This window comes from Lithobates pipiens, unplaced genomic scaffold (genome assembly GCF_037356315.1).
Source record: "Lithobates pipiens isolate NorthernLeopardFrog02 unplaced genomic scaffold, aLitPip1_a1.2 Scaffold_10, whole genome shotgun sequence".
NCBI lineage: Eukaryota > Metazoa > Chordata > Amphibia > Anura > Ranidae > Lithobates > Lithobates pipiens.
In genome coordinates, this window is record NW_027507686.1 from 59,064,880 (window position 1) to 59,179,540 (window position 114,661).

The window sequence follows — 114,661 nt, forward strand, 5'->3', positions numbered from 1 at the left end:
ATTCTTGTCTGTAGATTTGAAATGGGTACAGGTGATTAACCTGTCGTTCACCACTTCAATTTTAAGGTCTAAAAAACTAATACTTTTAGAACTAGCTGTAAGGGAGAAGGATGTACCTCTTCCATTGTCTTCAATTTCTTCATAAAGGAAATAAGAGATGACTGACTACCCTTCCAGAGGAGGAGGACATCATCTATATACCTAGCCCATAACAGAAGTTCAGGTCTGTCATGGGCATAGATGACATCCTCCTCCCACTTGGCATTAAAAAGATTTGTCAGACTGGGGGAAAATTTTGCCCGCCATTGCTACGCCTCTCTTTTGAATGTAAAACTTGTTGATGAACCAAAAATAATTGCGAGAAGTGGCAAACAAAAGTAAATCCATAATAAATTCTTTTTGATTTTGTGGAATGTCATTTTGTTTTAACAAAAAATAAGAGACGGCCTCATAACTTTGTTCATGAGAAATGCAGGTACAGTATACAAAGAGGCTACATCAGCTGTGGCCAGTAATACACACTCATCAACAGTGATCTTTCTCAGGAGTTTAATTGCATCCTTAGGTACTTTTTTGACAAATAGGTTGGAGGTGGAAATCAATATACCTCCCAAGCCTAGCTGTGACCGAGTCTATCCCACTGATAAAGGGATGGTCCGGAGGATGAACAGGGTCTTTGTGGACCTTGTGAAGATAGTATATTGTGGGAATCCTGGATGCAACAGGGACTAGGTAGTTATTTTCTTTCCTATCTAGAATGTAATTCCTATAACCTTTCTCAATCAAATCTGTTTCTTTTTGAACATTATGGTGGGATTGTTGGGTAACAATTCATATGTGTCAAAAATCACTCAGTATTCCATACATCTCTGTCAAGTAGTCTTCTTTGTCTAAAACGACAATCCACCACCTTTGTCAGCAGGGCATATAACTTAATCTTTGTGTTCACAAAGACTTTTAAGACCTACATTGAAGGCAGGGTTTTACCGTGTATTTTTAATATAGAGTTGGTCAAGATCTTTGAGCACCAAATCCCTGAAAACACCAACAGATGGTACTATAGGGCCTGGAGGATTGAAGGTTGAAGCATTAGATAAGCCGGAATGCAAAATATTAGACTTGTTATTCTGGACTTTTCTAAAGATATAAAATATAAAATATGTCCACAGATTAACTTTACAAATATATTTATGAATGTCAATAAATGTTTGAAATGTACCTAGTTTCTTAGGGGGGCAAACTTGAGGTCCTTATCTAGAACAGTCTTTTCCTCTTTAGTTAAGGTCATCTTACTTAAATTAAAATTATGTATTCCTTTCCTTACATTTTCCTCCATATCTTCCTCCCCTCTCTGGACCCTCTCTTTGTTCTACTACTTTTTTGGTGCCTCTTGGTCCCTAAAGAAAATCCCAGAGTTGGCTGGGCTGTTCATGGTTGAAATTGTAGGGAAGCTCGTTATAAGTGTCTCTATCGGTGCCCATATAGAGGTAACCATGACCTAGATCATGTTCTCTAAGTGGGTAAAACCTATGGGATTTAAGTTTCTATGATAGGTGTCTTTCGGAACAGGATGAACTTTATCCCTTCCATCATTGGGTCTATAATATGGAGGGGGGCAATTTGGTTTCCTATTATTGAATCTTTGATGTTTAGGTGTCCTACCAGATGGATAATAGGGACGATCATAGCTCTGATGTTTAGGTGTCCTTGTAGGAGATGGATAGTATGGACGATCTTAAACAAAATTATTATTACTACAATACTGATATTGATTACTGACATTCTGGGTAGTTATTTCCATAGGGGTCACCTCAATTTTTTGCCAACTAAAGACTTAACCACACTGGTAGTCGCCTACATTCCTCATATATTTATTTTTCTTTTTTATTCTTTGCTCTTTTTCTAAGGTTTTCCTCAGATTTGAAGAGAAAGTTATGTATTCTGAATTTTCTTTGATATCTTTTATGACTTTATCTATCAAAAAGAGTTTATTCTTCTTTCTGCCAATTAAGAAGTTCAGAAATGTAATCCCTGCCTCGTTGAAATACTAAAACCAGGCTTCTATTTCAGACACTCTTTTGTTAGGATTAACATCCCAACGTAAACCCAGAGGTACCATTTTGTCTTTGACATGCTGTTCTAAAAATGCACTGTCCCATTGGGCATGCAATTCTGAGATCATAAGGTTTTTTATTCTGAGAAACATTCCTTCCAACTCTGTTTATATAGTGTGAATTTGTGAAAACACCATTTGTATTAAAATTAATAGCGCTGCATAATTTCTGTTTTAACAGTATATTGCATAGTATATCTGATTGTTGCTACCGGCTTTTTCCACTTTCTCTTTTTGTCAGGTGTTTTCCTTTTACTTTTTATGATAGATATTGATTTTGCAGCGACATAAGGACAATTACAGTTTTCAATATTGTTATTTGTGTTTAATCCCTTCAGCCCTAGAAGGATTTACCCCCTAATGACCAGGCCATTTTTTGCGATGCGGCACTGCGTCGCTTTAACTGACAATTGCACATTCGTGCGACGTTGTACGCAAACTGATGTCCTTTTTCCTCCACAAATAAATCTTTATTTTGGTGGTATTTGATCACCTCTGCAGTTTTTATTTTTGCGCTATAAACAAAAAAATGAAGACAATTTTGAAGAAAAAAAAATTTTTTTTACTTTTTGCTATAATAAATATCCCCCCAAAAAAGTAAAAAAATTAATTTCTTCATCAGTTTAGGCCAATATATATTCTTCTACATATTTTTGGTTAAAAAAAAGTCACAATAAGCATATATTGATTAATTGACGCAAAAGTTATAATGTCTACAATATAGGGGATAGATTTATGGCATTTTTATTATTTTTTTTTTACTAGTAATGGCGGTGATGAGCGACTTTTGACACTTTTTTGGGACCAGTGACATTTAAACAACGATCAGTGCTATAAAAATGTACTGATTACTGTATAAATGACACTGGCAGGGAAGGGGTTAACTACAGGGGCGACCAACACGTTCTGAGGTTCCAGCGCTAGAGCTGTAAAAACGGCAGACGTCGGTAAAAGGTGTTAACCACAGATCTCGGCCATTACCAGTAAAAAGTTTGTAGATGCTATAACTTTTGCGCAACCCAATCAATATACACTTATGATGTCACCACCCAGGGCATGATGGGGCAATGACGCACAAGGGGCGTGGCCTCCATTTAGATCATTGGATGGCCTGCCCCACACCAATATAAGTCATTGCACACGGCGGACCCAACACACCGGGAGATCGTGTCGAGTCAACATCGGAAGAAGAACAGAGGGAGAAGACCCAGCAAAAGAGCAAGAAGACAGAAGACATTGCCAGAAGAGGGAGAAGAGCCAGAGCTACCTTAGTAAAGTAATAAAACAAGGTGCTTTGGGGTGGGGGGGCGCAGAGACTCCCCTGCCCCAAAGCACACACCCCCCCATGTTGAGGGCATATGGCCTGGTATGGTCCAGAAGAGAGGGGCCCATTCACTCGCCCCCCCCCCCATTCCTAACCTGCTGGGCTGCACTCTCGGATAAGGGTCTGATATGGATCTTGGGGGGAACCCTACAACATTTTTTGGGTGTGGGTGTTCCCCTTAAGTTTCATACCAGACCGAAGGGTCTGGTATCGTCTTGAGGGAACCTCACGCAAATTTTTTTTTTTTACATTTTGGCAAGAATCTCAGCACACAAGTTGCACCACAAGTCGGATCATCTTGATCCAACTTCTGGTGTGACTTCTATTCAAATCAATGGGCTCCTATAGGGAACCATTGATTTTGAATAGAGGCAGAGAAACGCAGCTGAAAACTAGGTAGTTTTTTACGCATTTTTTTTCCTGGCATCGGTACTAGCTTTACAGCTCGTTTTTTAAAATATCCGTGTGTATGAGGCCTAAAAGTTGTATTTGTTATTTACTGTTTTGCATTTATATGTGAAAGAGCAATAGAGAGGGGTCTGACACTCATAAGAGCCATTCCTCTGCTCTACTGTAACCCATTCACATAGACCTTATAGGTGTTTAGTTGAGCACAGGGAACATTTTTTTAAGTATACATTTGATTTTGACTCTTTGATTCTTTTCCCTTCCATCTCATTAAAGCGGGGTTCCCATTTAAAGGTCAGCGGCTACAAATACTGCAGTTGCTGACTTTTAATAATCGGACACTTACCTGTTCCAGGGTCCAGCGATGCGGGGTATCGAAGCCACACTTGTCTCCCCCTCCATTCGGCGGCGTCGGCATTGTAACTGTGGGCGGCCAGCTGTAGCTTCACAGCCGGGTACCCATTGCGCATGCGCAAGCGGCGTCGCATGTCATGACTGGTCGCGCAATCATCTGGGACGTGTCGCGTGTCCCAGATGATTGACAAGAGAGAAGGGCCAGAGCTGAGCCCTTCCTGCGCTGAGGGGAAGTAACATCAAGAGCCCAGGCACTGAAGGAGGCAGACTACGAGGGACCCCCTAGCAACAGCCATTTAGAGGTGAGTAAAAAAAAATCCAATTTTTTTTTGAGTAAATATTGCTGATTTAATCAATTCTGTGTATTTCCTTCTTATTGTGGTTACTTTAAAGGGAAAAATGTATGAACCCAGGGTATCAGAGGTGGCAGAGGACTCACAGGGTCAGGCCAAACAGGTATTGATCTATCTTGCGACCCTCAAGAGGGCAGCACTACACTGTTTTTACGATTTTGTAACAAATAATATTTTATTAATTTTATAAAATGATTGTCTGTTGTGTAATGCACCAAACTAAATTACTTTTATTTGTATATTCCACTTCTGGGGGTGTGGTGCTAGTAGCTTTCAAGTACTCATCCTTTCTGCTTATTCATTGAGAAAAATGTACTGTTTGCAAAATTTTATAACAAACTATAAAAAATGTATTTTATTTTTTTCAAATTTTTTTGGTCTTTTTTTGTTTCTAAAACCCAGTCGGGATTAAATGTCACCAGTAAAAAGCTCTATTTGTGTGAAAGAAAATGATAAAAATTCTGTTTGGGTACAGCGTTGTGCAATTGTCATTCAAAGCCCTTGTACACACGGTCAGAGATTCCGACGACCAAATCCGTCTGAGTTATTCCGACGGATTAATTCCGGACCAGGTCCGGAAGTGATGTTGCATACACATGGTCGGACCTAGTTGTCGGAATTTGCGGTTGCCACGAATGCGGTGACGTAAGCCGTGTACGGCGGGCCTAGAAAAGGGAAGTTCAGCACCACGTCCGGCACCCTTTGGGCTCCTTCTGCTGATCTCGTGTCTATCCTGTGTTAGTAGAAGTTTGGTGAGAGACGATTCACGCTTTTCAGATTTGTAAATCAGATCGCTACTGCTCTTCGGTTTGTGCTTGTGTGTGTGTATCTGATAATCAGTGCGTGCAGTCAGTAAGTATTTGTTTCTCATTGTGGACTATATCTTGGTATAGTATGCTTTGAAAGGCATTTCTTATTGTCTGCTTGCTTCTGCTATTCAGGTCATTCTTTCAGGCCTTGCTGTTTATCGGTGCTTTCTGTTGTCCGTTCTGACGAGCCGACCGTTTTGAAACCATGTACTCGTCGTAGAGTTTGTGCTGTGCAGGGGCTTCGTGTTGGGGTTGTTACTTTGACACAAGCCCGGTCCATGAACAGGGAGGGGAGGCGTTTGTGGACCAAGAATTGGTTGCGCCAGCGTGACCAGTTCTCGCACATGCCTTTGCTCCGTGAGATCCGGGAGAATAATCCTGATGATTTCAGGAATTATCTCCGGATGACGGACCCCGTTTTTCACCATCTGCTGGCTTTGCTGACCCCTTATATCACCAGGCAGGATACCTGCATGCGGCAAGCCATCACTCCGGAGCAGAGGCTCATCGCCACGTTGCGCTACTTGGCGACAGGGAGAAGCCTTCAGGACCTCAAGTTCTCTACAGGCATCTCCCCCCAGGCTCTGGGGATCATTATTCCAGAGACCTGTTCTGCCATCATTCAGGTCCTGCAGAAGGACTATATGAAGGTAAGTTTTCTCCTTTAACATCACATTCTATATATTTAATGCTTGCTAATGTATTGCATTTCTTTCCTCATTCCCTAATTACCATCATTGCAATATGCTCTAATTCATATGCTCTGCCCCTTTGTCCTCAGGCATATTTGCCTCACTAACTTCCCCACCATGCTCTTCTTGGCCCATAAAACTATAGTCTAGTCACTTACCAATGTCTTTTGTCAGCTCCATAGTATTGTTTTCCCCTAAACACCCCCTATAATGTCTACAAATGTGATGTGTGTGCTTCAATTCATGCAGAGTCACTTTTTAAAATTTTTGGGGTTGTGCCAAACTCATTAGGAACCCCCCTCCCCCCAACTGCTAGCTCAGCTGATATCAATCCTCTATCTGATGACTTTACCAAACCCAATACACACTATACCTACCTTTTTGATGATCACATTTATGGATGAATTCACCTAAGCATGTAGTGCAAGGGCCTGCCTCAAAACTTTCAAATGCTATTTTTATTTTGTTTTTTCACCTATTAATTATCTTGATATGTAATATCAGAATGTAATATCAGAATGTCAAAATGTGCTTCCATTTTGGTTTCTTTTTGGTATTATGACACTTCTTACCTGTCCGGTGGGCTGCCAATAGTGTAACTAAGGAGGGGCTTTCCAAAGTATCACACATTATTTAGGCATTCAGATCTCAATCAAGTGGAGAGGGTTACCTGTCCAAAACATCCCCCCTCATTTTTTAGCAAGGGCCCATCAGATGGGGGAGGGATGGGGGGGGGGGGGTGATGACTCTCATAAGGGGAATTAAATGTTATACTAATTTTGACCAAAAATGTTGGTGTCTAATCTGCTTGCAATGTTGATTTGTCAAATTACTAATTTTTGTTCTTGTTTCACTCCACAGTGTCCTTCAATGCCACAGGAATGGCAGACTGTGGCCTCCCACTTTGCCAGTCATTGGGACTTTCACAATTGTGGAGGAACAATAGATGGGAAGCACGTCCGCATCGTCCCACCACCCAACTCGGGGTTGTACTATTTTAACTACAAGGTGTTTAATAGTATCGTGATGTTGGCGGTGGTGTCTGCGACATATGAGTTTTTGTATGTGAACGTGGGGCAAAATGGACGGATGGTGGAGTCTTCGCACGGACGGAGTTCTACTGGCGTCCATCTGATGCGGCCTTTCCCGATGAGGACCCTCACCCCAGAGCAGAGGATTTTTAATTTCCGCCTGTCCAGAGCCCAAAGAGTGGTGGAGAACACCTTTGGAATACTGGCCAGCGGGTTCCGCCTTTTTCTTACGCCTATTCACATGGCGGAATACAAACTCAATCACATAGTGCTGGCGTGCTGTGTTCTGCACAATTTTCTTAAAAAAGTTTCTGTGAACTATGTGGTCTCAGTTGGCCAACAAGAAGCAGACTTGCTGGAAAATGAAGATAACCTCATGGGCCTTGAACCTGCTCATCCTGGCTTGCCCCCCCAAAGCGCCCGTGAGGTTAGAACGCAATGCATGGACTACTTTGTGGGTAAGGGCGCCATTGATATGCCAGACAATGTCTGAGAGGCATTTTCCAAATACATTTTTCTCTGAAACTCCTTCATTTACTGCTTGGCTTGGTTTTAGGTGTTTCCTAAGTATATTTATGTTTTTTCAAGTTGTGCCTTTTTCAACAACAGTGCAAACCCAAGTTCAGAGCGAGATGAGGGGACAGTCTCTTATTCAGATAATCTTATTATGTTGTGGGTCTGCTACACACACACCTTTTTTTGGTAACTAATGTATGTAGTGCATTACTGACCACAATCGTGCTCATTTTCAGCACCATGGCAGGAAAATGGCATGATTGTCCAAATTTACACCTCACTGTGGGTGTTTTTTACTAAAGGCACATCCACTATGCACTACAAGTACACTGCAAAAGTACACCTGAAACTGCACTTGGAGTGCAAAGTGGGGTTTCCTTTAGTAAATCACACTCCTTCTCAGCACAAACTAAAAATTTACTCCAAATACATTTTTGGTGCAATGAAAAAGGAAGCCACACATTGTTGATAATTTAACTTTTTAATCCAAGCACATTCACATGTGCGTTTAGAAAAGGTTTTTACAACAAACCAAGAAATTGTGTGTATTAAAAACAGAGTTTCTGTAAAATTTTGTTTACTTGGTGTTTTTGTGTAAGCAGGCATGTATCAAAGCGTAAAATACAGAACACAGGAACTTACAAAGTTCAACTTTGAAAAGTGAAGACAATATCAGACATGAGTATGTACAAACTGGGCTGATATTGCCTTCATCACATGGGGTATCACCCCTGTAAAATCCAAATTTGGAAGATGCACACAGTGTGTCAACATGTGCTATCTCCCATCATGGGGGATCAATGTACATACTTTGGGGCTGCAACCCCTTCATCTCAGCCACTTTACACAAAACACGTACATTGATCCCCCATGATGGGAGATAGTACATGTTTACACACTCTGTGCATCTTCCAAATTTGTAATTTCGATAAATACAAAAGTTGTGTTTTAAAATAGCAAAACTAAAACACTATCTAGTTTTTTCTGTTTCACACTCTCCCCAAAACATCAATGATGTTCTCCATTTTATTTTTAACATCGTTAATGTTTTGCTGTATATTTTCCAAATCCCGATTGCACCCCATTATCTCCCCAATCAGGATCTGGGTACTTTCACTGGTAAAACGGGAATCTTCTTCCACATCACCTACAAAACAAAGCAAAAAAACACACCATGTAATAAAAATATGGTGACATACATTGATAAGCTTACCGGAAGCTGTGTTCTCCAACACTCACCTGTTGTGGTGACAATTTTCCCAACCTCAACGATCTCTCCTTCCTCCTTCTCCTCCTCCTGCTGCTCCTCTGGGAGGGGTGTGGTCCCTGGTGTTCTCATACTTGCCGAGTCTTCTCTCTCCTATGAGAATGTAAGAAAAAAAAAAAAAATAGCACACAGAGGGCAGAAATAGGAATATGAAACATTGCTTGGAAGTGTTGTACAATTGTGTTTTTTGGCCGAGTTCCAAGGTGAGAACATAATTGTGGACACTTTGTTAAGCTGGAATACTTACCTGCAGAACGATGTTTCTTACGAACGAATGAAACCATGAACTTGAAAGTGGCCATTTTAAAATGCACAACATGAAATCAAAGCACATGGAGCAGTATGCAAGCAAGAATAATCATATGAACACACGACAACAACTTACTTTTTTTAAGAACATGCTTGATCCTTATGTACTGCTCGTGCTCCCTCAGTTTCAGGTCTGACCAGCGTTTTCTCAGTTGATCCTTGGATCGTCGCACCCCAAAATTCTTCTGAAGACTCTTCACAACTTTAGTCATGATCTTGGCCTTTCTGATATTTGGGTTTGGGTAAGGTCCATACTTCCCATCATAGTCGGTCCTGTTCAATATGTCCACCATCTCCAACATCTCTCCAAAAGACATATTTGAGGCCTTAAATCTTCTCTTCCTGGATCGGGACGTTTCAGGCTCCGGGCTTTCCTCCCCCTCCTCCTCGTTAGTGGAACTGTGATTGCGCACCTGCGTTCTCTCCGCCATGTGCTCTCCCCACTGCGCCGAAAGCGAAGGGGCCTCGGAATAGTCTAGAAAGAACGTCAGGGGCGGGCGGAGTTTCACCCATGCGCACTGTATATAAAACGCAGCACGCGTGTATTGTCCATACGATCTGGGAACAGAGTGAGGCGCGGACGCGATGAGGTAAAATTTTTAACTTGGTGCATCACTAGACTAGACTGCTTCTATCTAGGCCGATGTTGGGACAAGATTAGGAGGGTTTTTAATGGCATTATTAGTATTTGAGGGTTTGTCTTGTGTTGTGTCTTGCAGACAAGATGGGTCCATTCCAAAACCCCAATTTTATGGGGCTATTCCTCCAAATGTACAGGGAGATGCCCTGCCTGTGGCAGATCCACAACGAGTTTTATTACGACATAAGAAAGAGGAAGGCAGCGCTGGAGAAACTTGTTTCTTTGGTGCGGATCATGGTTCCCACGGCAGACATGGCCTATATGAATATTAAAATTGGGGCCATGAAGATTACATATCTCAGGGAGAGAAAGAAGCACCTGGAGTCCTTGAGAGCAGGAGATCCAGATGCCGTTTATTACCCCAGGATGGTTTACTTCCACAGGCTGCATTTTCTGGTAGACCAGGGGGTACCCAGGCCACCACTCGACCGTCTTCCTTCAAGGCATCCTTCACCCCCAGCTGAGGCTTCCAACGTCCAACCTGGGCCTTCCAGGCAGCAACATGTGGTGGGGCCCAGCTTGAGACAGGTATTGCATTGTTGAACATATTTCTTGTGTTACATTTAATGATGTTAAATAGATGTTCTTATTGATCAGTAAGTTGTGATTTAACAAAGTGGTTTACATATCAAGAGACAATAGTGACCAAAAATGATTGGGACGGGAAAGAAAAATGCTGGGCTCAGAATGATAGTCTGTTCTATTTGGTAACATTCCATTTGCAAAAGCCAGGAGCACAAAATGGTGTGATTGATGAGCAAAAAACTAAAACTATGTCCCATTTTCATACAAAAGAAGACCTCAGTCGGGGGGAGGCTGTGGCAAGTGGCAGCCAGGAGGTCGACCAACGCCCTCCTTCTCCTCCTCCTGCCCCAACTACAGGAGCCCAGCCACAGCCTCGAAGGATGCCTGGTGGGAAGTGCCGAAGGAAGACGAGAGAGTGATGGCCTGGGTTCAGTCTGGTCTGCCCAAAGATGCAGCCTCTTGAAGAACCACATCCTGGGGACATAAATGGCATCTGAATTTCCTGTTCTCTAGGACTTCGGGACCAGACTTCTCTCCCTGACATATGTACTCCTCAGGCCACCAATTTTTTATATTCTAATTTGTTCATGTCTGCCCTGGGGGCCAAAGGCTGCACCAAAGTAACAAGTTTCTCCAGCGCTGCATTCCTCTTTTTATTTTATTGTGGCCAAAATAAAGGTTTTTTTTGTTAGATGAAATACTTGCGTATGTGTTTTCCTTCCAAAAGGCCAGTTTATTTGTGAGCAGGCAGGTACATTTCAAAACTACAAAGTGAAATGAATAACAAGGGGTACCAACACTAAACAACCTCCTGTAGATTAAAAACGAAAAACCAAAGATAAAAAATAAAATAATGTTGTTGTGGTAAGTTTACACACAAAAAACACCCCAAAAAAAGGAGAAATTAGCAAACTGTCTTTAAAGGAGATTTTTAGGAAAAAACAAAAAAAAGCATCCAAAAAAGAATAAACAAAATCTAAAATTATGTAGATGTGACAAAAACAAAAATTGTATTGCCGAAATGGCAAAAAAAGAGTCATGAAATACGTTCGGGAGAAGTGTGTGTGACTATGAGCATCAAAAGAAGTTCCTTCTTGCAGCATTGTAAAGAACAAGAGAATGTGCTTCATGAAATAATTTTTAACATTGCAGCGTGACGAATGTGCTATAAATCGATTACGAGCAGTAGTTTTACCTGAACGAGCGCTTCCGTGTCGGAATTTGAATGTGAGCATGCGTGGCACCTTGTCCGTCGGAGTAGGCTACACATGATCGGAGTATGTCCGATCGGAGCAGTTTGTCGGAAAATATTTCCGGCAAGTTGGAAAATTTGGTCCGATGGATATTCAGACGGAAACAGTCCGATGCATACCACACACAGTCGGAATATCCGACAAAACGCTCTGATCGGACACACTCCAACGGAATCTCCTACCGTGTGTACAAGGGCAAAGAGTGAAAGCGGTGAAAGCTGAAAATTGGCCGGGGCAGGAAGGGGGTGTAAGTGCTCGGTAGACAAGTGGTTAATATTTTCAAACAAAATGGAAGTTTCCTATTTAGAATAATAAGCTGTCAGGTTAGCAAAACAGCAATATCAGGACTGATTTTAGGTTAATCACACATAGTTGGAGAACTACTCAAATTCTTTTATTTATTTAAAGCGGAGGTCCACCCTAAAGTGGACCTCCACTCATCGGAACCCTCCCCCCCTCCGGCGCCACAATTGGCACCTTTCAGGGGGGAGGGGGGTGCAGATACCTGTACAGTACAGGTATTCTGCACCCACTTCCGGGATAGCTCTCTGCAGAAAGGGGCGTAGATTACGCCCCTTTCCGCAAGTGCCCGCCCCCTTCCGCAAGTGCCCGCCCCCTTCCGCAAGTGCCCCGCTGCCTGCTGGGAAACACACAGATCCCAGAGGCAGCGGGGACCATCCTTATTGCGCAGCGCGATTCGCGCATGCGCAGTAGGGAACCGGGAAATGAAGCCGAAAGGCTCCATTTCCTGATTCCCATACCCAAGATGGCGGCGGCAGCACCCGACAAGACGATCTAGAGATCGGCTTTGGGTGCCGACATCGCGGGCGCGCTGGACAGGTAAGTGTCACTATTTTAAAAGTCAGCAGCTGCAGTATTTGTAGCTGCTGGCTTTTAAAAAAAAAAAAAAAAACGCGGAGTCCCGGTGGGCTCCCGCTTTAAAACAATAACATTGCCAGTGCATGTTATCTCAGCTTGCAGAGCTTGGATTCATTGAATGAGTACCAAAAATGTAAAAAAAATGCAGAATATACAGCCTCGTGCTACTTAACTAAGCACCATTTCATGCTGAATAAACGAAAATTATTAATGTATCTTAAATAAACGAATTCACCTCTGGATAGATTTTAACTCCAAAAGCATTTTATTAAAATACATTTCCTGACAGACTCCATGGCAGCCTACGTATGGGTTAATCCTGCCTCTCATACCTCATAGGACCCCATTCCCATAAATCTTTGCTTCTAGACAGAGACTGTGTTCCTTTTTTGTCCTCCTCCTAGGACCAAGGTGTATTCTTACCTTTTTTTCTTTAACCAGCAATTGCCCACCGGGGTGTGGGTGTGTATGGCTAGTTATTTCCCATGCGTAGGCTGCCTTGGAGTCTGTCAGGAAAATGGAAAATTTATATCAAATACTTACCGTAATTTTCCTTTCCTGATGGACTCCATGGCAGCAGGAGTTCCCTCCCGTTTGCTGGAGTAGGCTAAGTTACGGAACACAGTCTCTGTCTAGAAGCAAAGATTTATGGGAGTGGGGTCCTATGAGGTATGAGAGGCGGAATTAACCCATACGTAGGCTGCCATGGAGTCCATCAGGAAAGGAAAATTACGGTAAGTATTTGATATAAATTTTCCATTTTGATTCAAATCTAAAAAATCTGATTTAAATAAAATAAAAAATCTGATTTAAATTGAAAAAAAAAATCAGATTTTTTTAGATTTTCAAAAAAAAAAATCATTGATCTTTATCCACCCTGACAGTGCATATAAGTTTGTGCTTTATGAAAAAAAATTCAGGAAAAATCAGTAATGAAAACAAATTAAAAAAACCTGCCAGGTGGTATAATCTCTCTCCAATCTATCCAAAACGTTAAAAAAAATATTATTATGTTTAACTTCAATTCATTGTTCCTGTAATAAACTGACTTTTTAAAAATATTTGCATAAATTTGCTCTGTTATTTATGCCCCTTTGCAGTTACTATAATTTCTTTGGTTCAAAAACAGAAATATTTATCTTATTTATTCTAACCTTTCCTTATTCTTTAAAGTAATCATTTTCGCCGGAATAGTCATTACAACATTTTAAGAAAACTCTGGCTTTTCAAACAAGTTTATCAAGTCTTATTTCACCTTAGCAGTTACAAAAGTCCCACCCACAGATTCAGCTGTCTACGGTAACAATCACATAGTGATAATGATCACATAGTGACAATGTGGCAGTGCTGCTTCTCTCTATTATTATCATTCACCTTGTTGGGTAAGTTTTCTTTACATATTTATTATATTTATAATTTCCAGAAAACACAGAAGAAACATGCAGCCATTAAGGTTACCCTCTTCAAAGGTGTTTTACTTCAAAATACTTAGCCAGTTATCCAGGAACTGATGTGAAATGTGAGATGTTTTCTGTAATGTTATATGAAAACTGACTCGCACCTGTGCTGGGTAGAGAGGAGAGAAGGTGGTCGGTGGATGAGCCACCCGTGTACCCCTCACAGGTCATAGAGTCTTGTACCAGAAGACTGACATTCCTGATGGGCCAGGAGTGCATCTCTGCCTAAATACAAATCTCCAGTGGGAGACGCCTAGGACATCAGGACATCTCTCCAACGGATCCCAGATCCAACCAGCGATTATTGAAGGGTGGTCGCTGGCTTTCCGGTAAGCCTCTTGTCTCCCTGTGGTGACGGGTTTCACCTGGTCAATAGAAAAATGGGGTTCCCTTGTGCTATCAAAGTGAAAAATATCTGAATGTGGTATGTCGGTTAGATTGCTGCTAGATCTAAAGTGTATACCGCGCACTTGAACAAAAATAAAAAAGGTGATCAGCGCAAACTATATATCAAATATTACTACAAAGATGGAAAATCCTTGTTTGATATGTATTCTACCTCATAGATAAAATGCAATAAATCAATAATTATATAAATACTAATGGTGAATCCTAATGCAAATTGCTGCTGTGCAAAACTGCTGCTGTGCAAAACTGCTACTGTGCAAACTACGTAAACAAATTATTTGCTGTGCATGCGATTATTTAGCTGCTGTGCAAACTTCTACTGTGCAAACTATGCAAAGAAATCATTTGCTGTGTATGTAATAATTTAGCTGCTGTGCGGTCTGCTACTGTGCAAACTACGCAAATAAATTATTTGCTGTACATGCGATTATTTAGCTGCCGTGCAAACTGCTACTGTGCAAACTACGCAAATTATTTATTTTCAAAAAATGCACAACACATTACCATAAATTCATAAAGTGAATAAAATAGCTGCTACTGTGCAGATAATTAAAACAAACAATTAATATAGTGCAAAATCATGCAAATCATCATCGGATGCTAAATCTTAAATAATAATTGAATGAACACCTAATAGTGCAAAATGGTGTATCAAATAATCCTTTGTGGACACCTTTACTTGTGTAGGTGTACCAATACAGTCCTATTTATCTTGAGTAGTGATACCCATAAAAGTCCACCCATAAACAGTAAACGTGCAAATTAGTGCAAAAAAAGTGCTGATATGCAGCAATATGACAGGCAAACTCTTCAGGTGACATCCACTGTGTACTCTTTGTGTGCTCCACTCAGTGCTCCCTATGCGCTTACCTTTAAATGGGTGATAATCTTGCACCATTTTGCACTATTTAGTGTTATATGCATGTTATTGCTATAAAAAGTGTTTGGGGACCCGGGTCCTGTCACAGGGGACATGTATCAATGCAAGAAAACATTTTAAAAATGTCAGTTTTTTCAGGAGCAGTGATTTTAACCACTTAACAACCGGCCCATAGCCGAATGAAGGCTACAGGTCGGTTGTTTAACTCTGGGAGGCCATCATATGACGTCCTCCCAGAATTCCGCTCTCGCGCGCCCCCTGGGGCGCGCACTCGAGAGCATCCGTGACCACCGGGTCACAGATCACGGTAAACGGTCGCTCATTGCGGCCGTTTACCACGTGATCGCTCCGTCAAATGAATTCATTTTTGAATTCACTCCTCACTACCTATCACAGTTTCAGAGGCCATGAAATGCCCAGATAGTGCAACCCCCCTCCCTCCAAATTACCCTATTTTGGAAAGTAGACACCTCAAGCTGTTTGCTGAGAGGCATGTTGAGTATTTTGCGCAGCGATTTTTCAAACTAAATTTTTTGGGGAAAAAACACTTTTTTGAATTTTAATACACTAAAGCTGATCTTATTCCGAGTACATAGATACCAAACACGACATGCTTTAGAATTGCACACAACCGTGCAGTGGCGACAAACTACATACATTTTTAAAAGCCTTTAACAGCCTTTACAGGTTACCACTTTAGATTTACAGAGAAGGTCTACTGCTAAAATTACTGCCCTCGATCTGACATTCGCAGTGATACCTCACATGCTTGGTGCAATTGCTGTTTACATATGACATGAGACCGGCGCTTGAGTTCGTCTTTGCGGAAGCACGGGGGGGGGCGGGGTGTTTTTTTAATTTGTTATTTTTTGTTATTGTTTATTTTGACACTGTTACATTCTTTTTTTTATAATTTTTATTGTTATCACTGAGAATGTAAATATCCCCTATGATAGCAATAGGTAGTGACAGGTATTCTTTTTTTTTTTATGGGGTCTATTAGACTTTAAATCTCTCCTCTGCCCTCAAAGCATCTAACCCCACAAAGATTGGTGTGATAAGATGCTTTCCCAATTTCCCAATGGTGCCGTTTATATCCGATGAAACTGAATTCATGAAATGCTCATAGCTTCCGGTTTCTTAGGCCATAGAGATGATTGGAGCCATTCTGGTCTCCAATCAGCTCTGTGCTCAGCTGGCAGAACCACTGGCTGCATTATCAGGTTCCCCGGTGGAACAGGAAAGCCAGAGAAAACCATGGAAGACGGCCGGGGGGGGGGGGGGTATTCCCTCATCAGCCACTAGGACCTGCAGGCAACATACCAGTACATTGCTGGTTCTTATTTGGCATATATTGTGGGCTGCATGAAAAAAAAAGATTTGTCGGTAGGTATGCCCACCATTAGAATACTGCCCTGCATCCACCCAATTCTAATGATGAGCATACATGCACCATTTTTTTTAACTGTGAAATCACCTCCTACAGCACTGGAGTTGCTGATTTACATATCGTGAGAGCCAACCATGTTGCTGTCAAGATAAATAAATCAGTGCTGCAGCTGAATGGTGTACCTGAAAAGCAAATAACGGTAACAATAAAGCATTAACAAACTAAAACAACTTATTTTTTTATTGCAATCTGTGCCTAAAAAAATATATTCCAAATATATTCCATCAGTGCTGCAGCTGAATGGCATACCTACAAAGAAAATAATGGTTTGCAATAAAACACAGTAAAGTATAAAATAATTACATACCTGCAGAGACCCTGGAAAGTGTGTCCTACGTGCAGTGCTGTACCCTATGCTAATACACCACCAATATGTGTTAGCGTTGCAAACATTTACCAATGCAGAGACCAGGTTGGTTAGGAAAGGAGGGACAATAAAAGAGGATGCCTGTATCCATGTTTCCTACAGACACAACATTTTTTTGGGGTATTCTTTGGCCTGAGGTACCACGGAGGACTTATGGGAAGTGCCTCTCATGCAGCCGGCTCACTGCATTTGCATTGGTAAGTTGGGCCACAGCAGCATCTGGAAACAGAAGGGCTATGATGATTTCTTCCTGGAATCTAAGGAAGGGTCCAGTTCGTCCTGACGCTTTGTATAGCACATAAGCGTTCACCAGAGCCAATTAAAATAGGTATACAGACACTTTTTTGTACCAGCGTCTGGCCTTACGGCAATTAGGTACGGCATCAACAACTGGTCGCTGAGGTTTTTTTTCCTTTAGAAATGTCATTATGCTGTGATACTGTTATAAACACGGGAAAGATGTGCTACTTTACAGGCAGACTAAGGAGACCCCCAGTCATGATATTTAAAGGAATATTTCATTTTTATTGTTTTAATTTAATCATTATTAAAATCACTCACTGTGCCTGAAAAAATGTTAGTTTTTAAAACTTTTTTTGCATTGATACATGTTCCCTGGGGCAGGACCCAGGTCTCCAAACACTTTTTATGGCAATAACATGCATATAAGCCTTTAAAATGAGCACTTTTGATTTTTTCATATTCATGTCCCATAGACTTTAATCTCTAGTTATTAGTGGAGAAGTGCCCTCTTACACCGGTAGGGATGAGCTGAACACACCTAGGTTCTGCAAACATAAGTAAAGCTTGGGTGCCAAATCCCAACCTTATTGAAGTCAGTTAAATACCAGTGTAGTGAAGTGATCATTTCTTTGCCCATTTACCAAGTGTATACTCCTGTTATGCAGTGTTTGTTTTGCCCTTTCCCAATATGGCTGCTATGCTCTCTCTCTTTGCATTGAGGATGAGGTCATCAAGAAGAGCAGATGTATAGCAAGGTTGCTTGGGTAAGTTGGGGGAGGAGAGAACACATGTTGGAGAGAGAACAGTGGATTGCTGCAGAGAGAGAAAAGACTAAGTGCTGCAGCTTCCCCTCACTGAGACATACATAAAGACTGTTAATGATTTCATGTTCCTGTTTGGAAAATACGTTGGATGGTTCACTGAAGCTGCACATGCAGAGCCTGCCAGGAAGTCGGCACTGCACAGCGCTAATCACAAGCAGTGAGACATTGTCACGATGCACAGCTGCAGAGATTGGGAAATGTCTCACTGCTTGTGATTAGCGCTGCGCAGTGCAGACTTTCTGGCTGCTCTGCATGTGCGGCTTCTGAACACGCCTGAGCTCATCCTTACCCGTATGGACACAGCAGGTAAATGGATGTAATTAGTCAAAGGGCACACACTACACTGACCACAGCATCACAATGTTTTTTAAATCACCTTGCTGATCTCTGTAATCCCACAATCCAGTGATTTCCCTGGCTACTGCTAAACCCAGGCTTGCCTGACTGCCCATGTGCTCCTGAGTGTTGCCCATGTGCTCCTGAGTGTTGCCCATGTGCTCCTGAGTGTTGCCCTTGTGCTCCTGAGTGTTGCCCGTGTGCTCCTGAGTGTTGCCCGTGTGCTCCTGAGTGTTGCCCGTGTGCTCCTGAGTGTTGCCCGTGTGCTCCTGAGTGTTGCCCGTGTGCTCCTGAGTGTTGCCCGTGTGCTCCTGAGTGTTGCCCGTGTGCTCCTGAGTGTTGCCCTTGTGTTCCTGAGTGTTGCCGTTGTTCTCCTGAGTGTTGCCTGTGTGCTCCTGAGTGTTGCCCATGTGCTGCTGAGCGTCTGTATGAGGATCCTGTGTGGAAAATAACTGATCCTTTTGCTCAGGCTTGCTTTGTCTATGACAGCCAGTAGGTGTTAAATTCCGGATTGCCACAGAGTTACACTCTGCTGTTGGGGGTGTTGGGTTGTCTGGTGTTAGTTCACCTTTACATTTTTTCTGTTAAGTTGAACTAACCCTTTACATTGCATTAAAGCAAAAAGCATTTTGTTCTTTTTTTTTTTTATTTACTTATTGAAGTAAAGTGACAGAATATATGATTTCCTTTCTCCTAGGTGTTTGTCATGGTGACTTTCCCTGTAGTTTTAGTGACCTGGTGAATAATCTAAATTCCAAGAATGCATTTGTTCGGCCAGTAAAAGACAGTTATACTGTAACCAATGTAACTATTGATATAACCCTCTACAGTGTTGTTTCAGTGGTAAGTGTGCATTTATGTTGATTATGGGTTTTTTTTCTTTAATTTATACCTATTACTATCTTTACTATACAGTATAGTGTTGTATATACAGTATATCAGTCATGCTGACAAACAAATATTACTTAATAAAGAAAAATAAATTGCCATATATCAAAAAAAGGTATATTGGGAATTAAAATTTCTGAAAATATATTTTTTATGCATGAAGGTAAGTATATGTGTCGGTGGTGGTCTTTAACCACTTGCTTACTGGGCACTTAAACCCCCCTCAGTCCCAGACCAATTTTCAGCTTTCAGCGCTGATGCACTTTGAGTGACAATTGCGCGGCCATACAACACTGTACCCAAATGAATTTTTTATCATTTTTTTCCCACAAATAGAGCTTTCTTTTGGTGGTATTTAGTTACAGCTCGGAGTTTTATTTTTTGCTAAACAAACAAAAAAAGATGCAAAAAATAAATAAAAAAAAATCATGTTTTAATAGTTTGTTATAAAATTTTGCAAACGGGTCATTTTTCTCCTTCATTGAAGTGCGCTGATTAGGCGGCACTGATAGGCTGCATTGGTGGGCACTGATGGGCTGCATTGGTGGGCACTGATGGGCTGCATTGGTGGGCACTGATAGGCTGCACTGGTGGGCACTGATAGGCATAGTTAAGGCGGCACTAATAGGCACAGATAAGGCGGCACCGATGGGCACAGATAAGGCGGCACTGATGGGCAAAGATGGGCACAGATAAGATGGCACGGATGGGTGGCACGGATAAGTGGCACGGATGGGTGGCACGGATGGGCACTGATAGGTACCACAGATAGATGGGACTGATGGGCACTGATAGGTGGCACTGATAGGTGGCTCTGATAGGTGGCACTGCTGGGCACTGATGGGCGGCACTGCTGGGCACTGATGGGCGGCACTGCTGGGCACTGATGGGCGGCACTGGGGTGCAGCACCTGAGGCAGATTTTGGGTGGCACTGTGGGTGGCACTGCTGGGTGGCACTGTGGGTGGCACTGTGGGCACTGCTGGGTGGCACTGTGGGCACTGCTGGGTGGCACTGTGGGCACTATGGGCACTGCTGGGTGGCACTGACAGGGGGGCACTTACTTTATTTCAGGATGGCACTGCGGGTGGCAGGTGGGCACTGGCAGGGGGCAGGTGTCCTTTTAAATTGCTGGCCGTGATCGGGACTGATGTCCCGAACACGGCCGCCGGCGATCGGCTTTTTTTTTTTCTCCTCGCGCTGTCAGCGCGAGGAGGAATACTAGCCGATTACCGGCTCCGTTTTATCACATGATCAGCTGTCATTGGCTGACAGCTGATCACGTGATAAGGGGTCGGGATCGACCCCTTACACGGATCGGTGATCAGGCGAGTCTCACGGACTCGCCGATCACAGAGCGCGCCGCGCGCGCCCCTCAGGGGGCGCGCAGGCCGCTCGTAACCGGGACTACGTCAATAGACGTAGTCCCGAAAATGTGGGTCCGCGCTATTGCCGTCATTTTGCAATAGCGCGGATCCCAAGTGGTTAAAGTTAAAGTGAACTTGATTTATCCTTAAAGTGTAAGTTCACCTTTACAAAAAATCTGTAAGGTGAACTTACATTGGACCCTGTCCCTATCGCACCTGGTCTCGCTCACTTGGACAGCGACAATCGTACGGTCTAACACATCTCATTGCCGCTTTACCAGCCAGGGCATTTGAAATCTGCAAGGCTTTCTCTTCGCCCACGCTGACAGGACAGGCTACCCGGGTTCTGAGTTGTCGGCGCCACCCGTGTGACAGCGCTGACCAATTAGAATGCTCCTAAACATACTTTCTGATGAGGTACGTTTTAAAGATTATGCATTATGCCGAGGGGATTTATATGCCCCAAACAAACAAGATGGCTTTACGATGTGTCAGATCGGGTGATTACAGCGTTCCAGGTCAGTGGGACTGGGAAGGGGGGGGGGGGCTGGGGTAAGGAGGAGGTGACCTTAGCCTTTAAGGGACTCTTCTGGCTCAGCACATGTTTTTTTATATATACTGGAGCCTGCAGACTCTCAGTACATAGTCTGCCCATACCTCTGACATGAGTAGGCAGTTACTGATTTGTAGGAAGAATAAATGAATTACAAGCTCACCGCGCTGTTTTTAAATTAAGCCATAGGATGTTGGGAGAGGATCCCCTGTCTGCTGTCACAAGGAGGAGGGATCCTGCAGGAGCTGGAACATATTACATGTTCCAAAGGTGAACTTAGCCTTTAAAGTGATATTAAACCCTCAGTGTAAGAACTTTCAGTAGATGAATTAACCACTTACAGATCGTCTTCTGCACATTTACTGCTGCAAGGTGGCCACGCCAATTGGATGGAGGAGTAGCCATTCAGCAGCCACCTGCGATCATTTCCCAGGGAGGCAGAGAGGCAGAATGGTGGTCTGCCTATGTAAACAGGGCAGATCGCCATTCTCACAGGGAAGAACATAGAGATCTTGTGTTCCGGCTAAGCAGGACATGGATCTCTGTGTTCTTCCAGTCAGAGCAATCCCCACACAGTTAGTAAGCACCCCCTAGGGACACACTTAACCCTTTGATCGGCCCTGGTGTTAACCCTTTCCCTGCCAGTGTCATTATTACAGTAACTGTGCATATTGTTAGCACTGATCACTGTATTCGTGTCACTGGTCCCCAAAAAAGTGTCAAAAATGTCATGTCTGATTTTTCCACCACAATGTTGCAGTCCCGCTAAAAAAAATATAAAAATCGCTGCTCACCCCCATTGCTAGTAAAAAATAAATAAAAATACCATTAAAATATCCCATTATTTATATACGTTATAATTATTGCGCAAACCAATCAATATAGACTTATTGGGATTTTTAAAATGTTTTTATTGGATATGTATTATAGCAGAAAGTAAAAATAAATATTATTTATTTTTATTTTCGCTCCTTTTTTTTTGTTGTTGTTAATAGTGCAAAAAATAAAAACTGCAGAGGTGATCAAATACCACCAAAGGAAAGCTATATTTGTGGGAAAAAATACATAAATTTTATTTGGGTACATCATTGCATGACTTCTTTAGCTTTTAATCATTGCCAAGGTTCCAGTTTAATCTATTGCCATGATCACAGCCCCTTTCTCTTTCAGCAAATACCCTTGCATGCAGGGACTAGAGTTTCGTCTTCTAAACACTGTGTGCAATAATAGAAACATTCCGCCCCCCCCCCCCCCCCCCGCTTATTATGGCAAGGTCCTGCCCTTCTCTTTCCCTTTTTTGACTGGCTGGGGACTGTCCTGTCCACTGTTAATGTCTTCTTTTGAAAAATGGAGGTTTAGGGAAGCAGCACTGAGAGAGAAGGAGACAGCTGGAAGTAAACTGGAAGTACTAGGGAATGGTTCATTTGTGCTCAATGTGTTAAACTACATGCTACGGGTTTAATACTACTTTAATGTAGATGTAAAAGCATCCTATAACCCCAGGTCCAAATGCTAGCAGTGCTTTACTCTCATATGTTTAATTATTAAAGTGACATTAAATTACCTTTAAATTCAATTGTTTACCTTCGGTCCTGTGACCACTAACCCTTGGCACTTGTTTGTGGTGGGCAGCAATTTTCAAGTTTTGCCACTTGGATTTAGGTCTGGACTTTAACTAGGTCATTCTAACACATGAATATGCTTTGATCTAAACCATTCCATTGTAGCTCTGGCTGTATGTTTAGGGTCATTGTCTTGCGACTTGAGACTGGGGTGAAGGTGAGCCTCCACTCCAGTCTCAAGTCTTTTGCAGACCCTAACAGTTTTTTTTCTAAGATTGCCCTGTAGTTGACTCCATCCATCTTCTCATCAACTCTGACCAGCTTCCCTGTCACTGCTGAAGAAAAGCATCCCCATAACATGATGTTGCCACCACCATGTTTCATGGTGAGGATGATGTGTTCAGGGTGATGTGCGGTGTTAAATTTCCGCCACACATAGCGTTTCGCTTTTAGGCCAAAAAGTTCAATTTGGTCTCATCTGACAAGAGCACCTTCTTCCACATGTTTGCTGTGCCCCCCACATGGTTTCTCGCAAACTGCAAAAGGGACTTCTTATGGTTTTCTTCTGGCCACTCTTCAATGGGCCAGATTTGTTGAGTGCACAACCAATAATTATCCTGTGGACAGATTCTCCCAGCCATGAATCTGCAGCTCCTCCAGAGTTACCATGGGCCTCTTGGCTGCTTCTCTGATTAATGCTCTCCTTGCCCAGCCTGTCAGTTTACGTGGAATGCCATGTCTCAGTAGGTTTGCAGTTTTGCCATACTCTTTCCATTTTCCAATGATGGATTGAACAGTGCTCTGTGAGACGCTCAAAGCTCGGGATATTTTTTTATAACCTAACCCAGCTTTGAACTTCTCCACAACTTTATCCCTGACCTGTCTTGAGTGTTCCTTGGCCTTCATTATGCCGTTTGTAAATTAAGGTTCTCTAACAAAACTCTGAGGGGGCTTCATAGAACAGCTGTATTTATACTAAGATTAAACTACACACAGGTGGACTCTTTACGAATTGGGTGACTTCTGAAATCAATTGGTTCCACTAGATTTTAGTTAGGGGTATCAGAGTAAAGGGGCTAAATACAAATGCCATCACAATTATTTGCCACTTTGTGTTGGTCTATCATATTTCAAGGGGTATGCATACTTTTTCAAGGCACTGTATATATGTAAAGAGCTGTGTAAATTGATGGCGCTATATAAGTATCTGTAATAAATAAATAAGAAAGCCAATCAATATACCGGGTATCACTGTTTGTCATCAATCCTTGGAAATCAAACAACATGCTGACAGATTGTCACAAGAGCCCAAAGTTTTCCAATCCAGACTCAGTTAACAATCATAAACAGTGTGCACACTCTAATATCCTACCACTACCACCAGATATCAAGGAAATGCCACCCCACCAACTTGCTATGAGAACCTTGTTTGGTGGAGGAGGAATGGGAAGAGAGCTTACTTTAAGACGGTAATCTTAGCCTGCAATACCACTAGCTGCCACTGGAGGGAGACTCACCCAAATCCACACAGGGCTATCATGTTACACATGCATTGTTGTTTGCCTTTAAATAATTTTTGCCCTATCTCACTCCGTAGCTAGGGGATGGTCTGTGTAGTTAGCCCCTACACAACTTTCACCTAAAATACACCCATATTTAAAAAAGATTCCATTAAGAAAAATTGGTGACTCTTGGCTACATAAATTTCTTTGTGATCAAATAGAAAAAAAAATATGTATGTGTGTTTGTGTGTCCTGTTTAACTCCTGGCAAATCTTCCCATTATTATTTTTCAGGAGACGAGTTTGCAGTATTTATCTACATTGATCTGGTTCAGCATGGTAAGTCATATTCATTTTTGAAAACATTTTACATGAAACAGTTGTCATTGCACATATACAGGAGGTACTGTACAACAGTGGCAGCCCGTGCATTGTGGGCGCACGGGCTCCACCCCCCCATCCTTGCTGGCGCCTCCCTATCCATGAGCTCGGCCCCTTTCAGGACGGCGGACGCATGGACTCCTATGGCGGGGGCAGGAGTGGGTGTATTTTTTTGAAGCACCTGATTAGAGCCAGATTAATAGGGTTCAAAAAAGGGTGGACTTGGGGCACAGAGAGTGTGCCCTGATCCCACCCAATTGTATGACCATAGCGAATGAATATGTTCTATTTTCACGCCGCATTGCATCCCCACCAATCTGGAGGCAGGTCAGTGAGACCTGTTTCCTGATTGGCCAAAGTGCCAGGCATCCCTATTGTATGCTCAGCATTTTGGCGGATGTTGGACAGAGCAGAGGAAGCTAAAAAGAGAAGAGGACACCTTACCAATGTAGGTGACAGTCCTCCTGCACAGGGAGTTCCGCGATCCATCTGCACAGGGGTGGTGTTATCGGGATGTCCCGCAATCCATCCACGGGGTGGGGGGTGGTGGTAGTGGGGTGTCCCACGATCCACCTGCCAGGGAGTGGGGTTTGAGCAGGGTGTCCCGGGAGGGACACTGGCAGCATATGATGGGCAGACTGGCAGCATATGATGGGCAGACTGGCAGCATTTGATAGGCACACTGGCAGCATATGATGGGCAGACTGGCAGCATTTTATGGACACAATGGTAGCATTTGATGGCCAGAGTGGCAGCGTTTAATGGGCACAGTGGCTGCATTTAATGGGCACAATGGCATTTTTTTGTAGGCACAGTGGCTGCAATTGATGGGCAAAGTGGCAGCGTTTGATGGGCACAGTGCCAGAGTTTAATGGGCACAGTGGCTGCAATTGATATGCACAGTGGCAGCGTTTGATGGCACAGTGGCTGCAATTGATGATTTTTTTTCAAAAAAATTTTGTGCCCTCCCCCCCCCCCCAAAAAAAAAAATTTGAGCACCAGTCGCCACTGCTGTACAATATTGGGATAGGAATTACTACGTTTTTTTTTCTCAGACGTCCACTATATATCTAGATTTTTTTTTTTTTATAGGTTTTCTACTTTATACAGAAGATAGTTAATGCAACAAAACAGAGAATTCCTATCCTTCTGCAGAAGCTAAAAGAAAACCTGCAAATTAAATCTAGTTATTATACATATCATTACAATCAGATTTTTATGGTTGATAGTGTGTGTTTTTAATCTGAGCATTTGTGTCTCATTGAAATCAATGTTGTGATGGGAAATTTTGACTACTGACTATTAAAAATCAAAAAAAAAAAACTTTTGTCTGCTTGATCTCAAGCAGTATGTTAGATAGAGGTCAGAGTTCTTGGGTGACATGGGATTTATCCATATGTAAAATGAATGGTTACTTTATGAGACTACAATGACCTGTATTAAAACAATATTAATAAGGGGAAAAGTACATTCTAAAAACATCCCTTATTATTAAACATACTAATAATAAAATCTCTGTAAAATTAGAAAAATAAAAAAAATATTAGCTTCTATATATAGAAAAGCATATCATATCCTTTGTATATATACATCCAGCATACTTTTCCCCTTTTGAATTTTAATTAAATGCAGGCTGTTGTAGTCCCATAAAGTGGTCATTCTTTTTATATATGGATTGGATATACTGTATGTGACAGACCTAGCTGGGACAGAGGCTCTTGGAGGGGACTGAATGCAAGCCTCTTGCCTTGTGATTACAGGCCCTGGCATTTGGGGGAACGGTGCTCTTTGTGAGCTGTATGCCTGGGGACCCCTGAGGTGGTGTTACTTGGATTCATGTACGTGCCCCCCAAGACACACAGACTCTGGATATGTAAATGCCATGTTAGCAATAAACTGAATCACACTATTGGGACACAAACTCTTAGGCCGCGTACACACGGGCGGACTGTCTGTCCAACTTAGTCTGCTGAAACGTGTTTCAGCGGACAGTCCGCTCGTGTGTGGGCTTCAGCGGACTTTTTCAGCGGACAGTCTGGCGGACTAAGTCTTTCGGAATTTCCGTAATACAGTCCGTCCAACTTTGGTTTCAGCGGACAGTCCGCTCGTGAGTAGGCAAGTTGGACTAAGTATGGCGCATGCTCAGAAAGGATTTACACGGCCGAAGGTTGCATTGCAGTGTATTGGACGTCGTATTTCTAGTCCCGTCGTACGTGCTGTACACGTCATCGCGCAAGCTTTCAGCGGACTGTCTGTTCATCGTGTGTGGTCAAGTCCGTTCATTCAAAAGTAGGACGGACTGTCTGTCGGATTGTCTGACAGACTTAGTTGGCCAGACAGTCCGCCCGTGTGTACGCGGCTTTAGATGCTAATATCATCACCTCCAACCACCTGCCTGTGTCTTGCATAATGTAAATGAGTCTAGCCTGGCTTGACACAGATTCTAAAGAGTATTTCACCTATTGTTGTTTTGTTGTTTGTGCTAATTAACCTGCAATTGAATGAAGGAGTCCAGTGTTGTTTATATAATTAGTTCATGCTAATTAGGTTAGGTTTTAGTCACCCTGCTGTATATATTTTGTGTGAGATCTCAAATAAAGGTCATTCCTGATGTCCTCCAAGACTGGTGTTGTCTAGTTCTTGGGGGTTCCTATAGCCAGATCCATTGGACTCGGACTTAGGAAGCGGTATATAGACGGAAACACTCAATCGGAGTGTGGGGAAAAGGTTCCGTCACACTTTACAGTCAACCAAGGACTCTGATCTTTATCTAACATACTGCTTGGGATCTAGCAGCTATCTATCTATCTATCTATCTATCTATCTAACCACTTATAAATCTATGAACAGTCAATTGTGTTATTATAGTTTGTCATAGCTTACAAATGTATTTGTATTTTGTTTTGTTTTTTACAGGAATGGAACAATGAATTTATAGGATGGGATCCAGTCGTGAATTGTTCAATAAAAAGTATATTGACAACAGGGGTTGCACTCTGGAAACCAGACTTGTATGTATATGAAATGTAAGTCCTAAATGCATAAATATGAAGTCAGAACAATTAACGTCATATAAATAAATAACACTTTCAATAACCATCAACCAACTTCTGTATATACTTTGGTGGTCTTCGAGGGCAACAACACACAACTTGGTCACTGCGACCAACTTCTTTTAAACTTTTTAGGCCTCTAGTCGCATGCCACCGACTCAGAGGCAGTACTCAACTTTTGCAGTGACCTACATTTTTACCTCTTCCTGGTTAACCCCTCATTAACCGGAAGGTACCTGAGAACCCCATACCACAGATGGGTCCCAACCATGATATATATATATATATATATATATAACAGCCATCGTCTCTTCCTCCAAATTCCTCCAAAGACCCACCACTGTCAGGCTGTCCTGACAGCCTCCCTAAAATACAAACCGATCATCGGGAGGGTGGGTGAGATCTCTTTCTCTTCCTCTTGCGACTGACGTCACTTCCCTTCTTCTCCTCCACCTACTTCCTCCTGACTCCAGACCATCCCCCTTTTCTTAAAGGGGACAACCCTCTACCTTATACCCTGTCTGTCCTATGTCCAGCCCTGTCATGCCATTCATCCCCTTTTATTCTTTTACTCCGGGACTCCCTATATTAGTGTAGTTAAAGTGGTGTTGCCACCAAAAAATAAAAAATTGTTTAAAATTCTTAAAAAAAAAAAAAAAAATTGGAAAAAAAAAAATTTTTACTCACCTCTAAATACCTGTTGCTAGGGGGTCCCTCATAGTCTGCCTTCTTCCTTGCCCGGGCTGGTGACATCACTTCCCCTCGCGCCGCACAGTCACCTGGGACCTGTCACGTGTCCCAGGTGACTGTGCGGCGTATCACGGCGCCCTGCGCTGCTCACGCATGCGAGGTGGGTGCCCGGATGTGAAGCCACAGCCAGGTGCCCACAGTACGAATGACGGCGCCACGAGCGGATCGAGAAACGAGGGGGGCTTCACTCCTCCGCATCGCTGGATCCTGGGACAGGTAAGTGTCCGATTATTAAAAGTCAGCAGCTGCAGTATTTGTAGCTGCTGACTTTTAATTATTTTTTTTTTTAGGGGGTACCCCACTTTAAGGTGTGTGCCTAAGCTTTACCCAAACTCCATTCTCTGTCTTTAAAGCATGTCCTAGCACTCTTTTTTTTCTTACACCATATTCCTGTATCGAGAAAATGCTTTTATCACTCCCTGTTAAACACCATTACTAGGCTACTTGATTTCCTGCAGGAGCACCTGCTAAGAGAATAGTTATACTGACCTGGGCATAACTACATCTCCTAAGAGCCTATTTTCTACACATAATGTGTAGACATGCTCTTGAGAACCAAGGAAGCAGCATTATTTTGTTAGAAAATATATCAACTTCTGCATGTTGAGAGGGACAAAGAGATGAGGAGTAGGGGGAGTTCTGTAGTCCACCAGATAGAGCTGACAAATCTGATTGGGAATTCAATGCAGAAACTCAAACTGTTGAAAGTTGAGAGCACACTGAATTTCTTTGTACTTGCAGCATTTTTAAGGGATACAAGATGGGAGAATTAGTATGTATTGCAGATATGTACTGTTTAGTTTTGCTCTGACATACACATCAGGCATTTTAAAGTGTATCTTCTCGAGCTGCCCCGTCCCCCTTTTTTTTTTCATACCACCGATTACCAGGTGGTGTGTTGTGCACATTTCAGATAATCACCCATCCACAGGATAAGGTTTCCCTTGTCTTCTGCCACTGCTCAGTCCCACTCCTCCATGTTGTTGGTGATGTAATTGAGAGGCTCGCCGGCTCCTTGGGGTTCATCCAGCGTGATGACACACCTCTAGGTATGCCCCCCACTTCCTTTGTGAATGAAGGGCTATGCTTCCTGTTATACGTTATGTGCATAACCCAGGAGACACAGCAATCACTGTGTATGTCATTCACCTAGGTAAGTACTGTGCATGGGGGGTAGGGCCACACTTTTTCATTAAAAAAAAAGGGGGAGGAGGGGTGCATTGGAGGGAAGTTTATTCCAAGGATGAAGATCCGCAATAAAAATCACTATAGCACAACTTTTCTCAACCTTTTTACATGGAGGAACCCTTGAAATAAATTTCTGGGTTTGGGGAACCCCTACTAATAATTAACCTAATTACAGCTCATGGAACATTACTGCCATAGTCAAAGGGAAGAATGCTCCTTACATTTGTGGTCATTGGGAAGAATCCATACAGAAAACTAAAAAGATCAATGCAGTCAGTGGTTAGTTATCTAAGTGGCAGACATTGCTCAAGGAACTTTTATCAAGCTTTGGAGGAACCTTAAAAGAGAAGTATGTGTAGTACTGACCCCCCAAGGAGCTGCTGGTTTTATTGGGCTTACCGTTACCTTCTTGACCTCGTGTGCGTCTAGGGGTTTCCCATGGTAGATGGCCCAAAGAATTGTAGAAACTTGCACTGGATCCACTTTCTGGGATATTTATTTGAAAACAATAGACAAACAGTCTCTCAATGAAGGGTAGAGGGTTAGGTAGGAAGTTCAGGTACTCTTGGAACTGCAAAAATTAGTAAGTCTCTCACTATAGAAATCAAAGAATTTCCTTTCACAACTGGATTCTCACAGCTACCGGATAGACCTCCTCTCACTAGGCCTAGCAGCCGATAGAGTGGTTAAATAAAGCAAAGTCTCTGCCACAGACTCGGATGTAGAATACATGTGAATAAAGTCTCTGCCACAGACTTGAACGTAGAACACTTGAATGTAACTGAAGGACGTAGATAATTTAGAGAGCTATCATACGGTACCAGTATCTTGCAGCCAGTCCGGCGATACCTTATGAGTGTAGATCCACTTAGTGTCCTTTCAACTGAGCCTCCAGGCTTTTCCTGAGAAACCAGCCTTAAGCATGGCCTTCTCCCGAAGAGTCCTCCCCTGGGTGCTTCTCCAGTTGCTGGGCCTCTCCACAGATGAGATAGCACCGGACCACCTTTGAATCCTCCTCTCAGTTACGTTGCCTTGGGCTAGCCAGCCCCGAGACTTGAAATTGGGTGGATCCGCACCCCAGGCCATAAGGGCCATGGGGACTAGTCAGGAGGACCAGGACCAAGCAGACAGAAGAATCTTCTGGACCAGAACCCAGAAGCACGTGATGTCGGTACCTTAAATACCCTCTCCCAGAATGCACAGCAGGATGACACTCCCACTGGGCTGGTTCCGGAAAAGAATGGCAATTAACCCTAAAACCTGACTGTGGTTTTAGAAGCCTTATATAGAAAAAAACACATAGTGCGTGCTCTTCAGGAGCCGGCGCTACGTATGTTTTTTTTTTCTATTTACCCATCATACTTACCTAGGTGGATACAGCATCGGTCCGATGCTGCATCTGTCCCCCAGCACCTCTGCACTGATCACTGAGCCATCGGTCATCGCTGATGGCTCGGTTCCCACAGCTCACTGAGCAGAGAGCTGCTGCCTGTCAGTCAGCAGCTCTCTGCTCTGCCCCCCATGCTCACTGGAGTGCTGAGCTGTGGAGGGGCAGGGACCAGCCGTCTCAAGCTCTCAGCGGCTCGCTGAGAGGCTAAGACAGGCATCAGTCAAGGCACCCGGCGGATCCAGGCTTTATTGTCGTGATGACGCGGTGCCTGGACTGATTTCAGTGATGTCAGCAGAGAATGGACTTCAGACCGCTCTCTGTTGAAAACAAGTCACAGGAGTGCAAAACAAATTGCACTCCTGTGACCCATAGGAGAAGCCCAGACAAACAAGCTTTCAGTTCAAGTACATGTCCTTATTTCAATAATTACAATACTTCTTTTTTATAACTATATAACAACCAATCAGTTTATCTTTTTTGTATGTCCTGTTTTACCTTTAGACACTGATAGCGCTCTCAATAACATACTATAACTCAAACACTATGTACTGTATATGAATACAGTATGTGTGTATATAATGAATTACATTGTTATGTGCATAGTACACTGCTATATAACTTTAACGTTTAAAAAATATGTTACTAAGGCTGACAGAAAAATAAACTAACATCTCTGTTCTTCAGGATAAAACATGATGATTCCCCTGTTGAATACTTTGATATATCACACAACGGAACAATTGAAAGTGTAAAGCCATTGCCGATTGTCAGTGCCTGTAAATTAAACATTTTCCGCTTTCCTTTCGACTCACAGAAGTGTAATCTCACCTTTGGTTCATATATTCATACAGGTATGTTTATATTGTATGTTACACACAGATTCCATTTTTATAGACAGTGAAATGCTAAAGTGACTCTAATCTATGGTTTAAAAATTAGGTTACAGGGTCATTAAGTGGTGGAAGTGTATAGATTATTTTTGGAAAAAATAATAAGGATATTGTTTAGTGTCACTTTAAACAAAAATCATCACAGAGACAGGCAAAGGTAAAAAAGGCAAGAAAATAATCACCCATTAGTACACCCCCTACCTACACAAAACACTAAACAGTTTATACAATTGTGAAATTCCATATTACTATAGAGAAAAGTCTAAGGCTCCATTCACACCTGCACTTTGAGCAGCGACAGTTGCTGCACCGCATTTTTGAAGCGGCACCATTCATTTGAATAGGCTTCCCTCTGCTCCACTAGGCCTGTACATGTTGAATGTATATCATAGTTGGGAAAAGGAGGGAAAGGAGGGGGATGGAGAGAGGGAAAGGGGGGAGGGATGGAGAGACAGCAGCCCCCGATCCTACACCACAATAGCAATATGTGTTTTCCAGAGTTTGACAATCAGCAGATAAAGATACTCCAAATACCTGGTGTTGGCGCTTCAATCATCCCGGCGCCATGATTGTTATGGTGTCAAGATGATTGAAGGGCATTATTTCTATTATTACATTGTAATATGAAATGAAATCATTCAACTCACCATAATGCAGAATCAGTGGGAGCCATGAGCACGTCACTAGCCACGTTGCCTGCCACCAGATGCCATCAGGTGTCCCAAGCGGAGTCTGTCCTTACATCAGGTGCCCCATCAGAGGTACCTTCCTCACATCTGTGTCCATCAGCGGAGCCCCTCCTTACATCTGGTGCCCCTCTGACATCCACAGACCGCCCCCCCCACATCCTGCACAGACCTGCCCCCACATACTCCACAGACCGGCTCCCACATCTCCAGACTGGCCCCCGACATACCACTGGCCCCCAACATCCACAGACTGGCCCCCGACATACAACTGGCCCCCCACATCCACAGACTGGCCCCCCACATCCACAGACTCACCCCCGACATCCACAGACTGGCCCCCGACATACCACTGGCCCCGACATCCACAGACTAGCCCCCACATCCACAGACTGGCCCCCGACATCCACAGACTGGCCCCCGACATACACAGACTGGCCCCCAACATCCACAGACTGGCCCCCGACATACCACTGGCCCCCACATTCACAGACTGGCCCCCGACATACCACTGGCCCCTACATACATTCACAGACTGGCCCCCGACATCCACATACCACTGGCCCCGACATCCACAGACTAGCCCCCACATCCACAGACTGGCCCCCGACATCCACAGACTAGCCCCCGACATTCGCAGACTGGCCCCCACATTCACAAACTGGCCCCCAACATCCACAGATTGGCCCCCACATTCACAGACTGGCCCCACAAATTCACAGACTGGCCCCCACATTCACAGACTGGCCCCCACATTCACAGACTGGCCCCCACATCCACAGACTGGCCCCCACATTCACAGACTTGCCCCCACATTCACAGACTGGCCCCTGACATCCACAGACTGGCCCCCACATTCACAGACTGGCCCACGACATCCACAGACTGGCCCCCAACATCCACAGGCTGGCCCCCGACATACCACTGGCCCCCACATTCACAGACTGGCCCCCGACATCCACATACCATGACTGGAGCCCGACATCCGACTGGCCCCCGCCCCGACATCCACATTGACAGACTGGCCCCCGACATGCCGCCGTTGCCGCGCGGAGACATTTAACTGTGGCGCCGCCCACCGCACTTTACACTGACACTTTACCCCCGACATCCACAGACTGGCCCCCGACATCCACAGACTGGCCCCCGACATACCACTGGCCCCCACATTCACAGACTGGCCCCCGACATCCACAGACTGGCCCCCAACATCCACAGACTGGCCCCCGACATACCACTGGCCCCCACATTCACAGACTGGCCCCCGACATACCACTGGCCCCTACATACATTCACAGACTGGCCCCCGACATCCACATACCACTGGCCCCGACATCCACAGACTAGCCCCCACATCCACAGACTGGCCCCCGACATCCACAGACTGGCCCCCGACATTCGCAGACTGGCCCCCACATTCACAGACTGGCCCCCAACATCCACAGATTGGCCCCCACATTCACAGACTGGCCCCCACATTCACAGACTGGCCCCACACATTCACAGACTGGCCCCCACATTCACAGACTGGCCCCCACATCCACAGACTGGCCCCCACATTCACAGACTTGCCCCCACATTCACAGACTGGCCCCTGACATCCACAGACTGGCCCCCACATTCACACACTGGCCCCCGACATCCACAGACTGGCCCCCAACATCCACAGGCTGGCCCCCAACATACCACTGGCCCCCACATTCACAGACTGGCCCCCGACATCCACATACCATGACTGGAGCCCGACATCCGACTGGCCCCCGCCCCGACATCCACATTGACAGACTGGCCCCCGACATGCCGCCGTTGCCGCGCGGAGACATTTAACTGTGGCGCCGCCCACCGCACTTTACACTGACACAAACACACACTGGCAGCGTAGGTGGGTGGCGCCACAGGTGTAGACTAACTTCTGGTCTTCTTAAAAATGGCGACCGGAATTTTCTCCGCTGGCCGCCGACCTCTAGCGGCCGGCGCCAAAAAAACGGGAAATTCAATTTCCCAGGACAAACCGAATTTCCTGGGACAAAATTAATTTGGGACAAATGTCCTAATCCCGGGAATGTCCCGGGAAATTCGGGACAGTTGGCAACTATGTGTATATTCGCCCACTTCAACATAAATCATGTAACATCAACATAATCCCCTCATTTTCCAGCCACACTGCTCAGCACACGGGCAGTTAGGTGACAATCTTAATACTGTAAAGCATGCATGTGCAAAATGTTTAGTTCACTCTATGTAGTCTACTTAAATTAAATAGGTGTGGCTGCTATGTACGCATGTGATCTCTCCCCCTCCAGCCATAACATGAGATAAACATACTGCTGTTACATTCTTTATTTAATCATTACTAAGCTGTAGACACATGTCCATAATTATATATTATACCCACTATATTTTGCTGCAATTCAATATTATAAATATCCCCCCTCCTGCAGCTTTAAGATCGTTCTAACAGCATTCAGTGCTTGCATGGTGTATGTGAGCACATACTTAGGCGTAACACAGAAACAGAGTGGCGGGACATGCTGCTTTACATTGGTAAACATTGGTATGTAAATAAAAAGTGCATAAAAAGTGCAGCTAATCAATAACTTAACAAGAATGGTGGCGCACTGTAATGTATGGAAATCTTAATACACTTCAGCATTACCACAATTCTGGTGTCTGTGTTATGTAACTTCACATATAATACACAGCGATATGAAAATGAGACATAAAAAGTGGAACTTGGCAGGGATGATGGGACCCCTCTTGTAGATATTTGCAATACTAATTAACATCAAGTGCAACACCTTTTTATCTGGGAGGTTCCCACCATTATTGCACCTGTTTTTTGTTTTTTTTGTTTAGATTATAACAATGAATTTTATATTTTGTAGTTACTACCGGTATTACAATGTGAATTATTGCACTTGAAGTTAATTTGTATTGTAAATATCTATAGGAGGGGTTTCATTTTGTATATCTTATTTTAAGTTCTATGTGTATTACATGTGAAGTTACATATTACAGAGACCGGTATTGTGGTAATATTTTTTTTGTTTTGCTTTTTCTGGTGTAGGAACACATAATAGTGTTTTAGCAGCAAGCCCTTTAAAGGGATTGTAAAGTGAATTTTTTTTTTTTTTTTTTAATAACAAACATGTTATACTTGCCTCCACTGTGCAGCTCGTTTTGCACAGAGTGGCCCCGAACCTGCTCTTCTGGGGTCCCTTGGGCGGCTGTCTCTGCTTCCTCCCACAGGTGCTTCTCATGTTCATGCGAGCTCCCTCGCATGGTGAGAAGCATCTGCGGGCGCGCTCCCGTGATACAGCCGGTGGCTATAGCAGCTCGCTGTATCACACGGCCCTGCCCCCCGACGCTCCGCGTCATTGGATGTGATTGACAGCAGCGCGAGCCAATGGCTGCGCTGCTTTCCATCCATCCACTCCAGCCAATCAGTGGCCAGGCTGAATGGTAGAAAGGACGTCGGGGGACGAGCGCGGGACTTTCGAGGGGTGAGGTAAGTAAAACGGGGGGGCTGGGGGCGCAGGCACTGTCAGATGTTTTTTCTATGCATTAAGGTGAAAAAACATTTACCTTTACAACCCCTTTAACCACTTCCCGACCGATGCACGCTCTTGTATGTCTGCAGAATGGCATGGGCAGGCAAATGGGTGTACCTGTACGTCCCTTTAAATTTGCCGCCCTGCCATCGCGAGCGCGCCGGCGGAGGCGCACTCGCGTTCCGGTCGGCTCCCCCATGAGTCCGGTCGTGGGTCCCGCGGACTCGATCGCCGCGGACATGCCCGCGATTGTCTCACGGGGCAGCTGAACTAGGAGATGCCGTTGTAAACAGCATCTCCCCGTTCTGCCTAGCAACATGTGATTGGAGCAGAGATCAGTGTTCACTAAAAGAAAGCCCAGCCCCCAACAGTTAGTAACACGCCCCTAGGAACACTTAACCCCTACACTGCCACCCACTGGTTAACCCCTTCACTGCCAGTGTCATTTACACAGGAATCACTGCATTTGTATAGCAGTGATTGCTGTATAAATGAAAATGGCCCCAAAAATGTGTCAAAAATGTCCGATGTGTCCGCCATAATGTCGCAGTCACAATAAAAATCGCTGATCGCCGCCATTACTAGTAAAAAAAAAAAATAGTGAATAGTGTATGTACAAGGTAAACACAGCACTAAATATAAAGCGCAATGTGCATAAAAACAAAGCTTTATTGGGCGGCACAGTGGTGTAGTGGTTAGCATTCTCACCTAGCAGTAAGAAGGGTCGCTGGTTCAATCCCAACCACGACACTACCTGCCTGGAGTTTGCATATTCTCCCTGTGCCTGCGTGGGTTTCCTCCAGGTACTCGGGTTTCCTCCAGGTACTCTGGTTTCCTCCCACAATCCAAAGACATGCAGGTAGGTTAATTGGCTTCTGTCCAACATTAGCCCTAGTATATGAATGGGGACCTTGGTTTGTGGGCTCTTTGAGGGTAAGGGCCAATGTAAGTGTGCAATGTATAGGGATGGGGACAATTGTAAACACTCACTAAGGTTGAACTGGATGGACTGGTGTCTTTATTCAACCTTACTAACTATGAAACTATGAAAGCTGTATAAAAATGGGTGTATCAACACAAAAATAATAAATAATAATGAAAAACCTATATAAAGTGGTCAATAACAAGATGAAACAAGTGATCACAAAAAGATTATCTCAAGAATACACACAATTCATGGATATAAGAATTAAGTAATAAATATGTAGTACCTAGAAAAAATATATATGGCAAAAAAAGAAAAATTGATTTTGTGCGAAAAAAATATAATAAATGTCCAAAATGTGGTGATAAAAAATATAAAAATATAAATGACCAGAAATATATTACAGTGTTCAAAAAAGGTATTAGAAAAACTAGTATATAAATGTGTGACAGCAAATTAACCTCAGTAATAATATCCAAAAAACAATATTAGTTAATAGGTTAAATATAGTAAATAAATAAGTGTCCAGAATATGGCAGTGAAAAATAAATAAATATATCCAAAATATTGCAGTGTCCAGAGAAACGTATAAAAAGGACCAAAATCTGTCTGTGAAAATCTGTGCAACTAAGAGAAAGGTAAAAAAGGTGACTCTTCAGTGCTCCTCTCCTTCGTTCACTGCCCCCTCTTATGTATGCACTTACCAGAGCGCCTCACCCCTGCAGGGGTAACAGATATATGGAAAGTGGAGGCTACAACACCCCAGCTCCTAGATAAAAGTACAAGGCTCCCGCAGTTCCGGCATTTATGGCGTGCGTTCCACAGCCGAACTGTCCACAAACCGGAAGCACAGAGGAACCGGAATTGACGTGTTGCGTACCAAACCTCCAATGACATCCATATGACAAAGCGCGTAAGACTGGACTCTCTTGGTATGCAACACGTCATGTGTATTTATGAATGTGAGTTAGGGACCTTAGATTGTGAGCTCCTTGAGGGTAGGGACTGATGTGAATATACAATGTATATGTAAAGTGCTGCTTTACATGTGTTGACGGCACTATAAAAGAACCTGAAATAAATAATTAGGTTCAATGCTTGTAGTCTTTCCCCATAGCTGATTTCCTGTAGTCACTTTATTAGCTTTGTTGCCCTTCTCTGGACTCTCTACAGTTCCAGGACATCCTTTCTGAGGACTGGTGCCCAGAACCGAATGACATACTCAAGATGTGGCCGGACCAGAGTCTTGTAAAGTGGGAGAATTATAATTTTATCTCTGGAGTGAACTCCCCTTTTTAATGCATGTCAATATTCTGTTGGCTTTGCTTGCAGCAGCCTGACATTGCATGCCATTGCTGAGCCCATCATCTACTAGGACCCCCAGGTCCTTTTTCATCCTAGATTCCCCCAGAGGTTCTCCCACTAGCAAATAACTTGCGTTTGTACTTTTAGCACCCAAATGCATTATCTTACATTTTTCAACATTAAACTTCAAAAAACTACCTTTATCTTTCCTAAAGATAGCACCAGGCAAACACCTAAATTCCTTATACTTTCCTAAAGAAACAGCTCTTACAGTTGAATCACCAACAAGATGACTCTTCCTTCTAGAAGCCTTATCCACAACACTTGCCTGGCTTGCAACCTCAGATAAAACCGTTACTTTTGGCAGTGCAATTTTGTTCCGAGGGTCCTCCTTCCTATCCAGAGAAAAGTTGCCAATATCACAAGCAGCTATGTTTGCAACCTTTGTATCTGCATCTAGCTCAGAAAGAACACCATAGGGGTTATGCAATCCCACACCAAAAGCTACATGTTTATGGTCCAAAGGCCTCACTCTTCCCGACTCACAGTTGTCCACACTGCCCTCCTGCGCAGTCTTTGAGGAAGAACAGGACAAATTGGCTTAGACAGCCTCTTGATCTCAGACTTCAGGGGACAAACCAAAGCATTTAGACAAGCAATGTCACCATGTAGACTAGAAATCTGCATACAAATGGGACAGCATCTCAGCTTCCAAAAATACAACGAAAAACACATGCCAAACAAGTATTGCACAGAACTAAACCAGACATTTAAAAAAAATTTACTTAAAGTGGTTGTAAAGGCAAAAAGTTGTTTGATCTTAATGCATTTTATGCATTAAGATAAAAAACCTCCTGTGTGCAGCTGTCTCCCTCATACTTACTTGAGATCCATCTAGATCCTATGATGTTGCAGGAGTGTCTTGGTTGCCCAGGACTCCCCTTCTCATAGGCTGAGACAGCAGTGCGGCACCATTGGCTCGTGTTGCTGTCAATCAAAGTCAGTCAGTCAATGATGAGAGAAAAGGGGCGGGACCACGTCATGGCTTTGTGTCTGAATGGGCACAAGGATCTGGGGCTTGGCTCGGGTGGCCCCATAGCAAGCTGCTTGCTGTGGGGGCACTTAACAGGAAGGAGGGACCAGAAGCTTCAGCCAGGGACCTGAGAAGAGGAGGATCCAGGCTGCTCTCTGCAAAACCACAGCACAGAGCAGGTAAGTATAACATATTTGTTATTTCAATAGAAAACAAAATGAGACTTTAATATCACTTTAACCACTTCAGTATAGGGCACTTTCACCCACTTCCTGCCCAGGCCAATTTTCAGCTTTCAGTTATGTAATACTGCAGCTCTTGCTGGACTGGTCCCAGCCAGGTGAGTGACTCCCCACAATGACCGCAGCGGGCCCAAGCAGTGACCACCGCAGTCGGAATCCGGCACTCTGGACAGAGCAGGCAGAGTCGCTCCGCTCCATCGATCACTTCGCAAGGCTCCAGTCAGATGCCAGTGAACACCAGTGCCCGCTCCTGCGAATCAGACAACCACTGTAAGGTGAGCAACAGTCGACCACCCTCTGCAATCTTCTGCTGCTTCATGGTGTCTGCTGTTAGCAGGAAACTTTTCTCCTCCAGAGCGTGGCACCGCTCCCTCGCTTCCAGACGAGCTGCCGCCAATAGAACTGATAAGAACATTTCTCCCTAGGCATACTGCTGTAACCCCTTGTTAAAGGAACTAAAGTTTGCAGGCACGCTGATGCTACCAGGACTTGTACAGGCATGTCTCCTGGCATCGAACATGCCCAAGCAACTGAAGGTAGATGATAGATGAATAGTCCAGAGGTTGCCGGAAGCAACAATAAATATGGTAGCCAATGCCTCCCTGTAGAGAACTGATATCACATAGTCTTGCCTGCAGGCACCCAGAGGCTGCTTCCAATTACTCTGGGTAACAGTAGACATTACCAGGCTTACTTTACTGTCTTTAGCAGGAGTTTGGAGCAAAAGTTCAAGATGTCCAGCATTAGCAGAACGCTGGACATATTTGTAATCCACAGTGAAACCTCCAGTAATAGCAGAACGCTGGACATATTTGTAATCCATAGGCATGGTTACCTGGCGTGGTTGACACAGGTGACAGCATATAGTTCCTGAATTGCAGGATTGGTACAAGTGCCCAGCACCGGTTGGGGCAACTCAGTAATCAGGAATAATGAATAGCAACAGTTCTTGCTGGTTGCTACGGGCAATGACATTTGTTACAGCACTGAAACAATAGGCAGAGCACACAAGTCCTTCCCCTTGGATCAATCCTCAACAGTGGTGGAACAAAGCAGAGTTCCCCAGCTTGGTCAACCTCTGTTACTAGGGGCAATGACTGGCAAGTTACCCATGACAGGTGATACCGGACGAGCCCCCAAATGTAGCATTACCCCCGCAGGGGCTGCTGACTGATGTGACCCACTTGTCACCCTGTCCAGCCCAGCATTCACTTCCAGTCACTCCAAGACAATGAACAAGTCCATCAGCTTTGTTTTTGTATTTTATTGAGGGTTTAAACTTGGATGAGGTTGAGGAATTTATGGCATGCCCAGAAAAGATTCTTGCATGGCTTGGGACAATTTAGATACACTCCTCCAGCAAAACACATTTGCAGACTCTCTCCTTTTCCCTCCAGCACAATTCTTCAGTAGCAGCAAGAACATAGTTAGGCTTGACGCTGGCTTCAGCCAGGCCTTAGCAAGATGTCCTTTTACAGGCACGGACTGCAGGCCCCTATGGAGTAGCAAAGGAAGTTCTGGTACTAGCTGCCCTCTTTGGTGGACTATTGATCTCAGTCAGCCCTTTGCAGACCCTGAAAGCCCTCCTGGCTGCAGCAGCCTGACTTCACTGCCAGTTACATCACAGTCTCTCCCGCTGGCTCTACATCCATCTGAAACTGCCTCCCAGCCCGTCCCAACATGCCTCTCCCAGCTCTCTCGACTGTGCCTGTCACTCAGACACGTGGTGGATCCCTCCTGGAGACTTGTCTAGCAGTATTCCCCACTGTCCTCTCCTGCTCAAGACACCCCTTGGTTGTGTGGGGTTCCTTCACAGCTTTGAGCTCCTGGCCCAAGGTCCACCCCAAACTGGGGGGCTCCCTCCAAGGCCCTGACAGCCTTACACTCCATCTCCAGTTCTTCCACCTGAACAACTCGTCCCCAGCTAGGCTGACCCTGGGTATTTAAGGAGGCCTGCCCCCTGCCAATCCAGGTTGGGGATTGGTCAGAGCTCCTAAGAGCACCTCAGAAAGCTCCACCCATCTTCACCTCCTTCTTTCTAGAAGCCTCTAGTAGCAAAAGGGAGGTAACCAAAAGTTGATGCTGTCTGTGAGTCACCAGCCTACTCTAGGCCACTCCCAGCCCCACAGATCAAAACAAACTGGCCTAGCTTTTAGCTAGCCCTTCCTAAATGTACCTGCTCCCTCAAAAATCTCACTCTGGTACCTACCTAATGTAGAGGGTGCTTCATACATACAGTATATATTCAGTCAAATCCAACTCTCTGTGATTCTATAGGCCAGCTCTTTGGACATCATAGGCATGTGCAGGGCACTCCCTAATCACCCCCTACAGAGCAGAGTCCCCCTGCTGCCCGGGGTGCCCCTCCTGCAGCGCTGCCAGCTTTCACAATCTCCCACTGTCTGTTGCTGTAGGCACAATGATGGTATTTCAGGATGAGTTGGGAAGGACTAATGTCATTTACTGGCCCCTTCCCTTTCTGAATGAACATGGTGAGTGACTGGTGCTGTGTGTTTAAGCTTTAGGGTGCACTAGACTGCGCACACCTATGCTGGACACCATGTCTAATATGCCTAAAAGTCTCCATATTGTCTTGATTCTTTATATTCTTTCACATTGTTGGAAAAAAATATATATAAAAAAATAGTACCAATATGTTTGTGTCTGTTCATTCTGAATTGTCTCAATAAAATTAAATGATCACAAAACTGTCTAATGGAGACAGAAACACCATTAAAAAATATATATATATTTTTGGAGAATGATGGAAATTTGGGATTTTGGTCAGATGTTTAATGCTGTTTCTATTGGGGAGATTTTACCTTGTGTATGATCATCATTCAGAAAAAACTAACAGGAGAAAGATGGGAAACACTGACTGCAGTTCTAGCCCTTCCTATTGCTACTTAAAGGGATTGTAAAGGCAGTGCTAACAATCACTGCCAGCCCCTCTGCTATGACTAAATGTACAGTGCCTTGTGAAAGTATTCGGCCCCTTTGAACTTTTCAATCTTTTGCCACATTTCAGGCTTCAAACATAAAGATATAAAATTTTTATTTTTTGTGAAGAATCACCAACAAGTGGGACACAATTGTGAAGTGGAACGAAATCTATTGGATAATTTAAACTTTTTTAGCAAATAAAAACCAGAAAATTGGTGCGTGCAAAATTATTCGGCCCCTTTACTTTCAGTGCAGCAAACTCACTCCAGAAGTTCAGCGAGGATCTCTGAATGATCCAATGTTGTCCTAAATGACTGATGGTGATAAATAGAATCCACCTGTGTGTAATCAAGTCTTTGTATAAATGCACCTGCTCTGTGATAGACTCAGGGTTCTGTTGAAAGCGCAGAGAGCATCATGAAGACCAAGGAACACACCAGGCAGGTCCGTAATACTGTTGTGGAGAAGTTTAAAGCTGGATTTGGATACAAAAAGATTTCCCAAGCTTTAAACATCCCAAGGAGCACTGTGCAAGCGATCATTTTGAAATGGAAGGAGTATCAGACCACTGCAAATCTACCAAGACCTGGCCGTCCCTCTAAACTTTCAGCTCAGACAAGGAGAAGACTGATCAGAGATGCAGCCAAGAGGCCCATGATCACTCTGGATGAACTGCAGAGAACTACAGCTGAGGTGGGAGAGTCGGTCCATAGGACAACAATCAGTCGTACAGTGCACAAATCTGGCCTTTATGGAAGAGTGGCAAGAAGAAAGCCATTTCTCAAAGATATCCATAAAAAGTCTCGTCTAAAGTTTGCCACAAGCCACCTGGGAGACACACCAAACATGTGGAAGAAGGTGCTCTGGTCAGATGAAACCAAAATCTAACTTTTTGCCCACAATGCAAAACGATATGTTTGGCGTAAAAGCAACACAGCTCATCACCCTCAACACACCATCCCCACTGTCAAACATGGTGGTGGCAGCATCATGGTTTGGGCCTGCTTTTCTTCAGCGGGGACAGGGAAGATGGTTAAAATTGAGGGGAATCCAGGTGTTAGAATGGCCAAGTCAAAGTCCAGACCTGAATCCAATCGAGAATCTGTGGAAAGAGCTGAAAACTGCTGTTCACAAACGCTCTCCATCCAACCTCACTGAGCTTGAGCTGTTTTGCAAGGAAGAATGGGCAAGAATTTCAGTCTCTCGATGTGCAAAACTGATAGAGACATACCCCAAGCGACTTGCAGCTGTAATCGCAGCAAAAGGTGGCTCTACAAAGTATTAACGCAAGGGGGCCGAATAATTTTGCACGCCCCACTTTTCATTTTTTTATTAGTTAAAAAAGTTTCAAAAATCCAATAGATTTTGTTCCACTTCACAATTGTGTCCCACTTGTTGGTGATTCTTCACAAAAAATAAAAATTTTATATCTTTATGTTTGAAGCCTGAAATGTGGCAAAAGGTTGAAAAGTTCAAGGGGGCCGAATACTTTCGCAAGGCACTGTACTATACAGTGTTTGTGCTTTTTTAAATTCTTCTTCTAAATACCTTATTTCACCTCACCGATCAGTGGTCAAGTGACCGCCCCTAGCTCTCTTCCTCATAAAGTATGTACTTTATGTACTACAGAGGGGCTGAGATCTCCCTCTGATGTCTGCCAGGCTTTCACGTGACCACTGATTGGCGAGGTGAAATAAGGCATTTAGAAGAATTTAAAAAAAAAAGCACAAATGCAGTATAGTACATTTTTTCCTAACAGAGGGGCTGGCAGAAAGCCCCTTTTAACAATGAGACGCCCGGCAGTTAACGGTAAAGCGCTGCTTTTCGGCTGCGAGCAGGGTGCTTTTTTTTTCCTTTTTTTTATTCTTTATTTAGTATATTTTTTTCCATACAAAAATTATAAAACATAATATACATATATATATGCATTTTAAAATGCCCCCCCCCCCCCCATAATCCTACTGCCTCATTATATTTCTTCATTAATTTAAACAGTTTCCATTGTTCCCATTTCTTTCGGAATTTAGTTTTTCCACTCTCCTCGTCCTCTTCCCATTCCTCCATTCTATACATATCCTCTACTTTTTCTATCCATTCCCTCAGTTTTGGGGCTTCCACCTGTCTCCAATTTTTTGGAATCAAGCTCTTTGTCGCCTTTATTAAATGTCCTATGAGGGCCTCTTTATACTTTTGAGTTGGGGTGTCTGTACCGTGGAAGAGACATGTCCAAGGATTTTCTAGTACCCGAGTTCCTGCTATTGTTTTTATCAGAGCTAATATTTCCCTCCAGAACTTTCTAATTTTTGGGCATTCCCACCAAATGTGTGCCGCACTCCCTTGTTGTCCACACCCTCTCCAGCACGTCCCGAGTTGATCTTCTTGGTATCTCATCATCATATCTGGTGTCCTATACCACCTAACAAGGCTTTTGTAATTAATTTCTATTGTGTTAGGATTTTTAGATGTCTCGTGTGTTTTTTATATAGATAGGTACCTCCATTTCATCCATTCCTCCCAGCATCTTATATATCTGTGAGATGTTTACCCTTATTATTTTCCCTTCGCACATCCGCTCTAGAACATTAAGGTCTTCTCCACTTTTCAACGGTTGTGGCAATGATGAGACAAAATGTCTGAGCTGGAGGTACCGCCATACATCTATATCCATATACTCCTGTGTGTTTCTAAAGTGATTATTTTGCCCGCTTTTATTATGTGTCTCAATTGAATGTCTTCTCTTCTAATCCAATGTCCTCCCATAGTGCTCTTCCCCGGTGGAAATAGATTATTTTCTTTTAATGCCATTAATGGGGAATTGTATTTCCATTTATTATGTTTGTGAATTCCATCCCATATTCTAAAACGTTTTTTGTGAGTGCAAGTATTGTTGGTATTAGTGATCTATGTTTTGGGGGTATCCAAATTTCCTTTCCTAATCGTGTCTCTGCAGAGCTGTGTTTTATTGCCACCCATCTCTTTTCATTATCTAGTTTTGTCCACTCCGCCACCCATGTTAACACTATAGATTCATAGTATTTCTTAAAATCCGGTACCTTTAAACCTCCCCCCTCTTTTCCCAATTGTAATACCTTTAAGGCTATTCTAGGCTTCTTATTTTTCCAAATGAGCTTGGTTATTAAGGATTTAATGATATTGAAATAGACTGGAGGGATATATATGGGTAACATCTGTAACTTGTATAATATTTTTGGTTGTATGATCATCTTAAGGGCGTTTATCCGGCCAAACCAGGACAATGGTTTCATCATTATTTTTTTCGTGCCTTCTCTTACTTCATCCAGCAGGGGAATATAATTTATCTCATAGATTTTCTTTAATGAGGCTGCCAACTTTATGCCTACATATTTAATTTCCTTCTTCCACAGGAAGGGAAATTCACCCTTAATATCCTGTTCTTCCCTATTGCTCGTATTGACATTTAACACTTCTGTTTTCTTTGAGATTATTTTAAAGTTTGATAAATCTCCGTACTGCTCCGTACTGCGCGTTTATTATGTATTCTTTAATTTTCCCCCTTCTGATGTTCTCTTGTTGTTCTGTCTCCTTTTTTCTGACCCAATATAATTGCTCATAGTATTCTCTAAATACCTTCGCTAAATCTTTAGTCTTATACTTGGTCTCATTATTTTTATCTAGTATTTTCTCAATAAAATTTTTTGCTTTCTTTTTCCTAAGTATCCTAGCTAAGCTCTTACCATTCTTATTTCCCCACATATATCGCTCTTTCGCTATTTTTTAATATTCTCTCCTTACTTCTTGCTCTATTATTTCCTCTAGCTCTAATTTTTTAATAGCTAAATTCCATTGTAGCACCTGTATCTTTCCTTGTCCATTCTGTTTCTCTATTTTGTGTTTTAATTCTAATCTTCTGATTTCTTCTCTTAATTCCTTTACCTTATTATTCCTTTCTTTTTTTCTTTTTTCCCCAAGGGAAATATATATTCCTCTTATGTAAGCCTTGTGGGCCTCCCATAATATATTCTCCGCCGCCTCACCCTTCCCATTTGAGGCAAAAAAAAATTCCAACTCCTTTCTTATTATTTCCTCTCCTTCTACATCTAATAATTCTTTATTGAGTTTCCAGGTAAACGGGGGTTTCTTTACCTCTGGGATTTTAATTCTCATAGTTATGGGTGCGTGGTCTGACAGGGTCCTGATTCCGATGTCCGTATCCACCACTTTCTCCAATAGCTGGTGTTCCACCAGCCAGTAATCTATCCTGGTGTACGTCCCATGCACAGGGGAGTAGAACGAATAATCTCGTTTCTTCTGGTATTGCATCCTCCACACATCTATCAGCTGAAACTCAGCCATCTGTTGTTTAATTCCATTCCGCTGTGCGTTCCCCCGTCTCCTGTGCATGAGATGAACTATCCAGTCTCGGATTCATCTGAAAATTTAGGTCTCCTGCCACAATCACCCTCCCCTCCTTAAAATCCCAGAGTTTTCCCAGTATCTTTCTCAGATAGGTTATTGGGTTCTTGTTTGGGCTATATATGTTTGCCAAGGTATATTTTATTCCCCATAATTTCCCTTTTAAAAACAGGAACCTCCCTTCCGGGTCCCCAATCCTACCCTCTACCTTAAATTGTATATCCTGGCCCAGCCCCACGGCTACCCCCTTTGTTCTACTTGAAACTGAGTCTCCATAGAACCATCGGGTACCTTGGGGAATACAATCTTATTTTACTTTCATGGGTTAAGTGCGTTTCCTGTAAAGAGCACAACCTCTGCGTTAAGTTGCTCCAATTCTCTCAATATCTTAAACCGTTTGTTTGCTGCGTTCAGACCCCTCAGGTTATACGACACACAATTTACTATTATCATACTAGAACCCGGATAGTTCCCTTTTTACATGAGGTCTTGAGCTATAGGTTATTCTCATCCCTCCCTTCCCCCCCCACCCCCCCCCCCCACGGCCCACCTCCGGACCTCGTGCCACCAACCTGGATATATCCCCATCCTGGTGTCTGCACCTCCTCCCCTGAGGTGGAGACCCCAACCCGGTGCCCCGTGTCCATCCCCCCCGCGGGTCCTAAGATCCCAGGGCGAAGAGGGTGGAGCGGACCTTCCTAGAGAGACCCTTCCCTGATAACCCCCCCCCCCCCAGAAGAGTTCCTCCACCATTTTCAATATCAATATGCTTCTATAGCTTCAGAGCGGTCTTTTTAATACTTCTTCCCTTTCCCTTTCCCTCCCCCCCCACACCGCCTGCCACCCCCCTCCTCCCCCCGGCAGCTCCTCCCTTATCAACCCTTCATACACTTTTGGCATTGGAATCTGTAGGCTTTTACAAAAATCCTGTACTTCTTCTAAAAATCTCAACCTTGTTGTCTTCCCCTCCTTATGCACTATCAATGGTGTGGGAAACCCCCAGCTATATCTAATGTTTAGTTCTCTTAATTGGTCCAACAATGGTTTGAGCTTTCTTCTACTTATTAAGGTTTCTGCTGATAGGTCCGCGAACACTTGTAAAGTCGTTGTTCGTACTGTAGAGGGAGTCCCTTCCTTAGGTTATTCCATATTTTTTCTTTATCTGAGTACTCGTGAAACTTAATAAGCACATCCCGTGGCGTGTCCTTTTAGTCCAGGTGGTTTCCTTACTCTGTGTACTCTATTTTTATCTTTTCTGCCTCTCCTCTCTCTAATAGGGGGGTAAATATCTCCTTCATCTTTTCCTCCAGGTTTTCTCCATTTTGTTCTGGTATAGCCCTTATCCTTAAGTTTTGGCGCCTGTTTTGATTTTCTTGCGCTTCCATTTTGTAATAACATTCACTTTGTTGTATTTGTAGCTCTTTCATTTGTGTTTTTAACCCAGCTATCTCCAGTGTTTGTCTCTCTGTTTTTTCTTCTATCTCTTCTACCCTCTTTAAAAAGTGTCCCAGGTCCATACGTACATTAGAGACCTCACTTTGAATCAAGTTTTCCATTCTCTCAAACATTGCTAACATATCCAGTTTAGTGGGCATTAGGGATTCACTTCTCAGGTCTTCCCCCTCTGTAGTCTCCATCTCTGTTCCCATGCTCTCCTGCATCTTCTCTCCTTGAGCCCCCTTTAATTTAGCTGCCTCTTTTCTTGCACCTTTAGTTGTCTGGACTGTTTTTTTTTCCATACTTGGGCTTCTAGTGTTCCCTTCTTTAGTTGTTAAATATTTCTGGATTGAGCTTCGTTTGTATTTGAGTTTAAGCTCTCTCTGGGGGTTTTGGGTTCTGTTACTTTTTGGGATCGACCTTTCATTTTCCTTTTGGGCTTGCACCCCCTCTTGCTTTCTCCTCTTGCCTCCCTAAATAGTTGACCCTCAGGAATGTATAATATTTTTCCTCCTTCCCCTCCCCCTTTCCTTATTGTAATTATTTTTGTTGGTTTTTATTGTTTACAGAAAAGAGCCTCTCTTCCTTGAGACCCAGCCGTCTCTTTAAAAATCGAGGGAACCTGTACCTTATATTTATGCAGGGATAATATAATGCATATGACTGTACTCAGGTTACACATATATGTCTTAGATCGCAATGCTTATCTCATGCAATATACAACTTTAAGCCGTCTCTTTTAAACCATTGATATATATTTAACGGAAGGTGCATCAGGGGAGCCTTTTCCAATCAATCAGTTGTCAATCGATTGTCGATTGTCTACTCCTTTCACTTCCACCTTTAACACAGGTACTTTAGGAAAGATAGCAAGGATATAAACCTTCTTTTCTCCGGGATATGGTTTAATAACAATTCCTTTTTACCCCACAGGTTCTATAACTTTATCCATTCATATCTGTGCATATCTGCGCATTTACTGTATAGACATTGTCTCTGCATTCCATAGGTAACTTAAAAAAAAACATTCCTTTACCTCACTGTCCATGTCCCAACAGCCCGTTCTGTCTGTTCTGTCCCATCGGTTAATGAATGGTCCTGTCTGACTGTCACCAACAGACATAGAATATGGAGCCCATCCGGGGGAAGGGGGGTGCAGGAGGTAGGGTAGAGAGGGGGGCAGGAGGTCTCTCTGCAGTCACCGCCGATCACTGTCCCATTCAGTTTCTCTCGTCCGGGGGGGGGGCTGCTCTCACCAGCCTGCTTTCTCCAGCCTGCTCTCACCAGCCTCCGTCCATTCCCTGCTATAGTGGATACCACTCTGTAGTGCTCCTCTTGTCCAGAGGGAGGGGGGCCGCTCTCACCCGCCTCCATCGCTCACCATTGTAGCTGAAGCTCACTCCGTGCGATCGTCTTAGCGGGGGGGGGCCTCTGCGCTGTGTCCCCGGCCATCCAGCTCATCCACCACCGCAGATGCCGGTCTCTCCTCGGCCCTCAAAGACGCCGCGTCAGGCTCCTCCCCCAGCGCTCTGACATCACATCCCCGTGTGTTCCTCCATTGAAACGTATTAATCTGATCGCGAGCAGGGTGCTCTTAACCCAAAAAATGGTATAAAATCTAGTTTGGCGGTGCTTTCAAAGCACTGGCCATCCAGTGCAATGGGCAGGGCGTTTTGGCAGCGCTAAATACAGTGCTCCCAAACAACCCCATAGATGCTGCTTGCAGGACTTTTTGTAATACATCCAGCAAGCGCACCACCCCAGTGTGAAAAGACACTGTGCAATGAATAGGAGGCGGTTTTCAGGCGCTTTGCAGAGGCCATTTCTAGTGCTAAAGCACCTGAAAACTGCCCCAGTGTGAAAGGGGTCTAATTGTGAGCAGTTGCTTTACTGCCGCTTGGAATAGCGATAGAAAGGGAGGGGCCGCTCACAACACAGGAGTTGACAGGGAGAGGAGGGAAGAGAGGAGTGCTGCGGGATGACAGAGGCACCTAAACTGACCACAGTAATCGGGGGTCAGCAGCCCTGATCAGATGCGTATCTAGTGAAAATGGCACCCATGGCAAGAACTAAAACTGCGCCCCTGTCAAAACATTTGAAACCCATCTTTCAGATAACCTTAACAAAAAAAAACAGTTAACAAAATTACAATTCATGTTACCCCATAAATGCGGTAACATCAGCACCCATAAATACGGTAACATCAGCACCCATAAATACGGTAACATCAGCCCCTATAAATGCGGTAACATCAGCACCCATAAATGCAGTAACATCAGCCCCCATAAATGCGGTAATATCAGCACCCATAAATACGGTAACATCAGCCCCTATAAATGTGGTGACATCAGCCCCATAAATACGGTAACATCAGCATCCATAAATGCAGTAACATCAGCCCCCATCATGCGGTAACTGACCACAGTAATTGGGGGTCAGCAGCCCTGATCAGATGCGTATATAGTGAAAATGCCACCCATGGCAAGAACTAAAACTGCACCCCTGTCAAAACATTTGAAACCCATCTTTCAGATAACCTTAACAAAAAAAAACAGTTAAAAAAAATTACAATTCATGTTACCCCATAAATGCGGTAACATTAGCCCCCATAAATACGGTAATATCAGCCCCTATAAATGCGGTAACATCAGCACCCATAAATGCAGTAACATCAGCCCCCATAAATACGGTAACATCAGCACCCATAAATACGGTAACATCAGCCCCTATAAATGCAGTAACATCAGCACCCATAAATGCTTTAACATCAGCACCCATAAATGCGGTAACATCAGCACACATAAATAAATGCGGTAACATCAGCACCCATAAATACAGTAACATCAGCCCCCATAAATTCTTTAACATCAGCACCCATAAATAAATGCAGTAACATCCGCCCCCATAAATACGGTAACATCAGCACCCATAAATACGGTAACATCAGCCCATATAAATGCGGTAACATCAGCACCCATAAATGCAGTAACATCTGCACCCATAAATGCGGTAACATTAGCACCCATAAATAAATGCGGTAACATCAGCACCCATAAATAAATGCGGTAACATCAGCCCCCATAAATGCGGTAGCATCAGCACCCATAAATACAGTAACATCAGCACCCATAAATGCAGTAACATCAGCCCCCATAAATGCGGCCTTACCAGCCCCCATAAATACAGTAACCAGGGCCGTTTTTAAGGCAAGGCAAAATGGGCAGCTGCCCTGGGCCCTGTCATTGTTGTGGGGCCCAAAGCAGCTGCCTCATACTTGCCAACTATCCCAGTTTAAATTTCCTTGTCTCTTGCTGTGTCCTGATATCTCAGTGTGAAGTGTTGCTACTAATGCTGCCCAGCTCTGCCCTATTGTTGTGTACAGATGACTCACCTGCAGACCCTGTGTTTACATGTAAATAACTAGCATTCATATGTAAATAGCTGCATAGATATGTAAATAAAGGCGGCATCCATATGTATAGCATGACCCCTGGAGTGAGGAGATGATGTGCTGTAACATCTAGCAATGAATCAGTGAGCAGTATTACTGTACAGTAATCTCAACAAGCAGAAATCATGTGCTGTAACCTGTAGCAACTAATCAGTGAGCTGTAATGTGTGCTGTAACCTCTAGCAACCAGTCAGTGAGCGGTAATGATACACTGTAACCTCTGGCAACCAATCGCAATAGCTGCCTGATCTGATTCAGTAAACTGATCTTGAGTCTAGCTGCTATTTATTGTATGTCTCAGAGCAGGTGGAGAGTAAAACTGCATGGGGGGTGGAGGCCCAAGAAAAGTTTTGCCCAGGGTCCAATCAATATTAAAGACGGCCCTGACAGTAACATCAGCACCCATAAATGCGGAAGCATCAGTACACAAATACAGTAACATCAGCACCCATAAAAAAATGCAGTAACATCAGCACCCATAAATAAATGCAGTAACATCAGCACCCATAAATAAAGTAACATCAGCCCCCATAAATACAGTAACATCAGCATCCATAAATACAGTAACATCAGCCCCCATAAATGCGGCCTTACCAGACCCCATAAATACAGTAACATGAGCACCCATAAATGTGGTAACATCAGCACACATAAATACAGCAACATCAGCCCCCATAAATACGGTAACATCCACACACATAAATAAATGCAGTAACATCAGCACCCATAAATAAATGCGGTAACATCAGCACCCATAAATACAGTAACATCAGCACACATAAAGATCAAGATTGTGCTGCTGTAATAGTACCTGCTGCTGCTGCTGCTTGGTGGGGGGGGGGGGGGGGGGTCCAATGCTTTCTCTTCTCCCTACTGATGTCTGGTCTCCAGCCTCCATCTTTTCCTTCCCTCCAGGTCACAGCACCGGTGTCAGCACGTCACACAGACCTGGGAGCAGGCCCGGACTGGCCATAGGGCAGACCGGGCATTTGCCCGGTGGGCCGGGGCCGCCCGTGGCCTGTTGATGATCAGGCCGCACAGCGGGAGGTAAGCGGCGGCCACGGCCTGATCGTGGGTAACACAGGCCACGGCTGCCGCTCCCCTAGCGCCAAACGGCCGTGCCTGTGTCATGCGGAACTGGCGGCTGCATGGGCTGTGCTGTGTGTCTTTCTCACACACAGCTCAGCCTCAGCGCCGTGCTGACAGTTCCGCTCTCCTCCTCCAGCCATGGGTGTCCGCACGGTGGGGAAAGCTGCTGCTGTCACTATTACCCCCTCGCTCCCCCTCCCCTTCTCACGTCGGCAGCAGGGGAAGAGAAGGCGTTCCTATATGGTCGCTTTCCCTCCCCATTGGCCAAAACAGAGGTCTAATCAGAAGAAACTAGAGGGGCATCATGGGAAATGTAGTCCCAGAGAAACATGGCACCATTGGTCTCAGCAGGGAGCAGACTACAGTTCCCAGCATGCACTCTGCTGGGGTGAAAGAGAAAACCCAGAAACAAGCTGAGGAGTGCTTGTAGCAGCTACTACAGGAGACATGGCAAATGAAACAGAGGACTGTGCTGGGGGAACTAATAGCCCCAGCACAACCAGAGAGAGAGAGCCACGCTGCACCGCACCACCAGAGAGAGTGACGCTGCACCGCACCACCAGAGAGAGCGATGCTGCACCGCACCCCCAGAGAGAGCGAGGCTACACCGCACCCCCAGAGAGAGCGAGGCTGCACTGCACCCCCAGAGAGAGCGAGGCTGCACCGCACCCCCAGAGGGAGCCACCCTGTACCCGCAGCACCAGAGGGAGCCACCCTGTACCCGCAGCACCAGAGGGAGCCGTCCTGTACCCGCGCCACCAGAGGGAGCCACGCTGTACCACACCACCAGAAAAAAAGCCACACTGTACCTGCACAACCAGAGAGAGAGACACGCTCTACCGCACCGCCAGAGAGCAGGTCAGTGTCACTGGGCCATGGACACAATAGGAGACAGACAGTACTGGCATGGCCACAATAGGACTGGGACACTATAATATAAAGGGGACTGCCCCGTAAAAGGGCACTGTAATAATTGCAGTGCCCTTTTTAGTGCAGTTCCCTTTATATCACCGTGTCCCTGCACATTACAGTGTGGAGGACCAACACCAGCCACCCCCGCTAATGTCTACCAAACCCCCCACCCCCGTCCCTGGAAGGTTGTCTGTTCAATAGGCTTGTGCAATTTGTTTCGTAACGAATCTAAATTCGGCCGAATTTTGCATCTTTCGGACATTCGGACACAGCTCAAAGTAAATCTTATAGTCCAATCAGCTAATTAATTTTGTGTCAGAGGTTGGATTACTGGCAAAGTGCATTCCTGAGAACTGAGTTAGAAGGGTGTTGTATTGTATTTGAGCCGAGGAGAAGAGACGTTGTCATTGTGTGTGTTAAAAGATTCAATAAACAAACGACTTTCCAAACTACGAATCGAAGCATCCGAATGTCCGAATAAAAAAATAACGAATAACAACGAATACGAAAGAAATATAACGAATGAATTCGAATGAATTCGAATGAATTCAAATGAATTTGGTAATTCTTTAAAGATCTAATGAAACAAAAGGTCAGCTCAAAGTAAATCTTATAGTCCAATCAGCTAATTAATTTTGTGTCAGAGGTTGGATTACTGGCAAAGTGCATTCCTGAGAACTGAGTTAGAAGGGTGTTGTATTGTATTTGAGCCGAGGAGAAGAGACGTTGTCATTGTGTGTGTTAAAAGATTCAATAAACAAACGACTTTCCAAACTACGAATCGAAGCATCCGAATGTCCGAATAAAAAAATAATGAATAACAACGAATACGAAAGAAATATAACAAATGAATTCGAATGAATTCAAATGAATTCAAATGAATTTGGTAATTCTTTAAAGATCTAATGAAACAAAAGGTCAGCTCAAAGTAAATCTTATAGTCCAATCAGCTAATTAATTTTGTGCCGGAGGTTGGATTACTGGCAAAGTGCATTCCTGAGAACTGAGTTAGAAGGGTGTTGTATTGTATTTGAGCCGAAGAGAAGAGACGTTGTCATTGTGTGTGTTAAAAGATTCAATAAACAAACGACTTTCCAAACTACAAATCATTATCACGAATGTCTATACATACATAAATAGCGAATTTCAACGAATACGACCGAATGAATTCGACACTCTACGAATAATAACGAATTATCCGAAAACGTATTAACGTAACATAACGAATATAACAACGAAATTATGTATTTTACGAATGACAACTAACCGAAACTAAACAAAATTTTCCATTGTGCACAAGTCTACTGTTCAATCTAAAATGCCCGGGCCTATTTTTTGTCGCAGTCCGGGCCTGCCTGGGAGACCCCCAGAGAAGCTGAAGTCGCTACGCAGAGGAAGGTAGGCGGAGCATTAGGCGGAGCATTAGGCGGAGCCTCCACCAGTCACTCTAGGGGAACGTAAGCGACCTGGGCGGTCACTCTGGCCAGAACCAAGTGATTGGCCGTTATGGGGGATGCCCGGGAGCCTGTCACAATTGTACTGTGCCAGCGCGTCGCTCCAGCAAGCCAGTTGCGGCGCCGGGAACTAGAGTAGTGCGGGAGGCGGCAGTGAGAGGACCGCAGGGGTCGGTCAGTCAGACTACATTTTTTGTGCAGGCCCGGCTTTTTTGCCGCCCCCCCCCCCCATGGCGCCCATGGCACTTGCCATGGCTGCCATACCCTAGGTACGCCACTGGCCCTGATTACCGTGGTCAGGACACACAGGGGGACACAGGAACAGGCAGGATTAACTGGCTTTTTACAGCTTAGAGAAGGAAAAAAGACACTGCCCATTTGCTGTGCAAAGCATGCTTTAAAGGAACGGGGTGTTTTCTTTTATTTTTATGTATTTTTTTTAGGGTTACAACCACTTTAAAAAATTGGCTCAATTTTGGATTTAATGCGTATGTTTACATACCCCACTGTATAGCACTACAAAATATGCCTGTTATGTAATTAAACGAAAGTAGTAATGACTAGTTGTCTAATTTCACCTTTTACTTTTCCTATTCCACAGTAAAAGATATTGAAATGTCTCCAAAATATAATTCAAGTGAAGTGTACACAAGATCAAAAAATGTTTTTGTCAACAAAGGGGACTGGATACTATTAGACATCAAAGTGAACTCGAAATTAGTACCTGTTAATGATGCAAATTTCAGCACAGTCTTTTATGAGGTGAGAAATAACTATTTTTTTTCCTATGCACTTACAGTGCTCTGCATAAATATTTACCCCTTTTGGAGTTTTCCACATTTTAGGGTTACAGTATGCAATGTAGGGATGAGCCAAACACTCTCCCGTTCGGTTCGCACCAGAACTTGCGAACAGGCAAAAATTTGTGCGAACACTGTTAAAATAAATAACCGATGGAACAGATTCCCCACAGATACACACAAATTAAGTGAACTCTGACAGTGGGACCTGCTGCTGTCAGAATACACTGTTTATCAGCTGCAGCTACTGATTCTCAAAGTTTTCCAGCATTTCACTTTGACAGGAGTTGATCAAGTGATTGATTTCTGTTGAGTGGGTACAGGCACACACTGCAGTCTCTGCTGAACGAGCTTCATTTAGATCGGTGTATGGCCAGCTTTGGTTTGGTATATAGCTTTGGAGAAGAACAAGATTTGGGTTATAAAAATAACCCCCTCAGCAGATAAAGAATATGTCCCAACTATGTATGTCCTTAGAGTAGGCCAACCACTAAACTTCAGTGACTGGGTAATGAGGACCATAGTAAGCAAAACAACCAAGAGGCCAAAGGAACTGAAACAGAAGAAACTATCCATGGTATAACTAATATAGACACTCTATAAGCATGGCCCACACTGTGTAGAAATACGAATGATGGCAACAAATCTGGGTTAAACAACAAAAACATCCAATCCTTTTTAGACTTTTCCAAAAGGCATATGGGACACACAAAAGCCTTAGACCCCATTCACACCTGAGCGTTTTGTAGCTTGAAGTCTGAAGCTACTAAACGCTAGAGGGGAAAAATTCTATTATTCTCAATGGAGATGGTTCACATCTCCACTACATGTCACCTGAAGCCGAATGCCTGAAGCTCAAACAAGTTCCGGACCCTTTTTTGTCACTCGAATTGAGCAGATTTGGGCGTTTTTCTTCTTTTAACATTGGTGACCTTTTGCCCTGCACAAAATCGCGGCAAATCGTGGTAAAACGCGGTAAAAAAACGCCGCAAAAAAATACAGGAAAATGCTTTGCTCAGGTGTGAATGCAGCCTTATAGAAAATTGATCTTTAATCTGGTGAGACAAAAATTGAACATTTGGTGAGGACTGAGAGCAAGGTAAACAAAGCCAAATAATGGATAATTCTAGAAGACACTTGAATGGGGATTTACCTTCCAATAGGGCAGTAACACTAATAGAATCAAATTTTGCCACAAATCAATTTTGACAAAAGGAATAGGAAACATTGCATGATCTAGTTGTACAATTTTAGCAGAGATGCACTCAAAGTATTGGTTACAGTCAGGTCCATAAATATTGGGACATCAACACAATTCTAATCTTTTTGGCTCTATACTCCACCACAATGGATTTGAAATGAAACAAACAAGATTTGCTTTAACTGCAGACTCTTAGCTTTAATTTGAGGGTATCAGGTGAACGGTGTAGGAATTACAACAGTTTGTATATGTGCCTCCCACTTTTTAAGGGACCAAAAGTAATGGGGCAATTGGCTGCTCAGCTGTTCCATGGCCAGGTGTGTGTTATTCCCTCATTATCCCCTTTACAAGGAGCAGATAAAAGGCCCAGAATTCATTTCAAGTGTGCTATTTGGATTTGGAATCTGTTGCTGTCAACTCTCAATATGAGAACCAAAGAGCTGTCACTATCAATGAAGCAAGCCTTAATGAGGCTGAAAAAACAAATCAAACCCATCAGAGAGATAGCAAAAACATTAGGTGTGGACAAATCAACTGTTTGGAACATCCTTAAAAAGAAAGAGCGCACTGGTGAGCTCAGAGACACCAAAAGACTCGGAAGACCACAGAAAACAACTGTGGTGGATGACCCAATATTTATGGACCTGACTGTATGTGAAAAAATATTTAACCCTCTAGTGAAAATGAAATAAAAATAAATAAGTGGAACATATATATACATATATATATATATATGTATGTATGTATGTATATATATATATATATATATATATATATATATATATATACAGTATATATTGACAAATATGTATCAATGAATATTCAACACCCAGTAACAAGTGTGACAAATAAGAGAACAAATTATCTATAATTAAGAGTCCATAAACAAATGTTTCCAGTATTAGAATTTGTATAGTGTCTTCTCATTTCTTCCACCACACCAGTATGTGAGAGTGATTCCGCTCCCCTCAAAAAACGCTCTCACCAGCTTCCAATGCCTTACACTGTTGTTCTTGGCTTAAACGCTTTCAACCACACACAGAGGGGTTAAGTGATATCCAATATCCAACCGTGAACATCAATCAGGATCTCTCCACATGTAAATAACAAAGTGCTCCAAATAGTGTAATAACATAAAACCAGTTTAATTAAAACACTCAGGAATCTTCAAACTTTGCACTCACATCAAATACATTCATTATAAGCAAAAGTGAAATCACAGCAGCTCTTCAAATAGGTAATAGCAGCGGTGTATAGTGGACCCGAGGTGTGCAGACAAAAGATATGCTCTCATCCGCCCCTCAGGCTCGGAACAGATCTCCACTTCCCAGTTCAGTGTGCAGCATCAAAGTTACACAGGATTGCCATACAGCCAGGCCCTGACATGTTTCGTCATACTGATTTAATTATGGGATTGGCTGTATGGCACGGCAATCATCCCTCTTATACCCTATCATTAAATTGTCGACAGAAATCGCTAAAAAGCTCATGCTCTCACCTCGTGTCCCCATGTTCACAATACCTCGGTCTTTGAATAGATCCTCAGCAGTAATTGGAACATTATCAATCAAGTATATCGCAAACTAGCAAAACTTACTTCAATACGTTTAACAATACAGCATACAACTCGCATCCTGTTTTTTTTTTTTTCAAGTAATCATGCTGATTCATATATGCTCACCTAAATCTTATCAGCGATCACACTAAATAATCCATCAGATTGTGCTAAATCAGAAAGGATTTGATGGGGAATATATCCTAGTAAAAATTTAAGATAAATAAGATAAAAAATAAAAAAACTCAGTTTGGACGAATGGCTGATAATAATCCTAATTAGATTAACTTTCAAGGTTATAAAAATTCAATGGTGGTAGCACATATATAATATATAAAACATGGGAAAACAGGTTAAACCTCATACATCCACTAGTAGGATGCCACAGTAAGTCCCCACATCTCCCTCATATATACAGCATACATAATACCCTACCCATTCCATATCTCAAATATTACAGTATAAGGCATAAATAACTCCAAAAACCTTAATAAGTAAAATAATATTTTTTAAAAAAGGATCTACATTACACATATCAGAGTAATTTAAATGAACCATTAAACTAGATTACCACTCTATTTTTATAATTAAAAATTGTTAATGAAGCAGTTGAGGTCTACCTCAATGTTTAAGCCTCTGGGAAAAAGACATTTTGACAGGAAAATCCAACAAGTTTCTCTCTGGGAAAGATCCCGTACCCTATTAGAACCTCTCCAAGCAGGAAACACACAGTATATCCCACAGAACTGTAATAAAGTGGGGTCTTGGTTATGCTTCTCTTTGAAGTGTAGGGACACACTATGGTGTTTAAAACCAGAAATTTGAATTTCATCTTTTTGCTAAAACATTGTTCCCTAGGTACACTTGCTACCTCTTGGATATTTTAATTTATAGTATTTTCTCTATAACACTTTTAGACAAATTTCTCGAAGGATATTAGCTTGTTTGAAAATAATCCTCTTGTTCTGCACAATTTTGTCATACCCTGAGCATTTGTCCCTTAGGGAAATTTTTATCCAAGCCAGATGGTGCCCACTTCTAATGGACAAGTAACTATTCCGATCAGTCGGTTTAAAGTAGACTGTAGTGCTCAATTTATTAAATGTTTTCTCAATGGTTACATCCAAGAAATTAACAGTTCTTTCTATATTGTTCATATTATTATTTAAATATTCAAAAAATTCCACCACCGATTCCTTAGACCCCTTCCAAATAAACAGGAGGTCATCTATAAATATGCGGTAGAATTTTACTTGGGGTCTAGATGTACTGAACACATACCAATCTTCCCATTCAACCATAAACAGGCTGGCTAGGCTGGGAGCAAATTTAGCTCCCAGAGCCACGCCAACCTGCTGTGAGAAGAATTGGCCTTTGTACCAAAAATAATTGTGACATATAATAGTCCAAAACTTGTCCTAAAAAAAATTCTGCATGTGTGGGATATTGTCCCTTCTACTTATTGCCCAATTTAATGTTAATAAAGCATCCTCATGTTGTATAACAGTATACAATGAGCATACATCAGCCGTAACCAGGTAAGAGATAGAAGTGGAGTTCAGTTCAACCTTCTCCAATAACTGTAGCAGATTTGAAATAAATTGAGCACTACAGTCTACTTTAAACTGACTGATCGGAATAGTTACTTGTCCGTTAGAAGTGGGCACCACCCTGCTTGGATAAAAAATATCCCTAAGGGACAAATGCTCAAGATACAACAAAATTGTACTGAACAAGATGATTATTTTAAACAAGCTAATATCCTTAAAGAGAAATGTGTCCAAAAGGCTTGTAGGGAAAATACTATACTGTAAATCAAATTATCCAAAAGGTAGCAAGTGTACCTAGGGAACAATGTTTTAAGAAAAAAGATAAAATTCAAATATCTGGGGACCAACACCAATGGGGATTTATTTCAAATTTCCACTACAAATATAAGGAAATTGAATCCATTTCTAAGAAACACTGGCATATCTTATGCCGTGATAGGCATTTGGGAGGGGTTTTACCAGACCAACCAAGGTTTATATACAGGAGGGCACCAAACTTTGACCAGATGGTCAGGAAAATCTTGGATCCACCTGGCCAGCATAGTATTAAAAGTGTTTCTCATGTAGGAAATGCATATGTTGTAGAACTGTTGGAGTAAGCAATAGGGGCATGACAAAGATCACAAACATTGATCAGGAAGTATTTGAGATAAATACTTACTTTGGTGCCCCTGTGGATTATTTTATGTGGGGAGAACAAAAAGACTCTTGAAGGTATGGATCGCAGAACATTAAGCCAATATAAGAAATTACTTTAAACACCATAGTGTGTACCTACACTTCAAAGAGAAGCATAACCAAGACCCCACTTTATTATAGTTCTGTGGGATAGACTGTGTGTTTCCCGCCTGGAGAGGTTATAATAGGGTATGGGATCATTCCCAGAGAGAAACTCATTGGATTTTCCAGTTAAAATGTCTTTTTCCCAGAGTCTTAAACATTGAGGTAGACCTCAACTGCTTCATCAACAATTTTTGATTATAAAAATAAAGGGGTGATCTAGTTTAATGGTTCATTTATATTACTCTGATATGTGTAATGTAGATCCTTTTTTTAAAAATACTTTTTTACTTATTAAGGTTTTTGGAGTTATTTATGCCTTATACTGAGATATGGAATGGGTAGGGTATTACGTATACTGTATATATGAGGGAGATGTGGGGACTTACTGTGGCATCCTATTAGTGGATGTATGAGGTTTAACCTGTTTTCCCATTTTTTTTGAGTTATTTTTGCCTTATCCCCTTCCTGCCGAGCATACGCAGATGTGCATACTCGGGTTTCAAGTGTTATACCAGGATGATGCCCACAGCTGCAGGCATCATCCCGGTACCGTTGTTTAGAGCAGGCGATTGGCTTTCCAGGTATAACAACCAATGCAGCTAAAAGCTGCACGGCACTTATACCGGAGGAGCGGGAGGGAAAATCCCCCCTCCCGCTGCCTCCCATTCCATCGGAAGGCCCGATCGGACATCCGCCACTTCCAGCGGCTAGTGACAGACTGGAATGAAGCCGGAAACGGCTTTGTTCCAGTCTCCTGAATGTAAACATGTAAGGGATCACAACATCACTTCCTGTTTACTCGGCTGCCAATGGCGCCGGATTTTAAAAAATATACAGTATTCAGATTCTGAATACTTTGAAGTGCAAAGGAGGGATTGGGGGTCTTTTAGACGTGTTCACTTAACCCCCCTGTGTGTGGTTGAAAGCGTTTAAGCCAAGCATGAGAGTGTAGGGCAGTGGAAGCTGGTGAGAGCGTTTTTCGAGGGGAACGGAATCAATCACAAATTGGTGTGGTGGAAGAAATGAGAAGACACTATAGAAGTTCTAATACTGGAAAAATTAGTTTATGGATTCTTTATTATAGATAATTTGTTCTCTTATTTGTCACACTTGTCACTGGGTGTTGAATATTCATTGATACAGATTTGTCAATATGTATATGTTTCACTTATAATTGGATTCTAGCGCAACAATTTTTTTCTCATTTTCGCTAGAGGTTTAAATATTTTTTTCACATTATAACGTTTTTCCAATTCCGGGCAGAAAAAGACTGATGAGAGCTTTTCATCGGAAAATGCAACCGTGTATGCTCCAATGGAACTTAGCTGTCCGAATTTCCGCCAGCCAAAAATTGATAGCATGTTCTCAATTTTCCCGACGGAAAAACTTTCTATCGGTAATTCCGATTGTGTGTATGCAATTCCGACACGCCAAAAAATCACGCATGCTCAGATTCAACTACGAGACAGAAGCTATTGGCTACTGGCTTTTGAACTTCCTTTTTCTAGTCACGTCGTATGTGTTGTACGTCACCGCGTTATAAATGATCGGAATTTGATGTGACCGTGTGTAGGCAAGACAGCTTGAGCCGAATTCCGTCGGGAAAACCATCAGAGCTTTTTCCGACGAGAATTCCGATCATGTGTACGCGGCATAAGAGTTGTATTGACATCACTCCTCTGGTAAAGTGACAGTGAAGGGAACAGATCACATGCTCCCTCATACATGCAAGCATCGAGTTGCTGGCTATGATGGAGGTAGCTGCGGTGAGGTCGAGATGGCAAGGTGAATAAGTGGGTTAGGGTCCTTTACAAAAACACTGAGGAAATGATGTCTCAGTTGAGAGGCGCTAAAGTAGGTAGTTGTTATTTTAATAGCTGCTTAAAGTGACCCTATAAGAACAAGGATTCCTGTAAGAGAAGATGTAGTACACTCCCTCAGAATTTGCCTCTTACCTTTCCTCTGTTTCAGTACTGATGCCTACATCAATGTCTTTGGCATTCAAAATTTAAGTGGGTGTGATATGCCTCCAACCCCTACACCACTACTGGATTATGTAATCTCAATGAATCTCTCCCTGTACCTCCAGATGGAATCAGATTACCAATATTTACCAATAGAACTACTCTTATCAGCTGGCTTAAATTGTCTTTTTTTTCTTTTTTAGATAACATTAAAAAGAGTACCTGTAGTTCATATCATCACTCTCATCCTCCCAGCATGCTTCATGGTTTTCTTGGATATTGTCAGTATGTTTATACATGCTGAGTCTGGAGAAAGGCTTGGCTTTAAAATAACTGTTGTACTTGGATTTGCTGTGCTCCTTTTAATCCTAAACGACATGCTGCCAAAATCTATAACTGCTCCAGTATTAGGTAAGTTGTTTTAACCTTTACCTTCCTATCCATATAATTAGAATCAAACAATCTGATACTATATATACTGTTTTTTCTTAATTATATGCTCCTATCTGGTAAACTACTATGTATTATTTATAGATGGTTATTACTTGTATCTCAAAAAAGCATTTTTGCACTATAAGACATTAGGAGCTAAAATTATATTTTTGCAGGAAGCCCACTTTGCTTCATCCAACCATATGAAGTTCTTTCATAATGCCTTAAAACGGCTATACCCTTCCAGGTGTAAAGGAGTAGCCATTTTCATTCATAGCTCCTTTTCCTTGGAGGTGTGTTTTTAGGGATCCTGAAAGCAAATATTTAATTCTTAAAGGCACGATTGCTGACCAAGAACTCACTATTGCAAGTGTTTATGTCCCCAAAACAGCCCAGACATCCTTTTTCTCCTTTTTTGCTGCATTAGAACCTTTTCACTCACCATACATGTACATTGGTGGGACTTTAATCTAGTCACGCATCCATGGCTAGACAGAAGCAGATCCACTTTTTTCTCCAAAGTGTTCCCTTAACTGCTCAGTAAATCGCTTAATGCAATTCAATTGATACCTGACACCTAGGTGCAATGTCCCAGAATTACAGAGGGTGGTGCTTATCGTCACAAACTGCTGTGAAGATTTCAAAAGTCTTGCTGCTAAAAAGGAACTGCAATCCGCTCACATCATTTTTAATAAAAACATCTTTGCCATTCTGAAGTTTCCCTCCAACCACGTTGCATATTATTTTATATATACTGTATTTGACAAATATGCTGCAGAAATCTTCCTCCGCTAAGTCTGGCTGCAAATTATTTTTAACTGTGGGCAGCTGTAGCTGCTGCCTGTTCACTTCCTGGATTTACACAGACACCCACCTCCAGCTCTGCAGCTCTCATTGGCCCTCTTATGACTCCCCCCCCTCCCCCCTGAGTCAGAGAAAGAGCTGTGCATGATGTAATAAGCTAATGACCAGACAAGAAACAGGAAGTGGCCTGTATATGGTATTTGCTGTCAGAAAAAAAAAAATGTTTTACTATCCAAAGTTAAAACAACAATGGCAGCAGATTTAATAGATGGAAAGTTGAAAAAATGACAGAAGGTCTGCTTTAACTACTTAGCAGCAAGGATCAGAAGTGTCATCATAATGTGGGATTTTAATTATCCAGACATAGACTGGGCGGAAGGAAGCACGCATTCGTCTAAGGCTTGGCAGTTCCTAAATGTCTTACAGGACAATTTCATGGGTCAGATGGTAGACGTACCAACTAGAAACAAAGCGTTACTAGACCTACTGATTACAGATGTGGAAATAAGGGGCAATTTAGGAAACAGCGATCACAGTTCAATTAGCTTCAGTATAAATCACACAGATAGGAAACATAAGACACATAGCGGAGGAGAGCAAAAAAAAATCACAATAACCCCTTTAAGTATATAAATAGTAAAAAAGGGAGGAAAGACCATATTGGCCCCATAAAGAATGAGGCAGGAAATCTGGTTAAAAAGGATGGGGAGATGGCAAAGGTATTGAATTTATTATTCTCCTCAGTCTTCACAAGGGAAACAGGGGGCTTCAGTAACCAAAATTGCAGTGTTTATCCTCATGACACATCACAGGAAGCATCCTCATGGCTAAGAGGACAGAATTAGAGATAGACTTGGAAAAATTAACATTAATAAGTCACCGGGTCAAGATGGCTTGCACCCGAGGGTCCTTAGGGAACTCAGTCAAGTAATTGCCAGACCATTGTTTCCAAACTTTACTGACAGTCTACTGACTGGAATGGTACCAGCTGATTGGAGAAAAGCCAATGTAGCTCCACTATTTAAAAAAGGGCCAAAATACATCCCTGGGAAATATAGACCAGTTAGCCTAACATCAATAGTATGTAAGCTCTTGGAGGGGATGATAAGGGACTATATACAATATTTTAGTAATGAAAACGGTATCATTAGCAGTAATCAGCATGGATTCATGAAGAATCATTCTAAACCAATCTACTAACATTCTATGAGGAGGTGAGCTGCCATCTAGATAAAGGAAGGCCCGTAGACGTGGTGTATATGGATTTTGCAAAAGCATTTGACACAGTAGTTCTCCATAAACATTTACTGTAAAAGGTAAGGTCTGTTGGCATGGACCATAGGGTGAGTACATGGATTAAAAACTGGCTAAAAGGGCGAGTTCAGAGGGTGGTGATAAATGCTGAGTACTTGGAATGGTCAGGGGTTGAAAGTGTGGTCCCCCAGGGTTCTGTGCAGGGCAATAACTTCTCAGCAAGATCTGGAAACCTTGCAAGAAGATCTGAACAAATAAATGGGGTGGGCAACTACATGGTAAATGAGGTTTAATGTGGAAAAATGTAAAATAATGCATTTGGGTGACAAAAATATGAATGCAATTTACTCACTGGGGGGAGAACCTCTGGGGGAATCAAGGATGGAAATGGACCTGGGGGTCCTAGTAGATGATAGGCTCAGCAATGGCATGCAATGCCAAGCTGCTGCTAACAAACCAAACAGAATATCGGCATGCATTAAAACAGGGATTAACTCCAGAGATAAAGCAATAATTCTCCCACTCTACAAGACTCTGGTCCAGCCTCACCTGGGGTATGCTGTCCAGTTCTGGGCACACAGTCCTCAGGAAGGATGTGCTGGTAATGGAGCAAGTACAGAGTAAGGCAACAAAGCTAATAATGGGACTGGCAGTGCTAATAATGAGATCGCAGTGCATTGCTGTATGATGATTGGCCAAAACATGCACTTGACCTGCATGCTTTGGCCAAACACAGCGCGCTCTGCTAAGAGAGCCATATTTGGCCAAAGTCAGGGTGTCTTTGGCCAATCATGGCTCAGGGGGACTAAGTCCACGCCCCACACTATATAAGGCTGCCTACACTGACTGTATATATATATATATATATATATATATATATACTCTGCATTTAGCATAGATTATATATTCAGTGTTTACTCGATATTCAGTCAGTGCAGGCAGTGTATTAAAGCGGAGCTCCATCCGATTTAAACATATAATCTAAAATGCATATACTAACTTTTAGCTATCCAAAACGGTAGTTTTTTTTTTTTTTTTCTGCTGACATGCTGGACTTCTGGTGTATGTGATTGCGGATATGGGCGGGGATATTGCGGCTATTTCGCAATATTCCCTATCCGCACTGTCTCCTGGGAGCTTGTGTCATAGTTCCCAGAAGTCAGTGCGGCGGCCTGAGCTGTTGTCTGCGCTCCGAATTGAATGAAGTCACTGCGCATGCGCGAGATCGAAAGAACAGCGCGCAGTGCATGCTGGCTCTAAAGTGACACATTATCCCAGAAGAGGATGCCTGTGGGCTTCACATGCCCACAGGCAAGATGAAAACCGCAGAGCAGATGCTATATAACTTCATTTATATAGCTAAAATCGATATGGTAAAGACTTATAAAATGGGACAAGTGAGTACTAATTATGATTAATTTAATCAATGTCATTGCATTTAAAAAAAAAACGATTTAGGCAGTGGAGCTCCGCTTTAATAAATATAGATAAATAAATAAATATATATATATATATATATATATATATATATATATATATATATATATATATATATATATATATATATACAGTAATCTGCGCCAATGGTGTCAAAAGTAGTCTGATCTGTCCGATCTGTTAACCGCAATGTCGCAGTCACGATAAAAAAAAATTGCAGATTGTCGCCATTACTAATAAAAAATTATTAATAAAAATGCCATAAATCTATCCCATATTTTGTAATTGGATAACTTTTGCACAAACCATACGCTTATTGCATTTTTTTTTACCAAAAATATGTAGAAGAATACATATTGGCCTAAACTGTGGAAGAAATTTGTTTTTTTTACATATTTTTGGGGGATATTTATTATAGCAAAAAGTACAAAATATTGCTTTTTTTCAAAATTGTCGCTATTTTTTGGGTTTTGGTGCAAAAAATTAAAACCACAGAGGTGATAAAATACCACCAAAAGAAAGCTCTATTTGTGGGATAAAAACGACATCAATTTTGTTTGTACACTGTAGCACGACCGCACAATTGTCAGTTAAAGACGAAGTGCCAAATCGCAAAAAAGGCCTTGGTCAGAAGGGGGGAAAACCTTCCGGGTGCTGAAGTGGTTAAGAACAATTAAAATCACTGCTCCCAAAAAAAAACTTCCATTTTTAAACTTTTTGTTTGCATTGATACATGTCCCCGGGGCAGGACCCTGGTCCCCAAACACTTTTTATGGCAATAGCTTGCATATAAGCCTTTAAAATGAGCAGTTTTGATTTTTCACGTTCATGTCCTATAGACTTTGTTCAAACATATTTTTTGCGTGTTAGCATATTCTGCTACGAACTGAACCAGGGGGCTTTATCCGTAATGGTGACCCCACAATAGGGATAAAACTTCTCAGTGGAAGGGAGTTTTATAAGACACGTGGCCACTCATTAAGTTTAGAAGAAAAGAGATTTAACCTTAGATCGGCAAGGGTGTGGCATTCACTTCCACAGACAGTGGTTTCAGCGCGGAGCATCGATAGCTTCAAAAAACTATTAGATTGAGAACCTGGACGACCACAACATACAGGGATATACAATGTAATACTGACATTTAATCAAACACATAGGTTGGACTTGATGGACTTTTTTCAACCTCACCTACCATGTAACTAGGTAACTACTTGCCTTCCAGCTCTGACTACCCTACAAAATATTGACTTTATACAAGGTCAGTCACCACTGCTTACCTTGCTGAACTTTAATCACCACACTCTGTAATTCTGGGACATTGCACCTTGGTGCACTTTTTACAGGAGATCTACCAAATGTCAAAATGATGATCGCATAACCTATAACCAGCAAACACAAATGGCTTAGGGTTCATCCTTTGAGAAGGCTTTATTCATTTGGATACAGTAACTGGCTCAATATTTTTTGGTGCTAGCTATGAAAGTGTTATCCCTAATAGCTCTGCATAACTTTAAATAGATGTTTACTCCTCAGTCACCTAATGCCCATTCTTTATTAAATTTTTTACAATTCATTTTTGGACACTGTGACATATTTAGGAGAGTATTTCATCTAACTTATGAGGGACTTTAATTTCATCACTAGTTTGGTAAATGCTGTTAGGATCCTGGTGACCCAACATTAGTGACCCCCTAGATTATGGATTAGGGGTGGTGTCATAAGGGTGCGTTCTTCTGACAATGTTGTCATGTGTTTTTTGCAATTACATTTTTTTTAAACCAATAAAGCTGATATTGATTTCTAAAGCCACGTGTGTCTCCTTTTAGCAGCTACTGTATGTTTGGGGCCACACTCTTCCTAGCTTGGTTTCCCTAATTTTTTCTAGTACTTAGAGACTGTCTTATTAGCATGGCTGTAGCAAGGAATAAGGAACAATGGCATAACATATTTACTCTCACCAAAGAGTTAGAGGAAATATATAGAGCTCAAGTTGGCAACCCCTTACCCTTACATCTCACATTGATTACTCAGAAGAGGTTGGCGCTGGATACTTAAGGTCAGCCAAAACTGAAAAGGCCCTACGTTGGTCGAAAGCCAGATTTTTTTTTGCATAGCAATTTATCCTCTTCCATGTTTGCACAAAACCTGAATCATTCTTTACACCCAGCCCATGTCATAATTCTGCTGGAAATATATAAACAATTTATAAATACCTGTGTCTTAGACACAACACACAACTTTCTGCAATGGGATGAACTGTTGATTACCTACAGAAATTCTCTCACTTTACAATGATCCAGTATATCAGCAAAAAAGGCACGTCTTATTTGTATCAAACCCTACCCCATGACTCTTTGCTGGTTCTATGTCTGGCAATCCAATGGATGTGTCTGGGTTTGGCAGTTGCCAGGGGAACGGTACTTGCCTGACTGCATTGTGCCAAGTGTAAAGGGGTTGGGGGGTTATGGTTTGGGGTTGTTTTTCAGGGGTTGGGCTTGGTCCCTTATTTCCAGTGAAAGGAACTCCTAAGGTGTCAGCATACCAAGACATTTAGGACAATTTCATGTTCCCAACTTTGTGGGAACAGTTTGGGGATGGCCCCTTCCTGTTCCAATATAACTGCACACCAATGCACAAGCAAGGTCCATAAAGACATGGATGAGTGAGTTTGGGGTGGAGGAACTTGACTGGCCTACACGGAGTCCTGACTTCAACCTGATAGAACACCTGTGAGATAAATTACAGTGGAGACTGCGAGGTAGGCCTGACCTTATGGACAGCCTTCCTATAAGAGTAGAAGCTGTTATAACTCCAAAGGGTGGGCCAACTCAATATTTAACCTTACGGACTAAGACTTGCATGCCATTAAAGTTCATGTGCATGTAAAGGCAAGCGTCCCAATACTTTTGACAATATAGTGTAGCACAATGTGGTCTCTGTTAGGTCAGCAACAGCCCTTTACAGGCTTGGAACGCTCAATTCCTCTAGAATGTAGTACAATGGGTTTTGAACTGCAACCTGGAGTACCTCCAACTCCCCTGTAGACACTGATCCTAGCTCTATTACTGCAGGGAAATGCTAGACCACCTGGCTGCTTCTTCACTAGCCCACCTGGCCAGTGGCGTAGCGTGGGTTGTCAGCACCCGGGAAAAGGCAAGTAATTTGCGCCTCCCCCCTAACCTGCGGACATTTAGCACTCCCTAACTCGTTTCCTTTCCTACAATAGTACCGACCAACCTGATTCCTTCGCTGACCACTACACTGCCCGACCTGATTCCTACCCTGTCAGCACACACAAGAAATAATAGGAGGGATCAGGACACCTTGTATAAATGGGGTGAAGTGGATAAGGTGGATATGAAGATCAATTAGTCAATTTGACAGATTTTCTTCTGAATCAACACCACATTTCCTTACTAAGAAAGGGACTTTTATTCTCTCCCAAATCAGCCATGAATGAATTTGAAGTCTATAAGGATGTCAACCTTTTCTTGCATATATATATATATATATATATATATATATATATATATATATATATATATATATCTTGCACAAAGTGATATATATATATATATATATATATATATATATATATTTATTGCATAAGTGATCTTCAGATATTGGCACACTAGCCGCAATAATATCAATGTGGCAAGTGAAGCTATCAAAGAAGAAGCGGAAGCACTTAATGCATTGGTATCTGCTTCAAGAAAATGCTGACTCCGATACAGAATCATCCACCTATACATGTGAATACCCTAGAGCCTCAAACATTACCATTAGATCAGTTAAAATGACCCCCCCCCCCCATCTGAACATAAGTGGATCAGTTTGTTCCTGGATCAGGTTCAGAAAGCTCTGGCCAAATTTAATTGGAACTGGAGGTAAATTGACAATCTAACGAAAGAAGAAAGAGTGGCCTTAAAAACTTGAGGAAGCAAAAAATATAATTATTAACCACTTCAATACTGGGCACTTAAACACCTTCCTGCCCAGACCAATTTCGAGCTTTCAGCGCTGTCACAATTTGAATGACAATTGCACGGTCATGCTACACTGTACCCAAATGAAATTTTGATAATTTTTTCCCACAAATAGAGCTTTCTTTTGGTGGTATTTGATCAGATGGGCATGATAGGCGGCATGGATGGGCACTGATAGGTGGCACGGATGGACACTGATAGGCGGCATTGTATTGTATTGTTTTGTACTGATGGATGCCAATCAGTGCCAAACAATAATGCATGCCAATCAGTGATGCCCATTGTGGGCACTGATTGGCATCCATTGTGGGCACTGACTGGCATCCCTGGTGGTCTAGGGTGGCATACCTGGTGCTGGGCATCCCTGGTGGTCTGTTGGTGTCCCTGGTGGTCCAAAGTTTGCATCCTGGGGGGGGCTGTGCTGATAATCAATCAGCACAGACCCCCCTGTCAGAGGATCAGCCGATCGGCTCTCCTCTACTCGCGTCTGACAGACGCGAGTGAGGAAAAGCCGATCAACGGCTCTTCCTATTTACACTGTGATCAGCCGTGATTGGATGCGGCTGATCACGTGGTAAAGAGTCTCCATTGGAGACTCTTTACCGAGATCGTAGTTGCGGGGGGTCAGACTGACACACCGCAACAACGATCGTCACGATGCGTGCCCCTGGGGTCATATGACGCCCAGTCAGGATTTTGAAACCACTTTGCAGCCGTCATTCGCCTATAGGGCGGGCGGCAAGTGGTTAAAGGGAGTGATAAGGGCGGGAACATTGTTCTTTTATCTGAAATTCAGTTATGAACAGGAGGTGATGCGTCAACTGTCTGATACAACTACATACCAAAGACTGACTTGCAGCCCTTTTCCAGGAATAGTGGGTTCACCGAATCACAAGCTCAACTTTTTAATAGTTGATGAGTTCAATGCACCCACTTTCTACACTATACCTAAGCTCCACAAGTCTCTGACTAACCCCCCTGGTGGGCCCATAGTGTCAGCTATTAAGGGCCCCCTTGAACGATTGGGTAAATTCTGTGATGCCCTTATCAAAGAGCTGGTATGAGATTTACCTTCTTTTGTTCAGGACTCCAGAGATGTCTTACAAAGATTGGATTCTGTTGTGTTACCCAAGGAAGCCCTTATCGTTGGGCTTGACGTGGAATCATTCTATGCATTAATCCCTCATGAATGGGGACTACTGGCAGTCCAACATTTTTTAGATAAGAAATTTCCTCTCCTAGGAGCTCAAAATGAGTTCATAGTTGAGATCTTGCAATTTATGTTGGAGCATAACTGTTTTCAATTCTTGGGAATTAACTATCAGCAAATCAGGGGGACCTTTATGGGAGCCCCCTGGGCCCCATCCTATGCATGCATGCATCTGGGTCTCTGGGAAGAGGAGGTGGTCTATTTGTCTCAATTGTACCTCAGCCACAGCAAAATGTGGCTGAGGTACATTGATGACATACTTATGATTTGCGGGGGGGGGCACTACTGAACAACTATCTGATTTAATTGAGGAACTCAATATCAACAACAGAAATATTAGACTCACGTACTCCTTCCATCATGAAACATTGCCCTTCCTGGATCTTAACATGGAAGCCTATGGAGATCATATTGTTATCAATACTTATCGTAAGGAGACAGCGGCCAACGTGTTTCACGAGGCCACTAGTGACCACCCACGCTCTTATCCCGTCATCCGCAATCAGCTCTCAGACCGCTCCCCACTGAAGCTCTGCAGAGTGTGACTTCAGCTCTCCACCGCCTTTTTTTCTGACATCTTAGACAAGCTTTATAAATTCTGCAGATACAACAAGCCCTTTGAGGGCAATCATAATGCTGATTGTGATGAAATGGAAGTGGTATTAAACTGCTGGCCTGGGTGGCCATTCCTTCAGAATGCATGCAATCTGATCAGACCCCTTCTTGTTCCAACAGATACTACAATAGATGGTTTCATAGCACAAACCCTATCCAAAAATCTAAAGGCGTCTCTATTGCTTTTCATAAAGCACTTTCTGTGGCATTGCTTGACTGCCTGGCTGGGGGGAGGTATGTCTTTGTGAAATTTACTGTGCGGGGTTGTAAATTTAGGATAGCCAATATTTATCTACCCATTACCAATCAGGCCCGAATCACATTGTAGTTTTTGGAAGTATTGTCAGGTTTTATGGATGGGAAACTTATCATGGGTGGTGATTTCAACATGCCCCTACACCCACTACTAGAATCCTCCGCTTCAAAGTCCAATATCTCTTTTTCTAAATTGAAAGCCCCGAAGAAGGCATTTTACAACATGCACTTGATTGATGTATGAGGGGTTTTATACCACAAGTCTCAAAACTATACTTATTATTCTCCTGTCCACCATTCCAACAGTCGTATTGATTACTTCTTAATGGATCATAGTTACTTGGACTGGTCCCCAGAATGTGATATTGAAACTATGGTCTGGTCTGACCACCCCCCTGTTTTTATGACATTTTTGGTCCATCTGCTCCCTTGAAGGAGTGGACATGGAGACTGAACAACGCACTCTTGCAAAGCCCAGAATGTGTCGCCCGTATTTTGGGGACAATATCCAATTTCCTCTCAGATCACGCTAAGGACTCTACCTCACTCCCCATCCAATGGGAAGCAATGAAAGCCTTCTTACCAGGGACTTTCAAACAGATAGGTACACGCATGAAAAAGAAGCAATCAGCTTGCATTGCTTTTGCGGTACAAAAACTCAAGAATTTGGAGACAGCACACTTATATAAATCGCCTGCCTGCACTTTCGCTGATAATCTAGCACTGCATCAATACAAATTTTGTAACAAATGTGGTTGGCCGCTAGCCCGTACCCTTCATCCCAAACAATCTTCCACTTTCATATCGCATATACAGAGCCCCCATGGCAAGGTTCTCTCCTCATAACAAAGGAAGTAAAGGTACACCATGGTACGAACTGGTATTTATCCACACACTCAGATCGAGTGGGCCAAAAAACCATATGAAAAAATGTGGACTGTGTCAGAAAGAAGGCACATTACCAAGTTTCATATAGGAGAGCCCTGAAAAATAATAACCAAAAGATGCATAAATAGTTAATCAGATATAATTTGTGGAAAAAATAAACCAATTGATAAAAAATGCAAAGATTCAACACCTAACATTATAAATAGACAAAATTGTCTGAGTACAAGGACAAACAACAAACACACCACCCAAAATATTTAATGGCACCAATGTGGCACTATAAATAAGTGCAAATAGAGGTAACCACATCACCAGCCAGGCATATATCAGATAATATTCCAAAAAATTCTAAAGATATGTACCAGTCAGTAGCTGAGAAAGAGACTGCTATTGCGGAACAGTCCAGGGGATAGGAAGGGGCAAGGGCTGAAATTATGTCTGCATGTCCACAGATATTATGAAATCCACTGGGCTATGAATAGCCTAAAAGTAATCAAAGCTACTATTACTTGTTAAACATTCACTGGAACAACATAATGAATGATAGTCCATTCCCAGAAGACTGTATGATTCAGGGTGAGAAATTGACAATAGTTCAGATAGCAGTAATTAATGAAAATTGTAGATCAATTGCTCACTGTCAGCACAAAACTGTGAAGGTGGCACTATACAGCGCAGCTAAGAACAGCTAATCAGAGCTTCCGTGAACTTCCATGGTCTCTCTTCATAGCTGCAATGCCAGATGCTGACTCCAAAGGGAACCGAATGTAAGGAGGGGAGAGACACTACTGGGATTACTGAAAAGATGATTCCCATATCCTATGTTCCTAGGACACGGCCAACACCCCCTTGTACCCCAGCAAAAGTCTATGAGGACGAAACATGTAGGGTTGATATGCTAGTCAAGCCACTTTTCTAACTGCGTTCTTTTTACTAGTTCAATTGAAACTACTTTTATTGTAAAGATTGTTTTTATTGGATGTTGGAAGATACATTCCGCAAATAAATCTTTTATGTGTTTTTTTGGATTTACACTATGCGGAGGCTCTCTTCTTTCTTTTTACTCTGTATTTTGGAAACCTTCATGCACTGAGAGGACTGAGGATGATGTTTAAGGTACGGAATACCTCTGGTTAAAACGGCTAACAAGAGAGTTAGGCACCTTGGTTCAGTGCATTCTCTTTGGTGAGTACAGCTCTACGCTTTCCTTCAAGTTGGAATATTTCCCCAGTCCGGACCTGATCCATACTCACCGCATGTCGGTATATGCTTGTTTGTGATTTACCACTAATGGCTTGTGAGTCCACCACCGCTGGTAAGAGTATCCTATCTCTTTCCCTATAATATGCAATATATATTCAAGGCACCAGCCAGATTGTCGGTTCCATCTCAGAATATATCGCAAAATAATACAGAGATCCAGATATAATAGGTATACCTTATACTTTTATCCGTATGAACTCTCTCTATAGATACCAATATGGACTCTAGATGTTAAAGATTAGTATATTATTATGATATACTTCCATCTTTGTATTACTGTCTCTGACATTATTCATGAAATTATAGGCACTTTTGTTGAATTTATTCACACCATTTAGGTCCCTTTATCTCATCAAGTGACTTTTTTACATTTATTTAAGACAGCTAATATACAGACTGTGGAAACACAGTTTTTTTTCCTTGGGTTTTATTTATATACATACTTTCCACCAGTCTTTAGGGTTTATGAGAATGTATAGGTTTTTACGATTACTTGATTTTCTTGTGGTTTTGGTGATTCACACTTTTGCAGCATTATGTTTATTTAGAGCACACGTTTTTATTTGGATGATTTTTTGCGACTTTGGAGTTGCATTTTCTATACACATTTATTTATGTATGTTACACACTTGTGTTTGACACTCTTTATCATAGTAATAAGTGCGACTTTGGATCTAGGTATAGTTACATTGTTGCATTTAGATATATGCTGTTATTACATATATTGTTTTATTCACTCTGAAACTCAGAGTGTTACATTATTGTTTAAGGCACAATTTGCATCCAGAATCATATTCTGATATGCTTTTGTGAATTACACGCATTATCAGCGCTTAATGTTTATTCACATATTTTGTACAATTGGTCTGATTGTTGTGCTGGCTGCTCACTTTTAGGGAAGCCTGGTATTATCACTGTATTTTTGATATGAACATCAATTTCAGGAAATCATGGTGTCATTCTCCAGATGATACAGGTAAACCGAGAAAATGTCCAATTGTCAAATAACATATGGCCACCGGATTATCGAACTCCAAAGCCAGAATGGACGTGATACCCGTTCACCAATTAGCATTTACCCAGATGGAAACAAGAGGCAGCAATAGTGACGCTCGTAAAGTAAAAAAGCAATATTTTTTATTGTAGTTCACTTACAGGAAGTAGTACAATACAGTCATCGTGATGGAAAATAGAATATAATCCACAGCTCTCAGCGTGCTTGCATCGGCCTTCTCTTATATTGAATAAACTGCTCTTCCAACCTTAGATGCTGATATGAGTGAGAAGCTTGAGGATCCTATTTCTCAGGACACGGTGGTTAAGGCTATTGCAAGTGCCCCCACTGAGAAGAGTCCAGGCCCTGGTTATTTCATGCCAACATTTTTTAAACTATTTGCTTCCTTTTTGACTGATTTTTTGACCAAAGTATTCAATTCTGACAGAGGGTTATATATTCCCTACAAAAACACTTGAGGCACATATATCCCTCATTCCCAAACCTGGTAAGGGCCCCTCTAATTGTGTAAATTATAGGCCAATCTCTTTGATTGGCATTGACCTGAAGATCTTCACCAAGGTACTTGACATTAGACTACAACCCTTACTGCCTGGCTTGGTCCAGACCAGGTCGGTTTCGTAAGTGGCCGAGAGGCCAGAGACAACATTCTGAAAACCCTCCTGCTTATGGATTACGCTTGCACGCATGATGTCCCCCTGTGCCTTCTTACGGTCTATGCAGAAAAAGCATTTGATCGTGTTAGTTGGCCATTTCTTCATTTATATCTCTAACAGATAGGCTTGGGTCCACATATGGTCTTGAGAATAATTATTCTTTATTCATCCCTTTCGGCTTGGATTAGAATTAATGGCTCTCTTTCCCCTGTGTTCAGTATTTACAACCGTACATGTCAATGATGCCACTTATCACCCCTCCTCTATGTTCTTACAATGGAACATCTAGCAGTGGCCTTATGCCAAAAGGTAACTGTGAAGCCGCGTACACACGGGCGGACTGTCTGTCCAACTTAGTCCGCTGAAACACATTTCAGCGGACAGTCCGCTCGTGTGTGGGCTTCAGCTGACTTTTTCAGCGGACAGTCTGGCGGACTAAGTCTTTCGGAATTTCCGTAATATTGTCCGTCCAACTTTGGTTTCAGCGGACAGTCCGCTCGTGAGTAGGCAAGTTGGACGGACTAAGTATGGCGCATGCTCAGAAAGGATTTACACGGCCGAAGGTTGCATTGCAGTGTATTGGACATCGTATTTCTAGTCCCGTCGTACGTGCTGTACACGTCATCGCGCAAGCTTTCAACGGACTGTCTGTTCATCGTGTGTGGTCAAGTCCGTTCATTCAAAAGTAGGACTGACTGTCTGTCGGATTGTCTGACGGACTTAGTTGGCCAGACAGTCCGCCCGTGTGTACGCGGCTTAAGTGGCATATTGGTGGGTCCCATTAACAATAAACTAGCCCTATTTGCAGATGATCTACTTCTGTATGTCATGCAACCTCTAACATCCTTTCCCTGGATCTTGGTGGAATTTAAAAGATTTGTCAGTGTCAGCAACTTTAAAGTGAATTATAACAAGTCAGAACTTTTAAATATTTCCCTCCCACCGATGGTTCTAAAATATGTTTCAACCTCTTTCCCCTTCAGAACTGGATCTATCTCTATCCGCTACTTGGGGATACAGATACCAACGGAAGCATCAAAACTCTTCTATTTGAATTTCCTCCCACTCCTCCTAAAGCTGACTTATTGGGATATACTATCAAGAGACTTTGGTGGCTTGGTAGAATTAACACGGTGAAAATGGATGTTCTCCCTTGTTTTCTATACCTGTTCCAAACTGTCCCCACCTTTCTTCCTGCCTCATACCTCCGGTCTTTGCGCCAGGTGTTCTCTAAATTCATTTGGCAAACGTTGCATCCCAGAATTAGATTCGCAACTCAATCCCTTCCAAAACATTGTGGCGGGGCAGGAGTCCCTGATATAGCTCTCTATCATAAAGCTCTGCTCTTCACCCATCACTCTACACAGGCCCTATGACTCCCGTTTTTTCTTCTCCGTCAGCCCTTTGAACCTTGAGGTTTGGAAATTGAAACCTTCAGGAACATAGGAGAATAGCTCAGGATCTTTGAGCAGACCCTTCTTTAACGACGACACGTGCTTCCATGCATTGTGTATACATTCTTTTCCCTCCCTTTCAGAGCTACAAGTTAAACCAATGGAATTTGAATCTCTGCTGTTGCATGACGACCCCTCGTTACACGTGGTCTCCCAACTATACTCGTTGCTCCTGTCAACGTCATCCCCTGATGTACCCTCTTGCACCCAGACCCGGGAATTTGAGCTACATCATCCTAGTCCCCCTTCTGACTGGCTGAAATGTTTTGCCTTAACCCATGAACTTTCTTTAGCTACTAAACACCAGGAAACAGGATTTAAGGTTACCACTAGATGGTATAGGTGCCCATCGGTCATACGTAATTTTAACTGTTCCACACCTGATATTTATTGGTGCTGTGGTTCCTCCAGGGGTAATATGATCCACATATGATGGGAATGCTCCCTATCAGATCCTTCTGGCAGCATATCTTTGAATTTACTGCAACTTGATGTCGACCTGAGTACAACCCACATCTGAAATAGCTCTCCTGTCAATACTTCCCGGATCCTTCAAATCCATAAAAAAGAGATCCTTTGACATTTCTTATCCATAGCTAGAATAGTCATACCTCGCCATTGGAAGATGACCGACATACCTTCCCTTGGGAGTGGTCCATAGAAGTTGATTCAATCAGAGACCTTGAGCGGCTGTTGGCGTAGAAAGTTAATAGGAAAGAACAATTTTTGCTAACCTGGACCTCTTGGAGACTATGTTCCGCTACTTGTCCGAGTATATCATCTGGTCCTCGGGTGATCTCATGTATATCTCCTCTGGGCCATGACGGAGTTTACAAAGTACATCTCTCTGGATTATAGAATATACTCTGTGCTCTTGTCCTACCTGCCTTTCTTTCCCTGACTTATTACTCTTTATCTCTGTCATAAAAAGAAGTATCAAAATGTGCTCTTCAACTTAATGTTACCTACAACATTTTTCTTGAATATTAAATTGACTCATGCAGGTTAAATGTTATTCATGTTTACTTTATGTTTTAATAAACCTGGATATCACCCTAAACGTTAAAACTAAAACGGATGACTGATGCAGTATGCCTCAATATCAGTTCACAGGTGAATATTGTATTCCATCTTGTGAAATTGACAGTTTTTTTTTTATAGATATCATCCCTCCTTATATACATCTTTGTATTGATATATGTTTTTTTTTAATATTGTTCTTGATACAATAAAATTGAGCTTGAACTAAAAAGCCTGAACCCCCACCCTGTATGTTTGTTCCAGTTCATTACTGGGTAGTGAAACTAGAATCAGGGTGACAGCTCTATGACCCACACCTATTTAAAGTCAGTTTCCATATTTTTCCACAGTTTTACTTTATGTCTAATGAACCATCTGCTTCTTTTAGAAGGACCTCTTCACCATGTTTTAATCTTGCAATTATAGGTATATTCTTCCTTGTCTGTATCACTGTCATGATACTCAGTATAATTGGATGTGTCATAGTTTCCTACATCATGACGCTGTCCAAATCTCAGACCGTTGTCCCATCTTGGGTAAAGACCTGGATCTTGAAATACTTGGCAACGCTTCTTTGCTTTAGGTCCTTAAACAAACACGGAATAAGCATATTGGAGTCAGAAACCGGTAAGTAGTGTTTGCTATATGTGAGAAAAAGTGAAATAAAGGGGATTTAGTACATAAGGTGTGTAGACTTTAAAGGCTAAGTTCACCTTTTTTGTTTTCTTCTAAATACTAGCTCCCCTATGTACCAATATAGAATTAATGTATTTATTTTGCAAAAATAAAACAGCTTTCCATTTATTCTACACACGTTTACCTCACTCTTCCAATGGCTGTTTAACCACTTGCCGACCAGCGCACGACGATGTACGTCGACAGAATGGCACGGGCAGGCAAATGGGCGTACATGTACGTCCCTTTAAATTTGCCGCCCTGCCATCGGGAGCGCGCCGCCGGCGGTACGCTCCCGCGCTGGTCGGGACCCCCGTGAGTCCGGTTGCGGGACCCGCAGACTCGATCGCCGCGGGCATACCCGCGATCGTCTCACGGAGCGGCCAAATGAAGAAATGCCGTTGTAAACAGCATTTCTCCATTCTGCCTAGCAACTAGTGACGCTGATCTCTGCTCCATGTGATTGGAGCAGAAATCAGTGTTCACTAAATGAAAGCCCAACCCCCCCACAGTTAGTAACACACCCCTAGGAACACTTAACCCCTACACTGCCACCCACTGGTTAACCCCTTCACTGCCAGTGTCATTTACACAGGAATCACTGCATTTATATAGCAGTGATTACTGTATAAATGACAATGGTCCCAAAAATGTGTCAAAAATGTCCGATGGGTCCCCCACAATGTCGCAGTCACAATAAAAATCGCTGATCGCTGCCATTACTAGTAAAAAAAAAATAATAAAAAATTATTAATAAAAATGCTATAAAACTATCCCTATTTTGTAAACGCTATAACTTTTGCGCAAACCAATCAATAATCGCTTATTGCGATTTTTTTTTAACCAAAAATATATAGAAGAATACGTATCGGCCTAAACTGAGGGAAAAAAATGTTTTTTTTATATATTTTTGGGGGATATTTATTATAACAAAAAGTAAAGAATAATGTGTTTTTTTCAAAATTGTCGCTCTATTTTTGTTTATAGCGCAAAAAATAAAAACCGCAGGGGTGATCAAATACCGCCAAAAGAAAGCTCTATTTGTGGGAAAAAAAGGACGTCAATTTTGTTTGGGAGCCACGTCGCACGACCGCGCAATTGTCAGTTAAAGCGACGCAGTGCCGAATCGCAAAAAGTGGTCTGGTCTTTGACCAGCAAATTGGTCCGGTCTGAAAGTGGTTAAAAACACTGCTTCATTACTTCGACCTTACTTGCTGAACAGTCTTTAGGTCATGACACAAGAAGAAGTTGACCAGCTTAGGGTAGATGATGTAGGATTTGTGCTAATGAGGTCAGCTGGTCAACTCCTTCCTGTGTCATGACCTAAAGTCTACTCAGTAAGTAAGACAGAAGTAATGGAGCAGTATTTTTAACCACTTCAACCCCGGAAGAATTTACCCCATTCCTGACCAGAGCACTTTTTGCGATACAGCACTGCATTGCTTTAACTGACAATTGCGCGGTCGTGCGACATTGCACGCAAACAAAATTGACGTTTTTTTTCCTATAGACAGAGCTTTCTTTTAGTAGTATTTGATCACCTCTGCGTTTTTTATTTTTTGCGCTATAAATAAAAAAAGAGCAACAATTTTTGAAAAAAGGCAATATTTTTTACTTTTTGCTATAACAAATACCCCCAAAACATATGTAAAACAAAGAATTTCTTCCTCAGTTTTTTTCCTCAGGCATTTTTGGTGAAGAAAATCGAAATAAGCCTATATTGATTGGTTTGCGCAAAAGTTATAGTGTCTAAAAAATAGAGGATATATGTTATGGCATTTTTATTATTATTTTTTTTTGTAGTAATGGCTGCGATCTGTGATTTTTATCATGGCTGTGACATTACGGGGAGACACATCGGACACATTTGACACTATTTTAGGGCCAGTGACATAAATACAGCGATCAGTGCTATAAAAATGCACTGATTACTGTGTAAATGACACTGGCAGGGAAGGGTTTAAACACTAGGGGGCGATCAAGGGTTTACCTGTGTTCCCTCATTGTGTTCTAACTGTAGGGGGGGTGGGCTGGTGGGCTCCCTAGAATATGACAGAGATCACTGCTCCCGATTACTGGGAAAAGTAGATCCCTGTCATGTTGCTAGGCAAAACAGAGAAATGCCTTGTTTACATAGACATTTCCCTGTTCTGCCTCTCTGTGTCATGATCACAGGCCACTGCCGGACATTGAGTCTGTGGGAGCCGCGGGCACGCTCATGCAGCGCGTGTCAATTAGCCCGCGATTTAAAGGGGACGTACAGGAACGCCCATTTGCGCAGCCCTGCCATTGTGCCAACGTAAATCATCGTGTGCTGGTCGGCAAACAGTTAAACAGCCATTGAAAGAGTGAGGTAACCATGTGTAGAATAAATGGAAAGCGGTTTTATTTTTGCAAAAGAGGTACATTGCTGCTATATTGGTACATAGGCTTTAACCAGTGAAGAGGCTACAGTTGTCTGAACAATATGACGTGAAGCATTCCTTCTGAGATGAGAAAGAGGGACACACTGGGCTTGAATTACTTAATAAAGCCAAAAAAGACTGTGCACTTTGCAAGTGCAGTTGCACTAATTTTCCTATAATAATGTGGGGAAGATTCATTGGGTATTCATTACACAATCAGGTGCAAAGGGGGAAAAAAAAGCAATTTTGCTTGCACATGATTGGATGATGGAAAACTGCAGAGCTTTACCACATCTACTAAGCTCTGGGGAAAATGAGTGCAACTGCACGTGCAAAGTGCACAGTCTATTTGTATTTAGTAAATCAACCCCATTACAACATAGAGTATATGAACAAAAGACATACCACTTCTATGCCCCGGTTACCAAGAATAATAAATATGCAAAGATTATTGGTTAATCGAAGAAGTGTTTTTTTTTATCTCTAAGTTTCCTTTATACTAGCTAACTACAATATTACAAATGCATCAATTGAATGGTTTGATGCATGGTTTAGTACAACAAACATTTATTATATTGCAGCTGACCCATTCTTAGCCCCTGTACACACGGTCGGACATTCTGCCAACCAAATCCGTTGGATTTTGTCCGACGGATTTTGTCAAATGGATTGTGTCCGAAACTGTTGCATACACACGGTCGGACCAAGTTGTCGGAAAATCCGATCATTCAGAACGTGATGACGTTATTTCGTTACGATGGGACTACGTTCAGGCTAGTAGCCAATAGCTTTGGTGTAGGAATTTGATCTGAGCATGCGTGACACTTTGTCTGATCGGAATACTCTACACATGATCGGAGTATGTCCGATCAGCCCAGTTTGTCGGAAAATATTTTCAACAAGTTGGAAAATTGGGTCTGACGGATATTCCGACGGAATCAGTCCGATGCATACCACACACATTTGGATTATCCGACAACACGGTCCGATAGGACACATTCCGACGGATTCTCCGACCGTGTGTACAAGGGCTTAGATGTGGTGGCTGCATTTGTTTACTTTCCTTTATTTCCACCTGGTAATCTGTCCACTAAGTCTTTTTTTTCGAAATAACAAGCTGTCCTGCAAATGTGGCAGCTAGAGGGTTGAGAATAACCATTTAACACTGACAGGGGTGCCTGCAAAGGTCACCTTTTATTTGTTTATGTAAAACCTTTTTTCTAAAAGGAAAAAATTGTTGCTGTAAATGCTTTTAAAGTGTGACCTGAAGTTCAGATTTGATTTGTTAGTGTATCCAAAGCTGACAGTAAATCTTACACTACCCCCCCCCCCCCCCCTAGAATGACAATGCAACTGTCCAAAGGTATCTGGTAATCCTTTGTTCAGAGTGCAAGCTCCCTAATACAGGAGGTGTGTTACTGGCCAGATCACCGGTTGAAAACAAAGGGGGAACAAAAGCCTAAAAAATAAAACGAATGCAGCCACCACACCTTAAGATTGGTAAGCTGCAATATGTTACATTTTTAGTATTGGGTTTATTACCACTTTAACCTCTTACCGGCTGCATACCATATACAAGGTGGTATCAAAAAGCTTCAGGACTATGTAGCACTGCCCACTTGGAGACTGCTTAGATTTACCTGCTCATCTGCACCATCACGACCCTGTGAACATTCCAACCCACCTGACACTCTGGGTCCAGACATCTTTGCACCACCTTAAAGTAATAAATCAAACCACTCAATGAGTTTATATTCTATTACCGTTTACTGAATAACTCAAGGAAGATTTTGTTGCACAAAGGAGGTAATAGATCAACTGAACTTCAGATAACAGTCCTAGTTCAGAAGAATTCCTCTGCAATAATATAAGTTAAGACAATCTGGAGATAACAGTACTATATATATATATAATATAGGTATGTACAGTGTAGTACCACTTGAGCATGGCCTGAAAAGGATAAGCAAGAGTTAAGCATTAATTCTGGCAAGGCTTCTAAAGAGGAAACCCAGGCCGGCCTATTTAACTTCTAATCCTAATGAGAGATCAATTGAACAAGAACAGTATGAGGGCCCTTTTTTTTGTAATGACAGTAATGTCCCCATTGCAGGCCTGATGTTCTTCGCTAGCAGTCAGAGCTCTTTGACTATATCCAATAGGGTGCAGCAATAAGGCAATGATACTTCTTGGAAAAAGGTTGATGCAACAGGTGTATATGTACAATGTTCAACTAGAGATGCAGTAAATTGGTTCCCCAGGGTAAAACTGTCTGTGCACATTGTCCCAGTGAAGCAGCACAGAAACCTTTTTAAAGGTGGGCAGTTTCCCTCTCACCAACGGCCAGGCCAATTCAATGCCTTCCGATCATCGATTCCTGAAGAGGCATCCTTGTAGCGGTTCCACTCGCAAACAGCACAAAGAGCGGGTTGTTGGACTATCAAGGTAATGCTGGATAGATGCCTGATGATCAGCGAGCAGGGATGGGCCCTTCTCGGCTGAGTTGGAATGTTGTACACAGTGTTGTAGGCCACGACCTCACCCTCTCAGAATGGAGAGGTCCGTCACACACCAGGCCCAGGAGGAAGAGACCGTAGCGTGCGTCTCTGGTCTCTTTTATGCTCTTCCCAGCATTCTCCCTGATGATAGCAAAGATCCATGGGATATGAAGTCCGGGTGCATAGTCATACAGAGTAATTGCCATTCTGAGGAACTACTAATCCCACAACCACTTTGGGTCAACTGACAGATATGAGGTCAGTTAGTGATACTGAGCATTAGATGGACAATACGGTACATAGAAATGACGGGAACACACACAGTCACAGGGAGCACTGACCATCATGTCCTGTGTGCATTGGGAGCTGTGCAACTGGTGCTATTCTGACCATGTGCATTACCACGCCTGCCATTTTATCATGGATAGCAAGGTAGAACAAAGAGAAAATGTGAAATTCTACGTGAAAATGGGCAAATCTGCCACAGAGACATTTGACATGATTCGTCAAGTTATGGTGATGCTGCAATGGGTAGTTCAAGGTATTTTAAGCGCACACGCGCTTCAAGAGTGGAAGAACATCACTGGAAGAAAACGAGAAATTAGTAACACCTTGAAAGAGCCCAACCCCAGAAAATATGAAAACCGTTTGGCACCTTGTAATTTAAACTTGCACTGTGTTGCTGCCAAGTTTGTCCCCTTGGCACACTGATGGAGTGCTTGGCAGACTTTGACACAGTGTTTCTTCTGCTCCATCAGCAGTCAGAAGCCTGGGAACACCTCAAACTCAAAACACCTTGAACAACTCATTGCAGCATCGACATAGACTTGCTGAATCATGTCAAAAGTCTCTGTGGCAGATTTGCCCAGTTTCATGCAGAATTTGATGTTTGCTCTTTGTTCTAACCTGCTGTCCGTGATGAAATAGCAGGCGTTGTAACACACATGGTCAGAATAGTACCAGTCACACAGCTCCCAATGTACACAGGATTGATGTCTTTTGGCACACTGACTTATGAAGGTCGGTGTTCCCTGTGACTACATGCAGGCTTGTGCTGCCATCTGTTGGCGTGTTATAAAACTAGTCCTGAAACTTTTGATACCACCTCCTATACAGGTGATACTCGAAAAATGTGAATATCGTGCAAAAGTTCATTTATTTCCCTAATGCAACTTAAAAGGTGAAGCTAATATATGAGATAGACTCATTACATGCAACGCAAGATGATTCAATCCATGATTTGTCATAATTGCGATGATTGATTACATGCAATCAATAAGATGAGAATTGTACATAGAACAATATCAGACCTCTGAAAAGTATAAGCATACATATGTACTCAGTACTTGGTTTGGGCCTCTTTTGCAGCAATTACTGCCTCAGTCCGGCGTGGCATGGAAGCTATCAGTCTGTGGCACTGCTGAGGTGTTATGGAAGACCAGGATGCTTCAATAGCGGCCTTCAGCTCTTCTGCATTGTTCGGTCTCATGTCTCTCATGTTTCTCTTGGCAATGCCTCATAAAATCTCTATGAGGTTCAGGTCAGGCGAGTTTGCTGGCCAATCAAGCACAGTAATCCTACAGTCATTGAACCGGGTTTTGGTGCTTTTGGAAGTGTGGGCAGGTGCCAGGTTCTGCTGGAAAATGAAGTCAGCATCCCCATAGAGCTTGTCTGCGGAAGGAAGCATGAAGTGCTCCAAAATTTCCTGGTAGGCAGCTGTGTTGACCCTGGACTTAATGAAGCACAGTGGACAAACACCAGCAGATGATATGGCTCCCCAAATCAACACAGATTGTGGAAATGAGATGCAAAATTTGCTCTCATCAGAAAAGAGGACTTTGGACCACTGAGCAACAGACCAGGTCTGTTTTTCTTTAGCCCAAGTAAGACACTTCTGACGTTGTTTGTTGTTCAGGAGTGGCTTGACAAGAGGAATACGACATTTGGAGCCCATGTCCAGGATCTGTCTGTGTGTGGTGGCTCTTGATGGACTGACTGCAGCCTCAGTCCACTCCTTGTGAAAGTCCCCAACACTTTTGAATGGCTTTTTCCTGACAATCCTCTCCAGGCTGCGGTCATCCCTGCTGCTTGTGCACCTTTTTCTTCCATACTTTTCCCTCCCACATAACTTTCTATTAATGTGCTTTGATACAGCACTTTGGGAACATCCAACTTCTTTTGCAAAACCTTTTGGGGCTTTCCCTCCTTATGGAGGGTGTCAATGATGGTTTTCTGCACAACTGTCAGGTCAGCAGTCTTTCCCATGATTGCGATTCCTACTGAACCAGCCTGAGAGGCCATTTAAAGGCTCAGGAACCCTTTGCAGGTGTTATGGCTCAATTAGCTGATTAGAGTGTGACACTTTGAGCCTAGAATATTGCACCTTTTCACAATATTCAAATTTTCTGAGATTGTGGATTTGGGGTTTTCATGAGCTGTAAGCCATAACCATTACAATTATGACAAATCACAGCTTGAACTATCTTGCTTTGCATGTAATGAGTCTATCTCATATATTTTAAGTTACGGTACATTAGTGAAATAAATGAACTTTTGCACGATATTCTAACTTTTCGAGTATCGCCTGTATATGCTGCTGCAGGAAAATTGGTCTTTAGCACCCAGTTGCCACACATATGAGTCCACAGCACTCTAAGGCTGTGTACTGGGAGCGTACTCACTGCTCCCACCCAGCACACTGAATGATCTGTCTCTGACAGCTCTTCTGATTGGGAGCCTGGTGACAGCATTAGGTGAGTATGAGGGTGCATGTGGCTTCTTCCCCTGTGACAGTGCAGTGGATTGTTACATAACCAAGGAAATTGTGTCACTGCAATCCTTGGTCACCGACACCACTGATTTCAGTGCTATGTGAGAGGTGAAGACGCACAGACAAGGCGAGTGTAAGCATGCATTGCATGGGCAAGGTGATAGTGTCTCCTCAAATAATACTTACACATCAGATCAATAGGGGGACAGAGGTATTTTGTTCATAATGAAGGACATTTGGGAGCTCTGCTGGTAGTGAGTTTTCAAGTTTTCCAGATCTCTACTAGATCATTTATATTTAATCTTTGTTGTCCACTTCTTCACAGATTCTAATAATGAAATGGTAAATGCTGAGAGGAGAAACACAACTCAAATATCCAATGAAGATAGCCATGAAGTGAAGCTACTGAAGGAGCTGTTAGATGAAATCCTAAAGATCCAGGAAGAGTTGACGGATTCTAGGATCAAGCAGGAGTATAAGTCAGAATGGCATGTTGCAGCACTTGTCATAGACCGCTTTATACTTATTGCCTACCTAATCATTGTAACAGTTGTGTTTGCTGTTGTAATCGCTATTTGGGTATCATAATGCGCATGTACAAGGAAGAGATTCTGTTCATTTCAGCTGTTTTCATGTCATTGTCACTATTATCTAAAGCCCATCTTTACCTTACAGGCAAATAAGATATTGCAAGGCTGTCCCTAACTGATTGTCACACATTTGAGGTGGGTGAGGAAATCCTCCCCACTATGTCATTGTATTCTGACAGCCAGACACATTTTCCAACAGTCCTGGTTGAGAGGAGTTGATCACTAGGCCAACACCTCTTGAACAGGATGGAACACATTTTGTCCCTGCTGAACCAGCTGAATTTTGATCCATCAATGGCCAGCCTATAACAGAATATGCTAGCCATTTTCTTGGGGCCATTGGAAACCTAAAGACATCCAAATATGTTGTTTGCTTAAAAATGTACTGTATATAGTTCTTATTAAAAAAAAGGAACTAATTTACAGACTTACCCCAGTCAGGGTAAATTTGTTCTTTGCACACAGATTAAAATGCCCTTGACGTAGGGTTTCTACCTGGCTTACATTTTACCAGCCTAACCAGTAAAATTGAGAATTGTTGCTATTATTTACGGAGAGATCATAAGGCTTTTCCCCATTAAAAAATGGCAATATTACCCCACAGAGACACAAATTGACTCCTGTTCATCACAGAGGTCAACAGATGGAAGTTCTACTGGTGAGGAGTGCAGCCTATTCAAATCAACAGGCTACCCTATGTGTGTCAATGGAAAAACAAGCCCATAAAATATGTAGTCCCACTATTCTAGGTGCAAATGGGGCCTGAAATGTGCACTATGTTTGTGTTGTCATTACAAGTTAAAGGCACCCCAAGTGTGGCAAATGTACCAAAAACTGTGGTAAAGCACCATGCTCTGCTTAAAAAAAAAGTTCTGGAGCTTCTCTGGGACAATTGCTGCGTGTAAGGCAGCCTATTTAAGTGAATGGGCTGCCCTATGTGTGACAAGTAAAAATGCTCCAAACCACCCAAAACAAACGCATGTGGGAATGTGAGTTTTTGCTATGTGGAGAAGTGAACAGGGCCTGACAACGGTCTCTGTCCACTCCCTCCTATGTATTTGTATAAAGATTCCCATACACTATGCCATTCGATTGTACAATCTGTGTACAATTTCCTTTTGATTTACCAGAACTATGGAACAGGTGGACACACCATAACAATACACTCAATTTGTATCAAATCAGGCAGGCCCTTGTACTACATGCTGATGGGAGAACTAAAGGAGATTACACAATCAGGTTACATAGGAAGTGGGTGGCAGGTAGTATTGCAATGAGGAAGGTGATGTCAGAAGAGGTAAACACACCCTATCACGCCTTTTTCTATAATTCAACAAGGAAGTTAAGGCTTCTGGGAGATGACCTACAGGAAGTGAATACTGAGAGAATCTATAGGAATTGATAAAATCTGAAAATTATTTTAAAATTTCCAAAAAATTGATAAGATTTTAAACCTCCTGTGGATAAGATAAGTGAGAGAAAAGCACATTGGGACAGCTGGTCCAGAAATGGTATTGGAAAACACTTCTATTTATTATAAAAAATGAAATTCTGCCTGAAAAGGTGAACTTAAAGCAGTTGTAAATGCAGAAGGTTTTTTTTATATCTTAATGCATTCTATGGATTCTATGGCTAAAAAAAACTTCTGTGTGTAGCAGCCACCCCAGCACCCCCCTAATTACTTACCCGAGCCCCTTCTTTCTACAGCGATGTGTACGAATGTCTAAGCCGTCCGGGATTTCTCCTGATTAGCTGAGACACAGCAGCAATCCCATTTGCTCCCACGACTGTCAATCAAATTAGTCAGTCAATCGAGAAAGGGGGCAGGGCCGGGTCGGGGCTGTGTCTGAATGGGCACAAGGAGCTATGATAAGGCTCCTGTGCTCCCATAGGAAGCTGCTGACTGCGGGGGCACTTGATAGAAGGGGGGCCAGGAGCAGCAAAGAGGGACCCGAGCAGAGGAGGATCCGGGCTGCTCTGTGCAAAAGCAACTGCACAGAGGAGGTAAGTATAACATGTTATTAAAAAAAAAAGACTTTACAATCACTTTAAATATGTGTCCTATATGCAACCTCTAACCATTAGAGGCAGTTTAATCAAGATTGCCATACTGTTCTTATGCTATATTGTATATTATATCTTTATATCTACCAGTAAGTCACGAGATAGAACATCACCTAAATGATAGCAGGGTAACTAGATCGGAATATAGGAGTAAGGTACCTAAAGCAGAACTTCACCCTAAAAGGGAAGTTCTGCTTTTTCTAGACCTCCGCCCACCCCTAAACATTTTTGGCACTTTTTGTATTCAAGGATTCTCACCCATGCAGAGAAGTTCCAGGGTAGTCCAGTCAGCCAAGAGAGGACTGATTTACAGTACACTCAGGGATGGTAAGTCCTCATTTGGGATCTGGAATTCAGAGACTCAGAGAGACTTTGTGTGGGAAAAAGCCCCCGAATCCTAGGAGTAGTCCACAGCTATGAGACAGTAAGAGCTGTCTGGTGACTGAGAATCTGTTTTGTTGAGCTTATACAGCTTTTCTTGAACAGACAGAAACCCTAAACCCAAGTGTGGGACTAAAATACTGGCAGTAAACCATTTTGTCATATTTATTACACCAGGGCTATGGATTGTTTGCTTTTATTTTTTGCTCAAGTAATCTATTTGTGTTTACTTGTTTTGGGAGACAAATAAAGACTATCTCCTTTTACAAATGGCTGGCTGGGGATCTCAGGCTCTCCAGATTTCTTTATACAGGTGTACCTCAAATAAGAATTTTATCAAAAAGATAATTTATTTCAGTAATTCAATTTAAAAAGTGAAATTCATTACACAGAGTGATATATTTTAAGCATATCTTTCTTTTAATTTTGATGATTATGGCTTACAGCTAGTGAAAACCCAAAATTCTGTATCTCAGAAAATTAGAAAATTACATTAGACCAATACTAAAAAGGATTTTTAATACAGAAATGTTGGCTTACTGAAATGTATGCCCGTATACAGTATAGTATGCACTCAATACTTGTCCGGGGCTCCTTTTGCATGAATTACTGCATCAATGCAGCATGGCATGGAGGCAATCAGCCTGTGGCACTGCGGAGGTGTTATGGAAGCCCAGGTTGCTTTGATAGCAGCCTTTAGCTAGTCTGCATTGTTGGGTTTGGTGTCTCTCTTTTTAGTTTTGCAATAACACACAGATTCTCTATGGGGTTTAGGTCAGGCGAGTTTGCTGGCCAATCAAGCACACTGATACTATGATCAATAAACCAGGTATTGGTACTTTTGGCAGTGTGGGCAGGTGCCAAGCCTGCTGGAGAATGAAATCAGCATCTCTTTAAAGCTGGTCAGCAGAGGATAGCATGAAGTGCTCTAGAATTTGCTGGTAGAGGGCTGCACTGACTTTGGACTTGATAAAACACAGAGGACCAACACCAACAGATGACATGGCTCCGCAAATCCTCACTAAGTGTGGAAAAATCACACTAGACCTCATGCAACTTGGATTCTGTGCCTCTCCACTCTTCTTCCAGACTCTGGGACCTTGGTTTCCAAATGAAATGCAAAATTGGAAATTTTCTCCTTAGCCCAGGTAAGACACTTCTGACCTTGTCTCTGGTTCAGAAGTGGCTTGACACAAGGAATGCAACAGTTGCAGTCCATGTCCTGGATACATCTGTACGTAGGGGCTCCTGAAGCACTGACACAAGTCGTAGTCCACTCCTTGTGAATCTCCCCCAAATTCTTAAATGGCCTTTGTTTCACAATCCTCTCAAGGCTGCGGTTAGCCCTGTTGCCTGTGCACCTTTTTCTACCACACTTTTTCCTTCCACTCAACTTTACATTATCATGCTTGGATACAGCCCTCTGAACAGCCAGCTTCTTTAGCAATGACCTTTTATGACTTAACCTCCTTCTGGACAACTGTGAAGTCAGCAGTCTTCCCCATGATTGTGTAACCTACTGAACCAGACCGAGAGATTGTTTAAAGGCTCAAGAAACCTTTACAGGTGTTTTGAGTTAATTAGCTGATTACAGTGTGACACCGTGAGTCTACAATATTGTACTTTTTTCAAAATTCTAATTTTCTAAGATACAGAATTTGGGGTTTTCACTAGCTGTAAGCCATAATAATCAAACTTAAAAGAAGGAAATGTTTGAACTATATTGCTTATTATATAGATGTGTTTCACTTTTTGAATTGAATTACTGAAATAAATTAACTTTTTGATGATATTCAAATTTTTTGAGATGCACCTAAATATTTTATATGATTTTGTTTGTTTGATGGTCTCCCTTTTATATGTTGTTTAAAGTCCCTTACTTTTAAAAGGCTGGCATTGCGACAGCAGACGTGGCTGTGGCTACTGCCTCTGTGTGGAGAGGGTTAACTGAGTAGTTAGTCTGCGCCAGTGACAAGTACTTTTGCTTTCCATAAACTTTTATTAAAGTATTTCAAATTACAGGTCAAAATGTAATGAAACATTTAGGTATGAACAATGCACTGCTAGTTTCTAGGACTGTAGCCACCAATAACATAAGTCCAGTTTTAGGCATAACAAAAGTCTGTGAGTATTTGGATTAGTGAGAAAGTGAAACCAAGGTGGTGTGTAGCCATCTTGTAAGGGTTTTGGTAGCTAGCAAGACAGTAGGATATGCTGCCAAAATACAGTTGGAGAGTAAAGTCTGGTTCAAGATGCAAGCAAGAAAAATACAAGAAATAAAATAATCTCCACTGCAGAGAGGTATAAGAAGATATGAAAGGAGGGTAGAATAGGGAGAGGGAGAGAGGACATCAAAGACACCCAAGCCAGGATGTTGGGACTCAGTGCCTGAAGAGATGTAGACCTTATTATGGGCATTGAAGGAAGGCCATACTGTATCTATGGAGTCTTTAAAGTAATACATTTCTTATGCATGTCTAAAAGAAAACTGGTGAGTTTTTCAGTTATGAAAAAAGAGTTGAAATGTCTGCAAAATAAAGAAACTGCTTCTTCCAGGCTTCTGCAATAGTCAGTTTCATCGTTAATAGAATATAGATTGCTATTCTCAATTGAAAGCTAGTAGGGCCTAGGGGTTTAAAATATTGTAAAACTGGTGGTCTCTAGGGAAAGGGAAATTAAACAAAGATTGCAGATGTTTAAGAACTTTAGTCCAGAACCTTACAAGTAGAACAGCCACAAAAGCACATGCTGTAAAGAGATAAGTGAAGGTGTTCTAATTGGGAAGAAACCATCTACCAGAAGATTCAGTTGTGTTCAATTGATAGAGCAGGAGACCATTGTAGACCAAATTTGTAGGCAATGTTCTCTGCCTTCAGTAAACTGAAGGTGTGGAAACGCAAATATGGATTGGGTCATTACTGGAGTTGTTTGGTTGTGAAACATGGATACCAATTTGGGAGAGAGAGGCGTATGGTAACAGATGTGTTCAAAAAGTGAGAGCTGGATTATGAGATCTTTGTCAGCCAGCATGCTGGTAAGCCAGTGTTTTATTTGTAGGAAGCCAAAGAGTTCAGAAGATGGGACATATTTCTCTTTATTTTCCACCCAGATGTAAGCTGTACAACCATTAATAAAAGAGCAAACATTAGGTAATCCCTTCCCTGCCAGTGACATTTTTACAGCAATCAATGTATTTTTAGAGCACTGATCGCTGTACAAATGCCAATGGTTCCAAAAATGTGCCAGAATTGTCCGACGTGTCCGCCATAATGTCGCAGTCCTGATCGCCGCCATTACTAGTAAAAAAAAAAATGTATAATGAAAATGCCATACAACTATCCCCTATTTTGTAGCGATTTTTTTAACCAAAAATATGTAGAAGAATACATATCGGCCTAAACTGAGAAAAATTTTATATATATATATATATATATATATATATATATATATATATATATATATATTTTTTTTTTTTTTTTTTTTTTTTGGGGGGGGATATTTATTATAGCAAAAAGTAAAAAATATTGTGTTTTTTTTTTCAAAATTGTCGCTATTTTTTTGTTTATAGTGCAAAAAATAAAAACCACAGAGGTTATCAAATACCACCAAAAGAAATCTCTATTTGTGGGGAAAAAAGGACGTCAATTTTGTTTGGGTGCAACATTGCACGACCAAGTAATTGTCAGTTAAAGCGACGCAGTGCTGAATTGCAAAAAGTGCTCTGGTCAGGAAGGGGGTAAAATCTTCGGGGCTGAAGTGGTTAAAATGTCAGCTATCTCTTACAATTACTATAGATGAAGTAAAGTACTGCACAAATGTGTTACTTTACTAAAGACAAATAGCCTGTTCATTTTGTAATGAAATTTGCCCCAGAGCTTAGTAAATGTAGTGAAGTTTCAGTTTACCAAGAACACGCAAATCATGCGCAGGGAAAAAAAACTGCTATTTTGCTTGCACTTGATTGGGGATGGAAGACAGCAGAGCTTCATCTCTTTCACTATGCTCTGGGGGCAAATGGCAACTTCACTTGCAAAGTGAACAGGGTTGTTTTACTAAAGGCAAATAGGCTGTTAACTGCAAACGTTGCACTTCGCAAGGGAATTTGCCCCAGAGCTTAGTGAATGAAGTGAAGCTCTACTAAATTCTATCTCCTCATTCAACCATGTGCAAGCAAAAATTACCTTTTTCATTTATTTTTACATGACTTATTATTACATGATTAGGTATTCTCTGCAAAGTGAAACTTCACCACATTCAGTAAGCTCTGGGGAAACTTCTCTTGCAGTGTGAACAGCCTATTTTATTGCCTTTAGTAAATCATGTCGTTAACCTATTGGACAATTTCATTTTAAAGCATAGGAAAAGTTATTGTTCAATAAAAAAAAAATTATTTATGTATTTGTTTATCTTGCTACAATTTTAATCTATACAGTCACTTTACACATGGGGCATCTAGCTGCTATACCTCCAATCCTGGTGTTTTGGTACTCCAGGGAGGTACAGGTGAAGTGTCAATCCCTGTTGCCTGCAGCCTGTCAAACTCTATGGCAGACTGAAATATGTTGTGGCTGGATGGGGCTGAGCACTGTGCCAAGTTGTACTTGTGCTTAGGGGGCGAATGCCCGGAGTGCTAGATTGGTACCAATGTTTAGGGCCTTATATGTCCAGGAAGAATGCCCACAATGCAGGCATCTTGCATGCTGGGAATTTATTCCTGGGTGCATATGGCCCTAAACATTAATATTCCTCAGCACACTGTTCAGCTGCAGCAGCTTTACGCCTTCATAGAAGTTTTCAGTTTGCTGGCAGCAGGGTTGGACTATGCACCTGTGCCTTCCACTTGCACAAAAATGCTGGATCCTCAGGCACAGGGAAAAAACACCCAGAGTGCATGAGGCTTTCGGAGGCATTGCACTACAGTGAATTCTGAATCACCTAGAGTTAAGTTGGAAATCTTTACTACAGGTGATACTCGAAAAATTGTAATATCATGCAAAAGTTCATTTATTTCACTAATGTAACTTAAAAGGTTAAACTAATATATGAGATAAACTCATTACATGCAAAGCATGATAGTTCAAGCCGTGATTTGTCATAATTGTAATGGTTATGGCTTACAGCTCATGAAAACCCCAAATCCACAATCCTAGAAAATTAGAATATTGTGAAAAGGTGCAATATTCTAGGTTCAAAGTGTCCCACTCTAATCAGCTAATTAAGCCATAACACATGAAAAGGGTTCCTGAGCCTATAAATGGTCTCTCAGTCTGGTTCAGTAGGAATCACAATCATGGGAAAGACTGCTGACCTGACAGTTGTGCAGAAAACCATAATTGACACCCTCCATAAGGGCCGGTTCACACAGCGAGGCGACACGGCTCGCCTCGCCTCGCTCCCGCAAGTCGCCCCCGTTCTGTACAATGGAACCGTTCTGAGAGGAGCGACTCGAGTCGCTCCGACTCAGAAAAAAGGTTCCTGTACTACTTTGGGGCGACTTCGGGGGCGACTTGCATTGACTTCTATACAGAAGTCCTCTGCAAGTCGCCGCTGAGGTCCCCGCAGGTCGCGGCGAGGCAAGTCGGAGACGCCTCCCCGCGCCTCGCTGTGTGAACCGGCCCTAAGGAGGGAAAGCCCCAAAAGGTAATTGCAAAAGGAGTTGGATGTTCCCAAAGTGCTGTATCAAATCACATTAATAGAAAGTTATGTGGAAGGGAAAAGTGTAGAAGAAAAAGGAGCACAAGCAGCAGGGATGACCGCAGCCTGGAGAGGATTGTCAGGAAAAGGCCATTCAAAAGTGTTGAGGACTTTCACAAGGAGTGGACTGAGGCTGGAGTCAGTGCATCAAGAGCCACCACACACAGACGGATCCTGGACATGGGCTCCAAATGTCGTATTCCTCTTGTCAAGCCACTCCTGAACAACAAACGTCAGAAGCGTCTTACCTGGGCTAAAGAAAAACAGACCTGGTCTGTTGCTCAGTGGTCCAAAGTCCTTTTTTCTGATGAGAGCAAATTTTGCATCTCATTTGGAAACCAAGGACCCAGAGTATGGAGGAAGAATGGAGAGGCACACGCTGCAAGATGCTTGAAGTCCAGTGTGAAGTTTCCACAGTCTGTGTTGATTTGGGGAGCCATGTCATCTGCTGGGGTTGGTCCACTGTGCTTCATTAAGTCCAGGGTCAACACAGCCGTCTACCAGGAGATTTTGGAGCACTTCATGTTTCCTTCCACAGACAAGCTCTATGGGGATGCTGACTTCATTTTCCAGAAAGCACCAAAACCCGGTTCAATGACTGTGGGATTACTGTGCTTGATTGGCCAGCAAACTCGCCTGACCTGAACCCCATTGAGAATCTATGGGGCATTGCCAAGAGAAAAATGAGAGACATGAGACCGAACAATGCATAAGAGTTGAAGGCCGCTATTGAAGCATCCTGGTCTTCCATAACACCTCAGCAGTGCCACAGACTAATAGCTTCCATGCCACACCACATTGAGGCATTAATTGCTGCAAAAAGGGCCCAAACCAAGTACTGAGTACATATGTATGCTTATACTTTTCAGAGGTCCGATATTGTTCTATGTACAATCCTTGTCTTATTGATTGCATGTAATATTCAAATTTTCTGAGATTGTGGATTTGGGGTTTTTCATGAGCTGTAAGCCATAGTCATCACCATGATGACTATGGCTTGAACTATCATGCTTTGCATGTAATGAGTCTATCTCATATATTAGTTTCACCTTTTAAGTTGCATTAGTGAAATAAATTAACTTGCACAATATTCAAATTTTTCGAGTATCACCTGTAAACCAACAGACGCCATCCTTGCAACCTACAACATACTCCTCAATTAATGTTTCAGAATGGGGAGAATCACAGACACATCTAGACCAAACTAACCATTTGGAAAAAATAAAATAGAATAAGGGCAGAGCTTACCTTAAAGAGGAGTGCCACCTGCAAAAAAATATTAAAAGTCAGCAGCTACAAATACTGCAGCTGCTGACTTTTAATAAATGAACACTTACCTGTTCCAGGGTCCAGCGATGTCGGCAGCAGATGATGAGCAATCACTCGTCCCTCGGCGGCCCTCTGTCAGGGAATCGGGAAGAGAAGCACTGGGGCTTCACTGCCCGGTTCCCTACTGTACATGTGCGAGTTGCGCAGTGCAATGAGACTGTGTGCTTCCCAGAACACAACGGGGGGCATCTGCGGCTAGCTATTCCCGGAAGTGGGTGCAGATACCTGGATTATACAGGTATCTGCACCCCCCCCCTTCCCCCCTGAAAAGTGCCAATTGTGGCACCGGAGGGGGGGAGGGTTTCACTTGAGGGTGGAACTCTGCTTTAAAGTAGACCTTCATTAAAATATTCAGAAACTGCAACCAGCAACTGTTAAAGCAATAAACACTTTGATCAGGAGCATGTAATGTACAGCCACTTAGCACTATTTTAATTTACAACTCAACATAAAGAGGTTGGTTTACTAAAGGAAAATAGACTGTGCACTTTGCAAAGTGCAGTTGCACACTGTGAGAGCAGTTGCTCCAGAGCTTAGTAAATGAGTAAAAGCTCTGCTGAATTCCATCGTCCAATCATATGCAAGCAAAAAGGCAGTTTTTTTTAATTTTCCTTGCACGTGATTGGGTATTGTTTGCAAAGTAAAGCTTTACCTCCTTTACTGGGCTGTGGAGCAACTGCACTTGCAGAGTGCTATTGCACTTTGCAAAGTGCATAGTCTATTTGCCTATAGTAAATCAACCCCTTGGTGTTCATGAATGTAAGATATTAATGCTTTGTAGGAAACATTGATCCTCAGGGAGGGTCAGAGGTGCTGAGTGCAGAGATGGGGAGCACTGGTGCTCAGTGGTAGGATAGAGGGGCACTGATTCTCAGTGATGGAACAGGGGGGAAGTGAGGATACAGGGGGGCAGTAGAGTGGACAGGCAAGCACTGATGCTCAGTGGTGGGACAGGGAGGAATAAAGTACACAGGGGGCAGTGGGGGGATAGAAGCATGGACATGAGGTTGGTGGGGAAGACATTGGGTGGACATGGATTTATGGAGGGACAGGGGGTCAGTGAGGGGATGGGGGTAGTGGTCTGAACAGGAGGGCAGTTGGGTGAATGGGGGTAGTGGGTTGGACAAGGGGGCAGTGAAGTGCACAGGGGGACAGTAGGGGGCACAGAGGGAAAGTGGGGTGCATTGGATGACAGTGGGGTGGATGGAGGGTAGTGGGGTGAACAGGGGACAGTAGGGTGGACAGGGGGGAGGTGGGGAGAACAGGGGATAGTAGGGTATATGTTATAGTGTGGTGCACAGGGGGGGAAAAGGGTGGACAGTGGGGCAGAGAAATGAACAGGGGGGTAGTGGGGTGCACAGGAGGGCAGGGTGGTTGTGGCGTTCACGTGTGGGGGAAGTGGGTGGACAGGATGGCAGTGGGGTTCATAGGGAAGCTTCGGGATGGATGGGGCAGTGGAGTGTACGGGAGAGTAGTCAGATGCACAGAGGGGCAAGGGGATAGTGGGGTGGACAGTGAGGTAGGCAGGGGGTTATCAGGGGCACTGATTCTCAGTGGTGGAACAGGGTGAAGTGAGTATACAGGAGGGTGGTGGAGTGGACAGGCAGGCAGTGATGCTCAGTGGTGGGACAGGGAGGTAGTAAAGTACACATGGGGCAGTGGGAAGATAAAAGCATGGACATAAGGTTGGTGGGGTAGACATTGGGGTGGACAAGGATTTATGGGGGGACAGGGGGGTCAGTGAGGGAATATGGTAGTGGGGTGAAAAGGGGGGGCAGTTGGGTGAACAGGGGGTAGTGGATTGGACAAGGGGGCACTGAGCTGCACAGGGGGACAGTTGGGTGCATAGGATGACAGTGGGGTGGACAGAGGGTAGTGGGGTGCACATGGGGACAGTAGGGTAGACAGGGGGAGGTAGGGTGAACAGGGGACAGTAGGGTGGATGGGATAGTGCGTGCAGAGGGGGGGCAGAGGGTGGACAGTGGGGCAGTGAGATGAACAGGGGGGTAGTGAGGTGCACAGGAGGGCAGGGTGGAAGGGGCATTCACATGGAGGGACAGTGGGTGGACTGGGGCAGTGGGGTGGACAGGGTGGCAGTGGGGTTCATAGGGAAGCTTCGGGGTGGCTGGGGCACTGGGGTGTACAAGAGAGTAGTCAGATGCACAGAGGGGCAAGGGGATAGTGGGGTGGACAAGGGGACAGTGAGGTAAGCAGGGGGTTAGTCAGGTGCATAGGCGGGCAGTGGGGTGTAGTAGGGTAGGGTAGTAGGGTGAATGGGGGAGTATTTGGGTGCACAGGGGGCTGGACAGGGAGGTAGTCAGGTGCACAGGGGGTTATTGGGGTAGACATTGAGGGGACAGTGAGGGATTGAATACCTGGCTCCTGCTAACCTGTTCTGAAGGGGAAGATGGGAATTTCTCGTTGCTGAGATTACTACCGCTGGGGTCCTTAGATTTTCATGCTTGGCTGCTCTTACTTCTACTGCTGGGCTCCTCTGAGTGGAGCTACAGACTATCTGCTTGGTGGCAAACACACAGACAGGGCAGCACAGTGGTGTAGTGGTTAGCACTTTCACCTAGCAGCAATAGGGTTGCTGGTTCAAATCCCGACCACAACACTATCTGCCTGGAGTTTGCATGTTCTCCCTGTGCCTGCGTGGGTTTCCTCCGGGTACTCCGGTTTCCTCCCACACTCCAAAGACATGCTGGTAGGTTAATTAGACCCTGTCCAAAAGAATTGGCCATAATATGTGTATGTGTATGTCAATGTTGTAAGTGTGTCGGGACTCTACAGGTTAAAGGACCGCATAAATAGCTGCAGATGGACACCGGTGGCAAGAAAAAGCGCCCAGAGGCGATTCAGTTCGTATAGGTAGCGCTATATAAGTCATTCAGTCAGTCAGTCATTCAGTGTCAGGGAAAAGCAGGGGTCCTTCAGCTGCTGGTTTTCTGTTCAGAGAGGTGTCTACCATATTTGGGCACTAACATACATTTAATCGAATCTCTGAGCAGCAGTGAGGACAGAAGATGGCAGCAGCAAATATGAAAGTGCAGGCCCTTTTCGGTCTCAGGACATGGGACATGAGGTGCTTTGGTACCAGGCATGTAAGGCACCTATAGCTTGCTGGAGTGGATTTACTAAAGGCAAGTAGACTGTGAAGCTTGCAAGCCCAGTTGCTCCAGACCTTAGTAAATGAGTGGAGGCTTCACTTTCCAAAGTATACCAATCACATGCATCTTAATTTAAAAAACATAATTTGTGCTTGCACATGATTGAATGATGGAAGTCAGCAGAGCTTCCCCTCTTTTACTAAGCTCCAGAGAAACCAAGCTTGCAGAGTTCAACTGCACTTGTAAAGTGCACAGTCCAATTTGCCTTTAGTAAATCCACCCTACTCTGTCTTCTCCAGACACAGCTTGGGGCAGTGAATGCAGGACAACAAAGGAAAAAGAGGGCCTGTCCCAGAAAATCTGGGACAATTGGAAAGTATGGTAATTATGGAACAATAATTTAGGAAACAGGACTTAGAGAAAGACCCTAGACTGAAGTCAAACAGAACCTAAAGAAATAAAAAACAAAGGACAAATCAGAGCCGAGACAAGCGAAAAACCATAAGCCACAGGAACAACACAACAGATACTGTAGCCACAAACAGATTTTACCGCAAGATTAGACAAGAATGTGATATATAGACACGTTTAGATGACTACAAGGAAGTGGCAAATGTCAAAAATGTGCAGGTGGAGTGAATCACTGTATGTGACAAAAGACATGGCGCAAGGGAAAAACCTTGGAATGTGAGCAGGAAGTAAAGAGCACAGCATGTAACAAACCCACCCTGAAGTATGCCCAGTGGCCATATAAAGAATAGTCACAGGAATCAGTAAGATACTGTATATAAATCTGAACACAAAAAACGTTGCGCTGTACCATAAAAGTGCTCATTTGAAAAAATGACAGGTGCACTTTAAAGTAAATATGCCAAACAAAATGAATCAAAGTGCCCATAGGATAATATGCTGTAAATGTCTGATCAAACCGGCTCTCCAATGCGTGCAAAAACTATTATGCCCTGTACACACGGTCGGACTTTCCGACCGAAAAGGTCCGATCGGATTATGTTTTCGGAAAATCCGATCGTGTGTGGACTTTTTCAGTCGGAAATCCAGACGGAAAAAGTTTTAGAGCTGGATCTAAAATTTTCCGACAACAAAATCCGATCGGACTTTTTCTGATCGTTTGTAGAGAATTCCAATGGACAAAGTGCCACGCATGCTCAGATTAATTTACGAGACCAAAGTTATTGGCTACTAGCCTCTACATAGTCCCGTCGTACGCAACGAACGTCACCAACTTCCGAACTATCGGATTTTCTGACAATTTTTTCTGACCGTGTGTATGCAATCAAAAGTTTCGGACAAAATATGTCGGGAAAAAATCAGACGGATTTTGTGGTCGGAATGTCCGACCGTGTGTACAGGGCATTACTGTTAGGTCCCTGGAGTCATGCCATGTGGTCGCCTGTGTAGAGGCAATGTGCAATACAATTAAAGTGGTTGTAAACCCTTCCATATAACCAGTGAACAGCCTCAGATGATACACAAAGATGAAACAAATCTCTCTACATAAGTTTTACTTGATTTTATGAAAAATGTGCCTTTAAATATCGCAAAAAATGCTGGTGGTATCAAATTAGGTATTTTGTCAGGTAAAGTGTGGGGGTTCTCCCCTAATACCTGGTTGTTAGGGAGCGGGCCGGGAAGCCAGCCGCCACATCCTTAATAGAGGACTCATCAGCTGTCAGCGTGCCCCCTCTCCCCCCACCAATGCATACCAGGCACCAGCAGAAAAAAAAACCCACGTGGAAGGACACAATAAATTAGGGAAAGAACAGCAAAGAAAAGGGAAAATTTGCAAGAAAGGGACAACCTCCAACCCATCACAACCACCTAATCATAAAGAGTCCAGGTATAACCGCCAGGGCGACCGGGTCTCAAGATGTTTTTCAGACTGATTTTTAGTAAGCGCAATGAACTTTTCCATAAGTTAGATATTAGATACCATGTTACGTCAATGTTTCAGTGTGGGTGGGGTCGTGTGTTTCCAAAGGGCCAGTATACACGCTTTTGCGGCATTCAGAAAACAGGGAGTTTTTATAATATCCGAATATAATACCAGACAAAAGAAAAAAAAACTCGACTAATGCAGGCCATACATGGTCGAATTTCGAACGAATTTTCTTTTCAAAATCCGAAAATTCGTTTTTTTTGTGATCCGATGGTGCCACTATTGATTTTCGAAATTCGGCCGACCAAGCCTTCAATTTCACCTCATGTTGCTACAGAAAATAATTTTCTTGGCCGGGAATCTTCTTTTCTCTCCGTAAATTTTCTTTTATCTCCATACATTTTCTTTTCTTATTACATTTCTCACACGATTCTCCCATCATTGATTAGAAAATCGTTCGTTTTTCAAAAAATTTCCAACATGTCCGATTCCTCAAATTTTATTTCCGCACGAAAATCGGCTGTTGCTGCAGCCCACTAATGGTGCCAATTTCATACGAAAATTCTTAGATACGATTTTCGAAAGAAAATTCTTTCGAGATTCGAACCGTGTATGGCCGGCATAAGGCTCTGCCATCTGCCTGCTTCGCTGTCTGACACTTATTAAATAACTAATGGGTGGAGTCAGCTGGGGACGTCACTGGGTGACCCAGCATGCTTCAAGTCAGGGGGAGGGGTGGGATCTGGGGAACTCCTTGTTAATTACAATAAGCCCCCCCCCCCCGCCCACAGACCTCCATACATAACCACCAGCCAGGGTTGTTGGTAAGAGGCCCTTGTCCCCATCAACATGGGGACAAGGTGCTATGGACTGGGGGGCAGAGCCCCCCTGCCCCAAAGCATCCCCTCAATGTTGAGGGCATGTGGCCTCAATTGTCCCCTCCTTTTCCTGACCTGCCAGGCTGCATGATTGGATAAGAGTTTGGTATGGACTGGATTGGAGAGGTTGGATGCTGGCGGGCCATGTAAGCGCCTGGACTCTTCTTCTATGAAGCCATGATGTTGTCATAGATGCAGTATGCAGATTAGCGTGGTCCTGTTGCAAGGGTTTCCCTGACAAAGACATCTAGATCGGAGCATATGCTGCTCTGAAATCTGGATATATCTTTCAGCATTAACGGCGCCTTTCCAGTTGTGCAAGTGCCCATTCCATACACACTAATGCACCCCCATACCATCAGAAATGCAGGCTTTTGAAATGAGTACTGATAATAAGCTCTTCAGTTTAGCAGACAAGGCAGAACAGGAAGGGACCATCCCCAAACTGTTCCCACAAAGTTGGGAGCATGGAATTGTCCAAAATGTCTTGGTATGCTGACGCCTTAAGAGTTCCCTTCACTGGAACTAAGGGGCCAAGCCCAACCCCCAAAAAAACAACCCCACACCATAATCCCCCCTCCACCAAATTATTTGGACCAGTGCACAAAGCAGGGTCCATAAAGACATGGATAAGCGAGTTATGGGTCGAGGAACTTGACTGACCTGCACAGAGTCCTGACCTCAACCTGATAGAACACCTTTGGGATGAATTCGAGTGGAGACTGCGAGCCTTGCCTTCTTGTCTAACATCAGTGCCTGACCTCACAAATCCCCTTCTGGAAGAATGGGCAAACATTCCCATAGACACACTCCTAAACCTTGTGGACGGCCTTCCCAGAAGAGTTGAAGCTTTTATAGCTGCAAAGGGTGGGCCAGCACACCCTATGGACTAAGACTGAGATGGCATTAAAGTTCATATGCGTGTAAAGGCAGGTGCCCCAATACTTATTTTATATATATATATATATATATATATATATATATAAACACGTATGTGTGCTTGACCTTTCAGGTGCACACCCTAATGCAATAGGCTGCGCACACCTAAGAGTGAGAGGGGATGCATTGAGTGTGCTATGGGGTATATAGGAGAGTGTATGAGGGATGCATGGAGTGTGCTTTGCAGTATAGGAGAGTATGAGGGATGCATGGAGTGTGCTATGGGATATAGGAGAGTGTATGGGGCAACATGGAGTGTGGTATGGGGTACAGGAAAATACGTGGGAGACAAATGGCATGTGCTATAGGTTATAGGACAGTGTATGGGAGATGCATGGCGTGTGCTATGGGGTATATGAGAGTGTATGAGGGATGCATGGAGTGTGCTATGGGGTATTGGAGAGTGTATGAAGCATGTGTGGAGTGTGCTATGGGGTATAGGAGAGTGAATGGGGGATGCGTGGAGTGTGCTATGGGATATAGGAGAGTGTATGAGGAATGCATGGAGTGTGCTGTGCAGTAAATGAGAGTGTATGAGCTGTCACAGTGAAAAGCAGTTGGCGGGATTACCCCAGAGGTTCTCCCCCTAGCGAGTAGACTGCATTCATATTTTTGCCACCCAAATGCATTATGTTACATTTTTTAACATTAAACCTCATTTGACATGTAGTTGCCCACCCCATTAATTTGTTTAGATATTCTTGCAAGGTTTTCACATCCCGCATAGAAGTTATTGGCCTGCTTAGTTTAGTATTATCCGCAAATACTGAGATTGAGCTGTTTATCCCATCCTGCAGATTATTTATGAATACATTTAATAGGATTGGCCCAAGGACAGAACCCTGGGGGGCCTTGCTTTCCACACCAGACCATTCAGAGTACTCCTCATTTATCACCACCCTCTGGACTCACTCCTGTAGCTAGTTTTCAATCCATGTACTTACCCTTTGGTCCATGTCGACAGACGTTACTTTGTACAGTAAACATTTATGGGGAACTTTAAATAGACATCTACAAGATAAATGAATAAATCAATTCACCAGTAGAAACAACAGCGCATATTCCTCTATAGAGAGAAAAAAAATATATATATGTTATTTGTTCTAGTGCAAACTATTGTTCTACGGAAAGCACGTGTATCCTCCACAATATAGTCATACAAAATAGTTATTGTCCATGATAACTGTCCATATGTATAGATTATACTGAATAATCAAGATGGTTCCAGGAAAAGAGGAACTGAGACAGATTATCTATTTCAGTCCATAAACAAAATAAGAAACAAAACTGAAACAAAGTATCCTGGTACAGATCATAAGGGGTATACGATGCAATCCTTCCTTAACGTGATTAAACTTCCAACAGTGAAATGCAGTGTTCCCAAATTTGCTGGGGTACAATCTCAGGCATGAGGCGACCCCCCTTAGTTATATTCTTACCAGATGTGCCTGGTTATGCGGGCTCTCAGATATTACTCCTCATCGGCTGGATCTCATCCGCTTCATAAGTGCCGGGTAATTCAAGATCTCGGAAAAAAGCAATTGCGGGAAACAAACATAGCGTGATACTGTCTTGTAAAAACACAATTTATTTCAATAAAAAATATTGCACTCACAAAAAAACAATTCTTTAAAACATTGGTTCACTCAACGTGCATAGTTCTTTATCACAGTCAGGTCTGGGGAGAAGTATTAGCATTAGCCGCCAATGACCGTCATCACATAATAGCTCACGGTTAAAGCTGTGCTTCTCTTCCTCACTACATGAATTCATGACTCAATTAAATAACAACAAGAACAACATCTGTTTAGAATACGAACACAGTTTAGAAAAAATACATTACCTTGATGTGGATATAATCAAACAAGGAACGGGTCTGATCACCAAAGCATATTTTAAGCCTACTGATAGGAATAGTTATTTACCTATAAGAAGCGGACATCATCCATTGTGGCTAAAAAATATACCTAAAGGCCAGATTATGCGTATACGGCGCAATTGTACCTTAGACAGTGATTTTTACCCACAATCAGACATTATTAAGAAACGTTTTATAGAAAAGGGGTATAATGAAGTATCTTTGAATAAAACAGTATCGGAAATAGCTAAAATTCCCCGAGATGAATGTCTGGAAAATAAATTGCAATATATATATTATGCAAAATATGCACGTTGAGTGAACCAATGTTTTAAAGAATTGTTTTTTTGTGAGTGCAATATTTTTTATTGAAATAAATTGTGTTTTTACAAGACAGTATCACGCTATGTTTGTTTCCTGCAATTGCTTTTTTCCGAGATCTTGAATTACCCGGCACTTATGAAGCGGATGAGATCCAGCCGATGAGGAGTAATATCTGAGAGCCCGCATAACCAGGCACATCTGGTAAGAATATAACTAAGGGGGGTCGCCTCATGCCTGAGATTGTACCCCAGCAAATTTGGGAACACTGCATTTCACTGTTGGAAGTTTAATCACGTTAAGGAAGGATTGCATCGTATACCCCTTATGATCTGTACCAGGATACTTTGTTTCAGTTTTGTTTCTTATTTTGTTTATGGACTGAAATAGATAATCTGTCTCAGTTCCTCTTTTCCTGGAACCATCTTGATTATTCAGTATAATCTGGACATATGGACAGTTATCATGGACAATAACTATTTTGTATGACTATATTGTGGAGGATACACGTGCTTTCCGTAGAACAATAGTTTGCACTAGAACAAATAACATATATATATTTTTTTTCTCTCTATAGAGGAATATGCGCTGTTGTTTCTACTGGTGAATTGATTTATTCATTTATCTTGTAGATGTCTATTTAACGTTTTCTAGTGGTTTTATTGATTTAATGCCTTTTAAAACAGCTGCTTAAATTCCACAGCTCCCAGGTAGAAAGCACACCATTTGGTGCTGAGCGCCTTTTTATTTGCGTGGTTAACGGGCGGAGGTTACCCTAAGCAAAGGTGTATATTTATGGGGAACTGTATTGAAAGCCTTTGCAAAATCCAGATAAACCACGTCTACAGGCCTTCCTTTATCTAGATGGCAGCTCACCTCCTCATAGAAGGTTAATAGGTTAGTTTGGCAAGAACGATTCTTCATGAATCCATGCAGATTACTGCTAATAATACAATTTTTATTACTAAAATCTTGTATATACCGTATTTTTCGGACTATAAGGCGCACTTAAAAGCCTAAATTTTCTCACAAAATCGACCGTGCACCTTATAATGCGGTGCGCCTTATATATGACCTGTTGACATCGCTGGAGTTCTTTGGTTAATGCACCCGGAATGATGGCAAGCACCGAATTAGTTTTCTTCACTTGGGCTTTGACAGTATCTGTCAGATGGGCGCGCATGGAGTCACAGATCAATAGGGATGGAGATTTGTGGAAAAAGCCACCCGGTCTCTTACCGTAAACCGACGTACCGTAAACCTCTCTCAGGTTGTTCTACTGCGTGACTGATAGCGATGAGTTTGAAATCCGCTTCGTAAGCATGTCTCTTAACAGGAGCCATTTTTGGGGCAGCGGGTATACCGTAGAAAATTAACGAATGAATGCGCACACCTCCTTACTAAGATGGCCGTAATGCCCAATCCAAGCAGTGCAGCTTCGTGGGATTACCAAAGCTAGGAAGCTGCACTGCTTGGATTGGGCATTACGGCCATCTTAGTCAGGAGGTGTGCGCATTCATTCGTTAATTTTTTACGGTATACCCGCTGCCCCAAAAATGGCTCCTGTTAAGAGACATGCTTATGATGCGGATTTCAAACTGAAGGCTATCAGTCATGCAGTAGAGCATGGAAATAGAGTAGCTGCGAGAGAATTCAACATTAATGAATCAATGGTACGGAAGTGGAGGAAGCAAGAAGATGCCCTGCGCCAGGTAAAGAAGACCAAACTGAGTTTCCGAGGAAACAAAGCAAGATGGCCACAGTTGGAGGACAAAATTGAACAGTGGGTTATTGAACAGAGAACCGCAGTTAGAAGTGTCTCTACTGTCTCTATTCGACTCAAAGCAACAGCGATCGCACGCGACATGGAGATCAACGACTTTCGAGGGGGTCCCTCTTGGTGCTTCTGTTTCATGAAAAGGCGGAATCTCTCTATCCGCACAAGAACCACTATGTCACAGCAACTGCCAAAGGATTACGAAGAAAAGCTGGCCATTTTCCGTACCTACTGCAAGAACAAGATCAATGAACAGAAGATCCGGCCAGAGCACATCACCAACATGGACGAGGTCCCCTTTACATTTGATATCCCTGTAAACCGTACTGTCGAGAGAACAGGGACCAGTACGGTATCTATACGCACTACAGGAAACGAGAAGTCATCCTTCACTGTAGTTCTCGGTTGCCAGGCTAATGGCCAGAAACTACCACCCATGGTAATTTTCAAGAGGAAGACTCTGCCAAAAGAAAAGTTTCCGGTTGGCATCATCATCAAGGCTAACCCGAAGGGCTGGATGGACGAGGAGAAGATGAGTGAGTGGCTGAGAGAGGTTTACGTCAAGAGACCGGGTGGCTTTTTCCACAAATCTCCATCCCTATTGGTCTGTGACTCCATGCGCGCCCATCTGACAGATACTGTCAAAGCCCAAGTGAAGAAAACTAATTCGGTGCTTGCCATCATTCCGGGTGGATTAACCAAAGAACTGCAGCCACTAGATATAGGTGTCAACAGGTCATTTAAAGTTAAATTGCGAGCTGCGTGGGAGCATTGGATGACAGAAGGCGAACACACATTCACCAACACAGGGAGGCAACGCCGGGCGAGTTACGCCACTATCTGCCAGTGGATCGTGGATGCCTGGGCGAAGGTATCAGTCACCAGTGTAATCCGCGCTTTCAAGAAGTCCGGAATTATCACTGAACAGCTAAGTACCGGTACCGATGACAGCAACGAGACTGACTCGGATACTGATGAGAATGATGAGAGGGATACGGGCGTGCTTGATGCCGAAATCGCCCAATTGTTAAACTCAGACACTGAAGATGAAGAATTTGATGGATTTGCGGGAGAAGAATAAAGTGAAAAAGTGAGTGTCTGGTTTTGTACGGTATTCACCGGTAACTGAACAGTGTTAAGAGTTATTGAAGAATAAAGTGAAAAAGTGAGTGTCTGGTTTTGTATTTAACTGAACAGTGTTAAGAGTTATTGTTATAGACCATTTTATGGTTATTGCTAAAGAGTTGAATAAAATTTGACTTACAGTACCGCATCAGAGTTTTGTTTCATTAAATGCGCCTTATAATCCAGTGCGCCTTATAGTCCGGTGCGCCTTATATATGGAAATATCCCATTATCAGCCGATCTTTGCTAGTGCGCCTTATAATCCGGTGCGCCTTATAGTCCGAAAAATACGGTAGTCTCTTATTATCCCCTCAAAGAGCTTTCAAACTATTGATGTTAGGCTAACTGGTCTGTAGTTCCGTGGGATATATCTTGGCCCTTGGTGCTACATTGGTTTTTCTCCAATCAGCTGGTACCATTCTAGTCAGTAGACTGTTCGTAAAAATTAGGAACAATGGTCTGGCAATCACTTGACTGAGTTCCTTAAGGACCCTCGGGTGTAAGCCATCTGGTCCTGGTAACTTATTAATGTTAAGTTTTTCAAGTCTATTTCTAATTCTATCCTCTGTTAGCTATGAGGGTGCTTCCTGTGACATGTTATGAGGATAAACATTGTGGTCTTGGTTACCGAATCCCCCCATTTCCCTTGTGAAGACTGAGGAGAAGAATAAATTCAAAACCTTTGCTATCTCACCATCTTTTGTAACCAGATTCCCTTCATGATTCTTTATGGGGCCAATATGTTCTGACCTCCCTTTCTTACTATTTGTATACTTAACCGGTTCCCGACCGGTGCACGCCAATGTTCGTCAGCAGAATGGCACAGGCTAGCATATTGGCGTACAGGTACGTCCAATCTTTAATCCCGCCCTGCCATCGTGAGTGCGCCACCCGGACCCCCGTGAGTCCGGTCGCGAGTCCCGCCGACTTGATCACCGCGGGCATACCCGCGATCCTCTCATGGGGCGGCTGAATGGAGAAATGTCGTTGTAAACAGCATTTCCCCGCTCTGCCTAGCAACTAGTAACGCTGATCTCTGCTCCATGTGATTGGAGCAGAGATCAGTGTTCACTAAATGAAAGCCCAGCCCCCAACAGTTAGTAACACACCCCTAGGTACACTTAACCCCTTCACTGCCAGTGTCATTTACACAGGATTCACTGCATTTATATAGCAGCGATTGCTGTATAAATGACAATGGTCCCAAAAATGTGTCAAAAATGTCTGATGTGTCCGCCATAATGTCGCAGTCACAATAAAAATCGCTGATCGCCGCCATTAGTAGTAAAAAAAAATTATTAATAAAAATTCCATAAAACTATCCCCTTTTTTGTAAACGCTATAACTTTTGCGCAAACCAATCAATAATCACTTATTGTGATTTTTTTTTTACCAAAAATATGTAGAAGAATACGTATCGGCCTAAATTGAGGGAAAACATTTTTTTATATATTTTTGTGGGATATTTATTATAACAAAAAGTAAAAAATAATGCGTTTTTTTCAGAAATTGTCGCTCTATTTTTGTTTATAGCGCAAAAAATAAAAACCGCAGGGGTGATCTATATACCGCCAAAAGCAAGCTCTATTTGTGGGAAAAAAAGGATGCCAATTTTGTTTGGGAGCCACGTCGCATGACCGCGCATTTGTCAGTTAAAGCGACACAGTGCCGAATCGCAAAAAGTGGTCTGGTCTTTGACCAGCAAAATGGTCCGGTGCTGAAGTGGTTAAAGTCTATTTTTTTTTAACTCTCCTCCGCTATGTGCCTTTAGTGTTCTATCTTAGCCTCTCTGATTGCACCCTTACATTTTTTATTGCATTCTTTGTAAAGATGGAATGCTGATGATGACCCCTCAGGCTTGTATTGTTTGAAGGCCTTCTCCTTTGCTTTTATATGCATTTTTAATGTTAGTGTCACATACCAGACGGGAGGCTGAGGTGACGAGAGGGCTCCCCTTGCGACTGAATGCAGAGTACCCCTGGAGTTGAAGACAGAGGGTGCTATGCCCAGAAATGCATGGGTTGCCTGCTGGTGAAGTTGTGTGAAGGTTCCAGAAGAGGACACCCCAGGAGCAGAGAAGGTGGTCACAGCCAATGATTCCCTTGAGATACTTGCGGAACTTAACATGTGGAAAAGCAGAGACGTCGTCAGAAGCCAGGCCGGGGGTTGGACACAAGAAGGCAGTCAGAAGCAGATGCAGGAGGAGTAGTTGTGATCAAGCCAGGGTCAAACACAAGAAGTCAATCTGGAACAGGCACATTTTGCATACGCATGTTAGCCATCGCTAACGTGCTTTCACCATTACGGGCCGATTGCTAATCTGCATGCACGGATTCGCGCGGCCATAATGGATATTGCCATATCTGCCAGTTGGCGTTAAGCCACCCAGGACTTTTGTTAGCTCTTTTAAATGTATTTCCCATTGGGATGCACTTGCCAATACCTATATTTAATATGCTCTTAATGTACTCACACTTTTCCTCCGTGTTCTTAGTTCCTAGGATTTTATCTCATTTAATATCTTCTAGCAAGGAGCTCAGCTTAGGGAAGTTTGCTCTTCTGAAATTCAGTGTCTTTGTATTACCCTTGTGTTTCCTATTTGTGTGATTTATGCTGAAACTAATTGAGCGTGATCGCTGTTTCCTAAATTGCACCGTATTTCCACATCCGTGATCAGGTCTGTATTATTAGTAATCAGTAGGTCTAGTAACGCTTTGTTTCTTGTTGGTGCATGTACTATCTGACCCATGAAATTGTCCTGCAAGACATTTAGGAAATGGCGAGCCTTAGATTGGGCAGAAGGAACTGTGACTTCATCTATGTCTGGATAATTAAAATCCCCCATTATAATGACACTTCTCATCCTTGCCACCATTCCAAACTGTGATAAGAGGTCCGCCTCCCTCTGGTTAGGGGGCCTATAGCATACTCCCAGTATTACTTTCTCCTTGGTTTCCTTTCTTTGAAGCTCTACCCATAAGGATTCCACCTTCTCCCATGCTCCATTCATTCTTGATATACAGGCATACCCCTCACCCTTTTTTACCCTCCCTATCTCTGCGATATAGGAAATACCCTTGAATGGTTGCCAGCCAATTATGAGTGCTGTTGAACCAAGTCTTTGAAATTCCCACAAAATCTAAATCCTCCTCATATAACAGCAGCTCTAGTTCTCCCATCTTGTCAGCCAGACTCCTGCCATTAGTGAACAAACCTCATAGTTTTGTCCGATCACATACTCTCCTTGTTGGTTATTCAGAGGTTGCAATTTGGACTTTTTAATTTACTTACCTTGGGTTTAGGTGCTTTAGTCAATCTGCCATTAATGCCCCCACGACTACCCTCTGAAATTTGTTCCACACTGGCTATCTCCACGTCTGGCCCCCCCCCCCCCATCGCATAGTTTAAAAGCCCCTCTAACTTTTCAGCCATCTTCTCTCCCAGCCGAGCTGCACCCTCCCCATTTAGGTGCAGTCTGTCCCTGCTAAAGAGCCGGTAAAAGTCGGCCAAGTTCTCCAGGAACTCAAACCCCTCCTTTCTACACCAGCTCCTCAGCCACTAGTTTACTTCCCTAATCTCTCTCTGCCTTTCTGGTGTGGCTCGAAGTATCGGTAGTATTTCTGAGAATAGTACCTTGGAGGTCCTATTCCTCATGTCAGGAAAGGTTCCATCCGCTGGTAGTATCTATCATTTGGCGCGCAGTACTGAGGTCCACCAGCAGATGTCTCCTGGCAGTTTGGAACTGTCAGGAGAGCTGTTCCCTGCTGGTGTTATCTTATGCTATCTTTGGGCCTCAGTACTGACGTCCACCAGCGGATGGATCCTGGCAGTGTGGAGCAGAGAGCTCCTCCTGTGTCCAGCTGTCACTTGAAGCTAATCACAGGTATTCGTATAAATACCCGGCTGATGATTGCTCTCATCGCCTTGGTATCTTCTTTGTGCCCTGATCCGTACCTGCTGCCTGAAGACCTTTAACCTGTTACCTGATCCTGTCTCCCTGTCCTGATCCCTATCCCTATTACCTTGCATCCCTGCCCTGCAGTCTGATACGTCCATCCTCTCCCTGTCCTGTGTTCCTTACCCCATCTGCTGATCTCCCGTTGATGACCCTGGCCTGGCTTACGACTGTGATTCTGGAACTGCCCTTTGTTTATCTGCTGACCCTCAGTGCATGACCCTGGCTATTGTTTATGATCCTGGTATTTCCCATTTATTGTACATACTGTATCTGCCTGTTGTTGTTTGTTTGTCTCTGTCTGTTTGTTGGTTTATTGCACTGTGTCTTATTGGTGGTGGTTGTATTCATATTATTCACCTTAATAAATGTTTATATTCACTTACATGCATTTTTGGTTCTCTCTCTGTAATCCACACAGTCTTGTCTTACCAATTCATGACACCTCAATTTAGAGCCTAAATTATTAATTAAAAATGTATGCAAAATTGCAAAAATGGCTTTGATAATGAAAGGGTTCAAGTAAAGCCTATGGCCTTTTTTTGCAAGAAATAAAATATTAATAAATGCACATATATTTGCAGAAAAAATGTAATTTATTTTTAAAATTTTTTGCAAATGAGCCTGCAAATCATTGTAACTGTGCTCAGTCGGTCGCAGGTGCAATGCCAGGCTCCTGCAGACTTTTTTTTAACATCTCTATGTTCATACCAAGATACAGACTTTCAGTTAGAGAGCTGAAAGAAGTGTAAATGGACTATGAATGCAGTGATCACTGTACTTGTGTTCCATTGAGAACTACAAGTCCATCTGCCGCAGTGGAAGAAGGGACTTGCAGTTTAGTCCATCAAAGATCTCTGTGAATGAAAGACA

General features: G+C 42.8%; 1 protein-coding gene across 4 annotated transcripts; it reads left to right on the top strand.

Moving 5' to 3' along the window:
* The first annotated feature begins 13,738 nt into the window (after positions 1 to 13,738).
* Positions 13,739 to 89,644, top strand: LOC143930926 (5-hydroxytryptamine receptor 3A-like). Of its 4 annotated transcripts, none has more exons than XM_077455619.1 (9): positions 13,739 to 13,855; positions 19,136 to 19,281; positions 24,603 to 24,647; positions 27,606 to 27,715; positions 31,755 to 31,921; positions 55,985 to 56,145; positions 63,440 to 63,647; positions 79,952 to 80,152; positions 88,196 to 89,644. In XM_077455619.1, exons 1-9 carry the CDS (start codon positions 13,810 to 13,812, stop codon positions 88,456 to 88,458), a joined length of 1,347 nt encoding a protein of 448 aa, XP_077311745.1. In that variant the 5' UTR covers positions 13,739 to 13,809; the 3' UTR covers positions 88,459 to 89,644. The 4 variants fall into 4 exon arrangements, with proteins under 4 accessions (XP_077311745.1, XP_077311751.1, XP_077311763.1 ...); XM_077455625.1 differs by having other exon boundaries at positions 27,606 to 27,700; XM_077455637.1 differs by lacking the exon at positions 13,739 to 13,855 and adding an exon at positions 14,091 to 14,259.
* The last annotated feature ends 25,017 nt before the right edge of the window (positions 89,645 to 114,661 follow it).

Bases quoted from the DNA above. Each gene is read 5' to 3' on its own strand.
- LOC143930926 (XM_077455619.1), top strand. From the start codon at position 13,810: ATGTGGCAGTGCTGCTTCTCTCTATTATTATCATTCACCTTGTTGG. The intron at 13,856-19,135 runs GTAAGTTTTCTT...CCTTTCTCCTAG, and splicing joins ATTATCATTCACCTTGTTGG to GTGTTTGTCATGGTGACTTT. The intron at 19,282-24,602 runs GTAAGTGTGCAT...ATTATTTTTCAG, and splicing joins TCTACAGTGTTGTTTCAGTG to GAGACGAGTTTGCAGTATTT.